The following is a 144,179-nucleotide window of genomic DNA, read 5'->3' on the forward strand; positions in this document are numbered from 1 at the left end:
ATTCCAAGATCCTTCTCACTTGTAATATTGTGGAGCCAAGTATCTCCCATCTTGTAACTATGCATTTGGTTTCTTTTTCCTAGGAGTCGACCTTGGCATTGGCCTCTCATTTTTCATTCTGTTTTCAATCCAGTGCTCCAAGCTGTTCAGAACACTTCGAATTTTGTTTTTGTTTTTATCACACCCAATTTTATGTCATCTGCAAATCTGAGATGCATTCCTTGCACCTTCATATCCAGACATTCATTAAAATGTTGAAGGTAGTACCTCTTTCATTACCAGCATGTAATAGGCCCCAGAGCACCCTACAGAGATCCATGGGGTTGCAAAGAGAGGACTGGACAGAGGCAGTGAGATACTGTTTCTTTGCTGCTCTTACTGCCTCCCAGGACACTCAGCTCTGGGCCCAAACTAAGACTCAATTGTTTCCTCTAGAGTTTTCCTCCATCTGTACTCAATCTGTCTCCTGTTTTGTTTCCTCACTCTTGGCTCTGGAATACAGCACAGAGCTCTACAAGCTCTGCTACAGAGAGGGTGCTCCGGAGTGATGATGTCGACCACCTGGGTCATCTCAGTTTTCCAGAAACTGAACGTGGATTCAACAGAACGGCCAGTCACATCAGCTGAAAACCCCCAGAGGCCCCTGGAAACCCTCTGGTTCCATCAGCCTCCAGGGACAGAGCATCTTAATAGGACATCAGCCCCTGCAGAGGGGAAAAGTCACCATTAGTCTGAATCTCAGCAGGCAATGATCTGACCACGACAACGGGACTGATTCAGAGTCCCCCACTTGCAGATCACTCTCCCCCTGAGTGATACTGTGCCCTGCGACGTGTGCTGGACCAGTGGCATGTTGAGAAAGTCCCACTGAGTGCAGATGGGATGACCTTGGCATGGAGGTTAGCATTCCCCGGGACCAGCAGCCTAGGGAACCTCAGCTTCACAACAGAGACAACCTCTGGCCACAGGGCAGATGGTGCCATAGGCTTCTTCTCTGTGTAAACATGCATAGGACTGCAGTCCTAAGGCCCAGCCCACTGCCCACTGCTGCAGATGCACAGAAGGCTTCTGGGCATCCAGTACAGAGAGTAAGCACAGCACCACCTTGGCACCTCACACCGTGCATTTCCTCTAGAGAATAACAAAGAACGTGCACTGCCAGTCCCAGCCTCCTCCCTGCCCTGCCCTGCCCTGCCCTGCCCTGCCCTGCCCTTGGACACACACCTTTCTCACACCCCTGAGGTCCAGCCGCACCCTGGGATAGGCAGCCAGTCAGCATGGCTGTGGCTGCTCCGGCTGTGAGGGGGCAGGCTGGGAGCTCTGAATAGTCCTACAGCCTGCCAGGCAATGTCAGGAGGCCATAAGATAGTACCTTTCTTAGGCAAAAGATCACAAACATGAGCACGTTTTTGAATACTCCAAGTACTTCGGGCAAGATGTTGCAAAAGGCACGTGGCGGGGCAAAGAAGTCATGGTACCGGCATGATCGACATTTTGACACGGAATGGGAAGAGAGCATTTGCAGCCACTCAGGTGTAGCAGGTGATGTGATGGTTCAGGCATCACCTGGAAGGCACACGAGGGAAGAAAGGCAGATATGTTCGAGCACTCAGTATTGAACATCTAAAACCTAGCTATTGACCTGGAAAAGTCTCCATCCGGGTAAAGGAGGCAGGCTCCTCTGATGGTTGGAAAAGAAGCGACCTAGGCAGTCTTTATATTAACAAAGCAGAAGGTGAATTTAGAGGCTATACCAGCATTTTGAAAGGCTCTTTATTTTACTAAGGATTCCAGAACAATTTCTTCTTATGGTTCTTCTTCTGACTTCTGTCCTATCAGCCTATAGATTCAGCCAGTCCAGTATTGTCCACTCTGAGTGGCAGCGGGTCACACTCCAAGGTCTGAGCAGGTCTTCCTGGGAGACTTGCAGCCTGGGAGCATTTCAACCAGAGATGCCAAGGGCTGAATGGAGGGCCCCATTCAAGCACCTGCTTTGCATTTGAAGGCTCCAGTTCAGTCCCTGGCCTCTCAAAGTAGGAAGATAGTTGTCTGAACTCATGGAGGCAGATGTGTATGAACCTGACCACAGTGGTACCTTGGCTCACGGATGCCTCAGTTCAGGACCAAATTGGGTCACAAACAAAAATTTCATAAAAATTTTGACTCAGGTTGCAAACTCTGCATTGGGTGACGACTGTGATGGCGGCCACCTCCCCACCCCCCTACCCCAAGTGGGGAGATGGCCGCAATCATGCTGGGGGCAGGGGGGAGATGGCCGAGATTGCGCCTGTCTTTCCTGCATGAGCGTGCCTGTGATCTCATCCATCTTGCCCCCCAGCACACCTGCATTTGCGCCCGTCTCTTCCCCCCAGCGTCCAGGGATGATGGGCGCGATTGTGGTTGTGCTGCGGGGAGGGCGGGGAGAAGGCTGCGCTCATGTTCGGGGTAGTGGGGGAGATAGCTGTGATCTTTGTTGTTGTCACTTTGCTTCACATTTTTCCGATTAAAAAAATAGTTACAGAACGGATTAACCTTATTCACATTGAACCTTAAAGGGAAATTTAAGTTGGCTCACGACCAATTTGGGTCACAACCAGCTTCCTGGAACGGATTCAGTTTGCGAGCCAAGGTACCACTGTATTTGCATGCAAAGTCTGTGCTCTACCAGCAAAGACTGCATCAGTCCTGTGAGAGATCAGAAGGGCCACACATTAAGTAAGGATTTCCAGTAGCAGCTGGAGGTGGTGGCCAGGAAGTGCAAATGACTACAGCTGGGTCTCAGGGGTTGGAAGCAGCAACCGCAGTCTGCCAGGGATAGGGCACACTCTGATGCACTGAGAGGGACAAACCAGAACCCCAGGAAAGAACTACTTTCTGGATGGCATGCCTGCAGCAATAGCAGGCAGAAGCCCCGTTCAGTCTTAGCTGGCCGTGGGGTGAGATGAGAAGTAAGAAAGGGGGGGCAGGGCAATCCCAAGTCATTTTGCTGCTGAAGGAAACGGACTTGGAAGTAGCATCTTTCTTCACGATGAGCAATGGGAGGATGTCATGGGAACGTAAGAAGACAGAGGCCTGCTGCATCAGGCCCAGGGGCCATCGACGTTTAGCATTCTGTTCTTGCAGCAGCCACCAGCCACATGTGAGCAGGCCACAGGCAGGACAAGCGTGCAGCAGCGCCTTCTCCCACCGTGTGCAGGATAATGGAGGCAGAGCCAGCTGTCAGGACTAGCAGCCTCCTCCTCCACAAACATGCCCAATCCCTATTGAAAGAATTCCAGACCAATGACCATCACTATTACTTGCAGTAACAAATTCTATAGCTTAACTATGTACTGTGTGAAGGACTTCATTTCATCTGTCTTGCCTCTCCCACATTTATTTATTTGTTTATTAAAACATTTCTATGCCGCCCCTTGCCAAAGCCTCGGGGCGGCTCACAACACAAAATAAAATACAATAAAATACAAAAACAATATAAAATTAACAATATATACAATAAAATACAAAAATAACAATATAAAATTAACAATGTATTAGCTCGATCTAACTTTCTGTCTCTCTGAAGTGCTTCAATTCTATTCCTAAGCCACAATAGGCTTTCGGTGTGGTTTACACATGATCAGTTAAACAAGTCAGGCATAGGCTCTTCCTGGGTTCTAGCATAACTTGCATCAGACGGAGAGAAGTCTCCCTATCCATTTTGTAATTCCTCATTTCATCGAAAGGCATCAGGCTGGCTGAGGGCTCCAGCGTGCAATGGTTCACCACTCCCTCTTCCAGGACCTGGCTGCCACCTCCGTTTCTGGCACCTTGCTCTGCTTTGTGGTAGGGGTTGTCCTGCAGGTGTTTCTGGGGATAGGGAGCCAGAAACAGTCTGAACGTCCAGTGAAGGCCAAACCAGACATTACTTTAAATCTGTATCAAGCAATGGCATGAATTTAGCATCTTCATTCTAGTGTAGTTGCAGGGGCCCAATCCAGGTCAGAGCCCCAGCATGGAGAATAGGCAGGGCTTTGTAGACCCATAGTGCAGACCCTGTCCCCACTTTAAAGAAAAAAGGAGAAGAAATAGGGAGGGAGGGAGGGAGGGAGGGAGAGATTGGTGCTAGATACTGATTTAAAGTAACATCTCTTGTGGCCCACAGTGGGAGTCCTAATGCATGCACACATAAAACACAAAGATGTACTCTGATTATTAAGGCTGAATATGTGGCACACATCTCAATTCAAAATATCATTTAATGGTGTGAATTTTTCATTAGTCCTCTAAGTGCAAATGGAACAAACTGGAGAATGAAATGTTGGAGAAGCATTAACTGTTGGAAGAACTAATGTGGTGTCATGGTTAAGATACCACACTAAGACTGGGGAAGAACTGAGTTCAAACCTTTGCTCAGCCATGAAGCTCCCTCAAGCTAGTCACGCTCTCTCACCTTAGTCTACCTTACAGGGTTGTTGTGAGGTTAAAATGGGGATGGGGAGAGATTCATGTATGCCCCCACAAGCTCCTTGGAAGAAAGGTAGGAGAGAACGGTATTAAAACTAATTGTTGTAAGCCGCCCTGAGGCTTCGGAGAATGGGGCGGCATAAAAATGTTTTAATTAATAAATAAATAAAACCAAGTGTTTGTATTTTGGGCAGAGGGGGAAAGGTGTGGCCCTCCAGATGTTAGTGGATAATTCCCACCAGCCTTGGCAAGCATACTCAGTGGTGTGAGTTGATGTGAGGATAGCAAACGGCATCTGGAGAATCACATACTCCTCATCCCTGTTTTAGGGTGATGGAATTAGAATTCTTGTGAATTTGTGACACTCCTCCATTATCCGACATTTTCTACAGATAGCATTATCATGTATTTCTGCTGTGTATGTGCAACAGTGGGAAGGAGCTCTTGCACAGTGCCTGAGAAATCACTGAGGACCACAGGCATAACCTCTTAAACAAATGTGTGTCAGAGTGCGATCCTATGTGTGTTGAGCCAGGAAAAAGTCCTACATCTCCCAGCATTCCCCTGGCAGCAAGTGTTCATATGCCCTTTAGAAAGGGAGTAGGGAGAGGAGCGTTCTGTGGCCCTTTCTTAGAGCAGTGGTCCACCATTTCAGACAATTTCATATCTATTTTTTTTGAAGTCTGTCAAAATTAACCATAGAATATGATCAGGGCTGCAGGTCTGGAAGGCTTTTAAAAACAGCAGCATTAAGAACTGGTGCTCAAGAGCTTCCCCCTGCTGTTCCCTCCCTGCCCCGTTTCCCTTTTGTGTCATGGCCTTTAGATTGTAAGCCTGAGTATAAGGACAGTCTTACTATTGCTTTTCTTAAGCCATTCTCAGAGCCTTTTTGGTTAAAGAGTGAGGTAAAAATGCTCGTTTGACATTCTTGTCACCGATAATGGTATAAAGAAATTCACGTGGATAGTCTGTTAATTTGATAGTTGGGACCTCCATGTTCTGAGGCAGCATCAGATGCTGAGGGCAGCTCCGGGGTTTCCCATGTCTCTGAAAGGAAAGGCCAGACAAGACTTAGTGCGTTACCCAAGGTAACCACGCGATGTCGCCATGTACCAATGCAGTTCTGCAGCCTCTTCTGTCATCTTTTCCCCTCCTATCTTGATGTTTTTCCAGCTTTTGCACAGGTCTTGCTCTTACTCAGCTGCTGATATGGCCCTTCTGTGTCTTTGTTATAGGCAGGAAGAACTTTAAACTAAAATATTTATCATTATTAAAATTATCATCATTGATTTCCCTTCTATTCCTGCAAGGAACCAGAGGCAGCTTACAATCCTCCACTCCATTTTAACCTCACAACAACCCTGTGAGGTAGGTTAGCCTGAAAGTGAGTGGCTAGCCCAAAGTTACCCAGGGAGCTTCAAAGCCGAGAGACTAGGACTCAGATCTCCTGGATCTCTTTAATCACAACTCCACACTGACTTTCAAACATTCAATCTGCTGGTATTTGGCTTATTTTGCCCCCACCCCCTTTTGTCTTTGGCCCTGCCCCCCCATCTGACGACATCCCCACTCTACCCCTGGAGCTTCATCAAAATGGATTTTGGTAAATTTGCTAAAGAAGGTTCCCTGTTCCTGGCAAAGAGAAAGTAGAGAGAAAGGTCTGTTCCTCTCTTGAGACAGCAGTACGGCGTGGGGTCACCTAAGCAAGCCAAGTGCAAGGGACGGAGGACTAACAAAAGGAAGTACTAGTTTCCATAGCTCATAGCTTAACTGTGGAATTTGCTCACGCAATATGTGGTGACAGGCAGCCACCAAAAGGGGACCGGGCAAATTCATGGAGGGTTCGGCTGTCAGTGGCTACGAGTCATGAAGGCCACGTGCGAGTTCCAGACAGAATGCCTCTGAACATCCGTTTGCCCTCATGTCCTCCCTGGGAGCCTCCCAAAGGCTCCTGGTTGGCCACCGTGGGAAACAGGGCCATGCAGTCCTTTTTCCTGAGCCAGCAGCTCTCTTGAGGACCGTCGCTCAATGCAGCATAAATCACGCTTATATGGATGGGTTGTGTCACCTGAAGAACCGCCCTTCCTGCACCTGGAAATTATAGTTTGATTCCTGGGCAAGTATCCTTTCCACAGAGGTGCTTTCTTGGGGGACTTGCTTTCAAAACAAATGAGAAACGCAACTGCACATTTGCCATGCAAAAAGGAAACCGTCTGAACATATCTTTAGAACATGCCGCATAAGACAGCCTTAATCGGATGGGGCGAGCTGAGGCTGAGCCAGCAGCTTGAAGGGACAGCCGAGATCATCAGATGCCAACGGGGTCACGTTACATTTTAAACCTCACACTGCAAACTTGTCATCCCAGCTTCACCCTGATCCCCAGAGACAGGAGAGGAGATAACAGAGCAGCAGAGGCCTCCTTAAAGGACTCTTTGGGCTTTTTGCATTTAGATCTCACACTCAAATGTCTCTAAGGCACTGAGGTTTCATGTTATAGGATTGAGAAATCTGACCCTGGGTCATCAATCCAGTTTCGACAGGTAAGCAATGGGAACCTAGATCACCTGCAGCCAACAGATTGTTGGCTAGAATCAGTACTTGCACTATCATTTTGCAGCAAGTGTAGTTTGCAGTCTTCAGAGGCTGCCTTATGTACATTGCATTCCAGTAGGCCAGTGAGGGGAGCCAGACAAATTTTATGTCTGTACATTCCGACAGGGAACAACCTGATCTGCACTGCCTGCCACACTGCAACTTAAAAACGGGGAAAGTTAAAATAGGAAAGAAGAACCTATTGAATTGAAATGATGTTTGTGTCTTTATTATGTTTTTCTTAATTTCTTTTGAAGATTACACTTACTTATTAAATAAATACTTTGATAGAGCATATCTTTTAAATGGTGTGCATGTTTGTGCATGCACATCTACTCTCTCTCTCTCTCTCTCTCTCACACACACACACACACTTCTGTAGCTGGTTGGGTTTGCATCCCTCTTCTGGAAGAACTGCTGTGTCTTCATATTGCCTTACATTATGCAGATATACTTGAAACTACAGGGAAAGTATGAAGCCATACCTGGAGCCTGGAAGTCTGTAAATATTAGTTCCATCATTTTAATGTATAGAACAGGTCTGAAACTTATTAATACTTACTGTGCACATTTGCTATACATCCACCCTCTTAGGCCTCAGTGTATCTGCTTTTACTCTCTTTCTAGAAACTGTTTCAAGACAACAAGTGGGTTTACATTCAGCTGGATCAGTGAATGCAGATACACTATTTTCTCTTACTTTTGTGAATGCCTACAAATTAAATAATTCTACACTCTTATGAGCAAATGATTTCTGCCTGGCTTGTCATATAGATAGATGGATGGATGGATGGATGGATGGATAGATTTATATCCTGCCTTTTTCCTACAAAGGGCTCAAGGCAGTTTACATCTCCTCCTCCATCTTATCCTCACAACAACAACCCTGTGAGGTAGGTTGGGCTGAGAGTCTGTGACTGGCCCAAAGTCACTCAGTTGGTGCCATGGCTGAGCGGGGACTAGAACCCAGATCCTCTGAGTCCCAGTCCCATGCCCTTAACCACTACACCACACTGGCTCTCTCCAGCTGTCCAGCTTGTCGTATCTCTCCAGCTGTGGCCCTCCAGATGTTTTGACCTACAAATACTATGATCCCTCACCATTGCCTATGTAGGCAAAGGTTGCTGGGGATTGCAGTCAAGCACATCTGGAAGTCCCCAGATTGGAGAAGGCTGGACTAAGCTACACACAGTGTGGTGTTAACCATTTCCTCATCATGTGACAGGTAGTGATGTAGCCCTCAGCTCTGAAATGCAAGTGGGCCTGCATGATATTTCCCATAGCCACATTCCCAAAGGAAGACCAAAAAATGCAGGCGTCTGAGTCAGTCCATAATAACAAATTTCAGCTGCTCTCACCTCTGCCAGGACCAGGTATTTTGTAAATCTGGAGTCTGGCAGTCTGCAAAATATTGTTCCATCATTTCAATGTGTGGAACAGGTTTACCACCTGCAGATATTCATTGTGGTGACAGTGTTGAACCGGAAGTCAGGAGAATTGGATTCATGCCCCCACTCAGCCTTGAAGCCCACTAGGGGACTTTGACCCAGTCACTCTCTCTCAGGTTAACCTTACTGGGTTGTTGGTGGGTCAGACTAGATGGCCCGGGGGACCCCTTCTGACATGCTCTGTTTTTGTGTTTCTATCTTGTGAAGATAAAATGCAGGAGAAGGCTGTAAACAGCCTTGGGTTCCTTGAAGGAACTGAGGCAGGATATACATTTAATTACTAAATATTGTAATAATGTGTTTGCTGACAGTAAGGATTCTACCTCTTCTTTCTTCAAACTTCCCATTGCATTGCCATTTGCTTCAGAGCTAGACCTCATCCTGGAGAAATGGACATGGCATTTTCCACCCTAGAGCCATTGGGAGACTTGACCATGACCTGGTCAGTGCCTCTGGAAAGCAGACAGGGCAGGTGGCAGAAGCACAAGGCCGTGCTGCCAATGTTCCATGAGAAAGGAAGAGAAAGTAGAGCTGACCCACAAATTAATTGTAAAGAAAGTGACACATCTACATGAAGGGCAGCGGGAGGGAGAAGTTTAATCCAATAAATATATATTGAAAACTGCACTTTTGTATCCTATCGTGAGATTGGAGCAAGTTTCAAACATGCTGTAAGTAGCCTGTGTGCAGCTGGTTTCGGGAGTGGAGGATGGACTTTACTAGGTCTTTGTTTCTGGCAGGTGAATGGCTGCCTGAGACTTAAGAGAGGCGATTGAGGCTGTGTGGCGTGGTTTCAATATGGGCCGCAAAGACAAGACATTTGTACCAGGAGCAAAAGGCCTAGCAGAAGCCTCTGTTGCAAGTCCTCCTATGACACATTCCCCCAACTAAGAGTCTGAGCAATTAGAAATGGAAGCCTTATTAAGTCACTGGCAGGTGAGGATTTGGCCACCAAGTCTGAGCAGGTCTGGGCAAGGTTGGAGAATGCAGTTGCTTATCTCCCCTCACCCATAAACATTCCTTCCGAGCTGTTTATCTGTTCCCCAGATAAAACCAGACCACTTGAATCACAAGAAAAGCAAGAAGGGAGACAAATGACAGATACAGGTGATCAACCCTCCAGTCCCATCAGAGCTGCCCCTCCTGCTGACAAAAGCCATGGCAGGAAGTGGAGGGCATTTGCCTTGTTGCTGACCCCAGAGAATGAGAGAATCGGAAACTACTGCTGCTGGAAACAGTGCAGGCACCTAAGCTTCCTACACCCCTTCTGAGAAGCCTCCCCTCTGCACCTGATGCCCTCCAGCTCTTTTGGTCCTCTGCTCCCAGGATTCATGACCAGTGGGGAAAGCTGGGTTACTCCAGGCTCCCCTACTTTTCCTGTCCATCTGTCACAGTCCTTCGATGCTCCAAAGACTCCTTTACTTACCTATTACAGTGTTCATGGGTATGCATTTTGGATCTTTGTTGTATGCCTGCTAAAATTGGTGCAGTTTAGAAGATGCAAAGCCCTTGGTAATTCATGGTGCTGGATTTCCATGGGGTTGGAAGGCTGGAAAGAGATACATGCGGTGTATCAGAGGTTCAGATGATCTAAGCCACAGTGGCTTGTGCAGAACTTCTTTCAACCTGGAAGCTGAGTTTGTGTTCAGAGCTCTCAGGGTGGCATCCTGCTGGTAGGTGGGGCCACAGGTAAAAAGCACAGTGCCTCAAAAGCAGGCACAGCAGTATCATTTAGCTTAAAGTGCCTGCTGCCAATGCATAAGCTGCAGGAAAGGCATTTCAGCCTTTGAAAAAGAAGGTGAGTGGAGCCAAGGGAAGAGGTGTGTCCATCTGAGTAATCCCAGGGGTTTAAATGGGGACCCCAGGAATTTGGAACCCAGGCCTGAAGTTCTGCACTCACACCAGAAAGCATCTTCTGCTCACATGTGTGTGGTTTGTCCTTGAGCCCCACTGACTCCCCATAGTGGAGTCATGACCATCTTTTTCCACTGGACGTGATTGGACTGTCAAGGTAAATTTCAGATGGATGGGGGCCTTTCATTTTCACCAGGTTTTTGGATAGATGAAAACAATTTTAAGGGAATTCAAGAAACCCAGAACAGAGACAAAGATTTTACATTTGTTCTTTGTTCTTAGTCTTGAGTGTCCTGAATATTTGTAGCTTCCAGCAATATTCCTGATGCATCATTTAATGGCCTGTGGCTTTGTTAATCTCCTCTGAAGCATTCCTTATTAGAAAGACTCAGGTTGCAGAGGCCATAGAGCTGTGTTTGATCTGCATTTGACATATTTTATTTTTTTTTAAATATTTATTTCATTTAATTATGCCAGCAGGTGGCCAGTGACTTCTAGTCCTGACATGCACTTAAGCAGATCATGAACTAGAACTCAGCCTGGGGATTCCAGGTCTTGTGGGCAATGCAGACTGATACCCTTCTTGTAAACTACTCTTGTGTATGCACTTCCTCCAAGGATGGGGAGGAATTGCAGACTCTCTTGCAGGATTTTTGAGGATTCTGCTCAGAGTAAAGGTAACTGAAGGAACAGGCATGATGATAATGATTATGGGGATGACAGGAATGAGGTCAGCTTTTAAGCATAGGCTGAAAAAGTGTTCCAGGCAAGAGGAATTTCAAAGGAATGTGCTGGTTGTGTGTCATATTGCTTTGCTGTGGAATGAAGTCACAGGAACCAGAGTTACTCCTCCCTTCAATAAGGAGAAAACCACCGCACAGGGGTGCCGCATACCTTGTTTGCCAAAGGTGTCAGCCTCCGTTCTGACCATTCCCAAGAAATCAATTTCACATAGCGGAACTGGCATGGGCTCCACCTAAGGATGCAGGACTGCGGCTACAAGTCCGATTTGTCCCTCCTGGGATTTACCAGATGGCCATGCACTCTCCCCTGTCTGACCCTGACCACTGCTTGCTTGGTATACTGCTTCCCTTTGTGCACTGTTCCCCATTCTAAATGGGTAGAATGCTTCTCCTAAGGCAGGGGTCTCAAACTCGCGGCCCGCGGGCCAATTGCCGGGCTGGGCGGGGCACAGGGGAGGGGCCCTGTGGCCTTCAAAGCACCGGCGGCCCCCTGGGCCGGCCGCAGGATAAGCGGCCCACCACCACCGCGGTGGTGGAATACTTGATGCGGCCCAGCCTCACCCAGACTTAACTTCCAGCGGCCCCCAGGTAAGTTGAGTTTGAGACTCCTGTCCTAAGGCTTAGTTACTGGCAGACAGAGATTTAAGCTGAAACATTTTTGGTCTTCTTGGCTCTGCCCCTTTTGCCTTCTTCTCCCTGCACCACTGGCATGCAGCCCCCCAGAGCTCCTCTGAAATCAAATTCAGCCCTTGAGCTGAAAGAGGTACAACACCCCTGTGATATGCCAATGGTCTGGCTTGTTATAAGTCAGCACCTGATGTTCATATCCAGCTCTCCCCCTAATAAGAAAAGCTGTGAAGGAGAGGTCATCACACTATTGCCTGGTCATTCGCCCGGCCATTTTTCTGCTAGGGGTGGGGTTTGACATCAGAGCTTGTCAGCAACACAGACATTGCATGAGGGTTCTTATACCCAGTTCTGCTCCAGATCTGAGAAGCTGAACTCATCCTATGAACATGCATATATTACAAAAATTGTATGTGGCCAGACTCTTGCATTTCACCTTTGTGGCTGCAGGCAGCAGGTATATTGTTTGAAATGCTAGACTCTTTAATGTCACACGATTGTTCCATTACTGGGGAGCCTTTGTTAACATTCTGTCCTCTTTTGTATGGCAGGATGTGGGTAGGTTGGGAGCCAGACCCGGAGATGTCTCTTAATGACTCAGAACAATGACCCTCTGAGTATAAACTGGTTGGGCCAGTCCATGGCTGAGCTGTTGTGTGTGAGTTCAAAGGCCCAATTACTTGTTAAAAGGAAATACAACCTGGCTACAAAACATGTCTCACTGCCTTCCAGCGATAACAGCCATTTTAAAACACAAGGCAGTTTAACTCCTGGCTTCCTCCCAGTTCAGGCTAATGGGAAGTTTAAAGAAGCAGCAGCAATGCTTTCAAACTCCAAAATCCATATAGTGCAGTATCTTTATTGGGCCAGGTGAAAGATCACTCCAAAATGTGTGAGCTTTCAAAGTCTCGGTCACTCTAATAAAGGTATCATGCCGTAGCGATTTTGGAATTGCTATTATGGCCAGCATGCCTGACTTTGGGTTTTTAATTGCTTTCAAGTGTGTCCATTCTCTGCTTTCCTTGGTACGGGTCACTCCTGCATACCAGACTTGGAGGTCTTTGCACTGTATGAGATCTCCTATTGGTCTACAATAGGGTATCCCATATGATGGCAAGTGTAGGGCTGTAGAGACTGTGGGAGCGTTTGGAATGAAGTGGGACACAGCCTGTGTCTTTGGGGCAGAACTGTGAGTGAATTCTGCCCAGAATGTTCTGTCAACAGAGAGGAAGGTGATGCTCTGTCCCTGCATCTCTCCTTGCCTACTATGCCCCGTATCTCTGTGTGTCTCCTCAGGGTCCACACAAGGCCTTGACCCCAAGAGGTAACTGGATAAGGCAGAGTAACTAGGGCTCTGGTAGCTCATACTATCCACCGAGTCCAAACCCATCATAAACTTATCTGAGGTAGACTCTGGCTGCCACACTCTGCGCTATAGGGAAATTGGACTCTCCTTAAATATGCCAACCATGAGGATAAAAGCAGGAATGTGGACATTGAATTTCTATTACCTTAGAATCCACCCAAACCACAACAAATGAAGTGTTTCTTTATTACCTTTCTATAATGGCCAATAGCTGGAGCTCTCAGGACAGTGAAGTAATTTTTGAACTATTTATTGATTTTACTTAGGGAACATGACAAGCAGAAATACGTAGTCATTCAATAAAAAAAGATTAGGAAATATTGTTTCTACCTAATAAACTGGCCCAAAATATCTGAGTCCACCAGCTTTGTGAGTCCTTATTTAGCTGAGTCTTCCAAGTGCCTTTCTCAGCAGCCCCCACCTGTCACTCTGGCTAGGACCATCACTGGGACATTTCAGTACAAGAGCATCTGGAAAGATCTTTTCCTGATATATCTGAAGGAAGATAAGGCACCTCTGAGAAAGGTTCCCCTTCAGAAAAAGGGGAAGTGTTTTTCTGTTTCTGGCAGAATACATTTTCTCCAGGCACCTGAGAACGTTCTGTCTTCTATGTTATAAACATCTGTTTTTCTACAGTTACAGGTACACAGGCAGGGAGCCCTGAACAGCCCTGCCTCAGTGGGGATATGCATAGCTTTGGAATTACCCCATCTGGGCATAGCGATGCCTGCAGCTACTCTTCTCCCCCAGTCAGCCTCAAAGAATGTTTCTAAATTCCTCCATACCAGGTGTGTGTGGGGAGGAGGGGACACTTTCCCTTCCTGGGACATTTCTTTCTTTTTAAACACATCTAAACTAGGACAACGGTGACTGACTGACTGACTGACTGACTGACTGGTTTATTTATTTATTATATTTATATCTGGACAGCTGTACTATGGCTACATGCAACATGTTGACATACATAGCATTTATTGCACACATGACATAAACATATTTACAACTGATAGCACATGCTTTGCACATCATCCAAGCCACCCAGATCATCCAGGCCCTCTACATTTCTAAACGCGATGAGACCTACAGTGGTGCACTGGCAAATGCCTACCTTTTGTAGAAAGAACTTGTGTACATACCAAAGTGGATGCATAAGCTCCACCATGCAACCAATCCCATTGCTTGCTCCCTATTGTGTATCATATACATGTTACAAGTTATAAGTCCCAGAAAGTAATCAGCTGTTCCCTAACAAAAAATGGGCCCATCTCAAGCAGATATGGATTGAATCAAATTGCACAGCACCACTGAAAACACACAATCCCATTTCAAACAATGACACCTAAACAAACCATGAGCCATAAATACTTGCTATTCAAGTTCCTGGCAGGGGTGGTGTAGTCCTAGCAAGACATGCTGCGGGCAGCTCATCCCCTTTCCCCTCAGTTCATGTAGAATGATGCCCATTTATCTCCACCATAAGTGACTTGCTGGGGCTGCTAATGTACGTGCTCGTGCTCGTCTCGTAATCATGCATCAGTGCACCAATATCTTTCTTTGGCATTGCCTATCACTTTTCCCTGAAGCCACTATCACGCGCCTTCCTGTGCTGTCCCAGCTTTGCAACAGCCTAAAAGATCTGTTTAGTCATGCAAGGACCATCTTGTCATTTGACCAACTGATTAGAAATGCTGATAGAAAGTATCTGCTTTAACTCTCAAGCTCAGTTGTTTTATGCAGAGCAGGGGTGGGCCACTTGTGGTCCTCCCGATGTTTGGGACTGCACCTGCACGTCCCACCAGCCTGTGGAAAACAACCTTGAATTGTTACTCACTCAGCGAAAGAAGGAAATTGAAATAAATTAAGAATATGTTTTGGTTTCTGTATTCAAACAAGAGGGGCAACTTAACTTGAAAAGAAAAAGTAACACAGTGACTGAGAAACAAAGGAGTCGTTAGTTAAGTCATGTAGCTTGTCTGAGGGAATGCGGAGGGGAGAAAAAGATAATTGGCTTGAAAGAAAGTTTGCTACTTTCTATCTCTTCATCCCAGTCGTTTTATGAGATAGGTGGTCGTAGGGCAAGGTGAAGTCTGAGAGGAGTGAACCAGTGAAACTTGTAGTTATAAGCATGCAGGTATAATAAGTCGATGAATATTAACTCACACACCCTGAATAGACAATGGACTGATTATAATGCACATCCAATGCATGCAGATGTATGTAATGGGATGAGGCAGGAATTGCATGAAGTAGATGGACTGAAAGGCTGTGAACCCTCCAATACCCAGCAAATGGGGAAAAGGGGGAGGCTTCTTTTGGGCGGGGATAGGGAATAACAAGAAATGGTGTGCTATGCTTGGTGTGCCTACTTGCTTGGGACACCCATTTTCAACAAATTCCCCCGTGGGGAGGTAAATCCACTGCTCATAAGCCCTAACCAGCACAGCCACTGGTGAGAGAGGTGGAGTTGGTCGGCCTCAGCAAGGAGAGACCACATTGCCCACTTCTGATGTAATGCTGCATGGCTGGATGGACAGGCCTTTTTTCCTGGCAGCCCTTCTGTGCCTTTTACAATTGTGTACCAGCTCGCAAGATGTCATGCCACCTGAAGCAGTGGGCTGGGCCTCCTGCCTCTCCTGTCTCCACCTGCTTTTGTTACTGCAATGCAGCACCTGTGTTGCTACTTTGCCAGGATGGCAGCAAATACAGTTTTAGGCGTTTCCATTTAAAATGGCAACAGCATTTGGTGCCATCACAACGAAGCGCTGACAGTGTAGGCTCTCTCTGGACCCACCTTGCCCATCATGCCTTGCTCTGAGGGAAGGCAAAGCATGGCACTGATGGGTGAGATAGTCCTAGAAACCCAGGAGAGAGCCAACGGGAATGGGACTTTGGACTTGGAAACATGAATAGGAGTTGGTCGAGTTTTGTGGACTAGATCTCTCTGGCCCTTGCGGTATGCAAGCTTCATCAGCCCCAGGCCATGTGACCGGTCTCAGAGATGATAGAGGCTATAGTAGAAAGCATCCGGAGAGCACTGAGTTGGAGAAGACTGAGGCAGAGGAACAGACCAGAAATATTTATCTCCTTCTCCTATAATACTAGAACCTAGGGCCATCCCACAAAGCTGATTGGTGGGAGATTCAGCACAGGTAACAGAAGTACTTTATTTATTTATTTAGGATTTTTCAAGGCTGTCCAATCACTTCCATCTCTGGATGGCTCACAATCACTTTACTCACTGTAATCAAACTATGGAACTCAATTCCACGAGATGTGTTGCTGGTAGATGGGTTTAAAAGCAGATTGAACACATTCATGAAGGATAAAGCTCTCAATGGCTAGTATTACCATTACATTGCATTTACAACCCAAGGTGGCTTTCACAGTTTCATGTCCTTTTCCCAAAAACAACCCTGTGTGGGAGGCCGAGAGTGGGTGAGTGGCCCAAAGCCCCCCAGTGAGCTTTGTGGCCAAGGAGGAGCTAGAATCTGGATCTCCCAGGACCCCAGTCCAGCACTTTCACCACCAAACCACACTGGCTCTCTGAGCAGTCCTGGTGGCTATATGGTACTCTCCGTATCGGAGGCACTGTGCCAGTGCAGCTAGTTGCTGGGGAACTCGGGTGGGCGAGTGCCGTTGTATTTGTGTCCTGCTTGTGGAATCCTGTGGGCAGCTGGTGGGCCACTCTGTGAACAGAATTCCCAACCAGACGGGCACTTGGTGTGATCCAGCATAGCTTGTCTTGTGTTCTTAAGGCACTAATCTTGCAGCCAATAGAGGGGAATTTTTCACCTCTTACCAGCACTGCCAATTTTAGCCCTTTGCTAAGCGGGCTAAAAAAGATGGGGGGAAAAAGATGGGAATCATGTGATCGCATACATCTTTTAGCCAGCAATTCTCTCACCATTGTCTAGCCTAGCTTGGGCTGGTGGGAGGTGGAAGGCCACATGTCTGCAGAGCTATAAGTTCTCCTCTTTTTTCTACTGCTGTTGACTGAGTAACTACTGGAACACAGAGAAATCTGAAATTAAGCCAAAATTCCCATCCTTGTCTCTCCACAAGTTTGACTTTGCCCTTAATGCAGGGTTCAGTGTTCACAGAGTTTAATATCCCAGGGCAGCTGCATGTGCAATTAGTTAGTCCAACCATACTTAAACATAAAATTAATTGTAAAGTGATATTTGATTGATGGCCTTCTTTCATTTTCCAGCTCCCACCTCCTCACTTTTTAAGGAAAGACATCTGACACAGGGAGATGGCTCTTTGCACCCACCCTGTCCCCAGAATTGAAGAACACTCCAGGGCTGCATGACAGGTTAGTTTTCCACTTTCCAGGGTTGCAAACAGCCTGGTTTTCCCAAGTTGTTTTCTGCTGTTTCGCACGAATGAGAGCGAGACTTTGCAAGTGAGACTGAGGGGGCTTAATAAGCAAGTATGCAGCACCCATATGGTGTCTCTATTTAGGGAGCATGGCACACGCATAACCAACCACTCCCTTGGTGACTCAGGGCAAAAGCACCCGAGCCTTTGCCTTTCAGAGTTCCGCCACGGTGCACAGAGCACAGTTGGAGAGGAGTGCTGGAGATCCCTTCGTCGTGAGTGCCCCCTCCCAGGCGCAGGGTGCCCACCCCACCCCACCCCACCCCCTCCCACAGAGTCCTCCCATGCCTGCTCTCCTAGCCCCACTGGCTGTTCTGCATGCTGCTGGACTTTGGCACGTCTCACACACCACGAAACAGAGCTGTAAGATGAGCTGGCTCAGGCCAATTCCAGGGACTGGGATTTTGGTGCCATTGAGTCAGACAAGAGGCGTGCAGGAGACCTGCAAAAGGGTGGGGAGGTGAGACGGGGAGCCGCTAAAAATACCCCAGAGGAGGACACACAAGGAGAAGCGCACAGAACACAGCAAGGCAAGGGCAGGGAAAGACACACTCGGGATCCACCGCCATGCTGCCACTCGCTGCTGAGCCATCCAGTTCTGCCTTAGATATGTTCCCCAGGCCCACCCCGGCTTGCAGGGACTCGTGCAAATGCGTACTGTTCTGCCCATCCACCAAAGTCCAGTGCAAGGCCCACACACAGCCGGAGAGTCACGAGTGTTAACCAGTTTTCTGTGCTGCAACCAGCTTGTTCGGTACACACAGGCTACCACCACCTGATGCGCACATATTCCTTGCACTGTACCCCTTCTAATCATGGCTACCTGATATAAAGTGGTACCATATTTGCTATCTTTTAAAGCCCCTATTGCAATTTTATGTCTGATAATACATAGATTTTTCCTTTCTTTTTTGGCAAGAGTACTATCTTCAGGAGCTCTGTGGCCATCTTTTCTAGAAAAGAAGCTAGGGTGTACAGAAAATTGTTGCCAGATAAAAATGGTCTGACATTGCAAGTCTCAAACCATGGTTCCTGGAGACTGGGGCCAGGTCAACCTTTCCTGCACCACCGTAATAGCTGGTAAGAGCAGGAAGCTGCAGGCGCTCCAGCCGGAAGCTAGCAGGCGTTCCTAGTGTGTCAGCATGTATGAGGCACTTGTCAAGCTCCAGCAGCACACCCATATCCCCTGGCCAACTCCTAGACCCGCCAAGCACTTCAGCCTGAGTACTTTGATGTGCGAACTTGAGCTGGAGCATCCTGTGGAACACCGGGCCTTTCCCAGGTGTTTAGGACTGGGGCTCCCAGCGTTCCTGACAATTGCCCACACTGGCTTGGACTGACAGGAACTGAAATCCAAAACATCCAATTGAGTAAGCCTGGCTTAACTTCACGAGGTTTGCTTCTGCCCAGGATTGAGAGTAGTAACTCAAGGACGTGACTATGAAAAAAACCAATGCTGCTTTGGCCTTGGGGGCCTGACGGAAACCTACTGCTGGGTTTTCCCACTCTGCTCAGCTTGATGCAGCCTGGGAACACAGTGAGTATTTGCTCAGCTGCTTTCCAGGGAAAAGGAACAGTTTTTGTGGGGAAAGAATGTGACCGTGTAGGAACAGGTGGTGGCAAGCCCCAGTTCCTACTTACGGTGTGACGGTGCTGCCGGCTGGCTGATTGCTTCTGACCCCATTAGGAGAGATGCCAGCTCCTTTCCTGGCAAGGCTCTTGTGCCTTTAACAGCAGCATAACTGCAGAAAGCTTGAAACCCTGCAGGCAAAGCAGGCACTTGCTTCCTTGCCCTGGGAAAAAAATAAATCTCCGGACTCTTGCTCTTAAAGGCAGAGGGGGAAAGAGGCGGATTCCTGGAGGCCAGCTCTTCTCTGCTGCTGCTGCTGCTGCTGCTGCTGCTGCTGTGCCTTCAACAGTGGCTGCTGCAACAGCACCATTCCTTTTTGTGTTGGTGTGAGAAAATGCTGCCACAGACAGCTTAACCAGCCAGCTCCCCGTTACAGCTTTCCAGGCAGTCCACCCCCACTCCTCTGTTTTAAAAAAGCAAGTGGTGGGTTTCCTTATTCTTAATCAGTATTTTGCCAGGCGCTCCCTTTCCTGCTGCAATGGGATTAGCCTGACAAGCAGCCGTGAGCTTCATGCCAGGAGAATCCTCAAGTCAGCACGAAGAAAGGGCAGACTGAAGCGTCCCGCATTCCTTCGGCCGGGGGCTGGGGCGGCAGGAGCTGGGCCTGTGCCTGCACACTCTGGAGGACAATGGCAGCATTGAATGGGGACATTTCAAGAATGCGCCCAAGGTCCTCGTGCAGCACCCACAGTGGTAAACATGCTGCAGAAGGCACATCGAGCCTAAACCTGCTCCAGCTTCCTGGGGATAATGACCTTCCACCCACATCCTTTGCTCCAAGGGCTCCCGCCATCCTCAGTCCCATTCAGCTGTAGTCCTTGTGGTTTCTTCTTCAAGGTCTCCTCAGCTTCCATGCTCCATGTCCCTTTGACTCCCTCCTCTGTGAACTTGACAATGATATCCCTCCAGCAGCTACTAAGACAGAATGGAACCACTGCGGCTCCCACGCCATTCCTCCAGCGGCCTCTGCCTTGACCTCTACCATTCGTTGTGGCCGGCAGAACCACTTCTGCCCCACAGCCAGTAGGGCAGGCAACTGGTAGAGGACAAGGACTGGGGCCACAGTGGTGTCCCTGCCTCAAGTGTCTCAGGGCTTTTGAATAACGTGTAGGCACCATTCAGAGGCAAGGATCAGATAGTTCTTCAGGAAAGTGAGCCCCTGTGCTTTGGATCAAGAATGTCAACTGTGCGCACAGAAAGAACCACTCGATCCTTCTCAGGGTACAAACTGGGCACTGGTTGTATGTGGTCTTCACCCAGGGGCAGTGGCCATGTCTTTAAGGGCTGAGGGGCTGAGACAGGAGGGAGTTGGCCTGTCTTCTGTGCAGCTTCTGTACTGACTGTCTCACTCACTTCTCTTCCATTTCTCATCTTCCTCCAGACAACACCCTCTTCTTGTCCTTTCGTGGTTACTCTTAACCACCCTGCTTTGTACACGTTCGTTCTCTCCCATTCTGCCTCTGCTGCTGCAGTCTGCACCTGCCATTTGAGTTCTCTTCTCTCAGTAGCCACATCCCTTTGGTCCCAATTCTTCCTTTTCCCAAGCCTCCAACTCCCTGTGCTCTATTGCTGCCTCCACTCTCCTCTTCCATGTGATGATTCTTTCTGCCCAGGGCCAGCTCCAAGTCCTCAGCAAAGTCACCTCCTATATCCATAGCTGCTCATTCCATAGGGCTTATCTAGCTACAACAGGTGGCAACCCTTCAGATCAATATTGGGTGGCTGACTTTGGAGCTGTGGCATTGTGGGAAATTAAAATGGTGGCTTCCGGACTCAGAGCTGACTAGGGAATTAAGGGAGGGAGGGATAGGCCAGGTGTTGACAGTAGGCCTTGCTGGGGCAAAAGGAATCTGGCAGCTGCCCAAAGATGCAAAGTGCTGGTGCCAGACTTCTTACCTTCGCTAACCTATCTGCGAATAGAATAGCAACTGATGTAGAAGAATTCCTGCCAGCATAGTAAAGGATGCATCCATTAGGCAAGACAACAGCGCTTCGCATGAATCCCTCAAAAGTTCTTCAAGTACTAGGCAAAACTAGCCAAATTGTCTTCTGTGGTCTTTACAGAAATTAGTACACCACCTAAAATCATCTCCAGCTTTAAAAAAATATAACTCTATATAATTTCTTTCTATATTATCTCAAGTAACCTGCCTGTTTCACCTAAGGATGGATACAATTCTATGTAACTGCTGGATTTAAAAAAAAGGGGAGTAGGGATCAACTATGGTTTGTCTATCGCAACAGTCCTAATTTCAGCAGTGCTGAAGTTATCATAGAACCTGGTAGAACCCAGTCTGAATATCTACAACCTTCTCCAACCTCACATCTTAAGATTCTGACCATGCAGACTTCATGGCTGCAATGTCACGACCCCCTCTCCTCTCCTCTCCTCTCCTCTCCTCTCCTCTCCCCTCCCTAATTTCTGTAACATTTTGCATATTTTGGGTGGTGACTCTTGAATTGACCCCATAATGGTCTTGATCTAATAAGTTGGTTCAGACAACATAACCCACAGTTGGCACTGAACCATGGGTTGTTTTTGAAATGTGGGATTTGTTGCCTGAATCCAGACAAAACAACAAATCATAGTGAACACCCCAAGTTCACAACAAGAAACCAAGGAACTTATTTACTTATTTATTTCATTTATTTACCACCCCATTGCCCAGAGAGCTCTCTGGCCAGTTTACAATAAAATATGAAAAGATAAACAATACATTAATAAAACAAATAATAAAATAATAAGTTCCTGCAAAAATTGTCCTTGCCCCCAGGATCTGACACCTGAACCTGCATGAACCGGTGTCAAATGGGTTGGCTAAATGGGCGATGCTCTTTGGCACCGCCCTTCAGCATCACCCAAGGGCTCTGCCCTACGTGCCACCTGCTGAAGAAGAATCGCCATTGGGGAAGCCCTGCTGCAACCAACAGATGAGCTCAGCTTGACTCTCTCACGCTCTCCTGCTCTTGTGCTTTGTCCCTCTCTCTCACCACATCGAGGCTGTGGAGGAAGGCAGCAGGAGGAAAGAGTGAAGGTGAAAAGGATGGTCCAGGAGAGTGGGGCACGGCAGCAGGGTCAGCCAGGCAGATGGTAGCCACCCTGTGCACCACTTGCCGAAGAAGAACCACGGGTTGTTTGCAGTTATCAAGCCATGGCTTCTTACCACAGCTGGGTTCATAACTCATGTTTCAACAGTGACAACTGACTCTCAACCCAAAACCTTGGGAGTGTTTTATGGTGTTAAGTGAACCCAGTCAAATAGATCTCAGTATCAGGGTTGCTCAACTTGCCTGCTTCCTGCATAATTCAATTCAAGACTGTGTGATTAAAATCATAATACTAATGGCTACAGCCTAGAAGCTTTTTGAGAAAGGCTTACATAACAAGGCAAAGAGCTAGCAGCCAGAATCTTAGCAACATGTCTGAAGATAAACAGACTTCAAAGAAAAGTGAGGAGAAGACTCATGCCCTTGGCCTTCTTACCACACCTTCCTCCCAGAAGGTGCACCAAGGGACCCGGTACTACACAGCTTCAGCATTCCCAACATTACTTATAGCAGTTAGTGCCAAACTGTACTGCCCTTATCATCACAATGTTAAATTATGTCTGGACCCAGCTGCAAGGCAGCTGTTTCTCAGATAATGGCTAGCCTAACTTTCACTCAGCATGGTCAGTGTGCTCAAGGAATGCTATCGGTGGCACATGGCTCTCCAACAAAACAAGCTAGGGTATAGCTAACACAGTGTTCCCAGACTTGGTACCTTTCAGTTGCACTGAACTACGTACATTTCTCCTTGGAAAAGCTGAGCTAAAGTGACTGTTGGCCAGGCTGCATTGTTCCTCCTCTAGAGTGGTAACAGGTACCATACTTAGAAAAGCTTCATCTTTCTTAAAAACAACAGTTACCGCAGCAGTTCTTTTTTTCCTATTTATATATAGCTACGGAATCTGAGTATCTTTCCCTGTCCCCCAAAATGACCAAATTTGCTAGGTAGAATTAAAGAGAAGAATGCTTTGTTTTGACAGCCATCAAAAGTGGGTGGGGATCTCCCTTTCCGTTGGAACTAGGCTTGGGGAAATGTCACTAGCTGTCATATCAGTGCTTCTGAGAAGTGATCTTAGAAAAAAAGGAGGAAGGAAAGCCATGGACAGTGCAAAAGGGCTTTCAGTCATAGCAGGGGAGAGGAGAAAAAGTGGTCCTGCCACAGAGTTCCCAGAAATGCTTTGTGGAGGAGGAACAAGGGGGAAGAGGGGAAGCCAACTCATGATGATCTTGATTGCTGCCTGTTGGGTGCACCATGGGCTGTTTCATGAAGAGCCCACCTTGCATAGCTTATATGGGTCGGGTTGTCATGACATGCAAACCAATCACATATTTTTATCTCCATACCATGCCACAAAAATTTCACGTACTAATTCTTGTGTATTATATTGATGTTGAAAGAACATGAGCCTGGATTTTTTTTCCTGGTCGTATGGAAACTCTACAGAAAGTAGAATCTAGCAGTACAATTCCAAGGATTCCATTCATTTATTGTTCAAAAGTGTTACCACCTTTTCCAGACATACAGGCAGGATTCACCATTCTACTCAAAATGATCTTCATACACCAAAATATATCATACAGATCCGCTCTATAAATCAGTGTAGCATCCTTTGCTTGCCTGCTCAGAACGTCACTTTAATATATATCTTTCTAAAATGAATAACCCATTTCCTGGGAAATTTTTAAAATGCAACTTTACCAAAGAATCTTTATGGCAAAACCTGAAAAGTTAAAGTTACAGTAAGACAATCAAAACAACAGAAAGTAAGTGTTGAATAGGGAAGCAAAAGGGTTGGGGAAAATTGGCAGTGGAGAGAGCTCCTAAGAGCTTGTATTATAGCAAAATAAAACTATGTTATATTAATATTATTTCTTCCTTTATCAAAACTACATTGATAAAGGAGGAAATAAGCAACCTTGATGGAAGAATGTAAAAAATTAGGCTAATGTGTCCATTACAAAGAGAAATTGGATGGATCCATTCTAGACTTAATCACATTTAGATTAGATCTCTTCAAATGAATGGGATTTAAATTATTAATGACTAATTTAAGCCCCTTTTCTTTCACTGGGTCTACTACTATGACTAAGTGTGAATCCAACCCTATGAGCTGAAAAATGAATTGTTACAGAGACTTCTTGTACAAATTATAACAAAGCAATATAGAGGCAGGGGGTTCCCTTTATAGATAGGCAGATGGTAGTCACTGTCAGACACAAATTGATGATAGCATCAGCCTTCTTCACTGTAACATGGATAGCTTATGTTCAAGTGTTGCTTTTGCAGCTTACTCTCTGTATGCTTACATAAATGCAACTAGCACTGAGTTCACTAGCTTCTCTCCCAAGTAGTGCACATAGGATCCAGACATCCTTATCTAAATTGATCCTCAAATTTTGTCTGAACTATTTTTCCAGGGTACATTGTACTCTGCATCTGCTGTTTTTGCTATATAATCATATACCTGGTTGCAGGGTTTTATATTTGCAACCTTGAGGAACTCTGTACATGCACTAACAGTCACTTCTATCCATATTTTTTGCTCCTTTGAAAAATTTAATTAGTTTTGCTTTGTAATAAGGTCTATTATTCATAAAACAAAATTGGACTGGCATTATATTTCCTGCTGACATAACGGAGGCTACATTTGTAGGATTATACGGGAAGCAGGACAAGTGGCAAATCTGAAGAAGTTAAAGCTTCCCTTTGCCATCAATTTTATGTTGTTTCTCCCCTGTTTGTAACAGTGGCGGTATAGCAAAATGCCCAGCTATCTCTGCATTCCCACATCCCTCTGATGGCTGATCACCTGGGCAGCATGTAGCGTGTGCATAGCACCCTGAGGTTGGCGGGTCACACAAAGAATGGCCAAGTGCCATGTGCAGAATTCCTGACCCAACTGGGGGAAAAAATCAGGCAAGTATCTTCATTAGGATCAACCAAGATCTCTTCCTACATTTCATCTGAGGACTGAACAGATTTACATTGCTAATTTATGTTGCAGATTTATGTTGTTGGTGCCAGACCAGTTTCCCCTGCACCCCACTTTTGATTAAGATCCAGCCTGGATAAGTAGAAAGCTTGCTCATTATTTCAAGGCATCCGGTTTGGTCCTAATAAAGTAGGAGCTCAGAATGACTTTCAGCCCAGGGCCAAATTCCTTAATTGAGAGCGCTCAGGGGCCACCATTCAGTGGTGAGAAGGGCTGAAGGCAAAAGAGGTGGGAGCAAAAATACCAGCACACTTTATCTTAAAGCATTTCCTGCCAGTACCTAAGTCTTAGGAAAGGTGTTTCAATCTTTTTGTGTAGGATGGGGGGCGGGAGGGGGGAGCACACAAAAGCTGGCAAGCCAGAAAATGATTGCTGCCAGAGGAAAGGGTTCTGCTGGCCCTGGTCCTGAAGTTGCCCTGCTTCTGGGCCAACATTGCTGTTTCTGTTTTGCAAATGGGAAAAAACACTCCACATTTATATTACCTTTAGGAACCGCACTGGAACATATAAAAGTTTCCCTGTTTTAAGGAACAAGCAGTGCCTTCCTGACATTAGCAACCACTACACCAAACCCTAACTTCCTTCCTGATTGGCTTGAATGCCTAGCAACCAACAGACAAAGGTGGTCATATTTAATGGACTTGGGAACAAAGAGTCAGTGCGGTCATATAGAAGTGAACAATAATCACATCCATTACTCAACTCCACAACCTTAGGGAGTTTATATGGGCTTAGGCTAGCGGCCAGGGATGCCTTCCAGGAAGTCCAATTGGGGAGAAGACTGTGATTTGTTTGCATTAAATGGGAGAGCATAGAAACTACCATTCATGCCTTCATTTTCTCAAAACTAGCCTGATATGACATAATCCATATGGAGCTGCTCTTAAAACGTTATCAGGTGCAAACTGCAGAGCCCTTCCTTCTAAGAGAGATGGCACTTGTAAGAGATCTGCTTCAACACTGGGTCCTTCCTCTTTCCCAGGCATAATTCAAGGTGATGACTTTAAACCACAAATCCCTAAAATACATAGGTCTCAAATACTTAAGGGACTCTTCCACATATATCATAATGATCTCCAAGTCCTTTCTTAACAATAGATGTTGGTTTTGGCAGCAAGAATGCAAAAGAAAAAGAAAAAAGATGCAGCACCTTGTGCTGGCTCCTACTACTACATCCAAGTATGGGCACTTTTTGAGTTTTATATAGATCCTACCCAGGCTGGCTTCTGGAATAAATAAATGCTTGATGAAACTTGATCTCCCGTCCTTTACCTTCTTCATCCTGAACCATCAGGATAGGTTACATTATACATTGAATACAAACAGTTGTCTTTAATTCAAAGATTACATCAAGCATAAGAACCCTTAACCTCTCTGAATCATCATGGGTAACAGTTCTAAAGAAATTGAAATCAGGGTCTTGCTTGGAATATGAAAGTGCAGAAGCGATGATAAAGAATTTTGATTGTGTTAATTAGGGACTCAATAGGGATTATGCACATTACAAAGACTTTTAGGGCAGTATCACATTGCAATTATCATAAGCCCCAAACTCAAGAGGCTTATACTCATTCTATGCAAGGTGGGAGGAGTGAGGGAGGTGATAGTTGCCTCCCCATCACTTAGACAGGGTTTTTCCCATGTGGCACAGCTGTTTCGGAGTAGGGAGGGAGGCAGAGGAAGCCCAAGATAACCCATACCCTACTCTCTTCCGTCTCCTTCGCTCCCCACCCAAGTCCCAGCCTCATTCAAGCAGGCGGCCTGGTTCTGTCTGGTTCAGCTACGAGGAGGAAGGGAAGGGGAGACAGCGAATTCCATCTCTCCCAGATCGCAGCATTGTCTCAGACCTTGGTTTTGGGAAGCGTAAGTATTCTGTGGCCCCTCAGGTGTTACCTAGGGGCCAAAGGGGCTGTTAGGGAATGTTGTGGTAGCTGTTCCTTTAAGAATGTTTGTTGTGGAGCTACCTGTTTAACAGTCTTTTCACCCAAGTGGGTTGTAACCTGGAAATGTTCATGTAAACGTGTCAAAACATCTGGGCAACTAGAACAGCAAGTCTCTTCAAGTGCTATCCAAATTATACTTTCAAATCAAGTCAGCTTTGGTGTCATCAAGATTATAAATTATTTATGGCTTTCACCATGTCCTTGTTCTGAGCTTCTTTTTCTCTGCAGCTACGTTTGGGTTACGGCTTAAAATATATCTAAGAGTACTCAGAGGACACTCCTCTCTACGGAGTAGGCAGAGCAGAAAATTCCAAGATGTGTAATGGTTTTACAAGAACTTCAGCATGAGCTCCAAGCCCGCTTATTTGATTTAAGAAAAAGCGCTGGCTGGGTCACGAGCCTTGAGGATGAAGACCCACGCTCTACCCTCTTCCTCGCTCTTTGTCCCAGGGAAGAAAGAAGCAGCACTGGGCGGAGTCTGCAGGTGGGGCACGGCACGCTGCCGGAGCAGTTTCCCTCCCACAAGAATTTTCAAGGACGGACCAATCGGGAAACGAGGAGCTGGAATTCTCTTCGCTTCATCCAATAAGAAGTGGGATTATGCCGCGTTCTCAGTCCCTCGAGCTCAAGGGGCGTCTTACCCAGCACCCCGAGGGTGTGGCCAGGGGAACGTGCAGCGGAGGGGGCGTGTTCTGCGGTCGGGTAGGGGGAGTTGTTGCGCGTGAGGCGGAGCCTAGAGGGTTGGGTCGGGCTACCGTGAGCCAAACGGACAGACGCTGCCGAGCTGCGCTGTGCTGCAGTTCGGCCGGGGGAAGGTTCTGTGATTGGTTGCGGCGCGCTCGTGCCGGCGGTTGCTAGGCTCCTGTGCGCCGCCCCTCCCCCAGGTACGTGTCGCGCGCCGTCGCGCTTGCTCGGTCGCCTGGTCGGTCGGTCACTGTGCCGGCGGCGAGTCCCGGGTGGGAGCGGCCTCGTCGCGGGCGGGCCGGGCTTCGCCGGGCTGGGTGGCGGAGGAGAGCGCGCGCGCCGCAGTAGGTAAACCCTGACGCTTGGGGTGAGTGGGTGACGGCGGCGCTGGTCGGGAGTAGCGCGGGGCCCTCCAAGGCCGGGGATTCGGGGTGCCCCGAGGCCTCCACGGCGCTCGGGGTTGAGCGCCTTTGGACTGCACCTCTCCCTTACCGCTCCCTCTCCTCTGTTATCTCCCGCATTTCGGATCTTCTTCCTTGTCGGCTTCGTGCTTCACCGATCCTTCCCCACAATCATCGTCTTGGGGACATCTCACCTTGGGCCTGTGCCACTCACTGTCCTCCCTTCCTGAAGGGGCGTGCGGTGGTAAGCCGGGGCGGGGGGGCTTGGGTTCCGACTAGAATGCAGGTGGACGTGTGATACTGGCTCAGCAGGTGCAATTGGCGGTTGTGGCGCGTGGAGCACCGGGGTGTGTGCCTGCGTGTGTGTGGGTGCGTGTTTATATGTAGCACCGAAGTCGGTGGTGCTGGGGTGCAGATGAAGGGTGCATGGATTGGTAGATGGTAGGAACTGGCTGCCTCTGGGCACCCGTTATGTGTTTGAGGCTGGGAGACAGGCCATCTGAAGCACGTAGAAAAATCTCCGAGTTCTTGTAAAAGGCTGCTTTTGTGTCTTTGCCATTTTGGGAGTGTTGCAGGCCCCTTCTCAAAATTGTGCAGTTGCCTGCCATATTGAGGGATGAATGTTTAGAATTTGCTGGCCCTAGAAGAACAAGATGCTTTAGGCCTAGATCAGGAGTTCTTGGATACTTTGTTTTCATACTATGCCTATTATGATCTTTGGAAGTTTGAACAATTCTGCTATATCTATGAATACAGTAATTTCAGTTTCCAAGTCCCGAAGTCCACATAAGTGACAGTTAATAGAAGTCTTGCTATGGTAAAGTGCCACAGTCTTGCAACAGTTTTGTTAGGTAAGGCACTAATCCTTTGCTGTTAATAGTCTGTGTTATTGAGTTGCATCTCCAGCTAATATATACACTTGGAGGTACTAGAAAATTTATCACTGCTAGGTAGGAGACACTGTTCCCCTGTAGACACATGTTTACATGTTAGGGTTGCTTTAGTGTCTGTGGCCTGGAGAGCTAGGCCAGCAGGAATCATTGACACTGAACAGGTTAAACACAAGTTTGTTAAAAATCAATTTATTCACCAGAGGTTCTATTGACTTGTAAAGTAATGCCCTGAAACCGTTATTCTTGTAGGTAATGCAGTCATGATACCAGTAATTGCTGGCTGTTCCACCATATGCAGAATGTGCACTGCATTGCAAAAGCCTAAAACAGTACAATCATTTAGAACAATTTATGGGAAAGCACAGTATATTTAGTAATAACATGTAAGGAAATGTTCAGACGGTAGCTTTCCTGATCTAGTGTTGTAGTGCAGAACTGGAAATGTAGCAGTGTCATTGGAAAATGACAGGTACCTTCTCTCTATCCCACACAGGTTCTGCAATAATTTGTTCTAGTTGTGCCGATGGTTAGGGGACCAATGTGCACAGAAGCACCTTGTGTTTGCTTGCTGCATAAATTGGATACACTGAATCAGTATATCTTATATCCTCTAAATGAGCGTATGCACTTGGGGCTTAAGTGTATCTCAAGGATTGGAGTTCTGGGGATATAAGTCGCAGCATATTAAACCATTTTTGGTCTTTTGACAAGGTGTATGCAATAATTCAGTTTATGTATTTGGAAACCAATACTCAGAATGCTGTATGATTATCATAACTATTCTGCAAGTAGTATAGTAGGATGGAGGCACGCCTTTAAATATGTTTGTTTAGGTAGACTGATAAGCAGTTTTGAGACAGTTCCAGTTAAAGCCAAGCAGGGATTTCATAATGCAGCTGTAGTTATGCTACTCTTCTAAGCCTGAAAATACGGAAAAGTTGTGTGCATGTTTTGCAGCAAGAAATATATTCTGCTTCAATTGTACCAAGGTGTAAGAAAGTAGTATGAACAAAAAAAAAAGTACCGGAAGCTTCATTTTTCCTAACATTGCTTTTTTGAGAACCTAGAATGGCCTGCCTACAATATACTTTGTGTTCTAACATGTCTTGGAGCATCGGAGCTTTAAAGCTAAGATATAACAGTGGGAAGTTATTTCCATATTAATTCTTATGTCATTTGCTGATTTTCAGATAGGAATATTTGACAGTGGATGATTTCCTAAGATGTTTGGGTCCTTTTTTGAGCAGTTATTATACTAGGCATTAATTCTAAGAGGACAAATGAGAGTTAGGCACTTTCTAGGACAACTTTTTGGAAATTGTTTAGATGGCAAACTAGAGGTGCAGGGACACCACCTCTTAAGCAGAGTTTTTTAAATAACGAAGTTGGTATTCGGTTCTATTAAAATAATAATGGTGAATTCTACAAAAGCTTAATTCTAAATGATAACTTCTGGGGGGGAAGGCATGCTAATCTAGTGCACCAAAATCAGTACTTCTGTGCTGCTTGTAAAGGGTAGTAGGTTTATTGTTCTATAAGCTATTTGTAGATTTTAGCCCCTTAGCATTCAGAATGGGTGAAGAAGCAAATAGATGAGTCTTTAGTGTTTGCTTCAAGGCCTATGTAATGATGGAAACTGATGGGCATCAATTACAACAGAGTTCCATAGAGGCCTCTCATGAAATGACTTTATGCTTTATGTCCACCAGTCTAAATTCTTCTTATAGGCTGGTACCAAGTAGGCTTTTGATACTTATCTCAGTGTGTGGGCTGGTTGGTATTGGGGAGTTGTAAGAGTCTGACTTGCTCTTTTCTCTTTCTTTGCTCTTTCTTTCTTTTCTTTTTTGCTCAAAAAAAGTTGCCTCTAAAGTATCAAGCCATATAAAAGAGCAAAAGTACCTTGAAAAAAAGTGTGATTGTATGATACTATTACCTGCATAATGATTATTTAATTTAATTTAATTTAAACATTTCTACCCCGTCCTTTGTGCAAACCTCAGGATGGCTTACCAAAAAAAAAAGTAGTTTTCTAATTCACAAACTGTGTATCAGTGCATACTAGTGTGTGGTAAGTATCAAAAATTAGCTATGTAAAGGTTCCTCTGAGCCCAAACTACCCATGTAAAGTGGAGTATGCTTGTTGCATCTCTGTGTGATTGTCTGCCCTTACCTCTTTCCAAACAGGCCCCACAGAATTACCTGTCTCTAGTACTGTTTCTGGAGCTTGCAGTTTTTCCTAGCTCAGAGGGTGCAGCAGGACTATCTGATTCATGCAGAAAGGAAGGGTGTCATCCTGTGTGTGGATAATTTTGATATACATTTCAGATATAAGACTTACAATACCTTCAATTCTAGTTCAAGAAAAAAGGATTGTTTTCCAGAAATTTGGAAAACATTGTTCTAATGTGCCTATACCAGAGTTGAAAGACTTTCAAGCCTGAGGTAATTCAGAGAAATACTCAGAACCTGTTATGAATGGTGGGCAAGGACAAAAGATAGTGGAGCCAGAATCCCAAAGATACCAGTATGTTGGGAGCTGCATTCCCCCCTTATTTCTATTGGCAAAAAGCACTATTTCCAATGTACAGCCAGCAAACTAATATCCAACCAAGGAAGAGTTTTTGAGCATGCACAGAGCAGTTTGTGGAATCCAATCTAGAAACTGTTTCCGAGTTCCCTCCTTTTCAGTAACCCTGGAACCCTCAACTCTGAGTGTGCCCCTCTGGCAAGCATCCTAAGTCTGCATAGGCCTTCTGGCTGGCTGGTCCTTCTCTCTTGACACGACACCGGGGGCGGTGGGGCGGTGGGAGGTCCAGGATCAGAGCAGGCTCCTCTGGCTTCTCTCCCGTGTCCCCTCCCAGCACTTGCAAACCCTGTCATTTCCTGGGGTCTGCCTGAACACCTGGAGATGGTGGTCTTTAGATAAGTTCTTCCTCTTCCGCCATCTCTATGTCCATAGACCTAATTTCCCAGCCCTTACCTTCCTCATCTGAAGAGTTGGCCACCCTGGCCTTGGAAACCACACTAAGAATAACTGCCATCTTCATTCCCAACACCACTACATTTTAGCTTAAAACTCACTTTCAGTAATTATGATCTAGAGGCATTTAACCCTCTTAGAATAGGGGGAAAAGCTGAGTAAAACGAATCAGTCAGGAGAAGGGGGAAGGCCATCTGGAGCATGCCTCATGTAAGATTTGGCATGAGGCAGCCCAAAATTAGTTCCAGGCCTGAGGTTCAACACTCCTGATCTAGACTGTTAGCAGTCAACTAGGTTTTTTTGGCAAGTTTTGAATTTGCTAATTTGCATAGAATTATTTGCATCAAATAATTTACTTCCACCCTAAACTAAGCTACTTTAGCATATTTATTCTATTTGTATTCAGTAAATAGTGAAGGGTTAAAAGTACTTCTTTTTAATTTTTCCCGATACAGAAATACTTGATCTGACATATTTGATGGAAAAAATTCTAGCACACTTAAGGTGATCTACATGTTATGTAGAAGTTTTTTATTGGAATACTTGTAAACATTTCAAGAAAATAGCATGCAGCTCTTCATTGTATAAATTTAAGAAAAAAGGTGCTGGAAACTGTTGACACACTCATTTTAAGAAGCCAGAGAACAGTGCATGATATTATGACAGCCACTCATCTATTTCAGCAGAGTCCAGCTCTCTTCTTTGGAGGCTGCTGGCACACTTTCAGTTTTGCTCTCGCTATTTATTAGTTCCATTTCACTCAGATATATATTTAATTTAAATTTAATTTAATAAAACATTTTTATCCTGTCTTTTCACTAAACGTCTCAAGACAGCTTACAATATATGATATATGTATGATATTACAATTATGATTTATGTATATCAATGCCATATGTATACTAGGGATAGTAACTTGAAAAACATTAATTATAACTTTGAAACTGCCAAGCTTGCTTAATATTGTGTTTGCAGTTTGCATTTGTTCATTGTTACTGATAAACATATGAAACAAAAAAAAATCCACAAACTAAAGCACTGAAATGTTCCATTTTGGAGTTTTTTATTGCTCCAGATCACTGGTTGCCACTTGTCACTTATATAGGGATTATAACTTTGAAGCCATTTCATCTGTATCAAAGATATTTGAATTCATTTGCATCTCTTTGTTCCACTTCATTCCTGCAGTTGTTCTTTGTCTAAAGTGTGGTGGAAATTCTGGCATGAATTTGAGAAACCAGGAATGTATTCTTGACTCTAAATATTCTGGCCTTGTTTCAATAACCTCTTAATGTGGGAGAAAAGTCTTAGAGTGCACAAGCCTTCATATTAAATGTGAACTTGATTGGCACATTGTCGAGCTCCAGCATCATTATATGTGAGGTCCTGCATTTTTACTTTTCCCATGCCCTCCTTGTAATCACATGCACAGGGAAGTTCATGTGTATTTTGTTTATTATTCTAGTTCTTTACAGGATCACTGTGTAATTAGCAGGATTACTAAATCCAGTTGAAGACATCATTCTGACAAACTATTGACCATAATATTTGACCCCAAATAAGAGACTTAGAGTACAATCCTATGACTGCTAAATGCTGTCTAGGAAGCCATAGAAATAGAGTCCCAGCTCCAACTTTAGAAAAGCGCTCTGAAGTCATTGCTGGGTCTCAGACTTCAGAGTACTCTCTCTCCACCCTTGCAGCTGGCACAGTTTATTCTGTGCTGGCTTTTATGGCTCTAAAGTTGGAAAACTGACTTTGGAGCTGGTGCTGGGGGTGCAGTTCCAGGGAGAGGAGGAGTGCAGCATGCTGTTCTATGAGGAATTCTGGAGGTTCCCTTGACTTCTGTCTGCACATGCCAATATAAAACTTGTCAATATAGCTGGAATTGGCTGTGTAAATATTTTGCAAGACAAGGGAAGTGCAGAGTAAATCCTCACTTCAACACCTGACCTGCCCTCCTCTGGATGCCTGTAATTTTTCAAGTTCCACATAAGACGGCACCTTTAAAAAAAGTAAGAGATGTGGACAAATATTATGTAGATTGGAAACAATTGCAATAGTGCGATTACAGCAGTATTCAAGTGTAAGACTAATTTCTAAATACTGATTTTTTGTTTTTGTATTTGACATATGAATAAGTGAACCTGAAGTTTCTAGATGTCTTGGATTGTATAATTTGTTAAACTTGATTTTTAAAAAGAAATAAAAGACTGACTCTAAGCCAAATAAAGGTTAAACAGTGACGTATGATGTTCAAGGGAAAATTGACAAATTAAAAATTAACATGCTTTCAACTGCGGCAACTGATTATATTGAAAGAGTAATAACATAAATAGTGGCAGCCAGAACTCAGAAGTGGTGAATTTTGGGGCATATTTATGGAGGATAACGCTACGAGACTATAATGGTGACTGTCCATTACTTTTTATATAAGAGGCACCATTGTGTACTAGTTGTTGAGTAACAAGAGTGGGAGAGTGCTGTTCCACTCATATCCTACTTTTGGGCTTCCCACACTCTAGCTTATTGGTTCCTATGTGAACAGTATGCTGGACTAGATAAATTTTTGTTTTAATCAAGCATGTTTGTTTGTTTAAAACATTTCTATGCCGCCCCCATTGCAACAAAGCCTCGGGGCGGCTCACAAAGAATGCATAAATACATAAATAATAACAATACAACAAAGTAAAAAAAAAGTTGTTTGTGTGTGTGTCACTAGGCTGAAATGTCATACAACAAGATTTTGTAAAGAACTTGAAAATAGAAGTAGGCTTTTCAAAAGTAATTTACTACCAAGAAAAAGTCTCCTAACTGGAAGATTTAATTCAAGAAAGGAAGTCCAGTAACTTGGGCTCATTAGTTTAATACCTGTCTCAGGTAAACTGTTAGAAAGCAGTTTAAAAGCTTGAATGGTTAAACTCATACATGAACAAAACTTGGAGTGAACTAATCAACATTGTTTCTGCAAAAGGAAATCTTGCCTCCACGTAGTTTTTGGAATTCTTAGTAAATGTCAAAAGCATGTAGAACAACACAATCCAGTTGTCATTATGTATTTGGGACTTCCAGAAAGTTTGATAGTCACTTACCAAGGTTCCTGAGTAATTTCTGTTTATAGGATAAGAACTGGTTCTTGATACGGCTCAGTAAAAGATTTTAAAAAAATGAACCAAGAGGTAGAATACACGGGCAGACTTCATACGATAAGGAAATAAGGAGTAAATTTCTCCAAGGATCTCCAGCAGGACTGGTGCTATTTAACTCTTTCATACAGAGTCTCATAGTAGTGTCATGGTTTATCAATGAGCTAGTCGTTGCATGATACCAAAGTATTGAAAACAGACATCCAGAAGAGTTTGAAGAACTGAAAAGAATCCTTCTACACTAGGTAAATAGGTGACCAGAAAACACACACATACACAAAGCTGGAAGATGGCTTACTAGACATGATCATATAATTCCAGTCCTGTATCATCTTCACTGGCTGCCAGTTGAAGTCTGGGCCCAAGTTAAGGTGTTAACTTTGATATATAAAGCCCCAAGTAGTTTTATAGCCTGGCTATTTGAAGGAACGTCTCCTTCCATATGTACCTGCCCAAACTCTAAGACAGGGGTCCTCAGACTTTTTCAGCAGGGGGCCAGTTGAAAGGTGCCGTGCTAACTGTGGGCAGGAAAGGTGGTGCTGGCGGTGCACGTGGGCTGGTGAAGGGGCGGGGGTGGTGCGAGCGGGTGCGTGCACTGAGGTGGGGGCACGTGGCGAGGTGAAGCGTGGGTGGACAGGCGTGTGCGGCGAGGGGAGGTGGGGCAGGCGCCCAAGGCAGCAGCTTGCTAGCTCGGAGATAGTTTTCTCTGAGCGAGCAAACTGCTGTCTCCCTGCGCGCGGGGCAAGGTGGAGGGTGGCGGGCGAGCGTGGGCGTGGTGGGTCCAAATGGGCATGGTGGACCGGATAAATGGGTATGGTGGGCCGGATCCAGCCCCTGGGTCTTAGTTTGAGGACCCATGCTCTAAGATCTTCTACTGAGGTCCTTCTCTGGGAGCCCTTTCTGAAGGAGGTTAGAAAAGGCAGTGCACTGACTTTGGAATTTGTCCCCCAGATAAATGTGCCTGGTGCCAATGCTTTTATTCTTTTAGTCACCAGGCCAAAACCTTTTTATTTAAAGGTTAAATAAACCTTAACCTTTATTTAACCTTAAAACTCATTGTTTTAAGGGCTAATTATTTTATAATTCAGTTGAATTATTTTATTGTATATTTTATATATGATTGTTGTATTTTAATGTGCTATTATGCTCTGATTGCAAACCATCTTGAGATCCACTTGGATAAAGACAGGTTAGAAATGTTTAAATAAATAAATAGGATGGCAAAATTTATAATTACTATCATGTATATACCCATTCTAATTACCAGTCATAAAAGAGAGCTAGGAAAGGTAGTGAGAGGATGAGCCAAATAAATACATGATTGGAGTAGGTTTTGTACAGGAAAATGCTAAGGCATTTGGGGTTTTATTAGTTCAGGAGAAAAAATAAAGCTAAGGGAGGGCATGTAAAGTATAGAAAAAATGGAAGAGCTTTTTTTCTTGCTCATATAACATTAAAACTCCAAGTGTTCCAATGAAATTTATTCTTAGTAGATTTAGGACAAACTCCTACTGGGAAAAACACTAGAAGTTTGGGGCAGAACATTTTCTATAATAGAAATATTTTCATTGCTTTATTTTTCTCAGAAAATTTCCTGGTTTAATATGAACATTAGTAATAACGGATGCCAGTTGCCAATGCATTTGGCAAGTTGGGCAGTTTTAAAGTAGTAATTCAGGTAATCATACCTAGTAAGTATGTGAAGGAATACATAATATGTCACTGATACACATAAGTGTCTCAGTATGAAATGAAGTTAATAAATAGTGACAAAAAACTGAAGGTTCTCCAGCTGCAGTGATTCTTATGAATGATAGTAGAAAAAAGCTGAATTCTGTTGAAATAAACAAGTGGTTGTCAACGTATCATGCACAGTTCTTTGGTTTGCCAAAATTAATTGGCACAGCCTTCCCCAACCTGGTACCCTCCAGTATTGCCAGCCAAGCTAGCTGAAGAATGCTTGGAACTGTAGTCTAACACATTTGGAGGCCACCAGACTAGAGAAAGATGAATTAGCATGTCAACAGTTGTCAGTACCTTTGCTTCTAGGTGGGATGCTTTGGAGGGGGAAGGGAGGAGGTTGAGGTGCTGCCAGCATACCTTGCATCCTGGTCTTTTTAGTCTACTCCCCTCCCTGACCCTTTTCCCACCACTCCAAGGTTGATTTCTTGACCTCACAGAACAGCCAGTGACGTGCTTTCAGTGCCAGCTCTGAGAGGGCAGGGGGTAGCACTCGAATTTCTAGTTCTGGGGTTGGAGAGCTGTCTCTGCTGACCTCAGAGTTGGGAATCCAGGCTATCCTATGCCTCCCCCCAGCCCCTATGTCTGCCACTGTAGGATTGTTTGCTGACTCACTGTAGTAAGCAAAATGTGAATTTTCTAATTCCATGGTTTCCATGGAAAATTAGCCTAATTTGCCTTTTTCTAGTAGAAATTTTTCCAGAAAACATACATCACTACATGGCACTGCTGCTTGATTATTACAATATTTGTACAATGCTTTTCTGCTTGTCCAAAGCCATTTACAAGCAATCAAAGAGTATAAATATAACATATAAAGGAAGCTTCAGTAAAAACCTGGCCTAAAGGAAGAAGTTTTTGCTTAAAAAAAGAAAGAAAACAGGGTAGCTGTTCTAGCTGTATTAATAGAGCTAGAGTGACTGGATAAGAATGACTTCTCAAAACAAACCAGATCGAGGAGTATTTTTAGGCTTTTAACCACATCAAGTTATGGAAACTTCATTGAACCCCCAAACCACCATTCTCCACAGTTGAGATTCAGTTTTAATCTTTACATCACCCATTCGGGCATTCTGTCACTGTTTCAGAATACAGAGCTATTAGTGGATGCTTTGATTACAAGAGCTGAGCAGGGCTGTCAATAGCAAGACGTTTTGGAGGACATTCATTCATAGGCTTAACATAAGTCAGAGACAACTTGATGGCACATAAGTGGATGCTATGTTAAATAAAAATGAACATAATGCAGATCAAATATATAGACCAGGATTAACATAATGAGCAGTGATTTACTGAATCAGCTCTGACTGGTTACTCTGGTTCAGTTTCCTGTCTCTGGTGACAAGTTCTGTAGAAGTTATGAAAAATTTCTGACAAGTATTACATTGGGTTTTCATGTGTATATACTGCTATCATGTAGAGCTAGCTTCTAAGTCTCCTAAGCCTGATATTTTCACCATGTAACTAAATCAGGTAACTACTCATGCAGAATTGGTCTACTAGATGCTTTATAGAGGTTGTATTTTTCATATGAACAGGTAGTTGGATAATGTATTTTTTAAATTTATTCCTTAAATAAGATTGTGGTACCATAGAGTTGGAAGGGGTCTACAAGGCCTCCCAGTCGAGTTCCCTGCTCAATGCATGGCTACAAGTTAAAGCAACCCTGACAGATGTCTCTCCAACTGCATCTTTAATGCCTCCAGTTGCCCACAACCTCCTTAGGCAATCAGTTCCACTGCCATATTCTTTCAGTGGTTAGGTTTGCATCAAAGCACTATCAAGCAGACAAAGCAGTAACAAAACTTACTTTTTTAAAAGAAGAAATTAACTACTGGCTTCTTTGTATCTAGAGGATGAAAAACTATTGACTATAGATACAGATATATAAAGAGAGCAGTGGAGTGAAAAGATGTAATTAATCAGTCAGAATTCTATGAAAGTGATTACAAAGATTACCTGTAGTTTGTCATTATAGTTTAGTAATGGAGTGTCATAATAAAAGTATGCAAAACTGGTCATCTTAATTATAGGTGGAGCTGATAGGATGCTTCTAACTCAGCTTTAAGGTTGTCTTAACTCATAACATCCAAAACCATGTTTACAAAAAAATTAAGCTTCTGTGTTCAAATCCCCTGCCAAGAAAAAAAAAATGAGTGAAAAACACAACCTCCTTTCAATCAGCAGCCTCCATTGTGTGTTTGTTGGATGATACGGCTTTCAAAGGTTGTTTTTTTGTCCAGTGTTGCCTAATGGAGTATTGTTAGAATGTATAGTTTTCAGTCAGCTCAGGGAAGCATGAAATAGCGAGGAACTTGAAGAAAATGTTTGCATACCAGCCCTATATAGAACTGTAAAGTACTCTGTATTAATGAGTATCGGCAACAAACTCTTTGCTGACCAGTATTTTTGCTGTCATTAGTATACATTCAAGACTGTGTCATATATTATACTCTGTATAACTGAACATTTTACATATTCTGCAAGGCCTAAAAATACATGGGACTAGTGTCATAAAACAGGGGTTCACTAATTGCATTACAGTGGGTCCTCTTAAGTCACAAACTAAATTTCATGCATAAGTGCTGGTTACTCTGAGTGAGGGCCTGTGTTAAGTATTCTAGGCCAATAGCACATAGTTTCAGGAATGACAACTTTCACTGGAATTAGTTAGCTTTAGTTTCTGAATTAACAAGTTTTACTGGAATTAACAGGAATTAAAAGGGCTTTATTCATTGGGAAAGGGAGTGATTAATGGCTTGTGTTCTGTTTTTCTTTTTTGAGGGTATCAGGAAGAATTTCAGTCTAGTTAATTTTTACTTTGGGAAGATCTGCCTCTTACTTTGACAGGCATAGATTATAATCCATTCTCTCTGCCCCCCAATTTATGCAGTGGGGACCATGAAAAAGAGTAATAGTCATAACATGTTGGGCTATAGAAAGGCTTAATTTCTGCTGCAACAGTCTTGGTGGGCTCACCCCTTTGCCCTCTTTTCACATGAAAGTTGGTATAGGCTAGAAGTCTCATTGCTTACGTCCCATTGTGTGGTTTTCCTGTTCAGCTTCATTAGTGGAAAGGGAACTACAAGGCTGTCCCTCTGATTTCTGTGGTCTGTCTCTTGCTTTTTCTTTTCTTATAGCAGAAATCTACACTATAAGAATGCTTTATAACATCGTGAGCTCTGGCTGTAGTGCTTGTTCGAACATAGTACTATATATTTGATCTGTCTACTTAACTCTAGTGTTTTTTCTACATTCATAAGTTTCTTTCTACCTCTAGTCTGCTAATCTCTAATTTGGTGCACACTGTGGACTAGTCTAAACATGCTGACTTGCTTTCTCTTAATATTGGTTGTTCCACTCTTATATCCTAAATATAGGTTAGCGTGCCAGTTTGGAAAGCATTGCTCAGAAGCTGAAGTATCTGGAATGCTGTTTGTTGTTGTTGTTTTTTCTTTTTAAAGAAGAATAGCAAAGAGTTACTGTGTTGATTTTGATTGAGAGCCTCTAGAGAAAATTATTGTAACAAGAATAAGCAAAGCATACCATCCTAAGGATTTTTGGATTTTAGCATGTCAAAGTGAAATTCACTTACGTGGGGCTTTCCTCAGCAGTTCTGGCATTTCAAGCTGACCAGAAAGTTGTGGCCCATTTGGTAATTGGGGAAGTTCAAGTAGACATAACTCCAGTTCTTCCTTGCCTGTGCATCAGCTTATTTTCAAAGCAAAATGATTCCGGTTTTAACCTTTCAAACCTTAAAATACATTGGAAGAAGGCTATCTTATGGGGAAATATATGCTTTCCCATTAATTACATATCATATGGAGATACTCTGCTTCAAGTGCCACTTGTAATTGACAAGATTAGCCTTTCCTCTGAACATGAGGGCTGTTCTTGGTCAGTCATACTGCCTATGCTATGGAACATCCTCCCAAGGGAGATCTGTCAGGCCTGTTCTACTGAAGTTTTTAGGAAACGGGTAGAAACTCACCCTTTTGGTCATAGTATTTGGTTCTGTACTTTAGTATTCTGACTTTTGTTTTCTGTTTTAATTATTAGGGTATTGCATTTGATTAAAATTTTAATGTTTAAACATTCTCCAAGCTGGAGGATATTACATTTAGTCTAGTTTCATGATATGTTACAGTACAAACAAAACAAAAAACTGTTTGCCAACTCTAGTGGAAAGAAATAAGAAACTCAAAGCACATGCAGTCTCACATTTTCAACTCAGTTTAAATGATAGCATCATGAGTAAATGAATAAAATAGAGTTTGCTGTTGCTGCCCCTGATGGTAAACACATTTACTTGGACAGAAGTAAAAGTGTTTGCTTAAATTGACTAATATGGTTAAGATAATTAAATGAATATAGTCATTCATTTAATCAGAGAGCCAGCCACTCTCTGATTATAAATATTATCTTAAAATATGAAAGAAAGGTTGCTCTGGCTGCTCAGGTGCTGAGATTGGACCTGTTTGCCACTGTCCCTTTGAATGCTACCTGCTGTTCATTGGATGGTATTTAGGATCCTTGAGCTTTGGATGCCATGAATATCTGTTAAAATGATGTCATCAGTGATAGATTCTAGGTAGCTATGTAGAACTTTAAGTCTTCGCATTATAAGACAATCATATGGAGTTCACAAATAAACAGATAGGATTTACGGCTTCATTCGGGCTGTATTCTGGAATGGTTCCAAACTTCTGTATGCCAACAATGTCCATCTTTAATCTATAGCTGGAAGTGAAATTGTTTCCTCTGCCATTAGGGAGGAATGAGGCTTGGGAACTTGGATCAGAAGAAGAAAAACAGTAGTTGAACTTCTGTACCCCTTGGCGTAAAGAACCTGAAAGGCTTTCAAGGATGGACATAATATTAGTTTCTGTATTTTAGTGATTTCTTGTTGGTTTTCAGGATGAAACTTATGCTTTTATTTTGGCTTTCTTCACTGTGCCTGTTACTGAGTCATATGAACAGCATGGCTTAAATCAGTGGTTTTCAACCACCAGTTGGTGGACTGGCACCTGTCTGCCAGTGTTTCCTACTGGTCCATGAAAGAGCCACTGTCATGTGAGAGGCAGCTCAATGGGAGCCAGCTGGGAGCTGCCAGGTCTGCTGTCAGGGCGGGGCCTGAGACCAGGCCTTTTCCTTTCTCTGCTGTGTTTTCTGCTGGGAAAGGAAATGCTGAGGCAGGATTGTGCTGAGAGTGTTTTCTCAGCTAGTCTGCTGGCGTGTATGGGGGTTTGAGTGGGTGGGGTCTGTCGTATTTTATCATTTAACATTATGAATATTATTGTATTAAGTAAGTTTGTTTGATTTTATATTGGTCTCCTGTTAATATTGCATTTGAATTTGTATCTGCTACAAACATAGTATTGCATTTATAATGATTTTGCATTTTGCTACTGTAAATTTTTGATCAAGTATTCTTGAAAAGAAGCAGCAGCAGTGTTATTTGAATTACATATTGCTCTTTAAAAATTTCACTTTAAATATTTCACTTTAAAATTTCACAAATTTTAAAAATTACATTTAATTTCAATAATTCTTGTATAAAGCCCTAAACGGCTTGGGTCCTGGTTACCTGAAGGAGCACTTACATCCATATATGCCCAGCCGCCCCCTGAGATCGGCGGGAGAGGCCCTTCTCCGGTAGCCCTCCGTGGAAGAAGTTAGGAGGGTGGTTACTTGGAGGAGGGCTTTCTCAGCGGTGGTGCCTAAGTTATGGAATGCGCTCCCCAGAGAGGTCCGCCTGGCGCCGTCGTTATTTGTTTTTCGGCGCCAGGCGAAGACCTTTTTATTTAAGCAGTATTTTAAATGTTAATATTATTGAATTTTATCTGGCCAGGGCGGCTTGTTTTATATTGTATGTTTTATATCATATATTTGTATTTTAATGTATATATTTTAAAATGTTATTTTAATTTATTGTTGTAAGCCGCCCCGAGGCTTCGGTGAATGGGGTGGCATAAAAACATTTTAATAAAATAAATAAATAAATAAATAAATAAATAAATAAATACATACATACCATACTTGGGGTGATCCGCTCTCCGTATGGTACTACCCTGCTCCCAGGGCACGATCCTTTCCATCCCGTGACCAACCGCGCTCATTGGATCCGAGGCGGGCGTCACCTCGATCCCCACAGGGTGGAAGCAGCCGCTCCTTCTCCCCGGCGGAGTCATCATCTTCGGCCCCACCCTACTACGGTGCCGATTCGGCCTACTCGGAGGTCAACTCAACCTCTCTGGACGTCGCTGTGACATCCCAGGGTCCTGCGTTGCCTGATGAGTCCCACGTCTCCTTTGCGGAGCTGATGTCTAGACTTGTCCAGTCCCTGGACATCGATGCTGCCCAGCACCCGGGACCAACGACGGACAAGTTCTACGATGTCGTCCGCAGGGAGCAATCGACATCCATCGTCCTGCCGCCCATAACCACCTTGTGGCAGGCGATGACCCAGCCCTGGGACTTGCCATCACATCCTCAGCCGATATCCAGGAGATATGAGTCAATGTACAGGGTTCGGGAGGAGGACATCCCCTTCCTCCTCCGACATCCCAAACCAAACTCTGCGGTCGTCGAATCCTCACAGGACAGAGAGGCGAGAGGGCACACGGCACCGAGGGATGAAGAGGGCCGAAAAATCGACTCCCTTGCTAGGCGAGTCTATGCTGCTTCAGGCCTGGGGCTCCGTATATCAAATTACGAGGCGACGTTGGCGAGGTATCAATACTTTATTATGCAGCGCCTGCACAACGTCGCCTCCACCCTCCCGGACCACCAGGGTGACCTCGCAAAGGTCCTGATTAAGGAAGCCATGCAGGTCGCGGTGCAGCAGTTATCCACGGCGAGGCACCACGTGGATACTGACTCACAGGCCTTGGTCGGTGCCGTTTCTCTCCGAAGGCATGCATGGCTTTGGAATTGTAATTTTCTGGAAGAAACCAAGTGCTGGATCGAGGAAATGCCTTTCGATGGATCCGGGCTTTTCCATTCTCGCACCGACCACAAGCTCAAGAAGCTGCATGAATTGAGGATGACGGCACGCAGGATGGAGATACAGTCCCATGCCAGACGTAAGTGGTCCTGGAATCGTCCATCCTACAGGCAATCATATCAACTGAGGCAGCAGCCACAATACCGCCAGCAACAGCAGCGCCGCCGTCCTCAGCCCCAACAACGCTTCCAACAAGGCCGCCATCGTTTCGACGATCGGAGGCAACGTTGATGGGACTGGCGAACCATTCCTCACGCTCCACCAATACCCACCCCCCTCTCATCTGGGGATCGACTTCAAAGCCGACTCCCCATTTGGGAGTCCCATCACATCTGATCGGTGGGTATTGTCCATCGGTCAACACGGCTATCGAATAGAATTTGACATTGTTCCTCCGTCAAGTCTGATCCGGTCCACTTCATGTTCACCGGTACTGCTCGACGGAATACATCAACTTCTTCGTAAATGAGCGATTCGTCAATTATGCCCATCTGACGGACTCCACGGATTCTGTTCCAGATACTTCACGGTCCCTAAGCAGGATGGTGGTCTACGTCCGATTTTGGACTTACGGAACTTAAATAAGTTTATTGTACCAAAAAAGTTTCGTATGACTACCCTTCAAAACATTTTGCCGTTGCTAAGGAGAGAGGATTGGTTCACCTCATTGGACTTGAAGGACGCCTACTTCCATATTTCAGTTCACCCAAGTTACAGGCGTTTTCTTCGTTTTGTGGTTGCAAACCAACTTTATGAGTTTACAGTTTTGCCTTTTGGACTGGCTACGGCTCCAAGGGTTTTTACCAAGTGCATGGCTCCTGTCTGTGCCTTCCTACGCCTCCAGGGCATACAAATTTATCCGTACCTCGATGACTGGCTGTTGGTGTTGCAGTCCAGAGAAGGACTCCTTGCGGCCATCCATACAACTTGTGCCTTGCCAATAGCCTAGGCCTACGTATTAATACCAAGAAATCTTCTCTTCTCCCGACACAGACACTCACCTTCATTGGAGCCCGCTTGGATTCGACATTGGAAAAAGCCTTCCTCCCTCGGGACAGACAACAGACTCTTGCTTGCCACATCCATCGAATCCGACGAGAGGGAACGGTCCCGGCGAGGTCTATCCAGAGGATCCTGGGGCATATGGCTTCCTCAGTTGCCGTAGTTCCACATGCCAGGCTTCGGCTTCGCCCACTGCAACTCTTTTTCAAAAAGGTATGCCATCCTCAAAGAGATCCGCAGTCGAGACTGATTTGGATCCCAACTTCCGTGCTTCACTCTCTGCGTTGGTGGTTGAAACAGACCAATCTTACAATAGGAGTCCCCTTCAGGGCGCGACCTCCTACGATTACCCTTGGCACCAACGCATCTCTTCTAGGATGGGGAGCGATATACTCCGGCCTATCTACCCAGGGTACGTAGAATCATCTAGAATCCACGAATCATATCAACTTCCTAGAACTACTGGCAGTTTTCAAAGCCCTGCACTCTTTCGAGGACATCCTTCATCATCAGATCGTTCAGATAACTTCGGACAATATAGCTACCATCTTTTATCTGAACAAGCAAGGGGAAACAAAGTCACCAACTCTAGCCAGGCTTTCTATGAAAATTTGGGACTGGTGCATCTGGAGACACATCACGCTGAAGGCTGTTCATCTAGCTGGTGTAGACAATGGGCAGGCGGATCTTCTCAGCAGGCACATGTTCACCTCTCACGAGTGCGAACTGGATCCCCGTACGCGCAACCACCTTTTCCGGCGCTGGGGGTTTCCTGACATGGACTTATTCACTACCCAACAGAACAGGGTGTGCGAGGCTTACTGTTCGAGAGCGGGAATCAGACACGCATCCCTAGGGGACGCATTCATGATCCCTTGAAACAATATGAACTTCTACGCCTTCCCTCTGATCCCTCTTCTGATGAGGGTCATAGCAAGTTTTCAGGAACCTTCCTGCAATGTATGAAATACATGAATCTTCTAGCTTAGTGTGTCAGAAGCAAAAAGCATAAATGAATATTGTCGCTTTAAAAATGTGTAAGTATACCATTGTTAACTTAGCCTTTTCCCCCTGTATGAGATAATGTTATAGTACTTGCCATAATGTTAATGGTTGATATTTTGCTTTTGTTTTATTGGATTCTGTGTTTCTGAACATGTGTGACAAAATTTTGAACAGTATACTTACTATGTTGCCCTATCTTTTTTTCCTTCTAGATATTCCAAGACCAATGTCTAACAATTGTATTAACTGTCTCTATGACTGCTTTATTTAGAGGCCTTGACTCAAAAGCCAATATCCCTGAATCTTCTTTCTTGTTTCCAAGTCATAGCAAAACTTTTATTCCAAATAGCCTGGTTGTCTCACTAAGGAAGCAGCCTGTAAAAATTAATTTTAAATGCTAGTTTTGCAAAACTCATGACTCCATTAATTTATATTTTGGATTGATAAATGGAGGGCTCACACATCTCATTGTGGAAAATCAAAGGCTAGTAGATACAAGTGATTAGTGATTGAAGGTGCTGTCAATGAATAATTTCTTGCATTCTGCATGTAATAGAAATGCTGTGTAATCAAAAGGAAGGACTTTAAAGGACTTTTGAACTAGACCTACACTTAAGACACACATTTGTGTTGATTTTCCATTGCCTTGTCCTTTAGTCTTTTTTATTGGTAAAATGTGAGCTTAGCATTTTAAGATGGTATGTTGGACTTGCATGTGGAAAATTCAGATTCGTATCTTTGCTCAACCATGAAGCTTACTCAGAGGCCTTAGATAAGTCTCAAACTAACCTACCTCACATGACTCATAAGTAGAATTAAACAATAATAAAGAGTGGGACTGGGACTCAGGTGTTTTGGGTTGTAGTCCTCACTAAGTCATGGAGCTCACTGAGTGACTTTGGCCAGTCATAGACTCTCAGCCCAACCTTCTTCACAAGGTTGTTGTTTATAAGAATGAGAGGAAGAGAATTATGTAAGCTGAGTTAGAAGGGAAAAATGTGTGATATTAATAAAGTGTCATTCTGAGCTTCAAGGGGGAAGACGTGTAAATATGAATTTTATGCATGTAATCGACACAAATAGATGATACCCTCTTATTTTGTTTAGTCACCAAGTTGTGCCCAACCCTTTACAACCCCATGCACAACATTTCTCCAGGCTCTCCTGTCCTCCACCATTTCCTGCAGTTCACCCAAGCCCACGTTAGCTGCGCTTCTGTGCCTTTTTCTTTCCAGTGAGATAGCTAATCCCAGACACTGTTCAAGTAGCTCTTTAAATAATGGTTCTTAACTCTTATTAGCTTCATCAGTTGGACGCTTACTTCTTTGGGGCTGAGCCCAGACACATTAAGAGATTTGAATGCATAATAGCAATGTTACAGTATAATATGTTATATCTAGTATAAATATGTAGAAAAGTCCTGGTGATCAATAAAAAAACTCTCTTGGGGCACCAGGACCTCAGTGAGGTGCTGAAAACTTGGGGAAAGGGTGAGGATCAGATCAAAGTATTCACACTCAGGCCAATGTCTTGTGGCTTTGAAGCAATGTGAAGGCTGAACTGATTTGCAAAGTACATTCATAGGCAGACAATTGTTCCATTTACAGTCCCTTCCCTCTGCACCCACTCACTGGAAAGGAATTAGCCTTATAAATGTGACTCTCAAAGTTACTCTGCTTCTTAGACTGAAACTTTTTGTAGACCAGTTAAGAGACTTGAAAGAATTGTTTCAAAAGAAGAAGAAGAAAGTCTATTCTGTTACTCAAGAAATCACAAGCTACTGATTTACTAAAAATCTAAAAATATATGGCTTTTTTGTCTTGGGAAAATATAGAAAAATGTTTGGTTTTGTCATCTTGTGAAAAGTTAATGTGTTCATACTTTGATGTCTTGGGCAATATTTCTTCACATTTGATTGTCCTCTTGATAATGCAGCATTCATTCTGAAAATATTTGAGCTATTGTACTAGTAGCTACTGTCATACCATTTCATATTACAGCCTAGCTCAAAAGTAAAGTGGAGTTGTTAAGAGTATTTCTTCAGTGTTTGCTTCTTATGCATTATTTTCCAGCCCTTCATTCGCTCAGCCTTGTGACATTGAATTAAAATTTCCTCATCTTATCAGTAAACAAGTTCTCTTGTTTACAAGGATGAAGAAAAGAACACTTGTGATCACTGAGTCTCCAGTTCTGGAAGCGTTGTGCCAAATTTCTTTCAAATTGGAGAGGACAGCTTTGAAAGGGGTTAAATATGACAGAAAATGCATTTATGTCAGGCTTGTAAATAGCCAAGAGTGTCCCTGGAAGGCTAGGCAGGAACGATTTTAATAAAATGGAGGAGGGGTAGTTCATACTTGTAGGTTACTGGTGTATAACAAATGGCTTAACTGATTATGTGGACAGGCAGCATTTTAAGCATTTGCATGGGCCATTAACTCTTGTGGAAATGCAAAAATAAGTTAGGTGGAAACAATGTTGTTGTTAGAATTAATAATACTAATAGCACTATCAATGTGCATGGTATCTTATAGAGCACAAGAGTATATAGCAGGGGTGGCCAGACTTGCTCAATGGAAGAGCCACATATGGTAAATGTCAGATGTTTGAGAGCCGCAAGTGGGTGCCTGTGGATGGCAGCAGTGGCAAGCAGAAAGGAGGTGCTTGTGGGTGGTGGCAGGAGGCGATGAGTGGTAAGTGGGTGCCAAGTGGCGAGCCATATAATAAACTCAAAGAGCTGCATGCAGCTCCAGAGTCTCCATTTGGCCACCCCGGTTGCTGCTCCAAGGAGCTTGAAATCTAAAAATGCTTGTTTGGGATCAGTGAGAGGTAAAAGTTTAGGACTTTAAGGTGGTGTATAACAAATCCTGTAAAAACAATAGTGATTAGGTCAGCTTGGGACATAGCTATGCATGTGGGAGTGGGGATCAGATAAGAAAAGACTTGTGCACTAATCAGGAGTTCTGTGAATCTGAGGTATTTATCTTGAGAGCAATTTAATTTTAGGACTCTGCTGATATTTAAGTGTAGATATTTGGGGTTCCTAAGCAATTAATGGTAATAGGCAGGAGCCTCAGATCCCTGCTCACTTTTTCCTTAATACTGTTGTTCACTATTGAATGGCTTATATTCAGTGAGATTTATATATTAATTGAAAATATTGGGGGAGGTTAGCCTATGTCATCACAAAGCAAAGAAACATCTTGCTTGTATACAAACAAGCAAAGACGAAAAACAGAAAATATAATTACCACATTAGCAAGCACACAGGATATATTGAGAGGCTAGCTAACAAAATCATGATCCCTGTTAAAGTCAGCATTGACATAAAAGGCCTTCAAACCTTACCTGTACAAAAAAGGCAAGGTTCAATTCAATAGGAAGAGAATTCCATGGTTTTGGAATCACCATCTAGAAAGCCACATCTGCTTTGCATGCCAATTTAGCTACTCCTAATGGCAAGCATGCAGGAAGGACCCCAGGTATAATTGTACAGTTAAAGGTAATTCTTTAGATAACCTAGTTCAAAGCCATTTAGGATTTCAGGATTAAAGCCAGCATTCTGAATTGGGTCCAGAAGATTACTGGCAGCCATTGCAGTCAGGGCAAAATTGAACATTTTCCAACTTCTAGGCACTCACCAGCATCTGTGTACCAGCAATCTGCAATAAAGTACACTGCAGGAGTCAGGTGGAGGCAACCATTGTATGGTAACTGAGGCTAGGTCAGACTGCTCCAAATATGGTTGCAGCTGGTAAAAACATTCTTTGCTGTGTCTCATCTATATATTGGTAACATTGAAGCTCAAAACTCTGGGTTAGTTTTCCTAGCAACTTAAAGAGAATAGGAGAGAAAGTAAATCTCTGTGATGCCTTGGAAGTCAGAGGACATAAGGCAGAAAGAAATCTTCAAAATATCAAGGAGGGACTGGTACTGCTGTGATAATGTGGCTCCTGAGCCCAGGGTGTATAGTCATGTTTGGCTTTCCAAGATCTTGTAGTGTATATTTGGTATACGGCACTATGAGCCAGTAGTGTAAGCTTCAGAGATTAAAGTAATTTACCCCCAGAAAATTAGTAAGAGACATTCTTTGTAATACTGTTGGAAAAGCATTTTACTTAGAGCCTCATGACTATCTGGCTTTAAAGGATAATGCCAAAAAAATCACATGCTAATGTACGAAAATGCTAGTTCATCAAATGATGCAGGTGGGTGCTTTCAGGGTATTCATATCTGCTGGGTCCAAAAATGGTCCCTCATGTGCCCTTCATTCTTCTCATGCATCATCATTCACTAGTTCTGGAGTTTCTGAAATGATAACATCCTGTGTCCAGAACTCAGAAACAGTATTTCAAGCTCTGACTGCAAACCAGTATACTATTTGATCTTGATTGGCAAGCTAGGATTGTAGTTGATGCTAAGCTGAGATAATGGGGAACTATAGTTTAAGATACTCCACAACTATTGAGTTAAGGCACAGTAGAGAAGAGACCACTTGAGTACAGTGCTTGTTTCTCACCTGATTAAATGATGGTTTATTGATCCAAGGTCATTGGGTCAAAACTAGGCCAATTTCTGAGAGACCCACTGCTTCTCATTTTCTCCTTTCTCTTTCAGCTTCATAGACTTCAGAGGAGTCTTTCTGTTGCTTGATTGTGTGTCTTCAAACATTCATCAGTTTTTCACTTGAAAGGAAGAAACTGTTTAAGAGATTTTATATTTCCCTGAATGTTTCCATCTAAGGTGGTGATGGTAGGAAATGGAAAACATGTTTTCCATGTCTTTATATGTCTATTGCTCTAACTACTAAAATATGAGTATGCTAATCTGTTTTTTACCTTTAATCCAAAGGTGACTAGAATTACTATTTAATAGGCCTACACTGGATTAGAAAAGGTATAAAAATAAATTCAGCCCAGGGACAGATTGGAAGTCATTGCACATCCCAAAATACTGACATACTGATCAGTTACCAATCCTGCTGCTCTTCAAAGGCAACTCCATATATAATGCTTTGCACTATTCAAATGAGAGGCTACCAGAGCATGGATAATTGTAGCTAGGGTATTTCTAGTAGCTGATAGTGATTGACATCAAGTTAATAAAAGGTGTTGTATCACTGAGATCCCCTGTGATAATGTTGAATTCAGGAGCAAACTACAAACTTGATCCTTTGGGGGAATGCAGCCCCCTTCAGAGCAGATTGAACACCACTTAGCTGGCTAGACAAACCACTTGTTAACAGCACCTCTGCCTCTCCGGACTGAGTCTCATTTTATTAGCCTTCATTCAGCTTGCTACTGCACCAGGCCATGATTCAGAACACCCACCACCTTACCTGGCTTTGATGAAAAGGACAGAACTGAGTATCATATGCATATCTCAGCCTGCATCTCCAGATGACTTCCTTCAGTGGTTTTGTGTAAATGTAGAACAGTATAGAGTATAAGACAGCCTTGTGGAACTGCATAGTATAAACTGCCAAAGTACACAGCCATAAACCTGCAGCACCACTTTTTGAAAATGGCCATCCAAGTAGGAGCAGAACCACTGCCACACAGACCCTTGAATATCCAGTTCAGACAACCTATCCAGAAGGATACCATGGTGAAAGGTATAATTTATTTTTCATGCTTTAAAGGGCACATTAACACATTCTCTGGATGATGTTCAATAAACATTAGAACTTGCTGCCACTATGTGTTGGTATTTTCTGCTTTTGAAATGTTGTCTATTAGAAAAACTAGGACTGTATTAGAGAAGTTCCGAAGAAGAATACTGGTACAGAATGCTTCATTCAGAACTATGTCCAAAAGCTGTCAGAGGCCTTTTTTGGATGGGATGAAATGAAAAACTGGGCAGTTAATGATTTGAATGCTGCAGGGCAGCTTTTTTTCCAACTGCATTAAGGGAATGTTTGGTTTTGCAGTGAAAACAACAGCAATTTTTAACATACTTTGTTTATACAGGACCTTTGTAAGGCTCAGTGGACTTGGCTTGCATTCTGTGTAAAAGGAACATGGTCTCTAGAAGATGCACAAAAATCTGTGGAAGGAATTGCTTGAAATAAGCTTTGAAACCTACTCTGGGAAATGCAGTACAGTCAGTTGCAAAGTAGTGCAGATCTTCTCACTATGTGTGTTCACTGTTACAAACTGCCCAGAGAGATTCAGCTATGGGGCAGTATAGAAATGAAACAAAATAATAATAGCCCAGCTTGAAATGGAGAGTCAGAATGTTTTTCTTTGTGGACCCCATGCCCTTTTTATGTTCAGTTCCATATGATTCTGTGTTACATCAAAATTAAACCTATGAAAGTGGGGATATCAGGGTTTAATGTGTGAAAGGGAGAAACTCTGTCCCTGGAGTGCAGATTCACACTAATACAGTGGATGCACAGAGTACAAAGATCACATGTGCATTTGAGGATGATCCAAATATTCTGAATTGGTGCTGATACAGTCATGTCCTATATGAAGTTTGGTTTCTTAAATGATATGAAGAAAATGGTAAATTCATAGAATACAAATATAGCTAAGCAGCATTTTGTTACTGCCAAGCAGAATAAATCCTATAATAACCCTGTTCCAGTCAGGACAAAAGTAGAAAGACAGGTTCTTCTTTGTGGTCTCTGTGCCTCCATGGCGCCTGTTGTCAAGTAGAATATTTTAGCTAGGGGCCTTTTGGTGGGAGCCATGCCCTCTCCTCCCCCTGTATAAAAAGGCGGGGCTCCCACCGTTTTCCCAGTTTGTTGTCAACTGCTGTTTTGGTTGCCTCAGGTCCCTGTTCTAGTGACATTTTCATGCTTAATACTTCTCTTTCATCTATGTATTTCCCCTTTTTAATCTCTTCTTCTAAGAGTTTCCTTTTCAATGATCATTTCTCAACCTTGTTCTATTTCCTTGCACCCCCTCCCCCCAAATCTATCATCTCACAAACTTCCATGCTATTTACTTACACTTTTTCCCTTCACCCCCAATGGCCCTCAAAGCAGCTTTCAGACAATGTGTATGCTGTGGCATAAAAATGTCATCTTCAGATGGCTGTTCATTGTTTATTCTGCCTGGGCATAAGCCACATAATGGACACAGGTCCACACTGTCAAGCCTTCACTAAACAGGTATAAAAAACGGGGCCGGACATCTTCAGACAAAAATGTAGAGGAAAGCATTACTAGCAGCTGAAATGGCTACTACAACTGCTGCTAACTGCCAAAACCCATTAAAGGTGGGCTACTCTCCTCACATTCCATCAGCCTCGGCTGGGGCTCCAGTGGCTAGTAAGCTTGCACACTCTAAACTGCACAGGATGAGGAGAGGCCTAAGAAAAAGCAAAAACAGACCAAAAAGTGGATGCAAAACATTCTACAGAAAAAAGGGCAAAGATAAGGCCAAAAAAAAAAAAAAAAAAAAAACCCAAACAAAGACTCACTTACTGCTGGCATCCTTGGAACAGGCATGGAAACCTGCTCCATGAGAGTCTGCAGCTGTGCTCCAGAATAACCAGTTGCAATGGCTATAGAAACTACTACACATATACCGAGTGTTCCACTGTCCATATCGGAGGGAGAAATGAGATTCGCCTCTCCATTCACCATTAGGCTCACCACACATTGCCTGCAGTGACACATCAGGAGCCCTCCTTTCTCCCTACACACAGCTCAACAATTGGTCCACCACAAAGGATGTTTTCACCAGCATCATCCCATGCATCTAGTCATCCTGCAAGGAATTGGCCAAGGATGCACCCCGTCAACCACTGTGTGATACCAGATACCACTGGTCACTGTAACCAACTGAACCATTTTGTCTGCCATTTTGTCCACTATATCCAGAAGAACCATGCACCACTGACCACATTATTACCAATGGTCACCATACTATATGACCAACCCATGGGCACCTCCAACAGTGCCATTGTGAGACCATCTACTGAAACAGTACCACTGGACCCATCATCACTCCATACACCTGCCAGACTTCAGTCAGCTCCATAGAGATCACCCTCATCATTGGAAGGGTCTAAACTTCTTCTGAACTTGGAAGCTATATGTCTCACTCTGACCACCAGCCATTTAATGACAAATGAGCCTCAATATTTCCAGAGGATGTAATTTCAGCACAAGGACTAGGGTCCCCCTCTGAGGACCTGAAGGGGTTCTTTGAGCAAGTCCTCTGGATGACTGTGTGGTTAGGACTGGAAACACAACATCACATCAGCGGATCCAGTCGACGACATGGTCTGGATGGATAACACAGTGCCAGTAGCCATTCTGTTCCTACCAACACTGGTACATGCAATGAAAGATCTCTGAAAGGCACTGACAACTACTGCAACCAACATCCTGTTGGATAAAGCAGTGGTTTTCAACCTTTTTACACTTGAGAACTGGCAAAAATAGAAAAATTATTTCTGGGACCGCTGAGGCAGAAATAAAAAGCATTATATACATAACATAGTATTTTGTGTATTAGGTTTTTAAATATAGTACCAAAAAATGAAAATTCTCTAAAAAAAACCAGAAACTGAGCAGAAAAATGCTAATAAAAGAATAAATTATAGAAATTAAATGTAAGTGAATACAACTGAATTTTTTTAGAGAGCAATATGTAATTCAAATAATGCTGCTGCTGCTTTCAAGAATACTTGATAAAAAATTTACAGTAGCAAAATACAAAATCGATATAAATGCAATACTAACAACAAATATGAATTCAAATAAAATATTAACAGCAAAGCAATACAAAATCAAAGTTACTTAATACAATAATATTCATAATGTTAAATATTGAAATACAACAAAACTCCTCCCCACTCAAACCCCCCTACATATCCACACATACTGGCTGAGAAAACATTCTTAGCACAATCCTGCCTCAGCATGTCCCTTCCCAGCAGAAAACAGCAAAGAAAGGAAAAGACCCAGTCTCGGGTCCCAGCCCAAAGGGTAGACCTGGCATGGCGCAGCACCCAGCTGGCTTTCATTGAGCTGCCTCTCACTTCCCCAGGGGGGAATCTGCCGCAAGAGCACAGTGAACCCTGCACCAGTCCATAGCGTGTGAGATGTCCCAGCTGTGCGCGTGCGATAACAGCTCTTTTACAGACAAGTGCCCTTCTGCTGACTGGCAGTTGAAAACCACTGGGTTAGAGCTGTGGTTTTCAACCTTTCCACAGCTGGGGACCGGCGAAAACAGGAAAGCCATCTCAGGAACAAAAAGCACCATACACATAATACAGTATTCTGAGCAATAGTTTCCAAACAATACCAAAAAAATGAAAATTCTCCAAAACCACCAGAAACCAAGCAACAAAAAACGCCAGTAAAAGAACAAAATACTGAAATCATTGCAGTGTGGCTCCCATCCAGCTCCCGCCGTGCTGTCCCCCCCCCCCCCCCCCCCCGTGGCACTGACACATCCCCCACAAACGCAATGCCAGCCAAGGAAGAGATGATGGAGCACATTCAGCTCCCATGCCAGTCTGCAACGAGTGGGATGCAAGCCCCCATGGACCAGCAGGAAATCTGTGGACTGTTGCTGGTCCACGGACCGGTGGTTGAAAACTACTGGCCTAGAAGAAGTTCCTCCTGTTCCTCCTTTGGCTAAACTCTGTAATAGCAGAATCAGCACAAGATTGTACAGAGAACACACCATCCCGTCAGACAGAGAAGAATGATGTCTTGATGCCGCGTCTAGATGAATATAGGCTGCAATGGGACTGATACTAAGAGTGTCCAACTATGAAACCACCTGGGAATATATCAAGTCTTCCTGTGGGAGAAAATAAGCACCCTAGCCGAGTTCCTTCTCAGTTAACAAAGAGAGCTGGCTAGGGGTGTTCCAAGCGGAGGCAATCAAGCTATCAAAACAACAAATGAATACGGCACATGTGATTCTAGGGCCCTGGCAGGAGCAGTGGCAATAAGAAGACACACATGGTTCAGATCAGCAAACCCATCTCAGGAACTACAGCCCCAAACTGAAGTGTTGTCATTTGATGCTGAGGGACTATTCAGTGTAATAACGGATGAAAAGTTACACAGGATACAAAAGACCTGACTAATGGCCTGGAGAATGGGATTCTCTGCACCATACCCACCAAGAACACTTGACATGGGTACAATCTAATTCACATACTCACTAGCAATGTCATCCAAACCGTCCACAACAACAGTCACACAGTAGAGACACTTCCCATTTTCAACAAGCTAACAAAAAGTGGTTGTTGGAAATCAAGAAGCGCTGATGCTGACCTATGTCACGAACCAACAGGACAAATAAGTTTTAAAGACCTTCCCAAATAGGACCCCATAACACTGGACTGGTGGGTGCTATCCATTGTTCAACAAGGCTACTGCATTGAATCTGTCACCCTCCCATAACTAGGATAGGTCCATATTACCAACTCAACCCCAGAAATCGCTGCGGAGGTGAACGCACTCTCAAAGAAAGGGGTGATCTGGACCGTTCCAAGCACTGATTGGAGTTACAACTTCTAAGAAGGATGGTGGTCTTCAGCCAATTTTGGATCTACATGAAGTCCATATTTCCATCTCATGAGGAAAATTTTGCATGGTTTCATTGCAGACTGTTCTTCCATTACTACAACAAAGGGACTGATTTGCCTCAATTGACCTAAAAGATACATATTTCCATATTTCAATCCATCAGGACTATTATCATTTTTTCTGTTTCCAAATTGGAACAGACATCTATGAATTTACAGTTCAACTGTTTGGCCTTTCCACAGCACCCAGTATCTTTATAAAATGTAAGGTGGTAGTGTGCATCCACCTCCGGATGGAAGGAATTCAAGTATTCCTATATTTAGGTGCCTGGCTGCTTGCTGCAGTATTCCAAAAGGAGCTACGGAATTCCATCACCATCACATGCAAACTGCTACAAAGACTACGACTTTGTATGAATAAAGAAATATCTTTGCTTTTATCCTCTCAGATGATACTATATATTGGAGCACTCCTGGACTCAATGACAGCAAGAGCCTACCTGCCCAGAAACAGAGCAGCATTCCTGCAAAAGCTAGCTCAACAACTCCAGGTGGAACAATACACTTCTGTGAGAAAGGTACAACATCTTTTGGGACTGATGGCAATGCGGTAAACCTGCTTTACAAGACTAAGGATGTGACTCCTCCATCCACACAAAGACTCATTTCAGAAAAAACTAACAATCCCCCAGTCCATAAGTGCGAGTCTAATGGTGGACTGCCAAACACAATTTAACCGGTGGGGTAGGATTTACAACCAAAGAATCAGAGATAACCATAATGACATGCATCTTTAAGAGGATGGGGCACATATTGCTATCAATTCTGAATACATGGAATATGGACCAATTGAGAACAATCAAATCACATCAAGTTCTTGGAACTACTAACAGTTCAAAAGGCCCTCATCTAAAGTAGGTTTTGAAATGAGAACAAATAGCATTAGACAGTATAACAGCAGTAGTTTGCCTGACCAAACAGGGAGGAACAAAATCCTCATCCCTAAACCTGTTGACACTGCTTATTTGGGACTGGTGCATAGACCACAACATTACACTGATAGCAATCCACCTTGTAGGAACTGAAAACTCAGTGGCAGATGAACTGAGCAGACAACAAGAATCAGCACTCCACTTGAACATAACATCAAAGATCTTCGGAATGGAGGGTGTGCCATCAGTAAATCTGTTTGCAACACCATCCAATGCAGTGTGCAAGAAGTTCTACTCCCACACCTGGGTAGTCAAAGGTTCAATGGGAGATGCATTTATGTTGAAATGGGAAGAGAAACTATATTATCTTTCCCTCCCATTCTTACTCATAACGAGGGTACTGATGAAGATAACCAGAGACAAAACAAGGTATATCCTAATTGTCCCTTGGTGGCCTCAACAAGCATGGTTTGCACCTCTCCTACACCTATTGAAGCACACATTCTGGCAACTACTGCTAAAACTGGACATCATCTCTTGGAACAGAGGCAAAACACTGCATCCAGATGTCCTGACCCCACCCAGTTGACAGCTAGGAAGATCGACCACCAAACCTAGAAGCTCAATTCCAATGTGAAATCCAGTTAGTCCTCAATGTGGGATTATGACCAACTATGAGACATACATAGAACACCAAGTGGAAGAAGTTTATTTCCGTCACAAAAGTGGAAAAAATTGAACGAATTAGTGCAATGAATACTACAAATCCTGAAATTTCTCCACTCGCTGCACAAAAAAGGCCTAAAACAGAATTTTCAAATTTTCATGGACCACTGGAGGGCACTTCAGTATTCTTCCATCCACTCTCCAGACCATTCTTAAAAGGACTAATTAACCTAGACCCAGCAGTCTGACTCATTGTATGCGGTTAGAACTTATCAGTGATCCTCCAAGCCTTCACAAAGCCTCCATTTGAACCATTAGCCACAATAGAGCTAAGACTGCTTTCCTGAAAGGTGGCATTTCTTGTAGTAATAACATCTGCTCAAATAGCAAGTGAATTAATGCGCACTGTGAATAGACCCACCGTTCCTTACATTCCACAAGGACAAGGCAGTGCTCTGTCCAGATCATTCCTTCCTCCCAAAGACTGCATCATATTTTCATATAAATCAAGACATTGTACTACCAGTCTTCTTCTAGATTCCATCCAATCCAATAGAAGCACCACTTCACACACTTAATGTACGTAGAGCACTAGCGTTCTTCTGGTCTCACACAGAGTAATTCAGAAAATCACAAAAACTGTATCGTATGATGAAAAATCAAAAGGCAATCCTGTCTCCGCTCAGAGAATTGCACCCTGGTTGGTAGAAACCATCAGACTAGCTTACCAGTTAGCCAAGTTAAATCTATGAAACTGACCAAAAGCATGCTCCACAAGAGTACTGTCAACATCAGCAGCACTACATGCAGGAATACAATACCAGAACTCTGCAGAACAGCCCATCGACATTCGTTCAACATAACCAGTGGGACATCAAAGCCAGACAAGACTGTGTGTTTGACAGTCCTGTCCTCTCAGCAGTCCTATGTTGGTGACACCTACCCACCTCCATTAACAAGGTAAGCGAACTGATCACCCATATGTGTAATGCACAGAGACCACAAAGAAGAAAGTGAGGTTGCTTACCAGTAACTGACATTCTTTGAGTGGTCATCTCCATTCACACAACCCACCCACCCACCATTCCCACAAAGGTGTCAGCAACATACCTAACCGTTCCTAGATTTGAACTGGAGAATACAGGATGGGCTCAGCAATATCCAAATGTTTCTTCGTTCTTTATGTTAGGGTTAGGGTCAACTGACATGAACTAGGAAAATGGCAGGAGCCCCAACCACCTTTTTATACCAGGGGAAGGGTGTCTCCCACCAAAGAGTTCTGATAGAATATTCTACCCAGTAACGGATACCGTGCATGCGCAGAGCTCATATATGTGAATGCACAGATGACCACTTGAAGAATGTCAGTTACAGGTAAGCAACCTTACTTTCCTTCTCCCTTTTTTCCTTTACATTCTCTGTCCCCACCACCCCTCTTTTTAATACCATTGGAAGAGTCACTACAGCTTCAGGTCTGCTACAGTTCTCTATTGTAGGGTATATGCTCTGGAAAAACAGAGATTGGATCATGTGGATTCAAGCCTCCCTTTCAGCCATGACATTTGTTGGAATGCCCATTCCCACCCTGTCACCTGAAATAAATGTGGTAGATGTATACTGGTAGAGCTTTCTACCAACATACGGGGCTCCTCTTGTGAGTGGAGTACCTCTCCATCTTATGGGTTGAATTGTAGCTCTATTAATTTCTTTAAATTGTGCCTGTTCAAATTGATTCTCCGAAGCTGGACTTCAGCATAGGAATGTCAGGAATGCTGGAGTCGGGAAAGTTGACCTTTACAGCAAGGCATGTCAAACAATGGGGCTCATGGTGCTACCATGTGAAATTGGTGAACTTCATGAGAAAATACAGCCATGGTGGTCTGGATGGTAGTTTTTACACTTCAAATATAATTTTGTTACTTAACATATATGGTCACACCAATGAAACGATGTTACTTTTATTGTATGCATTAATTTATGAGCTTAGAAATTCATTCTGGGACATCAATCACTTGGTAATTTTTAATGGGGCATCAATCGCTTGGTAAATTTTAAAGTTAGCTTTGACCTGCTGACATTTATGCACTGAGCAGTATTGCTGCTTGTGTTTCCTTCATTTATGAGAATTTTCTGTGGTGTGGTTAATCGGTTTGTTTTTTGCTGTTTGTGCCTGTAGATGATGAACAGTGATGTGGGTGTGAGCAGTTAGGGAGAATTTCTCCTGTGTAAAATAAGGGTATAATCTCTTAAATTAGCAGGGCAACTGATGCTCCCTTGGAATTTTGCCCAGAACAGATAATTTTAAGAGACAGCATTCTGACTTGCTGGCCTTTCTTCAGATAAATCTTTAGATAAATGGTTTAAGACACCTCACCTTTTAGGTTTAACATTTAGACATGCTATATGTAGCGGTTCCTTGCAGAGTTAGGTCTTAGGAAGGAAGAGACAACCAAACTATTTTTACTGTTACATAAACAATTTGACATGGTTATTTTAGATTTCTGGAGTCAGTCTGGCCTCTGTGGCTTTTCTATTCTTACCTTCTGTTACAATGATCTTATTTTGGAAAAGATGGGAAGGAGGGACTAGAACTTTCTGTGAAAGATCAGGTTAGTTTGTAGTTGGTTTCAAGAGGGGAACATAGTGCTATATGTTGTTAAAACAGTCCCTTAATGCCTAGTTTGCAGATATTAGTGATATATTTTGTACATATAGAACGTTGTGCTTAGGATAAAATAAGACATGCTGGATTAAACCAAGAATCCATCTAGTCCAACATTCTATTCACACAGGCCAGTCAGCTGCCTGTGGGACATGTGTAAATGGGGTATGTATTCAGTAGCACCCTCCCAGTTGTGTTCCTCAGCTATTGGTGTACATAGGCATGCTGCCCGTGAAAGTGGAAATAATATATTAGTAACAGTTAAACCGTGGATCATGTAGATATCTGCTGTATTTTGTGAAGGTGCTATCCCTTGGGCACAAGTTTGCATTGTCAACATAATTGGAGCACTGTAAGAATATAATGGCCTGTTCACTGAAGGGTCCTATGTCAAACCTCTTAAAAAGCATGGCCTTTTTCCAGCCCATTCTTTCACTCATCTGGTTTCTCAGTTTTTGTCAAGGCTTGCACATTTTTTTTTTTGAAAATCATTTATTTCTTACTGTTGCAGAAAACATATCTGGTGCGTTGGATTTGATTTCTTAAATATATGTGCAAAGAAAACTGCAGGCAGCTTTCCCAAGTTCTAGAAACACTATTTTCTGGAATATGGGCAGTTCCTGGGTTACAAACATCCAAGAACAAACTGTACTTGCAAATGAACTGTCCATAGATCCTATTAATTTAAAAATTTGAATTAAAGACCTCCTGCAGAAAATCATCCAGAGAGAGAGAGGATGCCAAAGTATCATCATGGAGAGATAGGAAGTGAAAGGGGGGGCTCCAAAGCAGGCCTTCTTGCTCTGTCCATCTGGGGAGGGAAATCCCTTCAGCATTTCCTTGGTGCAAGGAGGAGGCACTGGTGAGTGAATGGGAGGGTGGAGAAAAGAGCATAATGTAATAAATGAAGAGGAGACCGGCGGGGCGGGGGGGGGGGGGAGAATCAATCCAATACACATATGGTCAACAGCATTAAGAGTTAAGGTTGGTGGGGCAACAAGAAATATTAAGTTTTTCCACTTTTGTGGGTTTCCTGTGCCCCTAACACCTGTGAACATGAAGGGCCAACTGTATGTGCTCTAACTTATGTACAAATTTGACTTAAATATGTTTTCAGGAATCGAACTCATTCATAACGTGGGGACTGCCTGTACAGTGGTACCTTGGCTCATGAACTTAATCCGTTCCAGGACTCTGGTCACAATCCGAATTGGTCACGAGTCGAGTCAAATTTCCCCATAAGGTTCAATGTAAAGAAGGTTAATCCATTCTGTAAATATTTTTTTAATCACAAAAATTTGAAATAAAGTATTATTTAGTATTTATTTATTTATTATTTGCATTTATATACCACCGTAATAGCCCAGAGGGCTCTCTGGGTGGTTTATAAACATTAAAACCCACCAATCCTAAACAAACAAATAAATTGGCTATCCCACGACAGTATAAAATAACATAGTTAAAATGAATTAAATATACCATTAAAATTAATTAACTTTAAAATATTGGTTAAATAAAAAGGTCTTGACCTGGCGCCAAAAAGCATATGATGACGGAGCCAGGTGGATCTTTCTAGGGAGTGCATTCCATAGTCAGGGTGCCACCACAGAGAAAGTTCTCTTCCGAGTACTCTGTCTCCTAACCTCTTTCAAAGAGGGTTCTCAAGGGAGGGCCTCTGCTGCCAATCTTAGGGGGCGGGAGGGCAGATAGGGAAAAAACAAAGTAACAAAGAACAACAAAGTACAGTAGAGAACACTAACCTAGGTGGTGGCGGGGAGGTTATTGTTTGGAGGGAGAGTCCAAACAATAATCGTGCAATAGCGGTCATGCTGTGGGGTGGGGGGATGGCCACAATTGCGATCATGTTCATGCAGGGAAGACAGGCACGATGGTGATCACGCTCGTGCAGGGAAGATGGGCATGCTCGTGCTCAGGGGGTGGGGGGGAGCTGGGCGTGATGGCAGTCACACTCGTGCATGGAAGGCGGGTGCAATTGCGATCGTGCTTGTGCGGCAACATAGCCATGATCGTGGTTGCCACCCAATGCGGAGTTTGCGAACTGAGGGAAATTTTTTTTGAAATTTCTGTTTGTGACCCGATTTGGTCATGAACTGAGGCATTTGTGAGCCGAGGTGCCACTGTACTTGTTTCATTGGTTAGAGTTTAGAGGTCACATTGCCCACAATGTGTGTGCTGAGCTAGATATTAGATTTACCTGCTAGTAAGGGGCATGTTTGGTAGTAGGTCAAATGCCTGCTTTCTACCCCCACCATCCAGTGGGTGGCAAAGTTACTCTAAATGTTTACATGTACCATGTAGTCGTGTCAACTTGAAATTGATGGCATTCCTCCTATAATAAAGAATAAATTGGTGGTGGAGAAGAATGCTTTGAGTACTTGCTCTTGTGTGTGTCCTGAGCATGTTTTTCCTGTTCAAGAAAATCATTTGTTATTAGTTCTAGCACATAGTGCAAGAGTAAACTCATTCAGAACTGACAGTCAAATATAGTCTCATTATCTAGCTAATCTGTTAAGTGAACAGTTCAAAATGTGTGTTCCTGCGGGAATACTGTCTGCCCGTTGGTGTAATTGAGAGTTTATCAGAAGGATATTGTCTTCTATGTATTATTAAAACTGACCTCATGGAGTCTGAATGAAATAGTTCTTTGTAGTTCTGGACAGACCTGCCTTTTGAGCTTGTTAATTTAATTGCACTTTCCCTTCTAGCTTCCAAAATGAAAATTTTGTAATTCCCAGGGTTATTGGGAATTAAAATGAACAGTCTGTAGTTGATTTCCTGGTTCTCAGCTGAAAACTCCAAAAAGATAAATTTTGGAAGAATACCTCTTTGAATGGTTGTTTCCTGCTCGCCCACTGAAGTATTATTTAGGTCCAAAATAGTGAGTATGAAAAGTATAATTTATGGTGCCAGTCATCTTGTAGGGATCTTTTTCTTGCAAAATATACTTTTCCATATATATCAAGCTGAAATAAAGCTATATTAAAAATTATTGCTCAGTTTGAAATGTCACATCATTTCTGGCCTTATATTCTATAAAATCATAATTCTTGACCACAGTAAAGACCAACTGCATGTCTTAAGGTATGACTAGCTCTTCACAGATTGAACTATTCAGTCTAGAGTACAGTGTGCCACATACGACGTATGAACAATAGTTCTGCTTACTGACAAGTAGATGTGCAAATGACTCAAGCCAGTGTTTCAAGCTGCACACTTCAGAAAATGACCATGTCCTACTAGTTCATTCAACTTTCAATTATTATTTTTCTTTGGAGAGGATTAACAAAAAGGAATTTGAACATACTGAATCAGTATTGCATTGCCATGTTGGTGAGAAACTTGTCTAGCATCTCAGAAGCAATTAAACAAGAGGGTTAAGCCCTGGACTCAGAGGTTTACAGGTATTCAGCACAGAGCAAGAAAAGTGGGAGAGGCCTGCTTTACTTCCCCATCGCTGCACTCTATATTTTTGCTAGACTGGCTTTTTTTGCCCACCTAGCTGGAGCATTTTGTGGAGGGGGGAGGCATAGAGGATAAAGCAGCTTCAGGATAGTTCATATCCTGGCTGCTTCAATGTTCTTCCCAAACTTAACCCTTTTACCCCTCTCTCAAGTTACACTTCCAGCTTCAGAGAGAAGCTAGTGTGGTTCTTTACACTGGCTCCAATGAGGTGAGGTTTGGAGTTCTGCTTCTGAACGTTCTCTCTACCCTCAGAGTTGGGGATCTGAGCTATCCTGCGGCCCCACAGATGGCCCCTCGATGTTTTGCTTTCCATCTTGTTCCTCCCATTGAAGCATCAGATGTGTCTTGGTGGAAGAAAGGACTTTGGAATGCTTCTTATATTGACAACAGCTAGAGGGTTGAGGGCTCCTGAACATGCCATGTTAAAATCCATGCGACATTACAGGGCAACTACCAATATTTAAAGTTTATATAGCTGATTATCTCTACAGAGTCAGGACAGGGCTATTCAAGAAGTTCACAGCTGTTCCTCTGTCTGTTCTCTCAGCTGTCTGCACAGCTAATGGGGTTTGTTCCAGTAGGGAGAGGTGAGGATCTCATGCTCTCATAGTGGCAAGTGCCTTCTGCCAATTAGATCCATTGAGCTTTGGTGTGGCTGAACAACATCGACAAAGCTTCTCTGTAGCAGTTGGAGAGTTATTTGTGCACTGCAGAGACATGTTCCATTCTTTAAAAGGGATCAGTATGAAAACATTTGTGGTGAGAATTCTTAAAGCATAGCTCATTTCCTAGCTGGGACTTTGAAAACGTTAGCTTGGGCCCATGTTCGAGAACCTCCCAAGGAATTGAAATAAAACAATTCAAGAGCATCTCTGTCATGACAGAACCCATTCATAACATCTTTCTTCTACTCTTAAAATGTTGACAGAGCTTCTAGCTGCAATCCTTAGCACGACCCTGTAAGATAAGCTAGTATGATTCTTCCATATTGCAAATGTTGAAGAATAAAGACTGAGGGTAAGTTGCATACTGCATTCATGGCAGAGAAAAGATTCTCTGATTCACAGCTTGATCTCTTGGCTACTATGCTATACTGGTTCTCCACTAGTCTCTGTTGGCCTTGTTTTGGTGCTTTCTGTTTCTTCCTGTTGTCCCATCCCCCTCCTCTGACTGTGGAAAGACCGCTTATCAGCTGCTGCAGCTGAAATTTCTGGGGAATGTATGGAACGTAGGCAGCAGGTGGGGACAGGCAGATGTACTTATCAGTCACACCACATTTAACTGAGAATGGTTTATTTCTTTAAATCTCTGACCTGGCCTGTACAACTAATTTTTGTGTCCATTTTCACTGTGCATCTTGCTTGCTGTGGGATTTACAGCAGGCTTCCTGTATTCTGGAGTTGGTTTTCAAGATCTAGTTGTTAAGGATTGCGTACTATTCTGGCTGTAATCTAATCTAGAAGTCCTGTAATGAATACCACAGATTTAAAGACCATCATGATCTTGAAACGTTGACTAGTCCTATTAATTCACATCTGGCTGGCCTCATCAGTATGTTTACTGGAAGGAAAATAACACAGCTGATAGTGGATGTAGGTTATGGGAAAGGTTCTTCTAGGGAGTGGAGGAGAAGGAATGTAATTTAGCTGTTAGGCATTGAAAAAATGGCAAGAGAAGAGTTCATTCTCTGCCGTGAAAACACTTTGCAAAGTGATAACCTATTCTGGAGCACATTTTTCCACTGGCAGAATGTTTAAATGTCTACAGATAAAGGGTTTTGGAACAAAATTTATGGCTTGCCTGTTTCTGTAACTTATATAAAATTTAAAGGCAACTGACTCATAGATCAGTCTTTTGCCCAGCAAAGCAAGAAGGCTGCAGACCATTACTTGAAAGTATCCTTAGTTTTCCTGTGTTGATACTAGCTGGAAGGACTAAATCTTTCTTTTCTTAGTTCAATAGCATTTCCATTTTCAAGACGGCAAGGGGCGGCATAGAAATGTTATAGTAATAATAATAATAATAATAATAATAATAATAATAATAATAATAATAATATAATTCCCTGTATCAAAAACTAGCAACAAAACAGAATGCACATTATAACTATGCCTGACTTTGTCAGCTTTTAGAGACATTTGGGTGGTAGATACTGTTCAAAAGAGAATGCTGATCCTGATGGCAGTCAGAAGTCATATTCATGTACTTCTCAGTCAGTGTTCATTTGTTCCTAGTTCCCGAATACACAGCAGCCTGAAAACTGCTACTCTTTTCTATTTTGGAGTGCAAGTGTTATGCTTCTCCTTTATTTCTGCAGCCCTTTGAGGTGGTTTCTGAAGTTGTCCAAGCCTACCCATTGAGGCATTGGCTGAGTGGATGTTCAAGCCTTGGTTTCACAATACCAAACAGACACACTGTCCCTTCCTGCCATATTCAGAAATGAAACAATATCAGCCCCCAGTGTAATATAAGGCATGTATACATTCCCTTGTAGAGGTCTTCCACATTTGGGATTAGCACCCTGCAGATTCAGTCTGATGCTGTTATTCCCGAAGTAACAAGAAAATGGGTAGGAATAATGGTCATGATCAGATTTACAGCATGAACTGCCTATGATAATTAACTTGTAACATGGAGCTACTGCTGTTCCACACCCAGGGGCTGGAAGTGGCTTATCTTGTAAGCCTCTGTTTTAGAAAGAACATTAACTTTCCTGTGGCATTGGCTTTTAAACCTGAACCTACAAAGCTGCACAAGGGCAACAAGCTCAAGTCATTGTAAAACAAGAATAACAAGGACTTTCATTACAATTGGGTATTTGGTTGCAGTGTCTGCTGTTTTCCTGAACACTTCATGTACAGAGCTAACCCCAATGTAATAAGCAGTACAGCTTTGCTTGCATGAGGGACATTTTGAAGAAAAGTAAATAGCACTTCATTTCCCCCCACCTTTCACCCATTCTTCTCCTATCCTCTCCCCCTCTGTGGGTGGTTTTTCCTTGTGGCTCACCAAGCACCTGGAGTGTCACTGCTTGTTTACTATTAGACTGTTAAAGTTGGCTTCCATCTATCACCCACACTGCATCTTTTAAAAAAGCACCAGATGTATTGTACTGCCTCACCCAAACAGTAATTTAAATTAATTTAACTGTAAGCATACGGTGTGAACACAGTGGGAAATCAACATAGTGAATGGTATTCAGGGAGGCTTCCAGCAGAGATTGTGCAAGTGTTCTATTAAAGTTTGGAAAAGAATTCAGTTTTTTGGGATTTTTGATTCATACAGATCAGTATTAGATACACAATATTAAAAGTAGATGAAACAACCACTGGTACTGGGGAGGTGAAAAATGATAAAACTGGTTGGATTGTATGTGTTTTGCTTGTATACATATACAAGCACACAAATGCTTGCACTGCTGTATATAATGGTACTTATTAGCCACAAAGTGGCTGGATGGACCACTTGTAGAAAACATTGTTTATTTTTATGTTCTTTAGTTTCAAAAACAATTGCAACAATCTGGAGGTGAATATTATGCATAAATTGTGTTAGTAGCCAAACTCCTTAAAGAAAAGGGAATATGAGAAAAAACAAAGAATGCTATGGAATTCCATGATAGCACCTGCCTACTTAGTCATGGTTAGGAAATACCTTTATTTGGATCAGCAAGTTTTAGTTGGTCCTGATCAAGTATTTCCCACTTGTAGATTTTGGATTAAAGTATTTCAGGTACAGTGGTACCTTGGCTCATGAACTTAATCCATTCCAGGACTCTGGTTGTGAGCCAAGTTAAATTTCCCCATAAGGTTCAATGTAAATAAGGTTAATCCGTTCTGTAACTATTTTTTTTTTTAATCAGAAAAATGTGAAGCAAAGTGACAGCAACAAAGATCACAGCCATTTCCCCACCCTGAGCACAAGTGCGGCCATCTCCTTGCGCTTGTCATCCCTGTACGCGCCCGTCATCCTGGTGCGCTGGGGCGGGGAGACTGGCCCAAAGGCAGGCGCAATGTGGGGAGAGACAGGTGCAAATGCAGGCGTGCTGCGGGGGAGAGATGGGCGCGCTCCTGCAGGAAAGACGGGTGCAATCTCGGCCATCTCCCCCCACCCACCCCCAGCACGATCGCAGCCATCTCCCCACTCAGAGAGGTGGGGAGATGACCACAATCGCGGCTGCCATGGAGTTCACAGTGTGGAGTTCGCGACCTGAGTCAAAATGTTTATGAAATTTTTGTTCACAACCCAATTTGGTTGTGAACTGAGGTGTTCATGAGCCGAGGTACCACTGTATATAAAAAGAAGAGCCTATGAACTTGAAGTAGTGTAAACAGTATTGACCAACAGGCAGCAGTGGAAAATCTGCATTAATCACTAGCCTGCTTTCTCTTCTAGTCCCCTGTAACCTAAAAACAGGAAATGTGTAGTGGAGAGTCATTTAGATCAGAATGGTTCAAGCAATGATAGTTTACTTACTCTGGCCAATGGCACTTTTTCTTATAACAATGTGCTGAACTTGTTGAATTATTTAGTGACTTTAGTTGTTGCAGCCTCCTGTCTTCAGGTAATGGACAGACAGATTCTGTGAGATACAGCAGTAACATCTGCTTGTTTACAGCAGGCAACTGAAAGATGAAATACAGAGAAAGAGGGCATTACAGTTTTCAAGGAAACTTACAGGAAATCACTGGAGGCAGAAGCTTTGGACATAGACAGAAATAGAAAGGAAGTGTTTGCCTATGATAGGTGAAGTTTTGGGACACAGAAAGGCAGGAATAAAAAGGCAAATCAGAGTTAGATCAAGGGTGTCATTTATAAATGTAATCCTTTTTATAGACACTACAAATCATGAAGAGCAGTAACGTAAAAGCAGAAATTCTTGGGATTCTGCTGCATTTGTTTCTGCTAAATTCTATGTGCATAAAACCCTGCTCTTGCCCCTCAGTTTTCCTTGATTCTGTTCTGCAGATGTTTGTTAATCAGAACCAATACTGTACAGGAACTGTAACCAAACTGCTTAATTTTTAGCATTGAAGTAGCAAAAAGGAAACTTCCAAGCATCACCACGTGTTTTAGCAGAGAATATTGGGCCAATCTTTGCCTATCAGTATATCCTTTTTCAGTTTTGTCTGGTGAGTAAAATGTCAACATTAACTGTGCTATTTACAGGGCAGGATATTATACTGCAGTATATTCCATAGATAATATTGGCTTCTACTGAGCTACTAAGTGCAATACTAAATTAGCTTTGACCTCTAAAGCAAAGGCCTTCTTACATGTTGAGTATGGTTCAGCAGGAATCATGCTTTAGCCAACTGACTTTTGTTAAAGGCCAGAAAATGTCTTTCTCATACATTTACAACATAGTAAAATTATACTTGGTGACTTCTTTCTTACTACCTTCTCCATCCATTTGCCATATATGGGTTGAGTAGCTGTTACATGCTGCTTTGACTCTTTGGAATAAGATTGAGGTAATGTAGGAAAAATTTGTGCATATCATTTAACAGAACTGTAAAAATCCCTGGTGATTTGTCACTTGAACACCTATTATTTCAGTGGTTCACTGGTGTAGTGGTTAAAGGGGTAGGACTGGGACTCAGGAGATCCAGTTGCCCCTCAGCCTTGGAGCTCACTGGGTGACTGTACTGGCAATGAGGGTGGCAGTTGTTCTTGGTGCGCACTCACAGGTTGCACCAATCTGAATTCCAAGTCAGAGAATGAAGGGGTGTAGATGGGGAGATCTTGAAAATGTGGGGCTCCAGACTCTGAAATGAAAGAAGTGGTGCTTATCTCAAGGGCATTCTCCCCAAGTGCTCAGGCAGGCTCTGAGAATAACCAGGATGCACAGTTGTTGGGTGGGGGCATGGGAGAGGAGCTCTCAGAAACTGGTATGACTTTTAACCTGATGACACAGTGTCAGGAGAAGAAGGGCCAGCCAAGTAGAGAAAAGAGGAGTGCTCACTTCCAGATGGGCCTGTCAGAAGGGATAGGGCCCAGACACATTCAACAGGAGGGTTTCTGAAAGTAGTTGCTTAGAATGGGTTCAACAAACTTCTCTGTGCATGCTCAGAGATACGTTCTGTGGTGAATGCATGCAGTACATTTATTGGTTATCCTTTAGTGAATTAAAGAGCTTGTTGCCTTGAATGTATGAAGGGAGGAAATCTTGGTGCATGGCACTTTGCACCAGTCACAATGTTGTTGTGAGTCGTTGTGAGGATAAGATTGAGAGGGGAAAGAAAATTATATAAGCTGCCTTGAGTTCCTTGAAAGGAAAAAACAGGATATAAATACAACAAGGAAATAAAATATCCTACTCAGTTTAGATTTGGTCCTTCAGTTTCATGCTTGTGCTAAGCAAAGTGGAAGTAAAGCTCCAGGTCTGTGAGCAAATGTCAGGGTTATATATACTTTACATATTTTGCAAGAGTATTCTCTCACAGAACTATTTGCTTCTGTTTTTATAATTGTATGATTATAGACGATTTTCTTTTCCAAGATCTAGAGCAGTGTAAGAAAAGAGTACAAAGCTTGATATTGGGGGTTTAGGTGTAGAGGTGATGGCAAGAGGAATGGGACATAAGGCTCCGTGCTTTTATAGTGTAGGTGTCTCCAGCAGTCACCTGGGATGTTGGTCTTGGAGTGCATCAATGATGAGCAGTTTTCCAAAGCTGAGGCTTCTGAGCACATACCTTAGTTGATGGCTGATGAGAGGTTGGCTTTGCTTCTTGTTCTGGTCTTTGAAAATAACATTTGGATTATTTTGATCCTGTGCTTCAGGGCAGAGGCAAGAAAGGTGACTTTTGAACTAATGTATATTATTTAATCTTCCAAATGGTAATATACCTGCTGTGAGTCCAGTACTGTTTGAGATGTTTGTAAAATGCATGTACTGAAGAAACATAGGATCAGTTAGGCTGTAATACCCCATTTATCTTCACTTATCCTTAGTTTTTTAAAAACATATGTTTAACTTACTGAACTTCTGCAGGCTAATTTATCCCTATTGAAATGTTGATATGCTTGGACCCACTGAACCCTAACAGCAGTGCTTTTTTTGTAAAAAAAAAAAAAAAAAGCCAGAACTCACATCTTGTTAATCTTTTATTTAGGATTTTTTCCAGGGTAATCTTTTATTAGCAGGACCAGTGGTTGAGAAGTAATTAGTAATGTTTTTCATTTTTAAATTTGGGGTCACACTTTTACACTAAAAATTAAAAAAAGATGTTCAATTCACCAACTTTTTTTAAAATAAAGAAATTATTTACCTTTTGCACATAGCCAGTCACTCTACACACACCAGCACTGTGTAATGAAACAATGGTCGCTGCCTGCAGTAAGCACTCAGTGCGCGACCACATGATCAATCACAAGCCGAGCAGTGTCACAAGCCGAGCAGTACCATCACAACCAGCGCGGACACACAAGCAGCCCGCATGCACTATTTTAATGATTTTGCCACCAACCTGCTACGCCCGACAGGGCGATTCAAAATCACATGGAAAAATCTGTCGAAAAAAGGTGCCAGAACGCCGTTCCGGTGCGTTCTATGACAAAAAAAGCCCTGCCTAACAGTATTGATATTTTTTAGAATGCATTGTAATTGCCAGTAAAAAAAATCGGTTTCTATTCAAATCACTTTGAAATAAAAAAAAAATTATTTACAGGTTGGACTTAGAAGGGGATCCAGAGCTCCAACAGAAAATTGTTACTGTCAACAAAAAAGCAAACAAAATAGATGAGGGTACTGATCTATGTAATGTTTATGCTTAGTTCAGTCAACACTAGTACTTCTCAGTTATAAAATTGTAAAGTTTTACAGATTCAGACATGCAAACATATGTTCTTATGACATAAATCACACATAAGAATGCAAAAGGAGCTGTAAATGATGTTTTTAATGATATTCAGAAGTTGAACAAAAAGGGGTTCCAGAAATGCTTTTTGGGGTGCCATTTGATCTTTGGATCACTTTAGCTCCCTCACCATGGCTGTGCCTCTGTTCCCTGCTAAGATTCAGCTGACACTTAGAATATATAAAGCTTTGGTTAATGAAAACATTAAAAGCCATACTGGATCAAACCAAGGTCCATCTAGTTCACTATTCTGTTTGCACCATGGCCAACCAGCTTCCCCTTGGAAATTCACAAGCAGAAAAATCCTCCTACCCATGTTCTGCAAAAACTGCTGTAATATGTGTTGGGCTGTGTTTACATATATCCTCATCCCCCAGAATATCAGACAGAATAATCCTATTGGCAGGGAAGATGTTGTGGCAGAACTTACTATCACTTCCTTAAAGCCTACTGGCTTGCTCAAAGCAGAAAGGGCTTTCTTTGCCATTATTCAGTTGTTTCTTCTCCACTTGTGGGGAGGGAATTGCATATGTTAGCTCCAGGGTTGGCATATCTTAGGGCCTATTTTCATGTTGTGTCAAGTAGCAAAGGCTCTTAGGATTGTGCGAATCCTGAACATACTCCCAAAATGTCCTGTTTTGGCCCTCATTCCTGATAGCAGGACATCAGCAGAACAACTGCACCAGCAGAGCTTTCCATGAGTGTACCCAGCAACATATATGACATTGTAACAGTAGGCATCCCTCTCTCCTTTCCTCCTGCTTTAGGATTGTGCCTCAGTCACATACTGCACCACTCAGATCTCAGTCATATACTGCACCACTTTCTGAGATGCCGGTAAAGGACAGGGTAAAAATGCTTTAAATAAATAAATAATTTTACACATTTCCACTGTGAAACTCTCCCTGCATTTAAGAAAATATATTATGGCCAAGCTGCATAGTAGTGGTTGGCATCTCTAGATTTTCTCCCTAATTCAAAATCTGAATCTTCTGTCTTTTCATACCCTGAAATGTAGGTGTGGGCAGAATGAGGAATGAATTTGCATTTACATTTTAATAAACTTTCTCACTAACTTAACAGTAAGCTTTGTTACTATCTTAATGTACACTGTACATTATATTTCAATAAACTTGTTTTAAATTGTATGTAATTTTCATATTCTACTTTCAGTGCCTTATTAAACTATTGCCCCTCTTCAGATTTTATGAGCCAAATACTTGACTTCTACATTCAGTATTAGGCAAGGTCAAAATGACTATTCCATAGTGCATTTTTCTCCCTGTTTTACTAATACAGTGTGTGACTAATGCCCTCTGAAATAAGTGGGACCTAGTAGCACTGGGTTTAGAGTGACTCTGCTTGGGATAGCATAAACTATCATACATGTAGTTTATGTAGGGACATACCATCCTCAAGTATAAAGCACAGGCACATGCTTTCCCTTCCCAGTTCCCTGTAACACATAAGAATATATTTGTGCTACTTTTCCTTGTCCTTACTCCAGTGAGCTCCAAGCAGCTTTCAGCTTTCCCAGTCTGAGAAGGAGGTTGTGCTGAGAGAGATTTTCAACCTCATAGCTTAACAAGAACTAAAACTCATTGTTTTCCACATTGAAGTCAAGCACTGTAGCCATATACTATGCTGGCTCTGACTAAACGCAAAGTATTGGTGCCTCAGGAATTCAGGCATGTGCCCTATTAAAAATACAACAAGAAGCCAAGGGGAGCGTGAGGGAAGGAAACCACAGACCCTATGCACATAGGGCTCTACTCCTGCTTCCTAGCATTATTCCACATGTCTCATGATGGTGTGATCATTTATTGATTCCCCTGGTAACACAGAAATTCAAGCCTTCCGATTGTATGCACAGAGGGGTAAGACTATCTTGATTTCCCCACAGCATGGAGAAATGCATTTCCCCACACCTGGGTGGATCATCCTGTCCAGCCATGGCTCATCTGGAAAGCTGAGAAAGTAATAGGCACCACCATAAATGGGTTGCCACAGAAGGCATGGCTGATTACCAAGAGCAGTCAACCTGCCCCAAAGGCTTACATATAAGACAAAGATAGGGTCTGCACTTGTTGGTTACATTGACAAACACAAAACCGAATTGCCTTGAAGTCAACTTGATGAAACAAGATATATTGATCTTATGAATTATACTTAACTCAGTTGATTAAAACAAAAACAGACTATTTTGTTCGAGTTTATGTTAATAAAAGTCACCCCTCTTCTCCCCCATCCTTTCTTTACTCTCTTCACATTTGGACGAGATCCATGATGAAGTAGCCTTATGTATGTTCTGATTAGTTTATTGAACTAGCTTTTAGTTCATCTTTGCATCTTTAGTTCATGCTTGCAGATGTACTCTGAAAAGACCAGACTCTTAAGACTACTTTCATGTGCTGGTCATAGCCTGCATTACTTGTGAAATCACTTGTAACAAGATGTTCCTGAAGACCTAGTCCATGTTCTACATCACCACCCAGATTTTTAGATGCATCTTTCTTGCCAGAGCAGCAGAATGGTGTCTTGCACAGTTACTAGCAACTTTGTCTTAAATGGTATAAACAGGCTACTGCAGCAGAATTTGGAAGGGATGTGTATTGTTTGTTTCATTATTCATGTCCATTTCCCAGTAGTCATATAAATAGAAAATTTGAGTGACTCGAAACAAGCACTGCTTGTCTTCATGGTATTGCTTGGTTTATACACAATCCAATTTATACTAGTCCTTCTTACTGTTACATAGCTCTTACACACCTGTTAGCAAAGCCAGTCCAAGCAGTGTTGCATCAAGGGGGAATTTAACTATGGGCTTCAGCGCTTGTGCAGAATTCTCAGTAAGTGCAGGTTCACTTGAAGAACAGGCATAGGGACATTGGCAACTGCCTTACTCTGGGCTTACTTGGGTTTGCACAGGCACAGAGGAAGGAGTGGCTTATTTCCCCTGATGTGTGCTGGTCACAGCCTGCCTAATTAGCTTAGTGACCTTCACTACACAGGTTGTCGGGATGCCTAAATTGACTGAGTGGCTGGGATGTGTTGTACCCTGAAATCCTAGAACAAGCACTGGGTTTCAGAATGACTTCTAAACCATCCCATCCGTGCATGCATACCAGGTTTAGACATCATGACAATCCATGCCTAGCAGTGGTAACAAGGCTAATCAAGAGGCTCACAACTGGCACACATGAGGAGAGGAAACAAGACAAACCAAGCAAATTTCTGTAATTGTGTGAATCCAGTCAATGAATTTAATGATTGGACTACCTAGCCCAGTATTGTCAACATTAATCCAGCTTGCACGTTGTTGTTAAATCATGGTTTATATTTATTTTATATATTTTTTGAATTAAACAAAAATGTGGATTGTTGGAAATGTAGCAGGAGCAAGTGTGTGTGCTGGTTCCTGTGTACTTTTCTGCTCCAGCAAAAAAACCCCAATGAGTTCAAACTTTGGGTTGTTCCCTCCCGACACTGTAGAGTTCTGGGCGCAGGTGCCAGAATAAACACCCTACCACCCTATGGTATCCCTTATTTATTTATCAGAGCAGGCACACACTGGGAACAGCATACTTACTTCTTCCACTTCATTTTCAGCAACCTTGTGTTCCTTGACTGGGTTGCTGATGACATACAAATGAGTCACTTTTCCTGTTCACATAGTGCAACAATGCATCTTAGGTTAATATACTTGTGAGGAGCTGAAGTGTGTAAGTCTTGACCAAGGTGTCCATGGCTTGCTTATTGTATCATCCAAACCCAGTCAGAGCAGCTTATTTGAGTCATAATCTGTTTTAGGCTTCTGCTAGGGTTAAATAGCCAACGGTGGACTTCCATGTGCTAAAGGAGGTACTCTACCACTGAAACACTAATAAGGAAAATGCCAAAGAGAAATTGCTAAACAGACATTGCAACATTAAAATTGGAATTAACTTTAAATTGTATCTTTAAATATATACACCATGGATTTAATTGTATTCTAATGGCATCTAAACACAAAATATGAAAAATTTAGGATACTGTAGAACTTCTGATTATATGGTGTTTAAAACATATTTTGTACTAGATAGGAAATATTATCTTCCTCACATATTGTTGGTAACTTAGAAACACAGAAACAGAATGAGTCAGAAGGGGTCTCCCTGGCCATCTAGTCTGACCCCCGGCTCCAGCCGGCTCAGCTCACAACATGCCCACCATAAATAACTTATTTATTTAGAAGCGACAGTTACTTGATAGTACATATGAGCCCCAGTGACAGATAGTATAAATACATAAAATAGATTTATTTTAATTTCTAGAGAGGTAGACACATTAGTCCATTGTCAAAACAACAGTTTTGTGACACTTTCAAGATAGGTTGCTAAGAATAAATGAATTGGGCTGTTCCTATAAAAACGTGTTCTCAACCTATTTTCATTAGGTTCTCAACCTAATGCTTTCATTAAAGAAATTTGGAAGTGACTATACTGTTGTATAACTCAAATCCACTTGGCCATCTACAAAACAGCCCTTATTTTGGCGATTTCTTTGTTCAAGATGTTCTACTTAAAAAAATAATGTTGTGCCTTTGCCTGTTTGCACAATACCAGAGATGTTTGAAGTACTGCATGTTTTTCACTTCAGAACATTCATTATCTGGTGTCCTTCTCTAGTCTACTTGATTACATACCTAGAAATGTGATTAGCAAGACTAATATTTGCATAGTAACCTTGGCCCTAAAACATCCCAGAGAGTCACAGTGTAAAACTTCCATTTAGTAGGACTTTGGTCTAAAGATCTTACATACTTTTTGTGTTAGAGTGATGAGGAAAATAATTTAGATTAAGAAGAAATTTCAGATGAAAGGACCTCCCAGTTTAGCTTTCAAGCTCTATGAAAGACTGAGTTCTGTTAATATATAAATTCAGAAACTGGTTCAGGAGAGGCTAGTTTGTCAAGGCATATTAGCATCACTGATGAGTGTTATACACAAAGATCTACATGAGCTTGTGTTCTGTATATTCATCTTGGAACAATTTGTATTAAAGGTCATTTGAATAAGGATGTGTTCATTGTGGCTTGGAGCAGGTTTTCTGTAAAAGCTTTAATGCGACCTAATTGCAGTGGGATTGAGACATGTATAATATATAATATATATTATTGTAATATATATATATATTGTCTGGTCCTATGAAAATGGAAAGTTCTTCACATAATTTTGGAAGGAAATGTTTTAAAGGCTTCTTGGGGCCAATGCTATGTTCTGTTATTTCCAATTTTGTTTTAAGATTGATCTGTTCTTTCAGAGTAGTTTTGCTTGTAGTTGATGTGTTTGTAATAAAGCATTTATTTCCATAGTATGAACAGAGCCCTCCTCCTCCGTATTTTATTATTTATTAAATTTCTCTACCACCCATAGCCAAAGCAGTTTACAAAAGGTAAAAACAATAAAATACAATAAATAAAACAACTAACAAGAGTTAAACATTAATTTAAAATAGCATTAAAACATTAAAACAGTAAAAGACCATTTAAAAGACCCAACCAAGAATAAAAGGCCACCTGGTTAAAGGGTTTTGTGTGTGTGTGGGGGGGGGGTTGTTCGTTTTTGGTAATCTCATGAAGTATTACTACCAAAACTGCTCCATGTTTCCTTTAGTTGTGAGTCTGAGCTAAAAAGTAAGGGGTATTTTCACATAGTGGCAATTCAAGTGATGATGTGGGAGGCCTAGAGCTGTATGGAAATTCACTGCAGCATTTAATTTCAGGTCCTACTTGTAGGAGACAGAGATGAGCACCACCCTCTTACAGCTTTTGGGCTAACAGGGTAAAAACTGCAGGGACTCCTTTCCTTTTTCTTGCTACTTGTAGATCTTTGTTCCTAACACTTAAAAGAACATGCTGAAGGTGGATGGACTTACATCACTTTAACTATTGAATTAGCTAAGCTTTTTAAAAAGCTGGTATCTGTCACATATTGTGAGGCATATGTACAAAGTAATAGACCCTTGAGATAGAATTCAGAATGAAAAAGATTTTACAAACTAATTTGTAAAATCTAATTTTAAATAGATATTTAAATTTTGTAAATTGTAGGCATTTCCTAGACAGCAGTACATATTGATTTTTATAACAATTAAAACATTGGTTCCCATCTAAAGCCTTTAAACTATGTAGCACCATTATCCAACCCACAAGAGGTGTACTGTACTCTACAACTACATTTGTTTAGGGCAGGAATGAGCATCCTTTGGGCTTCAGGGATCTGCACTGTCACCCAGACTTCACTCAGGCTGCAGCTCTGCCACCATCATACCACTGAATTTGCAGGTGGAAAGGTGATTAAATATGTGTGTTTGGGGCTTGTCTTGCATATGACCTTGCTACAGACCCCTGTAGTTCAAAGCTGCTTGTTATAAGCTGGTAAAAAGGGCCTCTTAATCTGAAATAGCTTGGATTTCATGGCTTCACTGACAACCATGGTTCATGCAACCATTTCCCTTTATTACATCAAGTGAAAAGACTCTGCTAGCTGATTCCAACAAGTAGTAAATATCTCCTCCAGAGAAGTAGTCTCAGCTTTCTTAAAGGAAGAAATGGTGATAGGATCACTCCTGAAAAAAACCTGCATTAGATTTAGAAATTCTGAAAAAAGATGTCTGAGTATGAGGTGGCCATTCAGCTGCAAGAACGCTTTACTTTGTTGTCAAGCCTGGATTTGGCACAAGAATTACCTTGGTCATGCTGATGGATGATGTATGTTGAGAAACAGATGGAGCAGTAAGAGCCTGTTGAGTCTCTTGGACCTCTCAGTACCATTTTCCGATATACCCTTCTTAGTAGACTGTCTGAATTGGGGACTGGAGGTACAGTATTAAGCCATTTTGGCAATCCTTTGGTAAACATTTTTGTTTACATTTGCCTTCATCTTTTCCTCTACATTTCCTTTCATACTTCTGTGCTCAGGAAAGCTGTTTTCATGCCCTAGTTGTGTTTATGTCCTCACTTTTAAACTCGATAACTAAACTTCAGTTAGAACTGGCCTCAACTTGCTTCTGCTAGCATGAGGGTATAAAGAAGCAGCTGTTTAGTGATGTATGGTGTCCAACCCATAAACCTCTGAGCCAAAATTATTGGTGCAGTACTACATCCAGTTAGACGTGATCCTTCCCTTTTTCGGGTCTAACCACTCTTCCATCATTTCTGTTGCTGATAGAATAATATGTGCAGAATGTTAAGCAAGAGAAATACAAAGTGATTTAGAGGTGGCTGTCAAGGATCTCAATAAATAGCAAGAATAGAAATAAATGCCTATTTCCTTTTCTTGGGTGCACAGTTTTAAGCAGTCAAGACTTTCTTTCTTTCTAGATTACTCTCAGGGGGCAGATTTTCCTACTGCTGATAAGAGATGCTCATCAGGTTGTCAGTGTGGAATGAGTACAAAAAATGATCAGAGAAGTGATTGTGAAAAAGGCACTTCGTTGTTGCATATATCATATATCTGCTAACTTAATATCAGTTTTAAAAGGCTTGTCAGCAGTATAGAGCCAGTCTAGCTGGGAAGCAACTCTTAATTTTAGATTGTTGGAAACTGCCCAGAGAGCTTCAGCTATGGGGCAGTTTAGAAAAGAAAAGAAAAATATAATTTTTACTGAGGGTACAAATAAGTAACTTTAAGACACACTTTGCATAAATATATGTACTAGGAATATATTTTGAATGCCACTATTGACATCCTGGTTAACTCTTAGCACCTATATTTACCGTAATGCTTTGTATTACCCCTTGTAGTATGTTTTTATTTAAATAAAAAATTTCAACCTAACACATAAATGTGCTTATTGCAGAAATTAATTTACCCAGATTTCCTTGCTATTCTCAGTTTGATGGCTAATGTGTAGATTTGTCAACAGATATTTTTAACAGTCAAAATGTGAATACTACAAGCTTATGTTGACTTACCATTGACTAGCCTTTCTTCAGCCACATTGACTGGAGATGAAGTTGTAGTCAAACATCTGATAGGCATCAGATTGGAGAAGCCTGCCATAGATCTATAAATATATGATGCATGTCATTATGTCAGAGCCCATCAAAGCTTGCTCGATGAAGTTGGACAGTTTGCTTTTAACTCACATGGCATATGATGAAACTGTGCACCTGCTTTTAATAAAGACCCATAATTCTATGGCTAAATACTTACTATTTAGACCAGTACACCTGCAGCCTGGCTGCTAGGTTTCAAATATATCATTCTCCTTGCCTAAAGGGTAACAATAGGCACTTGACTGTATTTTGCAAAGTAGTAGAAACCTTAACATTTGAATGTGTTTCCATTGCTGTAGCACTGCAGACAGGACAAAACATTTTAAAACTTGTTTGTACTTGAACAGATGTTATATTTGCTACTAATACTTCTCCTTGGTACAGTTAGAGATCTAGTTGTTGCACTTGTTTAGAACACCATAAATTAAAGTTTCCTGCAAGGCTTATGATACTTCAGTAGCAGTTCACAAATTTTGGCTGCCCTTGATGACCTAGCAAAAATTGTGATTGCCAGGACCTTCTTTTTGGTGCAGCCTTATGCACATTTACTCTGAAATAAATTCCATTGTGTTCAGGAGGGCTTAATCCCAGTTAAGTGTCTATTGTAGAAAACCTCCAGAATCAAGTTACATCTTCATAAGAAATTTTTAGAACCTAAGGTTGTGATACCAGTGCTATGATTTAAAGGAGCCTTCTGCTACTTGATGGCACTGAAAGTCTTGCTTTTGATGGTTTTTCAGAGCAAACACTAGTCTAGTTTATGAGTTACCTATGGTTGAAGCCTGTGTTTTAACAAGTGCACGTAGCTCAGTGTAGTTATATAAATTATAATAATGAGACTGCTTGATGATGTAGATATTTTTCATTAAGTGAAAGAGACAAGCCTGCTTCATATTTGAAACTTTTTTAAAAAGTGTGATGCCTGGCCTGATTGTTTGCTATAATGGGATCTGAACATTAGAATATGCCCTCATTCATATAAATATATGAAGGGACTGTTAAAGATCCAGAATCGAATTTATTATTTGTGTGTTGCATCAAACGTGTCTTTGTTTTAGAATATGAAAGTATACTTGAAATTGTTTCAGTATAACAGTAAAGTGTGGAGGTAGCGTGCCTTAAAGGGGAGCACTGAATGAAAGTGCATGCCATACAGATTTATGTTTATACATCTGATAACTGTAGAACATAAAGCAAATGTCTAGGGGCTGCTTTACACAAGATGAAATTCCATCACTCCTGTCACCCTCGTGCAGGAAGTTCAGTGTTTGTAGAAGTGTGCAGGCTTGTCAGTTTTGTCGCACGTACATGCAACAGGAAGCCTTTGTTTTGGTAGAGAGTTCCTGCACCATACTCACCTGTCACAGTATGTCTCCCAAACAAGACAGTGGGTATGTGGAATTTCCTACATCGAAGCAGTGCCCAGGTAGGAAGTGAGACCTCATGCATAAAGAGTTATAGATTGTTATAGAAAAATGTCAAACTTGCAAGTTAGGGCAAACTGTTGTGTGCAGAGACCTGAGTAGTGGGACTAAATGGCTGCCAATCTTCTATTTCTTGCCAATCTAACAATTCCTCAATCATTTTGATAACTAACATGTAAATTCCTTGTTCAAGTGTATTACGGTTTTCTTGAAATATCAGCTGCTTCTGAAGTTGTTACACTATTTCATCCCTTGTTCACATTCTTTTGTGATTTTGGGGAATGAATATCCTAGAAACATCTGATACTGCAGCACTGCTGAAGCCAAAATGGTAAAGATCAGATCAGTAATCTGGGTGTGGGTTCACTGGGAACACCATCCCAAGGGGGTTTAAGTTTAATAAGGGCATTTTGAGTGGAGGAGGGTCAACTGTACCCTGGATGAAAACATCTCTGGGCCAGTGCAAAAGCTGTAGATTTTAAAAAGCAGGAACCCAAGGCTTCAGCTGCTGAAAGGCTTCATTTCCTAAGCCAGCTGACAAACATTACTCAGAGGAAAGGTCATAATACAGTCTGCCTTCACTTGCTGAATGACTTGTGTATGTTCCCCTTTCAGGTACCGAAGCTGGCAACAATGAAGCTGGTGTGAAGAACTTGTGACTAACAGCTCTGTATAGCTTACTGGGCCCTGAATCTCATTTTCTAAATAGAACAGTGTACCTGGTACGTTCAGAAAGAATGACTCTTGGATTTGTACAGCTGTCCCCAGTACTGGGGAGGACTTTGCTGGTGTTGATGGTGACTACTACTGTTAAGTGCCATTGGCCCAGTGAAGCCTCAGAAGTTGTACGGGACTGGGAAAACCAGTTAGAGGCCTCCATGCATTTGGTGCTTTCAGACCTTCGAGAAAGTGTGCCAGCAGTGGTGGGAATTCCAGACAGCTCTGCTGTAGTGGGTCGTTCCTTCAGAGTCACCATCCCAACAGACCTTATAGCTTCCAATGGAGAAGTTATCCAGGTGAGAACTAATATTTCATATCGCATCTTGATTCTGTAAATCAATCTGTTTCTTCCTCCATTACAGTGCTTAGGAAATCCTAGATTTGGTGGCTTATGCTCACAAATACTGTAAACACACTGTAACCAGGAAAAGTATGAAAGTATTTTTCAATTTACCTAAAGTAAGCCTATTATGAAATCTGGGCTGGCTTGACAATGGAGGAGTGGAAATGGTAACAAACTTACTCCATCCCAACTACCTTTCATAGGCCTAGGTTTGTAGATGTTTCTTCTGATCTTTTCAGCTAGGAATGGGATGGTGTAGCTTAGTGGCCTGCAATAGCAGGGGGTTGGATTGATGGCCTTCTGGGCCTTTCCAATTCTGTGGATAGGCAGCAGTGATGTAGTTTCTGGCCCTGTATACCATCATACCCCAATGTGCAACAGGGGCTGTTGGTCTCAGCTTGAAAGTATGTATGTATGAATTATATTTATATCCTGGCTTTTCCAAGAAAAGTAAAGTGGCTTACATTAATTTTTTTTCCTCCTCTCAATCTTATCCGCACAACAACCCTGTGAGGTAAGTTGGGCTGAGAGTCTGTGACTGGCCCAAAGTTACCCAGTTACCTCCATGGCTGAATGGGAACTAGAATCCAGATCTCCCAGGTCTCAGACCCGAACTTTTAACCACTACACCACACTGGCTCTGCAGTTGGAGAAGCAGCTGTGATAATGCTATGACACTGCCTTGTGCAGAAAATTTTGCAGTGGCCTGAAAGAGAAGTTCTCTTAGTAGCCAGCTCTTCTGGGTATATTGCATCTCCCTGAACTGATGGACAAATAGCAAATTGCACCAACTGCACTAGAGGCCAAAGGGCTAAGGCTGCACTAGGATGAACCCAGAATAATTTGCAAGGGTCAAATGATTTCCCAGACACTAAGGAAACAAAAGGCACTTGCTCAGTCTGGCATACCTTCTCCTTCCTGTCTTCCCTCCCCATAACTTTTGTTTTTAATGAAAGGGTCACTTGTTTTTCTTGACCATAAAGAGCCAGTGTTTTTAGTAGAGGGAAGAATATAAAAAGGTGTGTGTGACTGACGAGTCATACTTGTGATTGTAGGGATGAAACATGTGAGCTTGTCAACATGAAGTAAAAGATTTGAAGTACCATTCCTGGAAGATTTCAAAACCGAAAATTCAGGTGATTGTAATTTGTCTTGTCCTGTGGATTTCTTGGCATGCTAGTCAGGTGTCTTGTTGCAGGCTGGCAACAAAGGATCTCACTTTTACCCATTCTCATCCATTTATATCTTAAAATACATCTTACCTGAAATTGCTGAAACTTCCACCATTCGTGCAAGAGTTGCTTCAGTTTCCCATGTTCACACAATTGTTTTTCTGGCAACATTGTTCACAATTACATTCATAGGAAGCCAGATGGGTGTTGCTTTACAGCTTGAAGGTCAAGAGAAAGTGATAGGTACTTATTACCAGTAATGGACAAGGATTTGCTTGTAATTTATTAAGTGATTCTCCAGCTGTAAAAGAAGTGGCATGTCTTCCCTTTTAGGCCATGTAGGTTCACTAAGATGCTCTGAGATCTTCAGATGGCATGACTTAGATGGAAGGGGGTTAATAATGGTTAACTTCAGAAGATTCACAAGAGGGCTAAAGACTAAATGTAGATGTAGGACAAAACAGCTTTGCAGATAAGCCTGATTTTTAAGGAAGGAGGAAGTTGAATTTCTTAATAGTTATCATCTGTAAGCTGCATATAACAGGCCATTGGATCTTATTCAGTAATTGTAATAGTATTTAAAGTAGTTGGCTATATGTTTTTTCTAACAAAGGCATGCTTTGAAATACGATTTTCATTTTGAGGACTGGAGGAATAACAGAGCACCACTATCTTGAGGTAATTGGTGAACATTATTCCCATGTTTATGCCTCATTGCAGACTCTTTTTTAGGCATCTGCGCCCTGATATATGCCTATTAAATTGGTCTTTACTATCAGCTGATCTGAAGCATGGGTTACTCATCTGAAAAACTAACTTGTAAAAAATTTGGGCAATGTTGAGCTCTTTACAGTTCTCTGGTATTTTCAGGCATTCTGAAGTATAAATATTAGAATAGGATTCACTATTTTAAATGTGCAAGGCAGTCCAAAGAAACCATTTTGCTTGTCTTCTTTCATTATCCAGAAAATTTTATAGTAGCCTATTTGCTGCCCTCCCATGTGCCAATTACAAATCTGTATTACATCATTAGCATGACCAACATGCCTGTTTTACAAACACTTTCCTTCCTGACCAGATGGAGGTGATTCCTACCAACTGTAGATGTCCATATGTATGGCTCCTTTTCAAGCCTGCATTATTTTGGCATCAGGCTCTCAGGGTCATAGAATCATAGAGTTGGAAGGGGCCAAGAAGGCCATTGGGTCCAACCCCCTCCTTGATTTAGGTCCCTCTGAAATACCTTCTTCTCCTCTCTGTGTGTCTTTGAGGGCTGCCAAAAATGGTACTATGTAATATTTAATGAGCCAACAAAAATATAGCAAATAATGACTTTACCTTTCCTCTTTTGACACACTGTCGAATTAAAATGTCGCAATGATTACTCTGCAGAACAAAAACAAAATAAAAAACTTGATAAATTCCTGGATCTGTGCTTACTTCTTGAAGGGGATGTCTGTTTACCATAAACAGAAGATGAGGTACTGGCTATGTTCACACATAATGCTAAACAATACCACATGGTAGCCTCAAGGCATGGCACCTCACCTTCTGTCCTGTTTTCACCTATTTGCATAGTAACTGCTTCTGAGTATTCCCACAAACCTCCATCTTCCCATGGTGGTACATTTCCCGTCAGCCACCATGCCTGGGAATCAGTCCCAGGTTACCCTGCTCCTGCCTGCCTCACCTGTCTCTCCCCCATTGGCCTGCATGCTCCCTCCAGCCAGTTGCCACCTTTTTTTCTGCTGCCCCATGGAGCCCCCCATCTGCTCATTAGTGTGGCACAATGGCTTTGCAGGGGCAACAGAGCAACAACCCTCCACTGCAGCCACACACCATGCCCATTCATAAGCATGTCTGTGCCCACATACACAGGCACACTTCTCTCCCCTTGCTGCACATTTGCCTGATGCTCCCCCTCACATGTGCAGGACATGCTCACGTTGCCAGGTCTACCTCCCCTAGCAGTCCAGCATACAGAAGCCAGTACGTTTACTAGGCGCTGCTCCAGCAAAGGGCAACAGTGACACAGGAGTGCCTCACTTGGCTGCCCCTACAGTTGCTGTTGCTGGAAGCTCTCCCTTTCTTTTCTGCCAGCATGCACACTCCAGTGCTCACCTGCCTTGCCATCTCACCTCACTGAGATGCCTTTCTTGTGAAGCAGACATCTTGGCAAGGCCTCTCAAGACAGATCCTGCAAGATGATCTCTTGCAAGTCAAGCATTCTAGTGAGGCAAGAAGGTGAGGCTAACATGGCCAGGTGTGTATGGCAGGCATGGTGGCAGCTCGTGGCCAGGCCTCAGACAGTGTGCTGGGACGGAAGGCGGGGAGCACAGAGACAACCAATCAGTTTCCTGCTGCTGACAACTCAGAAGTTGCTAGGCAAAGTGGGGCAGCAAAAAGTGGCAGCTGGAGTGTCTATACTGCAGCGGCCACCCTTGCAAAAATGGGAAAACAGAGGAAAAATATTGCAACTAGTTTCACACATTATGACAAGCAATTTGGAAACATGGAAACCCTAAAACAGACCATTGGCTATTTGTGATGATTCATGGCAACCAAACATGCCACACTTCACTGTGCTTGCTGTATTCACACAAAACGGCAAGCAGTCTCTAGCATGGCTTATCGTTATTTGTGAACACAGCCAGTGGGTGTATTGATGACGATAATAAGAATTATTATAATTTGTTACATTTGTATGCCACCCGATAGCCCATGGGCTCTCTGGGCAGCTTACAAATGAGGGTAAAAACATTCAACATAAGTAGATAAAACCATAAATAGAATAAAACTATAAAATTCAATATTTAGGACAGGAAGTCATAGTGTTCAAAGCAAGCAGCACAGATATCAAATAATAAAATCAAGGTAACTTATAAAAAACAATGCTAAATAAAAACATATTTGCCTGGCATTGGAAGTTCAGTAGCAAGGTGAACTTAGGGTGGTGCTAAACACAGCTCCTCAGAAAAACTAAGGCCCTTCTTGCCATCTCTTCTTTTACTTCACTGGGGGTGGCTCACACAGAAGGGCCATGATGGTTATTGCTTTTATTGAATACTCAAACAGAATCTGTTTTGATTTTTTTAAAACTGAAGAAACAAACTTTTGGTAGGAAGTATTTCTACCGGAGTGGACTACATTAGAGATATAGAAAGGCCCAGCAGAAGCCTTTAAAAAGGTGGTGGAGATGAAACTAACAAAATGCAGAAAACAGTACAACACACTTTTTTCCGGGGACTCTGGGCGAATTTGGAGGCAAAAGCAATTTTTCTGATTTTAACCCATTTCTTTCCCCAAGCCATCTCCATTCTGGATGTGCTTTGGAAGATATAGTCAGATTTAGAGGTAGTTTCTTCTGGCCTACAATAAAATGGAGTATGGTTTTTCCCCATTGAAACTACATTCCTAGGCCACTGATCTTACTTTCAGTCTTTTTGCAATGAGCAGGGCAAAGGTGCTGACTGTTCACATAACTGATGCATAGATGGAATTTGACTAGGGTAAAACCTAATGGGTTCACTTACTTGATGGCTCCATTTAAATGGTGCTTTCTGTTACTGATGGGCCAGTTGACGATAAATCTGAACAAAGCTGCTTTGCCTGCTCAAACATGAGTCTTCTTTTTCACAAGTCAGATAACTATCACCATCTGCTGGTGAGGCTTTTATTTAATAGGTTTATTCTTATCGGATATTAAGGAGATTTCATCCCACAAACAAGATCTGAGGAGCTTTATTTGCAGACACCAAACAGGCTGATTATCAGCTGTGAGTATAGTCACATGTGTACAGCTCTAGTCCATCCTGACTAATGCAAGAACAGCATTTTAAGAAGCATTCTTCTGGAGCAGCTAGAAGTTACCATTATGCTTGCTTTTTTACCTTCTTCTGGTCTACCCTGTTAAGAAGATTAACACATGGATTTCTATCTGACCCCAATCTTGGGTTCATGTTCAATGTGTTGCAAGGAGCACTTTCTGTGAAAGCTTCAAGCTAATGCAGTGGGAACAGTTGGCATGCTGCTTGCTAAATAATGGGTTTAGAATTGGACATGCCTACATCTATGAGAACCTGATGCTACTTGTCACAGGCTGTAGTGCTTCAGCAATACCTGTGGGCTTCTGGGATAAAAAGAGGCCCCTGCTAAGGAACTCAGAGGATTTTGTCGAGTTTTCCACTTGGGTGCTCATGTATACCTTCAGTTGTGAAGGATCCTGCCCTTTTAACTTGAAGTACAGGGCATCCCTGGGTTATGAATGAATTCAGTCCCTGAGAAAACAGAAATTCAGCTTTAAGTCAAATTTGTATGAAAGTTGGATCACATATAGTTGGTTCTCCATATTAATGGGGGTTGGGGCACAGGACCCCTGAGAAAGTGGAAAAACTGCAAATATCTCTAGCTCCCACCTGCCCAACTCACTAGTGCTGCCTCTTTGCAGCAAGGAAGTGCAGGAGAAATTTCCCTCTCTGGACAGGTGGGGCAGCAAAGTTGGCTTTGGAGGCCTCCCTTCTGCTTCCTCTTTCTCCCTGTGGTGATGCTTTGGAGGCCCTCCCCCCGTTTAACTTCCTCTCTCTCTATGCTGATGGCAATTTTCTACAGTAATTTTTAATCAATAGGCTTTATGGCAATCTGTTCCTAAGTACAGACAGCCATAATGTGAGGACTGCTCATAGTGGGTTCCAGACTTGGAAGATTAGATGCAGTCCAAGTGCAAACCAACTTCTGAGACTGGTAATTCCTTGACTTGACATGGCTGCTTTTGAATGGTTTCCTATAGTGTTGAATTCTAAAGGATAAGAAGGTAACTAGTGAGTAATAGTATACATTTCTGTGTGGTCTGGATGGAAGATCTGAAGTTTTAAACCTGCTGCCAATTGTGACATAATGGTATCTGCTGACCATAGGAAATAGCAGCAAGTAGTGATAAAGCATAAAGTAGAGCCTAACGCATCAATAAGCACCTAGCATCTGGTACAAATGTTGCCTGGTGATTTTTCCTTTTGGCCTTTGGCTTAAAAAAAAAGTGTTTCAGAATTTGACTTCCTTTTCTGGGCTGTTAACAACAAAAATGGAGAGCAGGGTGCAGGCAGTAGGTCTCAATCCCTTGTTCAAGCCAGCATCCAGCTAGAATAGACTAAGTGAATTGTTTTCAGACTGGCAGCATTTTCTGATGAAAGGAGCATTCATTGGACAGTTACTGTTTTGCAGTGACCACTCAGTAAATTACTGGCATACCCTCTTGCTGTACAAGAGAGGAAATCTTTGTCCTCTAAATAGTTTCTTTATAATAAATGTGGTACATCTGGAAATGAAGGCGTTGTAGTGGGAGTGGTAGAATGGTATTAGCTGGAACATCTGCTCAAACCTTTGCTGAATTAATACACAATGCTGTCTAATAGAAAAGTTGTTTATAATAGACATCAGAGGCAAGCATCTCTCAAAATATGGGTCAGTTCCACATCTTTAAAATGGTTCTGGCCTGAATCTGGGGAAGCATCCGATATGCATAGTGGAGATAATCCAAGTGCCTGCTGTTCAGTGTTTCCATGCTTTCAAAGTCCCAGATTGAGCATATTGATTAGAAAAAAGAAAATAAAATATGTCTTAAGTTCAATATTTGGGGTTAGTGTTATACTGTTATGGCACTGTAAGCATTCTGGCAGACCCCTACTATTGTTTTTCATTAACTTGTAGTAGCATTCCTGTGTGAGCTCCCTCTAGTGGCTGCAGCCAATGCCTTGGATGGTTGACTGGTGTTCTTGGGTGGTCCCAGAAGACATACCAGAGAGCAGAGAATTGTGTGCTTACATCTGGATATTTTCAGTGCATATCAGAATTAGTTTTCTCAAAATTAGTGCTAGCTTTTATGTTCCTTCTGTCCTTATTTTCCAGGATAATACTCCATACTGCATCTTTTCCTGTTAAATTTCTGACCTTTGAATTTGGCTTTGTTAAAATCCACAATCAATAAAATAAAACTGTGACTAATGAGTCCCAGATGGCTCTAAAGTGCATTAGCTTTAGGTCCTGGGCAGATGCAGGGGAATTCTAATTCAAAGCAAAATGAATTGGTGGAATTTATTGCTACAGAATTTGGTGATAGCTACTAGTTAAAAAGATGAGGTAAATCTCATGGAGGAGAGCCCTCCCAATTAATATTAGAACCTCTGTATTCAAAGGTAGTTCTGAAGTAGTTGCTAGATGCTGGTGAATTACAGACTGTATCATGCCCATTTTATGAATGGCCTGGATTATTTGGCTAGCTAGTGTTAGAGAAAGAATGCTGGACAATATGGATCTTTGGTCTTATCCAGCAAGACAGTTCTTGTGTTCCTACACAGAGTTAATACAACTCTATGTACAGATGGAAGCTGCTTTTCAATGTTCTCTGTTACACTAATGCACTAAAACCACACTGGCTGCAGCATTCTGGGGGGTTCAGTATTGTCGAGATTTTCACCAACTATTGCCATTCACTTGCCTATGTTGCTTTATTATAGTAGTAGTGGATGGAAGATGTAACAGGGCACAGTCAAGTAACTTTTTTCTGTACAGCAATGAAAATTTCCCTTTATTGCCCTTCATAGAGGTGGTCATGTTTTCATGTGAACAAACATGGAATGTGTTCCAGAGACCCATCAGCACCGAAACCTGTAAATCTAATGCTAGGTGAAGTGACTAGGCCAGTACAATTATCTTACTCTGAAGCAAACCACATTCCATACTGGTTGGATTCAGACATCACAATAAACCTTGGTTTATAAAGAGAACAAATCGGCTTCATTACCCTTCCCTTCTCCTTTGGCATGACTGCAAGAGATTGGAAACATTTGCTTTTGTTTTTGCTTGACCACAGCCTTAAGTGTGGCTTGCTGAAGTGAGCCAGGCTCATAACTCATTGTTTGCAATGGTGCAGGAGATGTAGAAGCTGAATGAGTCTAAGCTCACTTAGGTGTATTCATTTCAACTTAAACCATACTTTCTTATGACATCCACACATAAGTGCACTGCAGTTTTAGCAAATGTGTATCTTCAAAACAAAGTGTTCTGGTACACCCAGGAAGGCTGCTTTTTCATGGTTACCATGTTCCAAGAAAAATGTTTCAAAGTAGTATGGCGAGTTATCCTGGATATTCTATAGACCAGCTTTTCCTGCCCTGTTGCAGTGTGATGCCCTGTATCATGACTGGAAATTTAACACATCTGAAGGACACCACATTGGGGAAGGTGGCTATTGACAATGCTAGACCCAACACAATTTAATTTAATTTAATTTTTTGCAGATTCATTATAACATAGATCCCCTCTATTTCTTGTGCAAGGCCCTAATGAGAATAACTGAAGCTTTCTATGATTTTCATGCTTTTGTTCATGTCATGGTTCATTTAGAAGAAAATATTATTTGGATAAGGTAAGTAATAAAATGTACTTTGGTACCAGCCTTAGTCATAATTGGTTTCTATTTTAAATGGAAGAAGATACTCTTTACTGAAACATTTTCTTCATGGTAAAGTGAATTTGTTTTGCTGCATTGTGAATGGTTGAAGAATCAGTAGAGCATAGCGGGGAGCTTGACCAGTATGTCCTGGAACAAGAGTGTATAGGTTTTGGTTTAGTAACAAGTTTGGGGAGTGGTAGGCATAAGCTCATAGGGTGAAACTAATGGTACCTCTATCAAAGAAACAGACCTGTAATTAAGACAATGTATCTGCATTGATGGTCAAGCAGAATAGAGCCATTCAGTAGTTGCTGAATACTCCAGGGCCTTGTTTTTTAAATATGTGAATAATCAAATGTTCAAGTTCAACATGCTTTATGCATTATGGGTCTTGCTTACAAAGGCTCTTGCATTAGCCCTTTTGGCTAATGGGATGGGCTAAAAATCAAATAAATAATTGAATGAATTAAGACTATAATACAGAACATGTTGCACCAACTGAAGTAATGCTGATAGATAATAATGTTGTTGCTCCATTAATGCCAGGATCCAAGAAATCATCTGCTTAGCTCTAGATGTCCAAAGAAAGCTATTCTCTGTCCTGCTGCATTTCTTGTTTGACAAGCTGTTCCCGGAAATCTTCCCTAAAAATTCAGGGTATCTTCACAAACATCCAAGTAATGAAAAGCTACTGTCCAAGCAGGGGTGAGAAGTGCAGCCTCAGTGGATGCTCATCAGCCTTTGCTTTAAGAAACTCTTTTGTTCTTAACGTTAAATGGGTGTGTATTGCATCTATTGTGTTACTGTATTATGGATTGGACTTGGAATCATTCCCCTGCATGCAGAAGGTTACTGCTAGCAGAATGGGACATCTATGGGCTTGAGGGCCTCTGGAGCAGATCTGGAGGATGCTTAAGGGGCATTGGGTTGGGGAAAAGGCATGTTGAGGCATCCTATGCCTCCTTATTGACTTTATGGAAACTATAAATCCAAACTGTTGTAGATCATTGCCATTGAAATTGGAGTGCAAATGACTTTTTTTTGCCATGAGTCATAGGAACATCACCATCTTCTATGAAAGCTTCTTGAGATATGCTTGTTTGTAATGGTGGCAAAAGAATTGGAAACAAAAGAATCCTTTCTCTAACACTTGAGGGATATTTCTGTCTTCCATGAAATGGCAGAGTTCAAAGACTTGCTGCTGAGAGTGGGCAGGCAGCATTAAATGCAGTTCTTTCTCAGAGTGATTTAAAGTTTTAAATTCAGTAAAGCATTACTAGGTGATTACTGAAAACATACTTGATATACTACACATTTCATCCAACCCAAGCAGCCCTCATTATCTAATTCCTGCTGCTGTATACAGTGGGTTTGCACAGCACCTTGTTTTTGCCACTTGTCCCCCATCCCCCAACCACTTCCACATACTGCTTTTTGGTGATGTCTGTTGTTGAGGGTCTGAGAAGAGGAGCCTCCCTGAAACCCTGCTCTCTCTTGCACTCTGACATATAAGAACGTGTTTAGAATGAGATGCAGCTTTGGCAGTGCTTCAGGCAAGACTTCTCTGCGGGAGGGGGGGCTGGATCCACTTCACAAAGTCGAGCAGCAAGCTTAGGGACTGGCAGTGAAAAGCATGTAGAAATACACTTATATATTCTACTGTTTTTCAGGAAATTCAGGCACTCTGGGAACTGACAGGCTAGCATTGAATTGACCATTTAGTATTAATCCCAGTGCTTGGGACTACAACACTTGTACTGTTAGAGAGCCATCCTCTTCATTTACAAGAACAAGTAGCTAGAGCCCTATTCAGGCATTATTCCATCCAGGCCTTTCCCCCACAGTTACTTCCCTTGCCATCCCATTCTTATACTGTTGACACATTGCTTGTAGTGAAGAAGCCTGTTGAACATGACCAGATTTTTCCTATCATTGAGAGTTCAGGTTCTGCAAAGTTCCTAGTCATGGAGAAAATCAACACATATTCAACAAGCTAATCCTTTGCAGTCAAGCCCCCAATGTGCAGAGAGTATGCTATTGTGTCCCCCTGCCACATAGCTTTATCTTCCTGTAGATTGAAGGAGGAACTGAGGAATTACTCCTGTTTCATGGTATGTTTTTAAGTTTAGATACTTGCCCTGCAGATGATGGGATTCCCAGAGTGGCTTACATAAAACCAATCTAACTCAGTAAAATAGCAATCAATAAAACATTGCAAGCCAGATAGTCAAATCAACAGAGCAGCATTAAAACAAAGATCTAAAGGGGTTTTAAAAATTCAACATGCAGTATTGTTTACTCAGGCCTTTTAAAATTTGCACCTGGTGCCAAAAATAAGATTGCAGCAAGCAAACTGCCCTAAAGTAATTCCATAAACAGAGTGCAAAATGGAAAATGGCTTGTCTCTAGTTACCAGCTGCCTTACTTCAGGGGAACATGTAGCCGAGTCTCTGAGCTGATCTCCGTGGCTAGGCAATTTCATGCAGCAGAAGGTAGATTTTGAGGTATTCACTTTGAATTGTGCTTGGAAATGAGCCAATAACTAGTGTAGGAGTTTCAAAACAGGCATATTATGTTCTGTATGCCCAGTTGCTTATTTTATGCCAGTAAAAAGGGGGGAAGGAATTAGGTTGGCTCAGCTGCCTTAATGCTGCAGCTTATGGCTAAAGCAACATTCACAGGGAGGTAGACTGGGTAACTTCACTAGGCCAGTATGGGGACAAAAGGATAGTTGAGAGTGCCTAAAATGCTTGACTCCCCCTTGTGTTTAATTGCTGCTTTTGCAGAGTGAGAGTTGCCAGCCTTTATTTTATTTTATTTTATTTTATTTTATTTTATTTTATTTTATTTATAAATAACTTTTCTAGACTGTCCCTTACTGTGGTCTCAGGATGGTTTAACAACCGTGGTCTTGGGACAGTTTAACAGTTTATTATTTCTATGGCTTCTAAATATATAAGCAAAGAGCTGTTCAAAACATTTCCAAGATTCTGTTTTCTTGTTTTTGAAAGACTACATCACTTAGAAACAATGCATTATTGGCTGCTGCTCAGAGCTATAATTTTACAAAGCAGTAATAAAGGAGTTAAAAATGCATTTGTAAATGTAAGAAACTATATAGGCTACTGCCTGTGGTAGTATCTAAGAAGCTTGCATTCAGCTTATGTTAAATGACTTGACCTTCTCCCTTTGAGGTATTTTGTCTTTTCTGTCTCCTTTCATTTTTCCATCTCTATTCATCTAGGGCTCATCTATCTTTCTAATCTTAAGATGGAGTCCAGGACAAAATCATAAACAAAATATGTCTTCCCATTAATATATATAGCTAATAGTCTTTACAAGCTGAAATGATGCCTTACCCTTGGTATTTCTTCTAGATCCCTTGATGTATAGCCAGTATATGCAGAGGTGTAAACTTCTTGACTTGAAGCCATGGTAATCTTGTGCGGGGGGGAGGGGGTTGCCGGAATGAAAAACCTTTGGGGGAATTGAAAAATACGTAATATTTAGCACTCCTTTTTGTTCTGAAGTCACTTTGCTAGTTTAGGAACATAAAATATATTATGACTAACTTGATATATTCATAGAATTACCATTTAAATTGAAGCATTTAAAGTTAATTCAATTTAAAAATTTGCGATTATCTGAATAAAATATACTTTTAAATTTAATATAGTAAACAAAAATTACTTTAATTTTTGTTCATTTTGAAAAGTGGGTCTCTACTGATAATATAAAATTCATGTCTACTCCATAGGAATTAGGCTGCTGAGTTTCTTTTATGTATACTATAGAGGACTTATTTTGGTGCCATTGGTTTTAGGTTTTTTTAGCAGAGGTTGCATCCCCAATGGTGAGTCTTAATTTGGAATTCTACTGAAAACTGTGACAATGTATTCTGTAAACCTGTGCCTTAAAGCTAAAGAAAAAGCTGCATAAGTGGGATAATCCACACATTGTTCCATAACAAGTAGAGATGTAAAAAATCCAGAAATGTTGAAAAAATGGGGGGAAATGTTTTTGTCTTGGAGGAAAAAACTGATTTTTTTGGAAAAAATAGAAAAATGGAGCAGGACTTTACATATGGAAAGTTGCTTGGTTACTTTAGGGACATAAAATATGTTCTGTATTATGTATAACTTACCATGTTTAGTACATTAAAAGTACAGTTTATTCAGACAATAATTACAAACTCAATTTACTTCTTAAAATTCTGTTTGTGTCCTGAACAGGAAGGAGCAGTTGAATTGTAAGAATCCTCTTTGGTTTGCTAGTTTACAAGGAGCAAGCAAAAAACAAATTCAGAAGGAACCATAAATAATAATAAAACCAAGAAAATTATGCCTCCTTTGGTCCTCCCTCCATGGTGTTTAGCAGACATAAAGCATTCCCATTAAAAATAGAGGAAAAAATGGAATGTTGGGAAGGTTGAACCAAGACTCAGTGAATATAAATCAGATTTAAGCAGTCTCATTTTCTGAGCTATTGCTGTCCATTTCAGTTTCTACTTCTCTATCTTTGTCTTCATCCTAGTTATCATGGAATTCTAAAAATGGAAAGTTTTCTTGGATTGAAATATGCTTCCCCACTCTTTCATGCATCTGTTTATTTCTTGACAGTCTATTTCCAAACAGTGACCAGTTTCTCTCATATACAACAGAAGATGGAGGAATCTGAAGTAGGTAGGAATCAAAAGAAGTCAGAAGCTGTGTTGTGCAAAGGCCTTGAAACCATACCACAGAAGGAGTATATTTGACAGAATCCTTGACTGCATTCCTGGAACAAATTCCTGAAGATTATCTGTATTGTGCAACCTTTCCACCATCAAGTCCTCAGTCTGGTGCTTGTTTTGTAATACAGTCAAATTCAGTTGCAGTGCTGTCCAGCATTTACATTTCTCCTTTGGAGTCTTTGATCCAACAAATTTGCAGCAGCATGGATTGGATGGCAACAAAGGCTTTTCCAGTTTTTAATAAAATCTTCTATATTACTTTCTTCCGTACTTGTAAATGGAGATACACTTAGATTCTTAGAAATAGTTATTTTATCTTGTCCATTTGGCTAGGAATGTCTTGTAGAGGTGCACTACTTCTGGTAAGGATGCAGTGGTTGATGATGAAATTGGTTTTAGAATCTGCAGCTGTACGTAGAAGATGGAGGAACATGGAACATGGAGATATGTCACCCACAGGAGGAGGAGGCCAGCACGGCCTCCTTCTCCAGGCACCAATGGAGCTGGGAAACAGGTTCTCTCCACTTGGGGAGGCTGGGGCTGATGAGGCCTCAGGGGACCAGCAGGACCCCCAGCCTGGGATGTCAGGTGGCAAGGGGGCCGCTGCAGGAGAGGCAAGGGCCAGGGCACAGCTGCGGGTGATTGTTGTTGGGGACTCCCTGCTGAGGGGCACTGAGGCGGCAGTGTGCCTCCCCAACCTGGAGAAAAGGGAGGTTTGCTGCCTGCCAGGCGCACGCATCTGGCATGTGAAGGACAGAGTGGAGCGTCTTGTTCGCTCCAGGGGTCACCAGCCGCTCCTGGTGATCCATGTGGGCACAAACGATGTGGCCAGGCAGGGTGTGGTTGGGACCACCAGGGACTTTGAGGCCTTGGGGAAGACACTCAGGGAGCTGAAGGCCCAAGTGGCCTTCTCGTCAATCCTACCTGTCCGAGGATTTGGGCCAGGAAGGGACAGGAGGGCCTCCGAGGTGAACGACTAGCTTAGGGTGTGGTGCCAGAAGGAACACTTTGGGTTCCTTGACCATGGCACTCGTTTTCTTGCCAATGGACTTCTGGCAAGGGATGGTTACACCTCACGAGGATGGGGAAAAGGTCCTTTGGAGATGCTCTAGTGAGCTTCGTCCGGAAGACTTTAAACTGAGTGGGGGGGGGGTTCAGGCCCTCCAGTAACGTGTCTGCACTGGACAAGTGGGGGAGGATCAGGGCTCTGGGAGCAGGGTTTTAGAGATACCGCAGGGACTGACAGGACTCCTACAGAGACGGGCCAGGTATCAGGGAGGATGGGAGGAAGGAGGAGGCTGGGAACTCCAAGGAAAGGAAGCGGTGGAAAGGAGTTGAGGTGCATGTACACCAATGCTAGGAGCATGGGTAATAAGCAGAAAGAGCTTGAAGCTCTCCTGGGAATAGGGGGGTATGATCTGGTGGGAATCACAGAAACTTGGTGGGATGAAAGGCAAGTCTGGAATGTGAACATAGAAGGGTATCACCTTTTTAGAAAGGACAGGAAGGGAAAGAGAGGTGGAGGCATGGCTTTATACGTCAGGGAAGGGATAGGATGCAGTGAGACAGAATGCAGCACAGATGGGGATTTGGTAGAGGCAGTCTGGGTGAAACTTAGGGGTTTTGACAAGGAAAGAGACCTGACAGTGGGGGTATGTTACCGCCCTCCAGGTCAACTTGAGACCCTGGATGATGTCCTGACAGGCCAGATTCTAAGGATATCTCGGGGGAGAGACACAGTAATTATGGGAGATTTCAGTCTCCCGGATATTACTTGGGAGACTCACTTGGTGGTGACAGCCAGGTCATGTCGCTTCCTAGAAGCTATAGAGGGTCCTAGAAGCGTTTTTCACACAGAGGGTCTGAGAGGCGACGAGGGGGGGAAACATCCTTGACTTGGTCTTGACCAATAGGGAGGAGCTGATAGATGAAGTACAGATTAGGGGAGCTCTGGATGCGAGTGATCACTCTATCCTTTGCTTTGAGATCAGAGGACTGGGGATGGGCAGCAGGTCGAGCACTAGAAGCTGGGACTTCAAGAGGGCCAACTGAAGGCCAGACTGGAGAAAGTCTCCTGGGATAGGTTACTGGAAGGTAAGCGAGTTGAGGAGGGGTGGATAGCACTCAAAAGGGAGGTTTTGGAGGCGCAAGTCTTGACGATACCTCTAGTCAGTAAGGTGGGGAGGCGGAGGAGAGTGCTGCCATGGATGTGAAAGGAGGAGGTTAGAGGGATTAGACGAAAGAGGAACCTCCATAGGAAATGGGTACTGGGGGAAATAGACAAAAGGGTATACCGGGAGGAGGAGGCCCGTTGCAGAAGGATTCTTTGCAAGGCTAAGGCTGATTACAAGCTGAGACTTGCCAAGAATATCAAGAGCAACAAAAAGGGCTTCCTTCAGCATGTAAATAGGAAGAGGAAGGGGAGACAAGTGGTGGGACCACTAAATAAGGAGGAAGGAGATCCAGTGACTGATGCGAGGGAACAGGCACAGATGCTAAATGACTATTTTGCCTCTGTGTTCTCTCCAAAGCAGGACGGGGGATATCCGCATAAGAGATTAGATGAGGCTGGGGACTTAGGGGCACAGATTAGAGTCACCCCCCTTGAAGTCGAGGGGCTCCTCAGGGCATTGGACATTACAAAGGCGCCAGGCCCTGATGGGTTACACCTGAGAGTACTTAGAGAGTTGGCAGGGGTTCTCTCATGCCCGCTGGCCTCCATTTTTGAGACCTTGTGGAGAACGGGTGAAGTTCTAGAGGACTGGAAGGTGGCATCACCAATTGGCATCACCAATTTTCAAAAAGGGTAGTAGAAGGGAAATGGGGAATTATAGACCAGTTAAGCCTTACATCCATTGCAGGAAAAACAATGGAAAGGCTCATAATAGAGAGAGATCTAGTGATGCTAGAAAGGGAAGGGAGGCTGACAGCCACACAACACAGCTTCTGCAAAAACAGGTCCTGCCAGACATACCTTGTTGAATTCTATGACAAGGTTTCGAGATGGCTAGATGGAGGGGATGCAGTGGATGTGGTACACCTGGATTTTAGCAAGGCCTTTGACAAAGTGCCCCATGATATTCTGGTGAAGAAACTGAGGAGTTTTGGGATACACCAAAGCACTGTCCAGTGGATTAGGGCATGGTTGACTGACCGAAAGCAGAAGGTAACCATTAGCGGGGAATCATCAGGATGACGGCCAGTGACAAGCAGAGTCCCCCAGGGCTCTGTCCTAGGGCTGATCCTGTTTAATCTTTTCCTTAACAACATGGAAGAAGGGGTGAACAGTCTGCTGATCAAATTTGCAGACACTAAAACTGGAGCAGTGACCACAACTGAGAAGCAGGTACTCCAGATCCAAAAGGATCTGGACAGACTATGGAAGTGGGCAGGAGACAACAGGATGGCGTTCAACGTGAATAAGTGCAAGGTCTTGCACTTGGGGCATAGGAATAGCTGTCATAAGTACAGGTTAGGTGACAAGTGGCTGGAGAGCAGCACTTGTGAAAGGGACCTCAGGGTACTGGTTGACTGCAGGCTAAACATGAGTCAGCAGTGTGATGCGGTGGTCAAGAGGGCGAACACCACCCTTGGTTGCATAGCCATAAGTGTGGCTTCTAGATCAAGAGAGGTATTACTACCACTCTACACGACTCCGGTGCGCCCGCAACTGGAGTATTGTGTTCAGTTTTGGGCCCCTCATTACAGAAAGGATATAGCCAGGTTGGAGTCAGTGCAGCGTAGGGCCACAAGGTTGGTGGCCGGTTTGCAGGGGATGCCGTATGAGGCAAGACTGAGGGAACTGGGTCTCTTCAGCCTGGAGAAGAGGAGACTCAGAGGGGATATGTTGGCGACATACAGGTATGTGAGGGGATGTCACATGGAGATGGGTAGAGACTTGTTCTCCCCTGCAGAGGAAGGCAGGATGCGCTCCAACGGAGCAAAGCTCAGGGAGCCGAGCACTTCCTGACAGTCAGGACCCCGGGGGTGTTGAATGGGCTTCCACGAGAGGTCACTGAGGCCCCATCGGTGCGGGTGTTCAAGGATAGGCTGGACGTCCACATGGTGGGCTTGTCGTGAGCGGAGCCGGCTGGTGCCGGAGGTCAGACTAGATGGCCCGGGAGGCCCCTTCTGACTCGCTCTGTTTCTATGTTTCTATAGAAGATGATGTCCTTGTCAAGTACAGTGTTCCTTTCCCTTCTGGGTACTTCAAGAAACCGTAACAGAGGATCTTAAAGAACAGCAGCAGCTGCTGCTTTTTAAAAGTAAATTTTCAAAGGAGATTATCACTGCTTACCATTGAGTTTGACTACAGAGTTTCAGTGTCACTATTCTATTCTTTGCAGTTTTTGTATTTCTTGAAGACTGCAGCTAACAGTATGAGTAGTTTTTACCTATTTTATAACTCCTTTTGTTCATTTATTTTGGAAGGTGTCCAGTTCAATGGTGCCCATGAGATGAGACACTGTAAAGGGCAGGATACAAAAATTCTAAATCAGTCAATCAATCCTATCACAGTAATATGTGGATAGTTATCGGTTATGTTCTCCCATACAACTTTCATTTTATATTGTCACTTTTTGTTGTTCTGTGCTGTCAAGTTGTCTCTGACTTACAGTGATCCTATGAATGAATGCCTTCCAAAATGTCCTTGGCAGCCCTGCTCAACTGTTGTAGACAGAGGGCTGTGGCTTCCCTTAAGCAGTCAATTACTCATATATGGTCTTCCTCTTCTCCTTCCTTTGACTTTCTCTAGCATGATCCCCTTCTCCAGTGAGTAATGCCTTCTCACAAAGTGCCCAAAGTATGACAGCTTCAGTTTTGTCATTTTTGCTAATGGGGAAATTTCTGCCTTGATCTAAGACTCACTTGTTTGTCCTTCTGCCAGTCCAGGGTATTTGTAAAGCTCTCCTTCAGCAGCATGTTTCAAACACATCATTTTTTCTTCTTGTCAGCTTTCTTCACTGCCCAGTCTTCACATACATACATAATGACTGGGAATACAGTAGTGCAGATCAGTGGTTCTCAACCTTTCCACAGCTGGGGACCGGTGAAAACAGGACCGCTGAGACAGAAACAAAAGGCACCATAGTTTCCAAACACAATACCGAAAAAAAATATCTCTAAAACAACCAGAAACTGAGCAACAAAAAATCCCAACACAAGAACAAAATACCAAAATTTTGTTAGTGTGGCTCCCAGCAAGCTCTCTCCCCCATCCCTGCCCTCCCCCTGGTGGCATCAGCACACCCCCATGAACGCAATGCCAACTAAGGAAGTGGTGGTGGAGCACAGCCAGCCCCTGCACCAGTTCACGGTGAGTGGGATGAACCCTGTGCCCAGACCGGGAGGAAATCTCCCATGGACCAGCGCCAGTCTGCAGCGTGGCGGTTGAAAACCACTGGTGTAGATGATTTTGACCTTACACTTGATTATCTTTTCTAGTTACTTTGCTGCCTTTCCAAGTTGTAGTCTCCTTTGAATTTCTTGGCTGCAGTTTCCCTTTGGAAGGAGTCAGTTCGCAAAACAAATATTTTAGTCTTCTATAGGACCTCACATATTTTACAACTAATATGCTCTGCAGTATGTCTGGTGTCTTCTGTTTCAATGCTTCTTTTAAAAAACTGGTTAAGGAGATGATATCACAAAGTTTATAATTGACTCTCCCTTCACATTTGTTCATCCATCTGTAAGTATGACAAGACACAGTACTTGATTTTTTTCTTTGCACAAATTCCCTTGCACATCCATATTCTGACTCAAAAAGAGGCTTGCTCAAAGAATGCCAGCTGGACAAATGGTATGATAGTCTTCTCCATTTAAATGCTTCCTGCCAGTAATGCATTTTCAGTTATTGACAATACGGTTCCAGAAGAATATAATGGTTTTGCAAGAGCATGGTTGTTTTTTTTTACCCCTGCTCTTCAGGTGTCATTTTGCCTGCAAAAGAAGCTACTGAGTATCTTGAATAAAGTGGTTTGCAATGTTTGTTTATTTGAAGATGCTATTACAGATGAAGAAACTCTTTGTGATGCTGCTGATGTTTAGAAGAAGCAGAAATACGACTTAGGGAACAAGAATGTTAGAAAAAGTTATTTGCACTTTCATCAGTAGGGCTCTCACTTAGATCCATAAAGGAGTTTTTAGTCTGCAGAGCACTTCTTAAATGTTGCAAGGATATGCTTTGTCATCCTAGTAACATTTGGAATGCATATTTCATGGCAATGCCTTCATATGCTAGATGTTTGTCTTACCATTTTGCTAGTGGGCGGGGGGAACAACAATGTAGTTGCTAGCTTGCCACGAAACGCTGAGCTGTGGGGTGAGTAGTACAGCGGATCATCAGATGAGTAGGAACTGAACTATGATTTACATAAAGATTTTGAAGCTAAATGGATACACTTAAATTTAAGTTTTCAGAATTCAGATACATTTAACCTCTTGCCTTTCTGATAAATTTATTTGCAGTTCCTTTTGTTGCTTTCTTAAGAACACAGAAACAGATTCACCAACTATACCAACAAAAGGATCCCACAAGAAAAGAAAAAACTGTAGCCTCCTTCTCTTGTGAAAATGGCAGCGTCATCTGTTATGTAGTTTTTAGAAAACATTTGGAGGAATAAATATATGAACACTTTGTTGATGTTATTCATCATTCTGAAATAAAATATTTCAGAAACAGTTTTTCCTGGGGGGTGGGGAGAGCAAAGAAGCCTTTAGGGGGGAAAAACCAAAGATTTTTCCAGAGTTTTTCTATTTTTTCCTTAAACCTTCACATCTCTAGTCACAAGTAGTGACAGTGGTGGTAATAACAGTGGCAGTAGACAAATTCAGGAATCCACATTCCTGTTTTGTTTTGGACATTCGAACCCAGAAACTCTGGATTGTTTACAGATTAAACAATGCAGAATTAATCTAACAATTAACCAAATAACCGAGTAACTGTTATGTTAACTGGGTCAAACCCCCCTCCCCCAGTTTTCAGGTTCTAATGTCTGGACAGTTAATTGAAATCTGAAAGGGTTAACTTCCTGCCTTCATGCCCTGGCCAAGAATTGCTGCTGTGACATATGACCCAACTCAGTTTGTCTACTCACATGTTCAGAAATAAGCATGACTTGGAGCATCCACAAATACGTTTCAGTAGAAGATACATTAAATAAGGGATGCAAATGCTCCAGCGCACAGCCCTAATGGAACCTATGGATTCTAATTTAGTTTTTGCTCTGGAGGAAGCTCTACTGTTACCTCTGATTGAAGAAAACAGCAGGGATGCAGGTGGTGAGTGGCAGGTACATTCTGCTTGAAGCCAGGGATGCAGTTGGCACTGGAACGAGTGGCTGCTTCTCCCAGCACTGAATGACTCCCTTTGTTCATATTGAGAGGCAAAATATATAAGGGCAGGCTACTGACATTCCTGTTGCAGAGCATATGGAGAGTAGTTCACCAGGAAGTGCGTTTGGGAGTTGATGTACTAAGACTAAGGACCAATGAACATGTTCTTCATGATCTCTGTGCATCACAAAATGGGTTCTGCACCTGAATGGGGCCTTTTGGCAGATTTCCTAGTCAGACTTATTCTGGCAGTAGCCCCTCCCCTCCCCTCCGCCCTGCTATATTTGGGAACGGTTCCCACCCACGTCCTCAGTTCTCTTCCAGCCACCATTGAGGGAGCCTTGAGATTTTGTTGGTAGCTTTCACTTTCTCTGACACATTTTTTTCTCGTTCTCATTTCTAACTACTTCTACAACTTTTGCTTCTTAGTTCTCTGCCTTTTATCCCAAACCTACCTTATTAAAACAACAATAACAACCAGCTCCCTTCTGTTGTTACCACTTTCCCCATCCTCAACACTTTCATCTCCTTTTTCTCTTTCCCGATGGCACTCAAGGTGCCATTTTAGAAGTGTGTCTGTTGCAGGAGCAAGTTGCCCCCAGTGGACAGTCATTCTTTGTGCCTCTTCTGTCTGAGGGAGTGCCACCTTGTACAGGCCTTTCCACACTGCCAGGCCTTTACTAAATAGGCCCAGAAGAACAGAGTGGGCAAACTGCAGGCTAAATTATGGAATCGCAACCCCCAGGCCTCTGACTTAGCCAGGCCTGTGGTACAAGTGTGCCCAACCACATCTCAGGCCTTGGGATTGCCCTGCCATCCATCTGTGGCTGCAGGGGCTCCTTGAATCACACCCTCCACCCTATCTACTCTAGGGAACATGACAGAGGCCTGCAGGTCCAAGAAGGCTAAGCTGACAGCCATCTTGGAGAAGGCCAAACATAAGAAGAGGCCTTAAGCTAATCATCTTTATAGCTATATAATCTTCTTTATAGCATTATAGCATAGAATAGCAATGTTGATTTCAGGGGACTCTGCCGTGCACACTGGCCCAGTCTCCTTCCAAGATCTCTTCACAGTGGTTGATCTTCACCTTGCTGCAGCAGGGCCCAGCGAAGACCTCACCTCATCATTCCACTGCCATCTCTCTTCCTTAGCATATCTTCCTCTTGCCAATGCCATCTCACACCACATCAGACTGCCACCCACATGATTGCTATTGGTTACTCCACTCTGTTTGGGACTGAGGAGCCTACAGCCTGACTCCACAACCTCTGGCCCAGTCAGGAGGAGAGAGGGCTTGAGAGAGACTGGGACCAACCAACCAGTCTGGGACATCAGTACAACAACTACCTGGGATACCATGGAGAGGGACACAGCAGCACACCAGAAGCAACAACTTGCCCTCCATTGCTGCCATGTCTGCCCTATCTCATTACTGTGGCTTGACTCACTCTCCTTGGTCCCAGTGGACAATGTCTCCGACTTGGATTTAGGCAAGTTAAACAAACCGCTCACCACCTTGTCAGGTGTGGTCATCACACTGCAGGAAACAGGATCCCCCTGAGGGCATGGGTACTTTTCAGAGCATATCCTCCAGATGGCTACCTCACTTGGACTCAAGATAAAACAACATATTGAGAAGATTGCAGATCTGGTCTTTGATGCTATTTGGATGGAGGGACTCCCCCCTTGGATAAAGAGGGATGCAGTCTGGACATGATGGCATGGTGGGTCTGTTCATCCGTATCTTTGAGTCTTCGTGTTCATATTTCAAGGCTATGCTGTCTCAATATCAGATCTTCCTTTGGGAGAAGATGGGCTCCCTTTGCAAACATCTCCCAGAGGATTATTGAGACCTGGAGCACTTTCAGGCAGAGGCCCTCTGCCTATCTCACCAGTAACTTAATATGGCATGCCACCATGTTAACTGCAGTTCTGGGGCCCTCACTGACACAGTCACAATTCATCCGCACACCTGGCTCCATGCAGCTGGTCTATCCCAGAAGGTGCATAAGAAGATTGAAGATCAAAGATCTGCCATTTGACAGGGATGGCCTCTTCAGCTTCTTAACAACAACAACAACAAAAAGGCTTGATTCCATTCTGATAAATATGGCCTTGAAGTTCCGAGCCAGCCACAGAGCTACAGTAAAACAAGTACAACAGCTCCTCAGGTTCATGGGAATGACAGTCATGATGGTCCCATTTGCCATCGGCTGCAGCTCTTGTTCATGCATGCTTACCAATCGCAAAGCAATTTGAGCCAGAAGTGTCTTAACCACCCTACATTCAGAACAGTCAAGTCTAGCCTGGTAGACCAATCAATCCAATCTGTCTGAGGGAGTCAGCTTCTCATCACCAAAGCCAGACATCTTGGTGATAGCAAAAGGCTCCCTCTGGGGATGGAGAGTACAGTGTGGCACCAACCAGACCCACAGGGCATGGACTAAGTGGGAACTTCATGTCCATATCACTTATCTGGAACTCCTGGCCATACAGAAGGCCCTCATTGCTTTCCAGCCAATTTTTGGAAACAACACATGTGGATCACCACAACCATTACTACCATGGTGTTCTACTTGAATAAACGGAGAAACCAGACCCATCTCACCTGGTGCATATGTAACTGGTGCATTGACAAGGGCATCACACTCACCAATGTCCCTGTGCAGGCCGTGAGGGAACTCGTGAGTGGGAAATGGATCTCAGAACCTTTACAAATATCTTCCAGACCTGGGGAATGTCATCCATTGATCTCTTCACCACCAAGACTAACACAGTATGTGACAAGTTTTGCTTCCAAGCTGGGACTGGCAAAGGCTCAATGGAAGGTGTGTTTCTCCTTCACTAGAACTGGACTCATTTTTATCTCTTCCAGGCATTCCTACTCAATTCTACTGGCAAAGATCTTCAGAGGCAGGACCACCTGCATCCTTATCACTCCATGGTCACCCCAGCAATAATGGTTTATGCACCTGCTCTGGCTTTCAAACAGGACATTTCCATCAAACCTGAACATTATCTCACTGGACCAAGGAATGATCCTCCATCACCACTCTGCACTTCACATCATGGAAGATCATCCAGTAGATGGGACACAGTTCTCCAACTGGATATATAGGCAATCCTTGATGCAGTGCTCAAACTGTCCACAAGGATATTATATGCAATGAAATGGAATCCATTCACTGTATTTGCCCAGCAAGAATCTTTCAATCCTTGCCACTCATCTATCCAACAAGTCCTTGAATAGTTGCTTATTTTTTACAGGAGGAGTCTGAAACTATCTTCCATCATGGTCTACCCTGGCAGCAATCTGCTCATTCCTTCTTCTGATCCAAGGTGTATCAGTCTTTTCATATCTGCTGCCTCATTGGCTCCTGACAGGACTACAAAACATTGCTCCACAAATCTGGTTCTTTGTCCCAAGCTGGAGTCTTTCAGTCATTCTGCAAGCCCTCATGAGGTGACTCTTCAGACCTTTGGCCACCATAGACCTTAGGCTCCTCTCATGAAAGGTAACATCCTTTGGGGCCATTACATCTGCCAGAAGGGCCAGTGAACTCTGCATGCTCTTCTTTGACCAACCGTATCTTACCTTCCACAAGAACAAGGTGGTCCTGCATCCAGATCCCTTGTTTCTACCAAAGATGGCCTCACCATTCCACCTTAACTAGGCTATTCTGCTGGCCTTCTTCAGTGTACCCTCAAACCCAATAGAATTTACCCTGAACACACTTGATGTGTGCACAGGGGATTCACATTCTACTGGTCTCAAACCAAATCCTTTTATCATTCCAAGAATTTTTTTTGTTTGCTACAGTGAGAGTTCCAGAGGTGAACCTGTCAACCCTCAATGGATTGCACACTGGATCTTTGAGACCATCATCCACACCTGCTAGCTCACAGAACTGCAGTTCACTGACTGACCTAGAGCTCACTCCACCAGGGCAATGGCCGCACCAACAGTGCTTCATGTAGCTATCTCTCTGCAAGACCTATGCAGGGGAGACATGGTCTGCTCTGTTGACATTTGTCTACTTTGTCAACATTCATCTGTCGTTCCTTTAAGTGGTCATCATGGATTCACACAACCCAGCCACTGACCCCATGCCAATGTTGGCAGTTGCTCAACCCTGCAGTCTTTGGGTTCAAGGTTACTGGCCCTGCCTCAGTTCTAAGGTCACAGTGTCAGTCTCAAGGGAACTGAGGAAGTGGGCAGGAACTCCTCCCAGATATACAAAGGAGAGGGAGGGGAGGGCCTCCCACCAGAACAAGTCATGCTAGGAAATCTCAACCAGAGAGTCCTCACAGGTGCAGAGCCCCGTATGTATGAATCTATAGATGGCCACTGAAAGAACAGCCACAGGAAAGCAATGTGACTTAACACTTGAGTACCTTAAAGCTGTTGTTTGCAAATCCAGACTCAGCTTCAGGTATCACACCACACCCTCTTTTTTTCTTTACCCAGTGTCACTTTTTCCTTTCCCTTGTTGTTCTTGGTTGTGTGTAGTGTGATTACCCAGAAATCATTTGCACTTTTACAGCGCTAATGTTGAATGCTCATCTGTGAACCTACTACTTAAATCTAGGCAAGCGATTATCTCTTGACCTTGGCTCCTTTGTATGAGCAGCAGTACTAACCTACTTTAGAAGCCCATTGAAAAGACACTTGAAATAAAGTATGTGAAATAAGGTATGTGAAAGTGCTATAAAAATGTTAAGTATTAAATCTGTGTAGTAGCACCTAGAGACTTAACTACATGCTTGCTCATGAAGCAGGCTTATCAAATCCATTTCATGTGCCTTTCCAACTAAGTTTCCAGAATAACGATGGACATTTAAAATCTCTGCAGTACTGTGTGTGTTCAGTAGGAAATCCAAACCAATTCACCAAAGTTTAAAGTAGCCAGTAAAGAAGTGTTAAAGAAGTGTAAACTGTTCTACAAACTTTGCTATATATGAGCTTTGGTATCTTTCAGATTGACATTGTAAGGCCATAATACTGTGCAAGGTTAGACAGAAAAAAGTCCTACAAGTTGCAGCGTTCTCCAGCCAGCATAGGAGTTATAGGACTTCATTCTATTTAAACAGGGTTGTTTCCTTTGTTTTAGCAATACCCTGCATTTAAGACAATCTAGCAACTGCTGTTTGCTATTGTCCGCTCCTGTCTTTCTGAAGTTGTTATTAAGGTAGTGAAACTTGGGCAGTTCTATGCAGAATCCTCTCCTTTTTTAAACTGCCACATCACTTCAACTACTGCAGTAGGCAAGAGGAGAGTTCTGTTATTTCTGGGATTGGGGTAACATTTATTCTGTGAATAAACACCTAACATGTAGCCAAAGGTTTTGGAGTTGCTTCTGGTTCTATTTCAGGATTCTTCTAGGGCTCAATTTACTGCAAACCAATTTGAACAAAGCCAGACACTTAGACTATATATTCACTAAACAGATTTCTTTTCAGCCACCAAGGTTAAACTGTTGTTTTGCTGCTCACAGGTGCAGTCTGCATCCTTAAGAGAACAGTGCAGGAATTACTGAAAAGGAAGTGCCCAAGCCTACAGCTTGAAGTAGCAAACTAAGGGTGTCTGCTTAGAGCCAATACCTTCATGCATAAGTGCTGCTCTTTAAATAGAAAATGAAGGTGTTTTTTTAATGTTTGTTTGTTTGTTTAGGAGATTTATAGGCCATCCATCACTGTTGTCTCTGGATCTATGTTTCTTAAAGCATTAGCCTTTTAATTAGCTTTTTTTTTTTGGTGGGGGGGTCCTTTGCTATTAAGTATTATCAGCTTTCTTGAGTGCAGGTGAAGGAAGATACAACAGTGTTAAACTAATTAATTACACATTTTAGAATGGATGACATTAATTGTAGTATCAGCAAATTTTGTCATCTTTAAATGACACCCATTTTTAGGCACGCATCAGAATAATATGCTTGTCTGCTTTGCAGGGAATATACACATTTGCTCAAAAGGATTATGGAGAAGTTTTTTAACATGAAGCTTATATTAATTAAAGTTAATAGCCCACAGCTGGTATTGAGATGGCAAAGAAGACTATAGGTTTGCTAAACAATAGCAGTTTTGCCAGTTTGAAAATATATGCATATGATGAGGACTTTAAAATGAACAAAACCTAAAACACTTGACAGGCTGTCTGGAGCAAAGGACCTAAGACAGAAGTTTTAGTGTACCACTCGTGTGAAAGTATAAATAGATGTTAAAAGGAGTGACCTCCATGTGGTTGAAAGTTAAAGGAAAAGCAGGGCATAACTTCGCCAAACACAAACATTTTAAGGCTGTAATTTTAACATATGCTTTATTCTCCCATTCAAATCAATGGAACTTCTTAAAAATGTGTGCAACATAGTTTCTATTCAAGAGATAGTGCTTCACAACTTACAGATAAGCTGTTGGTAAAGTTACATTTAAAATAAACATTTCAACAACTATTCAGACTTCTACTTGTACATCTGTGGCATTTATACTTAACCTTGACTGCTGCCAGCCCATTAAGAAAATTCTAAAAACCAAAATGGGAGATACACTGAAGAATCTAAATTTCTTCAGATCTATTTGGTAACATGCTCTGAGCATAGAATGTTCTCTTTGTTGCAGTATTCTGTAATTGCTTCTTTTGTAAAATATGTTGCATGTTGCTTTATCAATAGAATTTACATCTTAAAGTGTTTTGCTTTGTTGATACTAAAATGTTTTTTTAAAACCTCTAGCTATTCTAAGAGCTAGTCAATAGCTTGCAATTTGCCAGATTGACAGAAGATTCTCATAATTTAGACTCAATTTGTATGTGTCACACCAGTCAACTTGAGCCATTTATGTTTAAGCCAGCTAGAATTACTGGCTAGCCCCTACTGCCATTACATACTATCCTTACAAAGAACGATATAGTCTTAGATGTGTTGGGATTGGGATTGGGATTGGGATATCTGTCATTCAGCAATAATGTTGTTTCCTATTATGTGTCTTCCCACTTGCCTCAGGCTTTGGCGGGATCCCCCTTTTGTGGGTGGGTGTCAAAACGTATGTGCATACTTGCAATACATTCATCTTTGTTATGACTGCCTTGTACGAACTTGTTTTGGTAAATCATGAAATATATATCAGTTCCACAGAGCTACTTTTGAGGAGAGCTTAATCACAGCTGTGCACTAGACTGTAGCACACTTATTTGGAACAATATCCAGAAAGACCTAATTTTCACTCATGTGCTGGTAATGCAATAAAATAAAAATCACAAAGTTGCCTTTGATCTCTTCTGATTGGTTATCAAAACTGTATTTAATGATCAATATTTATTTTGAAAGGTTCATTTAATGCAGAAAGTGTGCCAGGTACTGTACAAATCAGTTTTGCTGCCTGAAGTGAAGCTAAGGTCCACATATGGAGAAAAAAGAAAAAACCTCACTGCATCTTTCAGATTATATTTCCTGCCTCAATAATCCCTTACTCATGGTACCACTACAGGCAGACTGCCTCACTTTATTGATTGGCAAAGCCAATCCTATTCCTCTAACCAAATCTAACAGGATCTTTTCCCAACCTGGTTCTTTCTAGATGCTTTGGAATGTAACCCCCAGCATCCCAACCATAGTAAGTACTAACTAGAGCTGATGGGAATTGAAGTCCAAAATATCTGGAAGGCAACAAGTTGAGGAGAACTGATGTAAAGTAACAAACAGGATAAAAGTGAAGAAAAAAGGCATGCACATAACAGAGTGCCAAGAATGGGAGTAAAACTGAATTAAATAATGGTGGCATATAGTCGGTTCAACTAGGGCAAGTCTAAGAGGATATGTTTGAGAGGGAACTTTGAGGGGAGTGCTATTAGTTTGATGAAAATGGAGCAGCAGCCTGTTCCAATCATAGGGTGTAATGAAAAATAAATGATGCAGTATTGTGGGTAAGAATGATGAAAAGGAGGAATCAGACACAACCTAAATTGCATGTATTATACACAACAGTACTTCTGAAAGTAACTGTATTAGGGAAGGAGGTTGTCTGTGGGATGCTCTATTTTCAGACAGAGGTGTTTGCAGTGTGTCCAACAAGAGTAGAAGCAGCAGCTGGACACACTTAAGTTATGGTGCTTTCCTATGGGCTTTATTTGAATTTGATATTGTGCCATTAAAAAGGCATGGGTTATGAGGCTTAGTGTTGGATAAAGATTTTGGGGCACAAAAAGGCCTTATACCAGCAGTTTTTCCCCCCATACAGTCCATTCCATTATGGAATTTTGCTGCAGCATCTTGACCTCTTAAAGCACAATCCAGAGGCAGACATAAGTATATCCCATTGAAATCAATGGGATTTAAGCACACTGACCTTCCCTGACTTGGCTTTATGACTAACATTTAGCATACAGTTGTACAGGTTTTAATTCTACTGATATCTCTGAACTTTCACAAGAATTCATCCTCTAGATGAATGCAGATGATAATTACTTGAACTTGAGTGTCCAAGTAAAGCTCACTAAAATTGCTAGAAGTTTTCACTTTTTGTAGTTGAAGTAAAATATGGATTAAAAACCTGAAGTGTTACTCCTTGTTTTTTTTTTTCAGTTTCAATAACTTGGGACAGCTTCTGACCTGGGAGGCAGCCAAAAAATAAAATAGCTCCTGAAAGTGTTCTGGAGTGTTCTACCCCCCAGAATCCAGGAAGGAATATTTATTCTGCCACTGGTTTCTATTCCACTGATGGACAGTGAGGGTTGGATATAGCCCTAAGTAACTGCAAAATGGATTTTACCAGAGTAGCTTCAAAATGAAAAGGCAGATGGCCTAATCTGCAGGGATTGGATACATGAGCATGTCTAGACCTGTGATAGTAGCATACCTTTGTCACATTTAACATACTGCTTTATTATGTATAAGACCAAAATGGCCTCTGTAATGTAAATGGACTTCAGGAGACTTCTCTTGCAACTGTGTTGTGTTTCAGTTCATAAGGCCCAGTGAAATAGGAGTCACCAACTGACAGTCTTACCACATTCTTAGTTCTTAGAACTAGCTTAGCTCTCACTGGTTTGATCCTTTCTTTATATAAGAACGCTGTGTATCTGAAAGTTGATCTATGGAAAGTGCTTTGCAAAAATTTTACTGCACTTACTGCATTAAAGTGGTTCAAATTTGTGAGGGTCTTCTTCTGCAGCCCTCCCACTTTCATCTGTATTGGAAGGGGGAAATACACCTTGGTATTCTTTCAGACTGTCAGTTGCTCTATTGGCCAAAATAGGCTATTATGAGGAATGAGTGGCAGATAACACAGATATGGAATCTGCCGGCTGACATTTCTGAACACTGAGGTTTCTCACAGGACAACACAACTTTTCAGGAATCTGAATTAGCTTTGAATTAGCTTTGTCTGTGTTCTTCTCCCTTCCTTCCCATTTCCAAGACAAAGAGATAGAGGTCTACAGTTAAATGCTATATAATTCAGGGCTCTGGCTGGGAGTATGGAAAAAAGGAAGAGGCATTGAAGAGGAGGGACTAAGTGTGGTGAACTCTAATTGGATCCCACTTGATGTATTTTTGCCTACTTTGAGTTCTTCTCTCTTCAGTTAACAGAGTATTTTGAGTACACATTCATATTAGTCATTGACTCTACAAAGTAACCATTGCCACATGTAAGAAAGTTATTTATACAAAAACATATAATGATATGTTCTGTCCTTGAATACAAATGGTGCAGACTCTAGTTCTTTCTAATCTTTAGCTGGTGCAGTTAAGTTTCTTAATAGTTCCCTCCCCAAGATATTTTAATGTTAGAACTCTAGTGCAACAAAACTGGTTCAGCAGAACCATTGCCGGTTATACACATGCCCGTTTGGTTTTTTAAACTAAAGGTCTCAACATTCCTTTACAGTACATGGCGTTCTGCTTGTCTTGTAGAATATTGTGCTGTTTGTTCATCTTGCCCAGATGAAAATGGGCAAAATGGCAATGCAAAATCTGGGCATTCTAATCTGCATTTGAAAACCATGAAAAAGCTGAGACTTGAAAGGGCCACTTTGGTCGTCTTAAATTAATAGTTGAGCAGTTTCTGTGGCTGAGTTCACATTACAGGACAACCCACCTTGGTATAAGCCCTGGTGAGTTGGTTGTTTTCTGAAGTGCCGTGATGATCCTGACAGACTTGGGCTTATCTTTCCTTGCAGTACTTTGCCCACTTGCTCATTCTCCCTCCTCCTCCTAGGGCACAGAATGCTGCAAGAAGAAATAAGTCTCCTAACAGCCACAATCCCAAGGTGATTTCAGGTCTCCATGGTAGCCAAAGCTTCCTCATTACACAAATAGGCCGTTTGACCTGAAGCTCAGATGGGCAGCATCTAATTTGGCTGGGGCAATGTGCGGCAACCTCTTGTCACCGTAGCACAAACAGGGCTCCTGACTAGTGCAGTGGGGCAATTGATCATGCACCCCTGCCTCCTTGCTCTGAGGGTGCCCAAGCCACTTGGCATCACCACTGAGAATAAGTGCCGCTGGCTAGCTGGTTGGCTCCTGCCCAAGGGGTCAACTCCTGGGCAGGAGATAGGTGTATCATATTTGATGGTGATGCTGCCTTGGGCTTGAGGTGACTGCTCTGAGCAGATTGGACCCTCCCACCTCCTGCCATTGCTCTCCTACCTAAAAGTAGGCCTCTTGGGCAGGGGGTGTCTGATCTGCTCAGCATCACTGCTTCAAGCACTGGGTGTCCACCAGCTTACATTTCCCAGCTGGATCACCAGCTTACATTTCCCAGCTGTCTTTGCCAGGGGTTCAAGAGTACTAGACCTTTCCAGCCACTGGCAAGGATTTCCTCTTATCTTTGGTATGAGGCCCTGAGCTCCCTTTTCGAGGAGGAATGGATCCCATGAGTCCTGAGCTGCTGACAAGACTGGCCACTCCATGCTTCTGCAGGCAGGAGAAAGTTCTGATAACAACCCCCAAGTACCACTTAGATATTTTGGAGACTGCTGTCATTGGTGCTTGGCAAGGGCAGTGAAGGATTTTCCTTGTCCTTGGCATGTAGTTTGCTGGCTGTAGTGGTTCATCCATGTTTGGATGACACAACAGTCCACCATGGCTAACAACCCTGGAACAGCTCGTGGGCATTGCAGGGTGGCGTGCCTGAAAAAACAAGTAATTATTTGTGAAACAGCTCTGTTTGCACTACATGACAGCCTATGTATAATAAGAAACAAGAGTGGGTTGTCCTGTTATCCAAAAAAAATCCTGTCCCATGTGTGCACATGCCTGTAGTTTCATAATTTGTGGTTAAGGCAGGCTATTCCCCCCTCCCCCCAAAGGACTTCTCTCCCATTTCACAAAGGCTTCTCTGCCTGGTCATCTTTAGAGGAGCTTTGCTAATTGTGGGATTGGCTTGCAGTGGTCCTTAGTCACTTTGTCCCATCAAGCTGAAGTCCAGTATGCTGCTCAAGATCTACCTTCAGCACTAGTTTGCTAGAGGGATTTGTAAATGTCTGTTATGTAAAATGTAAAAAACAGAGTTTATTGTCTTGCTGCTTTCAATGGAATGCTGTAACTACCTATGATTTTTTTTTCCTCTTCAATAGATTGCTGAAGCTGGGAAAGAATCCTTGCCTCCTTGGTTGCACTGGGAACCAGAGAGTAGTACCTTGGAAGGCCTCCCACTTGATACAGATAAAGGCATTCATTATATCTCAGTGAATGCAATGCACCTGGTATCGAATGGAAGCTACGTGCCCCAGACTACCAATGTATTTTCTATTGAAGTCCACCCTGAAGATCATAATGAACCTCAATCAGTGCGGGTGGCTTCACAAGATGTGAATGAAGCAGTACCATTTGTGTGTAGTGCAGAGGAACCAGTCACTATCTTGACTGTAATTTTGGATGCTGACTTAACAAAAATGACACCAAAGCAGAGGATTGAACTTTTGAACAGAATGAAAACCTTCTCTGAAGTTGAACTTTATAACATGAAATTAGTTCCTGTTGTAAATAATAGACTCTTTGATATGTCCGCATTTATGGCTGGACCAGGGAATGCAAAGAAGGTGGTGGAAAATGGAGCCTTACTGTCATGGAAACTGGGCTGTTCGTTGAGCCAAAATAGTGTCCCAGACATAAGCAATGTTGAATCTCCTGCTAAAGAAGGTACAATGTCTGCTCATCTTGGCTACCCTGTGGTTGGCTGGCACATTGCTAACAAGAAGCCTAATGTTCCAAAGAGAATAAGGCGGCAGATCCATGCTACACCAACACCTGTGACTGCTGTTGGACCTCCAACGACTGCCCTCCAAGAGCCACCAACTAGAATTGTTCCAACACCCACTTCTCCCGCCATTGCACCTCCCACTGAAACAACAGCTCCTCCGGTGAGAGAGCCTGTACCATTGCCTAAGAAGCCCACAGTTACAATTAGAACAAGAGGAGCTATTGTTCAGACACCAACCCTTGGACCAATTCAGCCAACCAAAATGGTAGACGCAACCACCACTACTCCTGGCCAGATTCGACCAACAATGACAGTGCCAACAGAAGCTACTGCAGCAATTACACCACCCACAACAAAGAAACCCAAAGGAACCACACCAAAACCAGCCACACCATCCACCACTGATACAAGTACAACACGAAGACCAAGACCTACCAAAACACCTCGCCCTCCAAAGCCTCCTCGGACTACTAAACCAACCCTTGTTGAACAGAAAACAGTTTCACCACCAACTCGCATTCGCACCACTACAATTGGAACTCCCCGTATACCCAATGATCCACCACAACTGAAAAACCACATTGACAGAGTAGATGCATGGGTGGGCACATATTTTGAGCTCAAAATACCTTCAGATACTTTCTATGACAAGGAGGATACCACTACTGATAAATTGCAACTCACCATGAAACTAGAAGAGGAGAAGCCACTGGAAGAAAATTCTTGGGTGCTGTTCAATACTGCTAGTCAGCTAATGTATGGACTACCAAATCGCACCCATGCAGGCAGGCATGAATTTTTCATGCATGCCACAGACAAAGGTGGCCTTTCAGCTGTGGATGCTTTTGAAATATTTGTCCATGCTCTGGGGGCAGATGAGGTACCTCCAGTTAAATTTAAGGCCAAATTTCATGGAGATCATAATACAGTAGCCAGTGACATTAATAAGAAAATTAGGCTGGTAAAGAATTTGGCTTTAGCCTTTGGAGAAAGAAACAGCAGTACTATTACCATAGAGAATATCAGCAATGGCTCTGTTGTAGTTGAGTGGACAAACAATACTCTACCTTTGGATCCATGCCCAGAAGAGAAGATTCGCTCCCTGAGCAGAACAATTGCTAATGATTCTGGTGTCCCAACTGCAGCTTTCTTTAATCACCTAGAGCCAGAGTTTAAGCCCATCAGCATTTCTGTAGTTGGTGCTGGTAGCTGTAGACATATTCAGTTTATCCCTAAGATTAAAGATGGACTTCCTGCAACTGCACCACCTACAGTTGTGCTTCCACGAGATCCAGAAAAGACAAGTGAAGATGATGTGTACTTGCACACAGTAATCCCTGCAGTAGTTGTAGCTGCCATCCTGCTTATTGCTGGAATTATTGCTATGATATGCTATCGCAAGAAGAGAAAAGGCAAACTCACTATAGAAGACCAAGCCACCTTTATCAAGAAGGGTGTACCAATAATCTTTGCAGATGAGCTTGATGACTCCAAGCCGCCTCCTTCCTCTAGCATGCCCCTGATTCTACAGGAAGAGAAAGCTCCTCTCCCACCCCCAGAGTATCCCAATCAGAATATGCCAGAAACTACTCCACTCAACCAAGACACCATAGGAGAATACACACCACTGCGGGATGAAGACCCCAATGCACCTCCCTATCAGCCTCCCCCTCCCTTCACAGCACCCATGGAGGGTAAAGGCTCCCGTCCGAAGAACATGACCCCATACAGGTCTCCACCTCCCTATGTCCCCCCTTAATGAACCAGAGACGCTTGCGGAGATGGGGCCTATAGTTCCACACCAGTGTTGTTGGTAGGGATCGGTGGCCTGCAAATCCGTTACCAACTAGAAAACCAACGTACAGACTCTCAAACATTGCCTGGTCCCAGCAGGCCCTCTCCGAACGCGTTTGCTACACCAGAGTGCTCGTGGAACACTCGGGACACTTGATTTTATTTTTGCCTAACAGCTTATGTTTTGTTTATTCATAGAAAAAAAAATCTTCTTGGCTCAAAAAGTATTTCTGACAGCAGGCGTCTCAAAGCATCTTGTGCAAAGGGAGACTGGCTGGACATGCAGGCAGCACTTGGGGTGGCACGCTGGGTCTCTGCTGTTTGCCTTTAAAACTAACTGTACTGTTTTTTCTATTCACGTGTGTCTAGCTACAGGGCATAACATGAAACGTAGCCTAAAAATTAAATTCAGAGGAGTTTCTGAGGTCAACGTTAAGTTTTTACATTTAATTGCCGTTACCTGAACGTGTATGTATAGATTTGGGGAAGGGAAAGGGAAATGCTTTACTACAAATAAGCTCAAGGGGTGTTTCCAATGCCAACCAGGCTGAGGGACTGTCTTTTTTATCAAAGGAATCCTATTTTTTCACACATTATACAATTCAGTCATCAGCTGGGGTCCTTTCTGCAAACTGTAGAATGAGCTCCTGTCGCTCTAGCCAGCTGTTCCTGGTCAGATGCCACAGGTTTCTTTAAGAATGGCGTTTTGATTGCTTTTTGCAAATACAAAAAGCAGTTACACTGCAGTATTGCTGCCCTTTGGAAATGGGAGGCCTAACAGTGGTATCTGCAGGCTGCAAAGGTCATGGTGCTGTGCTGAGATATTTCTCCTGGAAGGCATACTCTGGCTTTTGAAACACTCTTGAGATATTTTGGTGAAGATGCAATATTTTTATGTAGTGTAATGCAGTTTCCTCACATCAGACTCCTCCTGGACCACAGTATTAGAACAGCCCCCCTTCCCCCATTCCTTCTGGCTGTCCCAGCCCACTCCCCTATCACTCTCCTCTGTGCGCACACAGACGCAATAGTAGCTGCCTGGCGGTTGTCAAAATAAGAATCGCCAGAAGTAGTTCATAGTAAAAATCAGTGAACTCTCAGCTCTAATTTTTTACTAAATTTTTGATACAGCCTCAAATTGTTTTATTAAAAAATAATTAAAAATGGTAACGCTGCCAGCAGTTTGTATGAGCTTAGCTTCTTAGTATCAATTCAATGGGACTGACTGCTTTGCTCAGTTTGGATTCTTTTTTCCTGTTTGGTCTTTCATAGTCATTGTTTTAAATATTAGAGCCATGTCTAGATTTCTTGCCTTTAAAAAGTGAACTTCCACACATTTCTCCTGGGAAGTTGGAGTTACCCTCAAGGTCACTCCCATGCCTCTTTTTCTTTAGATAAAATTGTTTTACGCATGAATTTTTTTCTTGTCCATTTGAAACTATTTTTGGTACATTAGAGGGAGGAAAAACCCTTTGCAATAATGAGTCCATCCCCTCCCCGGGGGCTGGGCTGCCTCTGGCTGACTTTGCACACAAAGCAGACACTTTTAAGCCATATTGACTGTTTTGCAAAGTATGTTTGTGTGCTGATATGGCCAGTTAACACACTAGTGGATGAATGGCTACAATGACCTTCACCTCTGAACTTGCTAGGGTGGCATTTTCCTTCAAGCCCTTTTTTAACTACTTGAACAGGATTTTGCCGATCAAAACAAATATTAATTTGGCTATTGTCCCATATAGTTCTGCCCTCAGCTCCTGCCCCCTGAGGTTGGCTAGAGGAGTATGTGTTGCAGTGAGGGTGACAGGAAAGAATGCTTCCGGTTTTGCCTTTGTCTAGCTTTACAAGTATAGATTTGCCCTACAAAGTCTCTTCCCCCACTCCCTGCCTCCCAGTGATTGAATGTTGGCATGTGTCTGAAATGAGGAGTGGCAATGGATTCTCCTCCTCACACAGGAGAGCTGGTTGAGGAGAAGGGGATTACCTGGCACCAGTTAGGGGACACTGCTTTTGAACAGACCCTAGAAATATGGTAGAATCTCTCCTGCTCACCACCACTGCCTGCCTAGCTACCAACCATGGCAGCACAGTGCCAAAAATCTATACTGGCAGGCCTGCATTTCAGATGTCTCCAATTTATCAACACACAGAGCCTCCTAAGCCCAAATGCTGCAAGTTAGAAGGGCCTTCCAAACAGTGCCGTTGTCCCTAGCAACTGATACCACTTTAGACTGGTCATGCGCAAGCGCAAACGGTTTCAGGCCTGGGCCTACCTGTCACCATAGAAACTGGAGGCGAAGGGGCAGTGAACAGAATAATAACAATGGCATTCTCATCAGCCGCCTTCCCCCTAAGCACCAGTGCTGTTTGTTTATGCCACTAGACACTGTAATGGTGGGAGAGAATCTTGTATTAAAAGTGTTCACCAACCACTGATGTGTTTTTATGTCCTTATATAATTATTTTAAAAATGTGTTTTCTGCATTCTGTAAAGGAACATACCAACTAAATAAACCAGTGTACTTTACTACAAATGCAGAGGCTAATGAGCTCTTCCATTTAGATTCCTCTGGGTTTCTAGTACTCAGCGCTCCCATAATGTAGGAAACTCCCGAGAAAGAAGTGGTAGAAAGTGCAGCAAGATAATCCCAGTGAGTTCAAGACTGAGCTGTTGAACAATGAATGGCTGCTCAAAAGGTGCATTCTGTTCTTGGTGGAATCCCAGGAAGTGCGCTCAGCGCTAACTTAAAAATGAGGTAGGTCAATAGAGTCCATCTTACAGAAGGAGAAAAGAGGCATGGCACCATAATCACCCCCCCTCCCGAATGAGTTCCTACCTGACTAAGCATGTATTTAAATACACACATCTTAGTGCTCTATTTCTTTACCACTCTTCAGTGGGAATCCTTATGTATTTGAGAACAGCTAACAGTTTTGGCTATTTTGTTTTTTTTAAATCCTCATACCTTCTGCTCTGTCCTCACTCATGAATAGTGGAGTAGGGTTCTCTCAGCCTGTACCTAGAGGCACAACCTTAGTGGACTTCAGAAAATGGAAGGACTTAATGAGTGTCATTTTATATTCCAGCATGTCCATAATCCGTGTTCAACTTTTGCTCCTTTGATTTGAGCTATTAACTTTCTCTAAACTCAAACTGGGAGCTTGGTAGGCCCTTAATCCATTCCTTTGGTATCTCAAATGTTGTTATAAATGCTAAACTCTTGGGATAGCATCTAAGTATCAATAAAATTATACATTAATTGGGTGCCATCCTCTGTAGCTTCAGGCCTGTAGGGAAATGGAGTTCCCAGGCTTGCATAATCACCATCATCTATATACCATGCATTTATCTGAACAGTTCAGGATGCAACATTGTGCATGTATTGTAAAAGAGTAAGACCCAGTGAACAAGGTGTTTATTTTTGAATACGCAAGGATAGGCTTGCACTGCATGACTACAGTTCTAATCTTGCTAAGAAGGAAGTCTCCCTAGAATAACTTTGTTAACCAGCCAACCTCCAGATATTTTGGTTTATAGCTCCCAAACTTCCTAAGTCATTGGAGTTAATGCAGGCTGGAAGTCCCAAAAATCTGGAGAAATCTTGGAGAAGGCTGCCATAGAATGCAAATTATAGCTGTTTGGTTACACTGCTGTGCCAATTTACTGAAGTAAATTTCAGTTACCTTAGATTTACTTTTGAGTAATGCACAGGATCAGAGTGTGAGTTTACAATGCACAGTTCATTTACAAAGTAAATGAGAATGAACTAAAGCAAGTTGTCCATTATGTCCAAAGTAACCAATCCCTCTGACATCCACTCTTTTTGTTTGGTCATTCAGCCCGTAAGCACCAAACTGCAGATTACAATAAAAGAGCAATTTGGTATGGTGTGCTTGTTCCCCTGCCCTTTAAATAGCTCTAGGAGAGAATTAGGATCAGGACCACAGGGCAGATACCAATAGCAACTTTCTTCTTGTGCCACTGTGGGGTGGGGTGGGGGGAGCGATCTTCAGGATGATGCCAGAAAATACCCAACAACAGTGGGACCAAGAATCAAAAGCTTAGCCTGTGCTGAACAACCCCATCTTAATCAACTAACCTTGCTGACCAAGTGAATCCACAGGACACAAACTTTGCCACAGAGCACTCCTGTTAGAGAAATCATATGAATAAACTCTAAACGTAATTCTCCAGAATGAATAGTATTTAAATATAAGCATCGAAGTGTGACTTCTAGGGACACACATGACATGATTCACTAGCTCCTACTACTATTTTAAAAATCACTAATGGCATTAGCAAGGCACCTTGCACAATGTACTCCATTTCCTTTGGGCCAAAAATGTTTCATATTGTTTACCGCTTCTAAACCTGTGGCAAAAGCTGACAGAGTAGTGCCAAAGCATTTTGTCCACATTAATGAGTTTAATAAAACCAGACAGAGATTAAGGAGTTCAGGCAAGACATGTAATCCATTTTCATCACTGGTTAGTACACTGTGCAAGTTAAATCGGTTTCTACAAATCTCCCTGTACATTTACCCTGGCTCAGTTGGCAGCAGTTGCAGTTCACTTGCTCAAAAATGCAACATTCTTACTGGTTTAAACATTGCTTATCCTCATAGGAACTTGACTAATACCATGCGACCAGAACTCTGCTGGTAGCTCAAATTTCAACTGCCTAAATGGATGTAGAATAAAAAGCTGGGATGGCTTGTGCATATCCTTTGTCATGCACCAAGTGGCAAGAATTACTTGCCTTTAAGCACTGTTCTGGTAATTGCCAAGACTTCCATGCTTCGGGTGCCGAATGAATTAATATACTGCAGATGTCTGTTCCCTGGAAAGGCCCTGGATATAGTGTTCATAGTCACTGCCAAAGTGAGCTGCATTGGGACGGTTCAAAATTTCCTGTTCTTCCAACAGTTCTTTTGAGACGTGGCATCTGAACTAATACGTCCTGTCAGAGTGCATGTGGAGGGAGAGTGTGACCACTGCAGGGATCTTCAGTGGCCATAGTATGCACAAACTAGATATGTGAAGGCCTGAGGTTGGAGAGAACCAGGAAAATTCAAAAGAAGTTCTTTGCCCCGGTTCTTTTCCCAAGTGTTCAGACACGTTGCACCCTCTTCAGGATTCCTCTTACTGCAATATCAGTATCTGAGACTGCATGTCTTGATTACACTCGAGTGTCACAGAATGCAAGGAATGGGTTGTGTTGTATAAAGCCAATTGTATATTGTATACAACTGGATTGCATATTACCACGAGTATGCATACTGTAAGAGTGTGTGGGGGCAGGGAGAAAATCTTCAGAATGGTAGCAACTTCCAGAAGGGCAACTATGTCATTCTGTGCCTGCAGGAATAACTGAGTCATGGTGCCTTAGACAGTAGACTTGTTATGGCTTAAACCTTTGTAGACTAGCAGACACTTCAGCTGCACAGAGTGTTATCCCCATTTGCAATTAAATGGCTGTGTATGTATGCATACAAGCACACACAGAAAGAAATATACATGCAGTGAGGTCAGGTGGCCATCAAACCCAAAAGACACTATTTGGTCATTGAATATTTTCATTTCCTAAGCACCCTTCTACTAGCCTTCAAGTCATTCTTCAATAAATGCTTCAGACAGGGACTACTGCATGAATATGCTGAATTAAAATGCATGGGTAAGTTTGATTCAATTTGTTGAGGCCTCAGTCAGGACAAAGGTTTCCTCTTCCACTGTAGGCATTTAAACTAGCATGGAAAGCCAAGAATGATTGTGTTATGAGTGCTATTGTGAGTGGTCACTGTTTAGCTTGCATATTTTGAGTATTACATGAAATGGCAGAGAAAGCATCTTGCATTTCTGAGCCATTTGTCCTTGTTGCTTACCATCCCCACCACCACTACCTATACCCCTCTATCTTCCACTGAGGCTTACACTTCATTTATCTGCTGAAGTGGTTCTTGGTTCATGCAAGCTGATACTGTAATGCATCTATTCATCTTTAATTTGTCATAAACATGGTGTAAATTTCAGCATACTCTCACAGGTTCCACCTAACAAGGAGTGGTGCCTGCTCAGTTGCTGACAGAAGCCAGTAGGGACTGAGCCCTTGTGTCTTGTTATTTCCCCAAGGCAAATGTGGTCTCTGCAAAGGTGGGCATTTGGTAGTGCAGAGCAGCGCAGTGCAGCACAACAGCTGCCTCCTGCATTCAACAGTTGCAAGTTTGACTGCATTCTGTGACTATTTTTGGTGCGTTGCTCCTGCTGCACCCCGAAGGCTATGAATTGGATTGTTCAGCCATGTGTTAATCAGGCTGCATTCAGCAGGAGTGTGTGGAGGGAATGAGAAAATGGACACTTAAAAGCTTTTCCAGCATCTCCTCGGAAGAGGCTGAGTGGCAGGGCTGCATATGTTCCACTGCCAGCCATCAGAACAACTCCCCTCTCTCTTCTTCAGGAGGCTCTGTGATTTGTGAGCATTGTGTGTGAGAGCACATGGCACTGCTGATAAGAATGCCCAGCCCTGTTCAGTGAGCTTTTGCTGCAGAAGGGCAAGGCAGGCGCTGCAAAGCAAGGCTGTGCTCTCGCAGTCGGTTGCTCCGACGAAGCTTTTGCTCCCAGCCTTGCATTGGCAGCCTTACAAGCAGTCATTAGGCCCATCCCATCTATTTTAAACTCTGCCAGGACGGGAGAAGGGAAGGTTATGTATAAAGGCCTTCCCTATTTATGGTTCTCTCGCAGCACAAGTTTGCCGTCGTCACATGGCCCCTCCCTTCTCTCAACCAGCTACATTTAAAGAAACTTTGCAGCCCTTATTTAACTATGATTTTGTCTTAGGGGCCCAGCTTTCATCCTGCTTCAGACAGCTGGGCACAAACAAGCCATTTTTAGCCTATGTGGGTGGAGCAAACATTGTATTTTGTAACCTGACACTGGGAACACTTGCTGTCATTCAAGGGCAAGGCATGAAGGGTTGAGTGTTGTTTTTGCTTCAGAGGATCGCCTCACAGGAAGTTCAACCATGGCCCTGGGAAGTTTTTCTAGAGGTCTTAGGCCTGACCTGCTGTCAGCAGAGGGTCTGTCCTTTGTGATCCGAGAGACAATCTTGATCTCATGTGCTGCTGCTGCTCTTGCGTCTTTGTTCACTTCCCTGCAGCATCTGCCGCTGTGTACTTGTCATTCCCAAACTGTGTCTCTGCAGCCGATGACAGCTTCCACTAGCCTACTTCCCTGACATGATTACTCTTTGAATACCAGGAGAATAGTCAGCTAGTGCTGTACCTGTCGCTCATGATCAAGCAAGGAAGGCAAGCAGGGGTGGGGGAAAGGAATATTATCTCCATCTCTTTCAGGATCTACAGGATTAATAGATGGCAGCTCAATGCATCTGCATGCCCATCAGAGTCACTATTAGCTAGGCCTTTCCTATTTTGCTTTGCCTTGAGTCTCACATTCACTGGCAGAGCTTTAAAAAGTGATCCTGCTGCAGTAACAGGAAAGGCAGGATGGAGCACCTTGTGAACTTGGCTGTGAAAAGCCCCAAGTTGCTAAAACACCCCCCTCCTCAGCTCCTGTTCATGTTGACTTTACTTCAAGAGCAGAAACATCTTCCCAACAGAAAGATTTGGTTTAGAACCACAGAGCTGATGCAGAGCCAACCCTCCTTTCTCTACTCTTTCACACTCATTTTGTATGAAACTATGAAGAGGCACAAGCCAGTCAGCCATTTGACAAGTGCAACTCCGATAAAAAGTATGCAGCACTGAAAAAGGGCAGGTATGAGCCAGGCCTAGCAGGGAGGGCCCCAACAATTAAACCGGAAACTTCAGGAAGAGGAGGAGCACCAAACCATTGGCAGCACAAAGAGCAAAGTTCATGGATCAGACATGCAGTGCTGTTTTCAAACTACTTACTCAAAAACACTGGATGGATTTGTGTGCATGTGTATATGCACATGCATGAAAGAGAGGACTGCACATATTCAAGGCAATAGGTCTGTCCTACAGCCTGTAGCTCTTAACTGAAGGCTAAAATGGATCTTCCATATACAAAATAGTATATTATTGACTACCAGGTGCTGGGGCTGAACCACAAGGGAGAGTTATCTCCTTTGTGGCCTGCTTGTCAACTTCCTAAGAATACCACTGAAACAAAGAGTACTGGATGAAAGAAAGGCTTGCCAAGAAAACCATTTTTTATCTTTTACAAAAGTCAAGCAGTGAAGCCTGGTTTTCTACAAGGCTACTATCAATCAGCCATCTGACATGCAGACCAATTGTATATGCATTGATAAGGCAGCAAATCCCAGTGAGATCAGTGGGAGCAAACCCCCAAGTAACTGCACATAGGATCACTGCCCTAAAGTCAGGGAAAAAACTGTGATTGATACTTTTGACTTACCGTGCAATCCTGTGCTTGTACACTCAGAGGTAAGCCCAGCTGAGCTCTGTGGAACTTCTAGAAAGTACTTACAGAATTACCAGCTTAAGCCACCACACAGAACAGAAACTTTTCTCTCATAGTGTCAAGACCTAAGCATCTGGAAGAGCTATGTGTGATCATGTAGATATTCTAAGAGACTTCTTCACATTTATACATTGCACTGTTGAACACTTCCCCACCTTACTATATCATTCAAATAGGTAGACTCCATTGAATTAATTCGCTCTTCGTTTCCTGAATCTGTTAGTAGGATTAAATTCTCTGCTGATTATACTTCCGTCTACCCTTGTTTTGGAGAAATTGTATAGATTTTTTTTCCATTTGTCAGAAAGTTATTCAATTTTTAAATGTTTTATGTGACAGTTTTTCAAACTGTTTTGAGATACAGCTTCACTCATGGATAGTCTTAGCTTTATGGTACAAACATTCAGTGGATGGACTATATGTATATGCTGTCCAAGATCACAGAACTTTAACTCTGTCTCACAGAAGCTGACAGCAGCAAAAAATACATGACGACGTGGAGGAGCAACGTAAAAGGTACAGAAAGGGCCCAAGAGTGGTGCACGGGATGGACAACAGTTCAGCTTGATGTAACAATACAGTGAAGAGCCTAAGAAAGATGATGGTTTGCAAGGAATTAGGATGTGCAATATTACATGGAAAGTTGTGCAGGACATAGCATTGTGTTGAAAAATGCTGGCCAGATTTTCTGGGTTGAATCTCACTCTGGGTCTACCCTTTTGGCCCACTGTCTGCTCCTGACAGTACGGAGATTGTTCCACTGGCAGCTGTTATCCAGCTGAACCCTAACAAGTGAGCTGTGCCTGGAATCTGTCTCTGCGAAGCCCAGAACGTGGTGGGAAAGGATTACCCTCTGGCAGGAGGCACCCAACATTTGTTGCAAACACCGCTCCAAGGAATGGGCTTGGAAAGAGAAGCAAGTGCTTCCTAAAAGTATGTCTTTTCCCTAAGCTTTCTCAGCAAAACTAGGCCAAAATCCCACATAACAGCTGTCACAATCTAGTGCCAATTCCCAGCAGTTTTGCCAAGGCACCAGCTTCTTTATATTTTTTTATTTATTTAAAAATTATATACTGCCCAGTAGCCAGAAGGCTCTCTAGGTGGTTAACAAAATCATGCATGCATATGCATCCTGTCCCTGCATTAATACGAGACATTCAAAGTCAAGCATGGTGAGGCCCATTGAATTAAATGGGGGGGGGGGGGTTGCCCAATCCAGTATTTGATTTTTGCCAGAAATGTTCTCAATCCATTTTAAAACAGTTTCAGACTAGAATTTGGAATGGAAACTGACTTGCCCTACAGGATGATCTTTTCTCTGGGTGGGGCAGGTGATGAGAGGAAGAATTACTCTGTTAGTTCTCCTGGACATCTCAATGGCTTTTGATACTATTGACCATGTTATCCTTCTGGGGAAGCTAACTCCATTGGGATACAATTGCTTAATCTGGATCCAACCCAGTAGGGTTGTCTCAAATCTAGGATGCTCATTGGAGGCAGCTGACATATTAAGCAATCAGGTGATATGCATGCCATGCCCTCACTTAAATGCAGAATCTTGAAAATACGTTCCAATGGCAAAAAAGCAAAATGTAGCACCAATAGCTGCATCTTAACCAAATACAGAAATAAGCAACCTGGTGCTCTCCGGACATGTAGGACAACAGCTCCCATCAACCCCAGCCACCATGGCCAATGATTGGGAATTAGGAATCTCTAGTCCAAAACACCTGGACAGTACCAGACTGTGCACCTCTGGAACATAAGCAAGGTAGACAGGTGCAACCAATTTTAGGAGATAAATACTGGTCAGACTAAAACATGATTCCTTTAGAAAAATCAACAGAAACAATGAACTGCAAAGAAGTGAGGCTACAATTTTGTCTATTGCTTTGCATATAGGAAAAGTTTTTACTTCTATTACCTGTGCAAAAAGTGATGCCCTGCTCTGCCACAAGTCTCCAGAATGTGGGTCTACCCATGTCTATCCACAGGCTTTTCTAGTACATGAATGGGAGTGGTTTAGTTTGCTGCAAGAAAAAGTCGAACATTTCAGTATATGTAATGATCACACTTTGGCTATTCATTGCCAGTTGAGAGAGTATGGTGTGTAATATATATATTTATGCAGTGGATTTCTATACTATTTCTTCATTTATTACATTTATATTCCACCGTATCCCCTGAGGAACACAAGCTGTCCTCCTCTCTTCGGTAGCCCTAATGGCAGATTAGCCCACCTTTGTACAAACATCCCTCCCCACTTCGCTTTGTGTTTAGGATGTACATACTTATCCACTGCGGTTATGGCCTCTATCTGAGAAGGTGGCCTCTGATTCAGGAAAGCTTATGCAGCAATACCTTCGTTTGCCTCTGCAGTGCTCCAAAGTCTTGTCCTTTTGCTGCAACGGCCCGACCCGACTAACCCGGCGCAGTCGAGGCACTCGAGCCACGGCATCCCTGATCGGAGGGTGACATCTTTAGCGAAAGCCCGGTATTGCACCCAGCAACGGAACAGCAGTGCCTGTTCCCAAGAGAGCAGAGGCGACCGACTGCTACTCTCGGCTACCTCACCCTTCTTGCACAGCTTCTATGGGTGGAGTTGACTGCTGACCAAAAAGTGCACAGCAACGTCTTCAAACCACTGGCTACCCCAGCCACATCATCTCTGTGGTATGTTTCTCAGACTTTTAGCAGGATTTAAGGGTTTTAAAAGCGCAGAACGGGCGAGTTAACCCCGCTCTTCCTTTCTTCAGCGCAGATGCGTGCACAGGGCCAAGTTTGACTAGAGGAGGAGTGGAAGGGTAGCGCTGGCTACTTTAAAAGACGAGTTAAAACAAAACAGTAACATCAGAGTAGCTCAGAAGCTGCCATTTCCCCGTATTTACAAGCAGAGGGGGTTTATCGCCTAATCTTAAGCACGTTTACTCGGGTGTAGCCCTACAGTGTTCAAGGAGACTAACCCTCCAGCAACTGAAGCGGGCTAAACTTGGGCAACATGATGCCGCCCACGCGCTCTGACCTACTTCCTCCAGAAGACCCAGGCAGCATGACCCATGCTAAGGGACTATAGGAATTGTAGTGCAAGCCGTTTGGAGGGCACCACGCTCAGGCTGCTGTCCCACTTGCCTGCTTCGAAACTTGAGCCTGATAAGCGGGTGAGAAGTTGCCATCCCCTCCAATAGCTTTCCTGGCGCGGTTCTAGGCCACCGTTTCCATAGTAACGTGGAACCCTTCCCGCCCTTCGCCGCATTGGCGCCCTCCTCGCGGCTAGGGGGTTCGCGGACTTCCGGAACGCTCGCAATGCAATTGCTGGGCTTGGAGGTCCAGCCCGGAAGAGGCAGTGGGCTGGGCTGCTGGTGCCGCCATGTTGGTAGAGGCGCCTGAGGAGCGGACTGGCGAAAGCAGAGGACTGGGACAAGCAAGGAGGCGGTAGAGGCCCATTCCAGGCCTCCGAGCATTTTGCGGGCAGGCTGCTCCGCCCCTGAGCCCTGGGTGGGCGCTTAGTTCTCTACCGTTTACGCAGCACTCAAGCGCAAAGCTGTCTCTCTCCAGGAGTATGGCCAGTTCGTGGAGGCCAGTGAAATTGAGCCCCGCACTTCTGCTCTGTAATAGAAAGACGCTACAGGAATACTCAGGTTCTTAAATAGTGCATTTTAAAACTGGATCCCTCTTTAAAAAATGTTACACAAAATGGGAAAGGTGACTAAAGGAAATGGGGAGGGCTCACTTTGGCCATGTTAACAGTGACAAGGAAATAGGCAACATCACCTTAGCATTCACAGTGCACCGTAACAGACCCTAGAGCAAAAGGGAAAACAGGATTTTCTCAGTACCAAAATAGCAAGGGACAAACTAGGGGGTGGGTTAACATGCAGTTTTATCCTTTTAAGGTCAGAGTAGCTGGAGTCATCACTGCAACTGGATAGATGTGCACCTCCTGCACAGTGGATTATTCCTTGGTAAGGGCCTCAGTGTCAATGAGCAACAGGCCTCAACAGGAATTTGCCTCTTTCTGTAGCCCTGTTAATGCTCAGGACTGAGGGCTTCCTAAGGAGCCTATGAATAGGGTTCCTTTCATCCTTTTAGATGCAGAATTGATGCCAACAGGCACAGTAAATTGCATCTAGTTCCTCCAATCTTTAAGTGACATTAATACCCTGGCAAACATCAGTCGGATTTGATCAGTGAAGAATGGCTTCCCATACCCCACAAAGCCCTGCTAGTGTAATTGCAAGTTGTAGATGTTTGCATTTTTTCCCTTATACCACCACCTTAGGCAAGATAATTTTCCTCAAAATCAAAACCTGCTAATGGTGCCATTGCAGAAATCATGTTTGAATCTGAAATGGTAAAGTGGGAAGAGAAAGAATACTATGCTTCAAAGACAAAGCACTTTTGAGGTTGTAATCCCCCTGCATCAAAAAAGTACAGTGGTACTTCGGCTCACGAACACCTTGGTTCACGACCAAATCGGGTCACGAACAAAAATTTCATGAAAATTTTGCTTTGGGTGGCGACCAAGATCACAGCCATCTCCCCACCCCCCCCCCAAGTGGGGAGATAGTCATGATCACACTTACATTCGTGCAGAGAACACATGCGTGCAGAGATCGTGCAGAGAACACATGCGTGCAGAGATCGTGCAGAGAACACATGCGTGATCGCGGCTGTGCTGTGCTGCACCCATCTTTCCTGCAGGAGCACACCTGTGATCACGCACGTCTTCCCTGCACATACACAACTGTGACTGTGGATATCTCCCCACTCGGGGGGGGGGGGGGGATGGCCACGATTGTGCTGGTTGCAGGGGGGGGGAGATGGCTGAGATTGCACCCGTCTTTCCTGCAGGAGCACGCCCATGCCAGGATTTCTTTGAGAAGCACCACCCCAACATAACTAACAGTCTCTCATTTCCAGACGGTTATGCAAGCACAGGAAAAAACAAGTGACTATAGACAGATTTTTCACCAAAATTGACCCTGCAGCTAAGAGACAAAGAAGAGAGGAAATCCCTGAAAGAGATCTCCCCAATGTCCTTATGGAGGGGAACTCTCCCTCAAAACAGTTAACCTCCTCCCCCCACCTAGGTTAGTATTCTCCACTGTACTTTGTTACTTTGTTGTCACTTTGTTTCAAAATTTCTGATTAAAAAAATAGTTACAGAATAGATTAACTTTATTGACATTGAATCTTATGGGGAAATTTGACTTGGGTCACAACCAGAGTCGTGGAACGGATTAAGTTCATGAGCCAAGGTACCCCTGTAATGTCCTAGAGCTGCCATTTGTAGGTGCAGGTCAGATGACCTAATGATCCTGAACCAAGCAGGCCTATGGATATTCTCCTCCAGAAAGCTAGACATAAGAGGGTTAAGGTGACTATATATTTGCTATAAATAGTCACTGTCATCAGTTCTTTAACCAGTTGGTGATCCATAAAGGAATTCCCCATTTTATTCCATGACTGCTTAGTTTGCTCAGGAGCCTTTGGTGAGCCTTTTGGAAGCCCAAGTAACCAATGTCTAATGGATCCTCTGTTGACATGCTTATTGGCACTCAGAACTCCAATAGGTTAAGTGTGACAACCCTGTGGAAGCCATGCTGATTATTTTTTTTTTAAAAGCAGGGCTTGTCCCTCCACACACTTACTGGTTCTATGTAATAATGCTTTCAAGCAGTTTACCCAGAACCAATTGTTAAGCTAACTGGCCTGTAGTTTCCCAGATCCCCCGGATCCCTTTTATAAAATTGATTTACCTAGTTCTTTCTCCAATCCTCTGGTACAAGGGCTAATTTTAGAGACATCTTAAATATTTTGGTAATATTTTGATTTTGTTACATGCTCTTTAGCAGATAGTTGCAAACAACTGACTTCTACGAGGACAACTGTTTCTGGTAGATGCTTCGCTTTGTGGATCCAGGAATAATATGTGGCCAATTCTGCATCAGCCTTCCCCTAAGTTATTATGTTTCAGAACTTAAAGAGTTCCAGCTCTACCCTAGGAAGTCAAGAGTTATTTGCACTATCATTGGCTTAAAGTACCCTTTCCCTAGAATTAAGTCTCATCTTCTGCATGTCGTAACACCTGGGTGAACAGCAAAACCATTAAGTTTCTTCAGAGGGAGGCTGGCTTAGATCTTTGCTCCTTTCAAATCATTTTCTTACACACACTGGATAGCATCAAACAGCAGCATTAACTCCAAACATCCAGTTACAATGATCTAGAACAAGGACAGGCACTCCATTATCCAGATGTTTTAAAGAGCAACTCCCATAACTCCAGCCAACATGGCTAAGGGTCAGGGACTGACATTGACTCAAAACATCATGAGAACACGAACTAGGTTGTGTAACCCTGACCTAATGTAACACAACAATGAAGGAAGGAACAGCAGAAAAATATGCTAGAAGTGAAAAAAGCACTGTCTGAGATCTGACTGCATGCAGCATGTCATCTCATACAGCTGAATTTATATACAAGAGTCAGTGCAGTGAGATGTGGTGGTTAAGAGTGCAGGTTTAGGACTCAGGAGATCTGGGTTCTAGTTCCATAGAGCTAGCTGGATGACTTTGGGCCAGTCACACTCAGCCCAACCTACCTCACAGGGTTGTTGAGAGGATAAGATTGGGAGGAAGAGGAGAATTATGTAAGCCACCCTGAGTTCTGTGAACGAAAAACAGGTGGGATATAAATATAATAAATACATACATACACTCCAGGTAATCATCTTCTTTCTAGTCCCTTATGAACCAGTTTTATGAGCCTAGGTATACAATTAGGAGGTCAGGGTGAACATATCCCTGTTACGAACTCAGTTAACAACCTTGATGGAATGAAAGATATCCATAGAAAGTCAAATGCCCCTCAACCAGCAGTTTATTTATATACACATATTATTTTATACACAACAGGAGAGTCAAGGGTGCAGTGTTTGTATGGAATACAGATACTGTTATTTCTCATGCCCAATAGCTTGATTTGGCCCAACAAAGTGGCACTGAAACAGACTATGAAAAATATACAAGAAATTTGTAATGTGATGCTGCATCCCTCCCAGCCAAGTCAAAAGAGATGGATGGGAACCACTCCTGCAGGGTGCGCTTCTGCTCCCTGCTCTCACAGTAACATTTCTTCCCTTTTCAAGCAGTACTCATAGAGACCATTCTGCACTTAGACTTTTCAAAGTATAAAAAACAATATTTTGCTCCTGAGATAAGCATGCAATAATAGTACAAATACAACCAAAGTCTGAACCTGACTTGGATTACTCTTTCCAGACATACTGTAAAACAAGTGAAATACATAGGCCCTTTCTTTCCCCTGCCCCATCCCCAGAAGGCCAAAAAGTAGTCCATGAAACCAACAGAACTTGCCTCTCCTTTTAAACCCAGATGGTTATGGTCTGTGGAGATCCTTTTACAGCAAGCAATAAAGCAGTTTCCCTTGCATTGGTGTAGAGCAGCAGATGCCCACAGACTGCACCTTTGTTATATACCAATAGCAGCAGAATGACTGGTCAAGGTGCACTCCAAGGGCTCATGGCAAGTTGCTGGTGTTGCTCTCAAGATGAGAGACTGGCTCGCTAAAGCACCTTCCCAGAGCAGGAACTCTTCTTACTGGCCTTCTAAAACTACACTATGTAACCCATCCTGTAAGCAGCAGGAAGGCAACTGGGCTCTGATCTGATCTGTGGTTTGGTCCACTGTGAAGGGACAGAATACACATGAAAACATAGCTGCAGGCATGTGAGTAAGGCTACAGAAGCTGGAAGAGACTTTCTGTCTCCATACCAGTGTTCAACAGAAGCCAGGTTATGTATTCTTCCTTGAACTCCCTTCAGATACATTGATAAGGGAAGAGAGACTCAAAGGTATAGAACAATACTTTCCCCATGTGAGGGCCTTCTTTGGAGTCATCTAGACTGAACATTATCCAAAGTGCAACTCTCCACCGTTCATAGGGAAATTATATATGAACTGTTATTTTAGAAGATCATGCAGCAGGTCCAGGCTACAAAGGTGCTAGTAAAGAGAAGGTGGCTCCTGTTCCAACTGAAAGAGCAAGATCAGTTATTGACAAAAAGCACAGTGCAGTAGTAACCTCTAACTGAGGAGAAGACAAGACACTTCCAAGGCAGCAACTGCCACCAATACAAAAGAAAGGGTACTTATCAGGAGAACTTCTGTTTGGCCCTTACTGGAAAGATAAGGGAACCCCTCAATGTTGTTCATACACCAATGCTAGCAGTTCCTATGTATTGCTAGAGAGATAGCTGGCTATGTATTCCAGAAGGCTGAAAAGCTGATTCATCATCTACATGAAGGCAACTACACAGTACGTGCAAAGTCCTGCTACAGAAGTCAACACTATTGGACAAAAAAGTGTCAGCAAGCTGTAAAGGGCAACAAACAGACTGTGCTATTCCAGCAAGAACGGACTGGAAGGATTATTTACATGAGCCTCAAGAAGAGGACCTGAATGTATATAATGCATGCAAAATGGCTTTGTTGGACACAGCTGTCCCATTCAGCGGCTCCTTTATCAAAATATACTCAAACTCTTACCATGGGTCCTCTATGCACCTCGATATAGGGCTGCTTATGCTATCTTCTCATGAGTGAAAAATTGCATTAAAAAGTAACAAGCTTTTCATTGTTCAAAACCAAACAAGTGTCATATTGAGCTATTTTAATCTGCAAAGTTGCTCTAGGTATTTGCACAATACCTGCAATATAGTTTCCAGTAATGTGGCAAGACCCCTAAATGGCATAAGTAGTTCAATTACTGTCTTCAAGAATTTTACTTTGGCTAATGAGGTAGAACCAAGAGGGCAGTTGCAGATATCTAGAAATATGACCAAGACAGCTTACCTTGATAGTTATGAAATTGCCTATACTGTAACAACAAATGCTGGTTCCTCTCTGGGCAAATACATTACCCCATTCATTTAACAAAACAAAATGGAGCAGAATACTGTACAAAAGCCAAGCTAGCTTGTTTTGAGTAGATTAGGTCCCCTTCATTTCAAGGCAGAAGGAGGCCTAGGGGATGCACTCAAACCTCTCCTATTTAGTTGCCTCAGCCTCTGGATATTTTTTCCTCTGGTCAACACACACACATTTTCACTATAGCCAAAACAAATAATATGAACTAGGAACAGCAAACTATACTATTTGCTTGGTAAAACTTCCATCATTTCTTTACTGGCTTAGTCCCATATGTTACTGCAATAAATCCAGCATGTTCCATTTATTGGAAAGATGCAAGTTTGAACTAACGATCATGTCCCTCAATTCTGGGGAAAGCTGCTGAAGGCAAATATTCTGCTTCTTACCTCTGATCTGTCAGTGCCTTCTATAAGGCACTTTTACTCTACAGAGTTGCTTCCAATCCAATCAAATGTCAAGCTGCAGAAACTGACTCTGCTGCATGCTCAAACAGTAGTTTAGAAAAGAACCTTTATGATGAAATCCATTTGAATTCATCTGGTCTGGCAGTACGGGTACTTTCCCAATGAGCCCTGTAAATATTCCTTTACATTTCAATTCTAGCTGCTCCTATACTGACAGGCTGCGTGCAAGCTTCTGTGTGCACAGACTGCACAAATATCTTCCAAGAATGAGTATGCAACTATTAGGGCTCAAATTAGACAACTCAGTTCCATTCCAGGATGCAAGAAGCCCTGATGGTAAAACCTTTCCAACACAGCAAGGTACTTGTTCAAAGAACAGTCACAACCATGTCCCTTTGTTTAACTTGAAAGAACATGAACTCGGAAAGCTTATTGCTTATTGAACAAGGCTGTGATTTGCACTTAGCTGTCTGAAAACTAACCACAATGCTAAAGTACTGAGAAAACCATGCCCATCAGTATTTTTGGTTCCTTCATGAACAAGTAACTAGCTTTATGAAAACAAAACTAGGCAACAGAAGGAATAAAAAAAACTATTTACAAGCTCTGGAACTTGCACTGTGACTATGTTAATGGTCCAGAGATTTTAAAAAGAAGTTTAAAAGATGGTTTTAAAATGAGTTAATCACTGTATCAGGAAGAAAATGGTTTTCCTTTATTCTTTTGCTATTGTAGTTGACTGGGGGATAAGATCTCCTTACACATTTTAGACCTTCAGAGTAAATTTGAAAGATGCTAGGCATAACACAAACATGGTGATACCTCAAACTTAGTATCATATCTTCAAAACCAGGGCTCAGCACCTGTCCCTTAAGAAGCATCACTGTCTTCCTAGAGTAACATGTTATGGAAGCTTCCCCTGGAAAAAAAAAAGAAATTGGCCAATGCACAGGGGCAGCTGTCTACCTGCCCTTCACAAATGCAAAATGGAGTCAGCAAGTGTTGCTACTGCAAATACATACTAGCACTAGAGACAGTCCCCACGAGCAGATCCTTGATGAATGAGAAGCAACAGTACTTTCAAGATAGACCTATGAAGGGAAGCACATATTCAGCACAAGAAACAGGAGCTTCAGGGCAAAGGCTGAACCTTAAGAGCATCTAGCAGTAGATACTTAAGACAACTGTCCTCAAATGTAATGCCTGCACATCAGTTCCCCATGATAGCAAGTCCCTTCCCCACAAAGTGCATTTCCAAGAGCTCTAGTGCATTTGTCTATATTGGGCCCAGAGCAGGTCCATGGAATTAGTTCAAGCTGTCATCGCCATGAAGAACTACAAATTAATTGTGAGTATTCACATAGTGAACTAACACTGCAACTTTAACACTACAAATGACTGACACCTCATCCTACACAACAGAATCCCATATACATGTGTGGGTCCCAAATGTGACCCAGCTGCATCTAATCATAGGCACAAGGCCAGCAAACACCAGCTCCCTGAGGTGCAAACAAGCACAGGTGACAGCACGTTCAACTAGAAGGCTGTCATTCAAAGCTAGACAGATGCTTCCCTCTACAATGGGACAAGGTCTGAAAGTGAAGACATTTACTTTTCTTAGCAATTACCCCTACGTCTTTCATGTTGGGGATGGGTCCTTGTAGAAGTGTACCATTTTGGTAGGAAGCCTACTTGGAAAGCCTGGGAAAAGGAAAACTGCAATCCAGCACTATGGTGCTTACATGGGAATGGGGTAAGAGGAGACTACTGTATTTACAAAATTGAAAGCGTTATGAACAGGGTAGGCACCTGCTCAGCATCTTCAGTCCCAGAAAAAGCTGCATAGGAACCGAGTGTGCTTTTAACACTGTCCTTAGCCAGCCAACTAATCCCACGATGTTAGAGACCAGGACAATGTTGTGGAGCCCTGACTGGGCCTTTTTAGAATTTGGCATTTCCAACAACTGCAAGAAATGGCATGGGGAGGTAGGCAAGCTTCGTCAATGGGATGCAGCGCAAAATCGTGAAAGCCCTGCACTGATTTTCCTTTGGTCATTTATTTCCCCAGCTGGGATGATCTGGTAGCACCCAGACTGGAGAAGATAAATGAAGATCTCTCTTTATCCTCTAGGAAGTCTCTAACATCTGGTCAGAGGCAACAGCAGTGCAGTGTGTGCAAATCATGTGCCTCAATGAGCCTTGTAAGTAATATTTGCTTTATCTGAATGCCCTTTTTGAACAAAAGAAGAATGGTTCAAACCATAGTGCCTCAATGGAAGGTTGACAAAGAAGGACATTGATATCCCAAATCAACACCCCTAGAACATCACCGCTCTTCCTTCCCATAGGGGTCAGTCTCTACATTCCTAACAGACAGGATCACAGGGGTAGACACTACAAGTGCCAAACCCCAGATATAAAATGCGCGATGCTGGGGTCCATGGGATGTGTCTCTCCTGTGAAGAGTCCAGGCCAGAATAGTTGAAGCCATTTCGCTAGGATGATCCAGGGAATCATGTCCTTTGATGAGGTTAAACACACACTGAAGCGAGAGAATTTTTTCGAAGCAGTAGAGTCTGCTTTCTCTGTAGAAGTGGTGGTCCTGTTTGTTCCTATCCTCAGGGGGGAAAAAAAACAGGGAATCTAGCACAAGGCTACTGGTTTTCATCCCGCATCTGTCCAATTATGTTGATAAGGCTCTCCAGTCCAAACACATATCCCATATCAGGGCCATCATGTACAGTGGGATCATCTCGGAAGCCTTTGAATGTGCTGTGTGCAAAGTCAATCATACGTACATCCACCTTCGGCTGAAACATGGATTCTGTGCTGCTGGCATCTTGAAGGCTCTCTGGGAGAGAAAGATCTGCTTGCTTCAGGCCCATCTCTGCCCTGCGCTCCATATGTGTCTCAGACCGGGTGTCTTTCCCATCATAGATAATGAGCAAGGAGCTGGAGTAGAAGCGGTAAGAGGCCTGCCTCTCCAACACGGCCTTCAGGCTTTGCAGTTTGCTAAGGATGGGTTCAAAGAGGTCCTTTCGTAGCTCTGCACCATTGTGCAAATACTGGTACAGAGCATTGCGAAAGCCCTCAGTGGAAAGACCTCTGCCATAGTATTTATTCCTGCACAAATAATGCCCTGTATCCAGCTGATATACCTAGAACATAGAGAGAAATCATAAAGTAGTTTAGAAATGCAGTCAGCTCTCACTGCTGTAATTATCTACACAGCAGTATTGTTCAACTATTATTTTTTGCAGCAGCTCAAGAAAGCCTTTGACTGTTGAGATGCTAGTGTTCATGGGACCCAGCCTAAAATCAGAAGCATCAAACTAGTTCTTCAAAGAACAGTTGCTGCAAGTCATGACAGAGAAGTCCTTTGCTATGCCAATTTAAAATATTGTTGAAATGTCTGTTCTCCATTAAATTAGGAGACCTTGGGTGTGTTGGCATGTGATGTTAACCCAATCAGGCAATGAGCCAGAGTAGGTTAATTGTTCTGTGAACAGTGACTCTGTAAGATTATCAAGCTCATTATGTAAGCCTCTCTGTAAGATTATCAGGTGCTCCCTTCTTCCACCTCCTCCCACTCAGTCTTCTTGTAGGTATTCCAGGGCACCGCATAGGAGGAACAAGTCTTTTCTCTCCTTCCCTATTGCAGGCAAGAGCATTTCAAGCTTGCCTCAGCTTTTCTTCCCTTTTAAACTATCTTTTTTGTAGCTCCCCATTTTAACAACTATTAGGACAGAGCTGCATGTGGACAGCAGTGAGGACAGTGGCATAGCTGCCTGTGGCTGCCTAGCATTTAATAATACTTGTGCACAAAATTGTACACACACAAAAACATACTTATTTTTCTATATACACAGCTGTGCGCAAAAATGTATTTTAAAAAAGATTATATTACTATGAAAGATCTGTGCTAAACTGCCTAAAAAGCTTCAGCTGTGGGACAGTACAAAAATGAATAAACAAATTAATAATACTGCATTACAGGGAACTGCTTCCTTGACCGAGGCAATATCCAGGATGTGCCTGCAGCCAAGGGCCAGTAAGTTCCACAATACACACGGCACCAGCTGAGGCTCCAAATTCATTGTTTACTCCCTTTGGTTCCTCATGAGAGCTCTCAGAGGGCAAGCTATCAACAGAAAAAACAAAGCTATGAAGGAACTTTTGCAAGAAGGGAGTGTTTAGCAAAACCCTCCTCTCCCTAATCTTTAGTTCTATTATGCTGCATATATGCACCTTGTTCATAACCTGCAGGTGCTCAGGTAACTGCAAATGTGCACTTCACCCCCTTTTTTCAAGGAACTAGGGGTTTTAACAACTAGCTGTCAAAACTCTGGGTCCCATTAAAAAGGAGGTTATGAGTGAGAAAACAGTGGTTTTAGACTTGGACGTATTTGGACTATTCAGTCAGCCTGAGTAAGTCTTTTTCCCAAGATCAAGAGGAGTTAGGATGCTCTTTTACACTTTCCCAAGCACCCAGAGGCTCAGAGCAAAGTGAAAAATGAACCCAGTCACTGTAGAACAAGAAACAACTAAGCAGCAAAGGAAATGTACTGTAAACAGGACTTCAGAAATGGGTGCAAGTTTCACTGTTCCCATCCAAAAGTATCTTCAACCTTTCCCCTAAGTATAGTACAATGCAACTGGCCTTAAAAGACCACACTCGACCCTCCTGGAATTAAGACACACCCGAAAATTGCTGACTAGGCAACTAAATGCCTTGTTAAACAATGTCTGTTTAGGACATCCCTGCTGTTGAATAAAATAAGATACAATTTTCAACACTGAAGCAGACGTCACAGAATCAACAATTCCATAATTGTTTCAATCTCCAAACATAACCACTTGGAAATACCCAAAAGTGGTAGTGAAACTAGTAGCAGCTTTAGAATAACCAATCCAGCAGAGGGCACCAGCATGCAAACTGTGAAAGGATGTCTAGCTAGTAAGGGAGTGTGACGGGGAAGACTGAAAAACAAGCACACACCTACCTGAAGTAGCCCCTAAGCAAGCAAGATGATCTGTGTTTTGAGTCCCCACCTACTTGGAAGGGTAGGACATGCCAAATGGCTTCATAAAATGAAATGTACATGCATCTCAGAGAGAGAGAGAGAGAGAGAAGATACACACATTTTTCATGTCCAAGCCTGCTATCCATTGTACCACACTGATTCTAAGACAACCTTCCCCAGACTGGCACTCTCCAGCTGCATTGAATCACAAGCCATTGGCCATGCTGGCTGAGATTTCTGGAAGTTGTAGTTTAATATACTAGAGTGTGACGAGTTGGGGAATGCTAAGAATGTGTGTACCACCTCCATGAGGTGGAGGCATGAACACTAACAGTTGAGATGACTACTCTTATCCTAACTATAATTCAAAAGGACTGAACTAATATACCAAAGGAAGGCCTCTATAACTAGTTGAGAACCTTTGCTGTGAGAAAGTTGGCAGCATTCTGAACCAGCTTTGCAGCTCCACTCAGAAGTGTGATTCTGTGTTTATTTAGAAGTAAATTCCAAGATTCAAGGGAACTGTACATGGGATTAGTGCCTAAATTTACCTACTGCTATTTAATATCTGTCATTATATTTGAAGCTGAACATTGTCCATCTGTTTCCTTGACTTTGGCTGGGTAAATCACAATGAGGTTCACAGACTAGAAATATATGGTTATGTTAGAGAGTCCAATATTACTGGGTTAAATCCAGTACTGCATGAACAGACTTCCACTCACACAGGAGAATTTTCCCATCCTTTCCCCCTGCACAGTAAGCTCTGGAGCATTCCCTGAAGCTATGAAGTAGTTTTGCGGAGGTGTGGCAACCTGCAGGAAAAGGTGGGAATCTCCTGGTAATGTTCCATTAACAGAAATCACTCCATTTGTGAGAGACCCCAGTTGGATAAAACCCACAGGTGCCCCCTGCATGCACACATACACTCTCCCTTCAAGGCACCAAGAGATTATTAGGCTTCTGCATCGGTTGTCAAATTCTGTCAGATATTCCATGCACAGGAGAATACTCATACTGACTATACATCCTAACAAGTGACCATGTTTTACTAGCAGCTTATGGAGTACCTGCATCCCACAAACTCGTACACCTAGTGTGGCTGAGGTGCTCTGTGCGCACTTCTTCATCTGTCGAGCAGCTTTCTCCTCGGATGCGTCATCCCCGTGCTGTCTGGTCCCCATTTTCAGGTCAAGCACACAGGGAAATCTGAAATGGTGTACCACATTCTCCAGCAAAAGGAATTCTGAGGAACTGGTCAAGGAGAATTAGTTTCTTGAAGTTCTGCATTCCTATAAATGCCTTGCTTGGTTGCAAAAAAACCCTGTAGAGACATTTTCTTGCTTTCTAAAGAATGCTCCAGTAAAGAGCAGGAGTTCTGACAGAAACAGGAAGCCAGGGAAGAAACAAAACATGCACCCTTAGCTGATAAATGTTAGGGGGGAAATAAGCACCGTATCTTCAGAAAGGGGAGATAACCATTCAGGAAAGAGAGAGTCTACTTTGGCATTTTAAGTAAAAAACCTCCATTCTGAAAGCAAGAGCCAACCTTCCTTTCCAGAAATTACATTTGGGCTGGGCTACAGGAGACAGCCAAACAAACAAAAAGGCTGATGATCATGAGGAAGCAGTATAGGAAAGGTAAGCTGAGTTAAAGAAAAAATACTCTGAACAAGGATATCCTGGCAGCCAGACTTGTTAATGCCCACCAAAGCCTGATCATGAAGCTAATCACACAGTATAAACCGTTTTAAACTAAGGTTTACCTCCTAGAGGATACTGTAGAGTTTTCGGTCCTTGGATTCTGAACGCATGCGGCTCAACTGTTGCTTGTGGCAACGCAGACTCCATGGATTAAAGGTGATCTTTTCAGAACTCACAGTACTATTTGCGTCTAGCATCTGAAATGGAACATCTGAATGGGAGCTCTTGAGGCTCTTTGTGTCCTGGATGCTGTTGGCAAACCATGAGATTAGATGACTCACAAATAAGAACTGGAATTAGATAAGAACAGAAGTTAATTTTTGGGTGCTAAAGTTAGTCGCTTTCCCTATATAATTGTGTAAGAGAGCGGAGCATACTGCATCTTTCACATATTGACTGGCTACCCACAGCCATCTTTGTGTAACTTTATAGAGGGGGGTCAGGAAATACCTAGCAAGCCAGTCACTTGTTGCAGATCATTAAAAAAGCAGCAGCAGAAGCTGCTGAACCTTTTGAAATGAAGAAAAAGCTACAGAAATACACAGTACCTTTCTGAGGTGTCGGCAGCCAGACCTGCTTTCTCCTCTTTGTGCTCACTGCCACTGCCTGACCTGTTGAGACTCCTGCGAGAGTGTTTACGACGTGGTTGGTCCCTCTCTGGTGTATCATCCTGCTCCAAGGATTCACTCTCCACATAAGGATATGCTACCAGGTTAATGTAGCCATCACTGTCTCCCTCAAAACAGACAGATACCACACCTGCCGGAAACGAGCCATAGGTAACATTCCTCACATGAAAATTTTTAGTAGGTAATTAACATCTACAAAAATATCACTATCAAAAGCGATTGCCAAGGAATGGATTAGGAAGAAAACCATGAGATAAAAGGGAGGGGCAGGAAATTTTGCACTAAGTGTATGCATATACAGGTGTACCCATGGTGCCAAGAAGCAATTCTTCAATCTCTCCAACTCAAATACTTCTGATAACAGCAACAGATTTTCTACTAATCTTGGATGTATGCTCTGATTAGTAAAATTGCAAGTTCTTCAGATACAAAAAATGATTTATCTGATGGGGATGGATGACAAAAAGGTTACAACATGACATACTTTGAGGAAGTGGTGTTGTATCTGAGATGAAAAGTTCTTTAGTAATTGCTTAATATTTACTACGGGTTGTGCTCATAGGTGCACCATGAGTGGTCTAATTATTACTGACTTATTGGGGGAAAACTGGGCTTTTACATTTGGAGAAGAGGATATTATTTCTCTCTTTGATATATATGCTGTATTTCAATAACATGTATTTCATTTTGGTATGCAATCTTGTATGTAACATTCCAGTGTGTATATTATAGGAACTGCTATGTTATAGCATGTATACTCCACAACTTCGAAAGCCCTGATTTTATTATGGATCCTGACTACTTTTGAGGGGATCATTTTCTAGTCTGGGGACCACAATCACATAAAGAAACCTTCAAAAAATACAGGTCAGCCAACTTTGGTCTAGCTAATGCAAGAACAGCAATCTCCATGACTGAAACTTTATTACACAGGTAAGTGGAATGAACTTAACCATGAACCCGTAAAACACTAGGTTTCAAATTCTAGGCTAGCAATCATATCCTTTTCAGACCACCTTAGTTCAAGTTGGAAAAATACAGCATAGCAATGCATATTCTGATGACCCACTAGAATGGAAGCTAAACATACTCTGGAATTAGAACTCTGTTCCAAGAAGATACAATAAATCTCAGTTCAGCAAGAAGATATAATAAATCTCAGTTCAGTTCTAGCTATTATTCACAGAGTCTATGCCCAATCTGTGCTTTCCAAGTGTTCTTGTTGGTCTTGTAAATTTGTGAACAAAATGCTACCTTTTTGCATATCACCCTTAATTTTAATTAGAATGACTTCAGGTTGAGATGCAGACAATTTTTCCTTGTGATACAGGAGACCACTTCAACAGTAATGGGAATTTATATGTTGTATCAAAATCGAAACAACTAATTGGGTTTCGCATTGTGACATTTTTCCAATTAAATTAATTGGAAAATATACATGGTCTTCTGATCATCCTTCTTTGCTGTAATATAGAACACAGTTTTCTTCTGCAACCTGGTACACAGCCTCATCTATAAAGTAGACAGTGCCCATGCACAGTGTTTCATCTTCTTTATGTTTGAGTTTGCAAGAACATTCATGTTTCCTATCAGTATTTTATTGAAAATCTAACATTTATTTAAATTTAGCACCTTTCTAGTCCAAGCATAAAATATGCAGCAGTAAGCTACAGTGCTTACCAATATTCAATACCCCATTTTTCAAGTTCTCACAACCTTTGCAAATAACACAAATATACTATGCATTCTTCTCCACTTC

The 144,179-nt window shown here is 42.8% G+C and overlaps 2 protein-coding genes and 1 long non-coding RNA gene across 8 annotated transcripts in view; 1 reads left to right on the forward strand and 2 right to left on the reverse strand.

Annotated features, from left to right (window-relative positions):
- Positions 1-18,980: 18,980 nt before the first annotated feature.
- DAG1 (dystroglycan 1) lies at positions 18,981-119,775 on the forward strand. Of its 6 annotated transcripts, none has more exons than XM_044451688.1 (3): positions 18,981-18,996; positions 82,116-82,516; positions 114,822-119,775. In XM_044451688.1, the coding sequence occupies exons 2-3, from the start codon at positions 82,238-82,240 to the stop codon at positions 117,204-117,206; spliced, it is 2,664 nt and encodes an 887-aa protein (XP_044307623.1). In that variant the 5' UTR covers positions 18,981-18,996; positions 82,116-82,237; the 3' UTR covers positions 117,207-119,775. The 6 variants fall into 6 exon arrangements, with proteins under 6 accessions (XP_044307623.1, XP_044307618.1, XP_044307619.1 ...); XM_044451683.1 differs by lacking the exon at positions 18,981-18,996 and adding an exon at positions 27,844-27,957; XM_044451684.1 differs by lacking the exon at positions 18,981-18,996 and adding an exon at positions 28,017-28,105.
- LOC123034349 lies at positions 68,514-85,515 on the reverse strand. Its single transcript, XR_006416728.1, has 4 exons — positions 85,074-85,515; positions 83,826-83,953; positions 79,993-80,084; positions 68,514-68,801 (listed from the first exon to the last, which is right to left on the reverse strand). It is a non-coding gene; the product is annotated as an uncharacterized LOC123034349 (long non-coding RNA).
- Positions 119,776-132,566: 12,791 nt separating the features above from the next.
- Positions 132,567-144,179, reverse strand: part of IP6K1 (inositol hexakisphosphate kinase 1) — a 38,156-nt gene continuing 26,543 nt past the window's right edge. Inside the window, exons 3-6 of the mRNA XM_044451209.1 lie at positions 142,340-142,550; positions 141,868-142,040; positions 141,158-141,333; positions 132,567-138,221 (exon numbers count right to left, since the gene is read on the reverse strand). Coding sequence (XP_044307144.1) covers positions 137,718-138,221; positions 141,158-141,333; positions 141,868-142,040; positions 142,340-142,550 — 1,064 coding nt within the window. The 3' untranslated portion in view covers positions 132,567-137,717. The remainder of the gene's footprint in view (positions 138,222-141,157; positions 141,334-141,867; positions 142,041-142,339; positions 142,551-144,179) is intronic.

Source organism: Varanus komodoensis, unplaced genomic scaffold (genome assembly GCF_004798865.1).
Source record: "Varanus komodoensis strain SLA01 unplaced genomic scaffold, ASM479886v1 scaffold6_2, whole genome shotgun sequence".
Classification (NCBI taxonomy): Eukaryota; Metazoa; Chordata; class Lepidosauria; order Squamata; family Varanidae; genus Varanus; species Varanus komodoensis.

Bases quoted from the DNA above. Each gene is read 5' to 3' on its own strand.
- DAG1 (XM_044451688.1), top strand. From the start codon at position 82,238: ATGACTCTTGGATTTGTACAGCTGTCCCCAGTACTGGGGAGGACTTTG. The intron at 82,517-114,821 runs GTGAGAACTAAT...CCTCTTCAATAG, and splicing joins CCAATGGAGAAGTTATCCAG to ATTGCTGAAGCTGGGAAAGA.